Here is a 121,896-nt window from a genome sequence, read left to right on the forward strand (position 1 = left end):
CACCCCGCCCTCTGCCCTCACCACCCCCCCCCACACTGTCCTCATCCATAGGTGCATGATTTTTGTCCAGTCTCTTCCCACATCCCCCCCATCCCTTCCCCCCGCAAGAATAGTTATTCCACACCCTTTCTATGCCCCTTATTCTACCCTATAGGTTACCTATGGGATTTTTATAAATTTGAAAATAATGTTTCAGATCACACACCACTGATGGAGTAAAGCTACCAGGCAAAGAGGATTCCTCCTGCTTCTCACAGGTGCTCCAAGGTGGACAGTGGAGGGGTGTCTTCAGGTGGTTGGGGGTTGGAGCCTCAGCTCTAATCCTGTGATCAATCAGTATCAGCTCTCTCTGCTACAGGCTAGTTTCAGGGGCCACAGCTCCCTTGGGGACCTCTGACCCCAGGGGAGACCCTGGAGCCTGCTCAGGAGCTGCTGGCTTCTGAGCTGTCCTCTCCTCCCTTATGCTGCAACAGGAACAAGTATCTTCCTCTCCTGGGAGGGTGATTTGGTTGCCTAGGCAACGCAGTGTTCATTTGGGTGGGTGGAGGGGCATTCTTTCCTTTTCTTGTTTCATCCACTGAGGGAGAAAGGAAACCAGGCTTTACATGGAGGGAACCCAGATCACGGCATCTGTGTATTTCTTGATTGGGATGTGGATAGGTGGGGAAAATAATGCAGGCCTCGCGGCTGTGTATCTGAGATCAAGAGAAGTTCCTGCGTGAGATGATCACATCTTGGTAAGCATGTGTTTATAATTGGGAGTCCAGGTCAGGGCCCCAACACAGGGGCGGGGGGTAAGGGGGAAGCTGGGTGGAAGAGATTCTGTGGAGGGGAAAGTTTCCACCTGCAACTAGCAGGTTCCAGGTTCAGGGGCAAAAATGTCCCACCTCCCATGGGCTGTCCTGGCCTCTTTGGACTCATTGGATGGGTGGCAGGGAAAGGAAGGCAGTGAACACCTGGGGAGAGAGCCAGGAAGGAGGTCCCCCACAGAGACTCCTGGTTGAGGGGACTCCCCTTGGTGCATCTTGGAGGCTCAAGGACACTCATCAACCCCCTTCAATGTTCCTGATTCCTGTGTGGTTTAACCCATCCTGGAGGCACCTCCTTCAATTCTACATCATAAGCAGGAATCAGCCAGAGAGAAGGAAGTTGACTACCTGGGCAGATCCTGTCAGCTTCTGGGGTCATGGTGTCAGCAGTGGAATCTCAGAGTTTCCCCTTCAGCTCACCAGTCTGTACCCTGGGGGAAGAGGAAACAAATTGTGGGGTCAAATGTGAGCCCTCCTGAAGGTGCCGGGTCCTCTCTGCTGTCCTCCCCCACCGTTGGATCTTCGCTTGTTTCTAGTTCTTTATGAAAATAGTGCAAAAACACTCTTCTAACATATGAGTTAGCCTGCATTTGGGGTTGTTTCCCTTAAGATATTTCTAAAAGTAGAATCACTGGGTCAGAGGGTATTGCCATATAAAAATTCTTCATGCCTATCCCACATTGTTATGCAAACAAACTGTGCCAATGTCCACTTATACTCACAGTACATGAGGTGTCCATCTTTTCCATCTTTTAGTTCATAGGTTTTTTTTTTAAAGAAACACAAATTTCGGTTTTTTAAAATTTTTTATTACACTAAGAAATGCACAACATAAAATTTACCACCTTAACCATTTTTAAGGGTAGAGTTCAATAGTGCCAAATTCTATTTACATTGCTGTGCAACCAGTCTCCAGAACTCTCTTCCTTTCGCAAAAGAGAAACTCTGTACCCACTAAACAGCAACTGTCCTATCTCTCTCCTCCCAGCCCCTGGAAACGGCCATTCTACTTTTTGTCTCTACAGACTTGAGTGCCTCACCTAAGTGGACTCATACAAGGGTTATCTTCCTGAGATTGGTTTACTGCACTCAGCATAGTGTCCTCAAGCTCCATGCATGTTGGAACATAGGCCAGAATTCCTTTATGCTTTGGAGAATAACGGTTCCTAGTTTCTTCTACGCATTTGCAATTAAGGAGGGGATGTAAGGAAGATGACATGAAGGTGGGAGAAAGCAAGGAGGGTACTGGATTACAGGATGGTTAACAAGAAGGTGCTCTCTTTTTAAAAAATGTTGTTGTTTTTTTGCCCAGCTGGTGCAACTCAGTGGTTGAGTGTGGACCTATGAATCAGGACATCATGGTTCCATTCCCAGTCAGGGTACATGTCTGGGTTGTGGGCTCCACCCCCAGTGTGGGGTGTGTAGGAGGCAGCCAATCAATGATTCTCTCTCATCATTGACGTTTCTACGTGTCTCTCTCTCCCTTCTGCTCTGAAGGTAATAAAAATCATATATTTAAAAAAATATTTGCTTCAGAAAGAGGATGGAAATGGAGAGAGAGATAGAAACATTGAAGAGAAAGAAGCATCCATTGGCTGCCTCCTGCACACCCCCTACTGGGAATTGAGCCCACAACCTGAGTATGTGCCCTGACTGGGAATTTTTTTTTTTTTAATAATTAAATCTCTATTGTTCAGATTATTACATTTGTTCCTCTCTTTTCCCCCCATAACTCCCCTCCTCCCAGTTCCCACCCCACCCTCCACCCTCACTCCCCACCCACTGTCCTCATCCATAGGTGCATGATTTTTGTCCAGTCTCTTCCCACATTTCCCACACCCCTCCCCCCGCCCCAAGCATAGTCAGTCCATTCCCTTTCTATGTCCCTGATTCTATTATAATCACCAGTTCATTCTGTTCATCAGATTATTTATTCACTTGATTCTTAGATTCACTTGTTGATAGATGCGTATTTGTTGTTCATAATTTGTATCTTTACCTTTTTCTTCTTCTTCCTCTTCTTAAAGGATACCTTTCAGCATTTCATATAATACTGGTTTGGTGGTGATGAACTCCTTTAGCTTTTTCTTATCTGTGAAGCTTTTTATCTGACCTTCAATTCTGAATGATAGCTTTGCTGGATAAAGTACTCTTGGTTATAGGTTCTTGGCATTCATCACTTTGAATATTTCTTGCCACTCTCTTCTGGCCTGCAAAGTTTCTGTTGAGAAATCAGCTGACAGTCCTATGGGTATTCCCTTGTAAGTAACTGAGTTTCTTTCTCTTGCTGCTTTTAAGATTCTCTCTTTGTCTTTTGCTCTTGGCATTTTAATTATGATGTGTCTTGGTGTGGTCCTCTTTGGATTCCTTTTGTTTGGGGTTCTCTGGACTTGTAAATCTATTTCTTTCACCAAGTGGGGGAAGTTTTCTGCCATTATTTCTTCAAATAGGTTTTCAATATCTTGCTGTCTCTCATCTTCTGGCACCCCTATTATTCTGATGTTGGTACGCTTGTAGCTGTCCCAGAGGCTCCTTACACTATCTACACACTTTCGGATTCTTTTTTCATTTTGCTTTTCCAGTTGGGTGTTTTTTCTTCCTCGCATTTCAAATCTTTGACTTGATTCTTGCACTCTTCTGGTCTGCTGTTGGGAGTCTGTATAATATTCTTTATTTCAGTCAGTGTATGCTTACTTTCTAGTTGGTTCTTTATCATACCATCGAGGGTCTCATTAGATTTCCTGTACATCTCATCAAGTTTATCGACAGACTCTAGAAGCCTCTTGAGAGACCTCAAAAGTGTGGTTTTGAATTCTATATCCAGTAGCCTGCTTTCCTCCGGTTCTGTCCTTTGTGGCCTGTTTCTTTGTCTTGGCATTTTTTTATGCTTCACTGTGTCGATAGAGTGGCTTTCCATGTTAAGTGTCCCAATTACCTGAGGTAGACACTCTTGGTGCACCCCCTTGTGGTCTCTGTGAGCAGTCTTGTAGTCAAGCCTTGACTGTTGTAGGTAATTACTACTTGACTTCCAGGCCAACTGGCTGTGAGAATCAGCTGTGTTTGCAGTGGGAGAACTTCTGTCCTCTAGGGAGGTGCTAATCTAGCCTTTGCCTGAGGCTATCCGGCAAATGGCTCTGTGCAGGGCTTGGGCGGGGCGGGTCCCACAGGATCAACGGGGCAGAGGAGGGAGCAGTTATGGCTGCTCTCAGTCCGTCCCCAGGGGCTCTGCCTCTCTGTCCCAGCAACCGCTGCAAACCTCGGAGGGACCGAAGCCAGACAGTCCCGCTTCTCCCGTTTGAGTCTGGGTCCCTAGAGACTCGCTCGGATCTGGAGCTCAGAGTCTGAGGCTCCCTCCGGATTGAAACAGTCAACCGCGCCCTCAGCCACCAGCCCGCGCTGCGCGCACTCTGCACCTTAGTATTTTACTTCAGCACTGTGCCTCCTCTTATTCTCAGTTCCTCCTAGTTGTAGAACTTCCACTCAGCCAGCCTTCCTGTGGTTCTGGATGATGTCCGTTCCGTCTTTTAGTTGTATTTTTGAAGTGGTTGTTCGAGGCAGCAAACTCTGGCATTAACCTATGCTGCCATCTTGGTTTCTCCCTGACTGGGAATTTAAATGCTGACCTCTGGGTTCATGGGTCAACACTCAACCACTGAGCCACAATGGTCACACAAGATTGTGCTCTCTTGAGGGTGGTTATTTCAAAGGCATGTTAACCTGGATGCACAGATATAATGGACAGGGCTTGCTTAAGGAAAACAAACCTTTTTTTTAAATTAAATCTTTATTGTTCAGATTATTACAGTTGTTCCTCTTTTTTTTCACCCCATAGCTCCCCTCCACCCAGTTCCCACCTCACCCTCTTCCCTTACCCCTCCCACTGTCCTCATCCATAGGTGTATGATTTTTGTCCTGTCTCTTCCTGCACCCCCACACTCCTTTCCCCCTAGAATTGTCAGTCCACTCCCTTTCCATGCCCCTGGTTCTATTATATTCACCAGTTTACTCTGTTCATCAGATTTTTTATTCACTTGATTTTTAGATTCACTTGTTGATAGATATGTATTTGCTGTTCATAATTTTTATCTTTACCTTTTTCTTCTTCCTCTTCTTAAAGAATACCTTTCAGCATTTCATATAATGCTGGTTTGATGGTGATGAACTCCTTTAACTTTTTCTTATCTGTGAAGCTCTTTATCTGACCTTTAATTCTGAATGATAGCTTTGCTGGGTAAAGTAATCTTGGTTGTAGGTTCTTGGCATTCATCACTTTGAATATTTCTTGCCACTCCCTCCTGGCCTGCATAGTTTCTGTTGAAAAATCAGCTGACATTCCTATGGGTACTCCCTTGTAGGTAACTGACTTTCTTTCTCTTGCTGCTTTTAGGATACTCTCTTTGTCTTTTGCTCTTGGCATTTTAATTATGATGTGTCTTGGTGTGGTCCTCTTTGGATTCCTTTTGTTTGGGGTTCTCTGCACTTCCTGGACTTGGAAGTCTATTTCTTTCACCAGGTAGGGGAAGTTTTCTGTCATTATTTCTTCAAATAGGTTTTCAATGTCTTGCCCTCTCTCATCTTCTGGAACCCCTATAATTCGGATGTTGGTACACTTGAAGTTGTCCCAGAGTCTCCTTACACTATCTTCATATTTTTGGATTCTTTTTTCTTTTTGCTTTTCCGGTTGGGTATTTTTTGTTTCTTTGTATTTCAAATCTTTGACTTGATTCCTGGGATCCTCTTGTCTGCTGTTGGATCTCTGTATATTATTCTTTATTTTAGTCAGTGTATGCTTAATTTCTAATTGGTCTTTTTTCACATCCTCCAGGGTCTCACTAAATTTATTGGCGGTTTCCAGAAAATTCTTGAAAAACCTTATAACCGTGGTTTTGAACTCTATATCCAGTTGTTTGCTTTCCTCCATTTCTGTCATTTGTGACCTGTTTGTCTCTGCATTTTTTATGCTTCCCTGTGTTGGTAGAGTGGCTTTGTGTGCTAAGTGTCCTATAGGGCCCAGTGGCTCAGCCTCCCCAATTACCTGAGGTGGACACTCTTGGTGCACCCCCTTGTGGGCTCTGTGCACAGTCTTGTTGTAGTCTTGTTATAGTTAAGCCTTGATTGTTGTAGGTATCACTGGGAGGAATTGACCTCCAGGCCAATTGGCTGTGAGAATCAGCTGTGTCTGCAGTGCGAGAACTTCTGTGCTGAAGACACCCTTCTGGGGCAAGACTTGCTTCAGTGGGGCTTTGGTGCTCACTAAGTCTGCCCCCTGAGTGTGTCCCTTATGGATCTGACAAGTTGTAATCTGGATGGTCCCACTCTGACTACTAGATACACGGGCTCTTGGATCTCTAAGGAGGTGCTAATTTAGCCTCTGCCTGAGGCTACCCAGCAGGAGCTATGAAGAGATCTGCAGATTCGCTTTCCTTTTTTGGAGTTTGGAGGTGCCCAGATGAGGCCCAGCTATGAAGCAATGCAAGTTGCTTTGGGGCCTTGGGCCTTCTCTTGGAAGTTCTGGGTCTGTCTGGCCCAGCTGCAATTTGTTAGGTAATTTTCAGATTGCAAAGGGCCAGGGCATTCATATGCAAAAGCTTCTGCCACAGCCTGAGTTGGGCAGGGTCTCAGAATCAACAGGGAGGAGCAAGCAGCTATGGCTGATCCTCATCCCTGCCCTAAGGGGCCCCGCAACTCAGTGTCCTGGGAATTGCTGCAAGCACCTCTGAGGGAAAGCCGCCCTCAGGGTCCAAGTTCTGCCTGCTGCTAGACAGTCCAGTTTCTCCCCGAATGAGTCCTGGGTCCCCAGAGACTTCTCAGAACTGGAGTTCAGAGCAGTCAGGAGCTTGTGACTCCCTCCTGATTCAAAAAGACAGCCGCATCCTCAGGTACCAGCCCCTTTCCGCGCATGCTCGAGCCTTCGTACCTCTGCACTTTACTTCCGCACCTCCTCTGAGTCTCAGTGTGCTTTTCTCTTTCCTTCTAGTTGTAGAATTTCCACTCAGCCAGCCTTCCTGTAGTCTGGATGATGTCCGTTTTGTCTTTTCGTTGTATTTTTGAAGTTGTTGTGGGAGGCAGCAATTTCCAGTGTTTACCTATGCCGCCATCCTGGTTTCTCCAGGAAAACAAACCTTTTAATGAAAAGTATATGCCTGGGATGTCACCCCGCCCCCCCCCCCCCCCCCATGACCTGCCCAGGTAGGAATTTATGATCCCATCACCCTGTGAGGTTACTTGGCATAGAACACATTTTTCATCCATGGTCCCCCTTTTGATCACAAGTCAATTTGAAGGATGCACGGATGACCAACCTCTTGGTTGGATAGCGTGGTCTCACAGCACTATGGGGGCTCTTTCCTAGGAAGTGTCAGTGTCCACCTTGTGTTGGTGACCATTGGGGTGGGGCCATACTGTAATCCTGGGCTCTGTGTTGAGGCCAAATTTTCCCAAAATGGTACGGGCAGGTAAAGGGAAGGCAGCCAGGTCTTATGGCCGTCATTGTGAAAACACACTCTGGCCCTGTCTGGGTAGCTCAGTTGGTTAAAGCATCGATCCAGTATGCCAAGTTTCTGGGTTTGATCATACAACACACATATGAATAACACATGCAAGAATCAATCAATGAATGCATAAATAAGTGGAATGATTGATGTTTCTCCCTCTCAATCTCAAATCAATAATCAAGAACACTCTGGATCATTTCTGTTCTATGAACTATCAGGATGGGAACAGATTTTCCCATGGAGAGGATTCTCCCAGTTCTGTCTGGGACTATCTTGCCTTAGGAATCCAGGGAAGAAAGGAAATGCTGATTGCCTTTAGGGGTTATTTTGAGAAGGCAAACAGCATTTATCAACTATCCCTCCTGAGACCTGCCTGAAACAGAGAGCCAAGGGACTTGCAGTATAATTATAGCCAATGATAACGTGGCTGATTTGCATGGTCTTTGCTCTGCCCGGGAATGCTCTACGACTTTTCAACTAATGACTCACATTCTTCAAACAACCTTTGAACTGTGTACCAGTTATATCTGTAAGCACAGGGCGAGGTCTATTCTCTGGTGCCCCTCCAGTCACCAGGCACCCACTGCCCTCCTGGAACTGCTGGCTAAAGCCTGGGGTGTGTCCCATGATGGAGACACAGAACAACCAGCCACTGAACCACACAGCACAGCCCATTTGGCTCACACCTGAGTTATTCCATTAGGTTTACTTGTCAATCTTGATGAAAAAATGATGAATTGGATGTCACACAAATTACCCCATTGTTATAATGTTCTTCTGGCAGTTCTATCAGCTTCCTAGAGTTCCATTTATTTCTTCATGACTCCTTCCTGCAGCCATCCTACTTTTATATATGAAGAGAGAGAGAGGAAGCGAGGAATGTGAAAAACATGGGTCCCTGTGAAAATCTGATTCTGACGCCTGGCCTTGAGCAGGACATCCCAAAGCTGCCCCTCCCCCAGAGGGGGCACCTAGGTCTGGGGCTCAGGCCCAGCTCCGTCCAGCCCCACCCACTCCTGCTCACTACCTGCTGCCAGGCACTTTGCTTCCTGCACCGGAGGCTCCTTGAAGGCTGTAGGTACCATTAAATATGTCCTGCATTAGGAAGAAGACACAGGTACAGATGAATAAGAGGAGGAAGAAGAAACAAAAAGCTTCCACAGCCCTGGCTGGTGTTGCTCACTGGTTGCAGCATCAGCCCGTGCACTGAAGGGTCAAGGGTTTGATTCCTGGTCAAAGGCACGGACCTGGGTTATAGGTTCTATCCATGAACCAAGTCAGGGACAGTGCAGGTGGGGGAAGCAACAGGTTGATGTACCTCTCTCAGGCTGATGTTTCTCTCCCTCCCCTCCACTCTCTCTAAAAATCAATAAAAAATAGGTGAGAATTAAAAAATTACAATAAAAACTAACAATAAAAGTGGGTTGGGGTGTGGGGATGTTAACACTCATGTTGAGGACAACCAAGATGGCGGCATAAGGTATATTCCTGTATGTGCCGCCCCCAACAACCTCATTAAAACTACAACTAAAAGACAAAACAGTGATCATCCAGAACCACGGGGAAGCTGGCTGAGTGGAAGTTCTACAACTAGAAGGAAAGAAAAAAACACATTGAGGCTGGGTAGGAGGGGCCAAGAGCAGAGGTATGGAGGCGCGCAAACCGGGGTGCGTGGTTTTTTTCAATTGGGAGATACAAGCTCCCGGTTGCACTGAACTCATTTCTGGCGAGACTCTAGGGACCCAGACTCCTACGGGGAGAAACTGAACTGTTTGACATTGGGTCGGAAAGCGAAGGTGGCTTTCTTGCAGAACTGCTCACAGGGATCATTGTTACTATGGGGGCACAGGACTCGGGGACGCAGAGACCTGCAGACCTGGAGACCTGGAGACCTGGAGACCTGGAAATGGCTGACAGACAGCCATCACTGTTTGCTTCACCCTGGTGATTCTCTGAGACCTCGCCCCACCCAATTTACAACTCCACCCAAGCTGTGCACAGCGGCACAAATGAATCGCCTGCCCTTTTACAGCCTAACCTAACAAACTACAGCTGGGTCAGAGAGCTCCAAAATTTCCAAATCCCAAAGAGGAGAAATATGCAGATCTCGCGGTAGCTCCTGCTGGGCAGATTCACACAGTGGTTTAATTTGTACCTCCTTGGAGATCCAGGAGCCAGTGTACCCAGTGGTCAGATACCAGATTTTAACTCCATAAGTGACACACTCAGGAGGCAGACTCAATGAGCACCAAAGCCCCACTGAAGCAAGTCCTGCCCCATAAGGGTGTCTCCAGCACAGCAGTTCTCCCACTATAGACACAGCGGGTCCTTGCAGTCAATTGGCCTGGAGGTCATTTCCTCCCAGGGATACCAACAGCAATCAAGGCTTAACTACAACAAGACTGTACACCCAGCCCACAAAGGGGTGCACCAAGAGTGTCCACCTCAGGTGATTGGGGAGGTTGAGCCACTGGGCCCAATAGGACACCTACCACACAAAGCCACTCTATCAACACAGGTAAGCAGCCAAAATGCAGAGACAAAGAAACATGTCACAAATGAAAGAAATGGAGGAAAGCAAATGACTGGATTTAGAGTTCAAAACGACAGTTATAAGGTTATTCAAGAATCTTCTACAAACCTCTGAGGAACTTAGTGAGACCTTCAAGATCTTAATGAGAATGCCAAAAAAATGGAAAAGGACCAGTCAGAAATTAAGCATACACTGACTGAAATAAAGAATAATATACAGAGATCCAACAGAAGACTAGAGGATCCCAAGAATCAAGTCAAAGATTTGAAATATGAAGAAGCAAAAAACACCCAACTGGAAAAACAAAAAGAAAAAAGAATCCAAAAATATGAAGATAGTGTAAGGATCCTCTGGGACAACTTCAAATGTACCAACGTTGGAATTATGGGGGTGCCAGAAGTAGAGAGAGAGCAAGATATCGAAAGCCTATTAGAAGAAATTATGACAGAAAACTTCCCCTAACTTATGAAAGAAATAGACTTACAAATCCAGGAAGCAAAGAGAACCCCAAATAAGAGGAATCCAAAGAGGACCACACCAAGACACTTCATAATTAAAGTGCCAGGGGCAAAAGACAAAGAGAGAATCTTAAAAGCAGCAAGAGAAAAACAGTTAGTTACCTACAAGGGAGTACCCATACGACTGTCAGCTGATTTCTCAACAGAAACCATGCAGGCCAGAAGGGAGTGGCAAGAAATATTCAAAGTGATGAATAGCAAGAAACTACAACCAAGATTATTCTACCCAGCAAAGCTATCATGTAGAATTGAAGGTCAGATAAAGAGCTTCACAGATAAGAAAAAGCTAAAGGAGTTCATCACCACCAAACCAGGATTATATGAAATGCTGAAGGGTATTTTTTAAGAAGAGGAAGAAGAAAAAGGTAAAGATAAAAATTATGAACAACAAAGGGACAACAAATACATATCTATCAACAAGAAAATCTAAAAATTAAGTCAATAAAAAAATCTGATGAACAGAATAAACTGGTGAATATAATAGAAGCGGGGACATAGAAAGGGAGTGGACTGACAGTTCTCAGGGGGAAAGGGGTGTGAAGGGTGCAGGAAGAGTTTGGACAAAAATCTTACATCGATGGATGAGGATAGCGGCGGGGGATAAGGGCAAAACAAAACTCATGTTGAGTTGCAGAAACATTGCTACTCAAGACACAAATTCCAGAAGCATAAAGGGAAACTTTGATTGATTTTTCCTCTTCAAAACTACAAACTGCAAAGGCTACCATCAGCCAAGTCAGACCATGAGAGGCCGGGGCACTGTGTGCAGTAGGTACGTGAACCACAGGAGACTCGCTGACCACAGCACACAGGAGCCTACGGATCAACATGGAGAGACTGAACCCAAATTCTTAAACATGGGGAGACACAGGAACAAATCATTCCCAGGGAAGGGGCTTGCCCAGCGTCAGGCAGCTCCTGGGGGCAGAGTAGAGGCCACACCTCCTGGTGCTGGAGGCTAAGGAGGGATGTGGTGTGAATAAGGCAACAGCTCCCAGGTGTGTCTCTGCTGTACAGACACAGGGATCTGGACTCAGTCTCCTCCAGCTGTACTTTGTCTACTGTTGGTGTTTTAAGAAGGAAAACCAGCCCTAGCCGGTTTGGCTCAGTGGATAGAGCATCAGCCTGCAGACTGAAAGGTCCCAGGTTTGATTCCTGTCAAGGGCATGTACCTTGGTTGCGGGAACATCCCCAATAGGGGGTGTGCAGGAGGCAACTGATCGATGTTTCTCTCTCATCGATGTTTCTAACTCTCTATTCCTCTCTCTTCCTCTCTGTAAAAAAAATCAATAAAATATATTTTTTTAAAAAGGAAAACCGGGTCATGCTGCTGGGGTCCAATCCCAGCGGGTCCAGGGGTCCCCAAAGGTGTGGACGGAGTCGGCGAAGAAGGAATGACACTAAGACAGCCTTCAGTTGATCAGCAGCCTAGTCAGGACCTCTAGCCAGGATCTCCAGCCAAAGTTCTGGTCGGAGCTCTGGTTAGGAACTGATCAGGATCTGATGTTTATTGTCTTGTTACATTCGTATTTATACCAGCCGATTTTAATCCTGTCAATTTCTATTACAAAGGGTAGGGCGTTTCTTATCTCCATTCCAGGGAGTAAAGATTATGTAGCTTAACTACCCGCCTGGTACTTAATTAAGGTGTTGTATCCCCTCCCTAACCTCAGGGAAAGATCCCCACCTGGGGAAACAACCTTTCTCGGAGAGGTGACCTTTGTTAAAACACATGGCGCTAAAGAGAGCAAACATATTAAGAACAATATGCTATATGTGCCAGGTCCCTTGAAACATATGCTGTGCAGATGTTTCTTTCCTGCAGCGACTGTGTCAAGCAGCAAGGATGGACCGGCTCCCGGCATCATGCCACATGCCTGTCTCAGACTCTAGGTCAGGGCTTCTCCCCAACTCTGGACAGACAGGCCCACCTCTTATGTCTCCCACTCCCCATGGTCCTCAGTGAAGGCGGGCCAAGAGCAGGGAGGCAGAGCTCACCCATCTTCCTGCTCAGTCTTCTTTCATGGCACCCAGGGCATGTCAGTCCCCTCTCAGGGCCTCAGTTTCCCCACAGGGAAAGGCTCTAAGGCAGTGGTTCTCAACCTTCCTAATGCCGCGACCCTTTCATACAGTTCCTCATGTTGTGGTGACCCCCAACCATAAAATTATTTTCGTTGCTACTTCATAACTGTAATTTTGCGACTGTTATGAATCCTAATGTAAATATCTGATATGCAGGATGTATTTTCATTGTTACAAATTGAACATAATTAAAGCATAGTGATGAATCACAAAAACAATATATAATTATATATGTGTTTTCCGATGGTCTTAGGCGACCCCTGTGAAAGGGTCGTTCAACCCCCAAAGGGGTTGCGACCCACAGGTTGAGAACCAATGCTCTAAGGTCAAGGGGTGGGTGAAAAAATGCCTGGATTCATGCAGTCTCACAGGAAATCCTTGCCCCATCAGCCTGAGCAGCAGCCCCAGGGGCAGCCTCAGGGCATCCAGGCCACAAGGAAGAGATTCTTACTCACCTACCGTCCCCCACCTCCTCTGCTTCCTCCACATCTCCCCACACCCACCCCCTCTCCCTCCTCCACATCCCCCCACACCCAGCCCCTCTGCCTCCTCCACATCCCCCCACACCCACCCCCTCTGCCTCCTCCACATCCCCCCACACCCACCCCCTCTGCTTCCTCCACATCCCCCCACACCCACCCCCTCTGCCTCCTCCACATCCCTCCACACCCACCCCCTCTGCCTCCTCCACATCCCCCCACACCCACCCCCTCTCCCTCCTCCACATTCCCCACACCCACCCCCTCTGCCTCCTCCACATCCCCTCACACCCACCCCCTCTGCCTCCTCCACATACCCCCACACCCACCCCCTCTGCCTCCTCCACATCCCCCCACACCCACCCCCTCTGCCTCCTCCACATCCCCTCACATCCACCCCCTCTGCCTCTTCCACATCACCCCACACCCACCTCCTCTCCTTCTCCCACATCACCCCACACGCAGCCCCTCTGCTTCCTCCACATCCCCCCACACCCCACACACACCTCCTTAGCTTTCTCCACATCACCGCCACATCCCCATTCCTCTGGGGTCACAGGCTCCTGTCTCAGGTAGCCCAAGACTGTGCTGAGCCGGAGGGGTCATTATATATCCACTTGAGCAGTGCCCCCTCCTCTCCACTGCTAAGAGCTCAGGGGCACAGAGGAACCCTCAACTAACCTGGGTTCCAAACTGGGCTCTGCCACTACTTACATGTGCCCTTGGGCCCATCACCCTCCCCATCCTCCCCCCTGCCCACCCCCAGTTTCAGTTTCCCTCGTCTATAAAAGAGTGACAATAATCCTTGTCTTAGAAAGTGCTGTGAGGGAAGGGCTCCTACCCTCCCAACTTACCACGAATCTCCCTCTGGCTGAGTGGAACAAGATCCACTTGCTGTTAGCTGTGTGGAACCACTCTGTGGCTGTGTCTGCACAAACACCAGACACACCCGGGGCCAAGGTACAAGGAAAACAAAACTGAAAGCAAATGCTGATTGCCTCCTTGCATTGCCTTGGTACCTGCTCCTATTGCAGGCCTCGCCCAGGCTGTTTCCAGACATTTGCTTTTGTAGGTCCTTCTGCCAGGAGCACCTGCTTCTCCACCTGGAACAACATGCTCACCCTTCAAAGCCCAACTCTGGGATCACCTCCTCTGAGAAGCCCTCTGGCATCTCCCCCTCCCAGAGGCCACTGTCCCCTGCAGGCTCTGCTGCCCTGGCCCCTGGGGGAGGTCCAAGGCCACTGTGTCTGCATCTCCCCTGACCCTTTAGGTCAGTCCTCTCTGAACCTGTCCCTGGTGGCAGGGTCAGTGCCTCGGAACCACGGCGACCTGTCCGAGGAGGCCCTCCCTGGTGGCCATGGCTGTGGGAGCACAAGTTTGTGGGCGTCTGCAGAGAGAAGCCGGCTGTTCCCTTCCGGGCCCCTTTCCTCTTGACAGCAGATCTCTCTATAGGAAGCCCAGTGTCGCAGTCACACAGAAACGTCTCAAAACGGAAGGGACGCAGGGCAGAGTGCGCGCCTGGCACCGTGCAGGCACCTTCCAGGCCTTTCCTGTTTGATTCTCACACCGGCTCCAGGAATCACCACCTGGATTTTACAGGTCAAGAAACAGGAGGGCTGCACCATTCTGCATTCCCACCAGCAGTGCACGAGTGTTCCTTTTTCTCCACATCCTCTCCAGCACTTGTCGTTTGTGGATTTGTTGATGATAGCCATTCTGACAGGTGTGAGATGTTACCTCATTGTTGTTTTGATTTGCATCTCTCGGATGATTAGTGACTTTGAGCATGTTTTCATATGTCTCTTGGCTTTCTGAATGTCCTCTTTTGAAAGGTGTCTATTTAGATCCTTTGCCCATTTTTTGATTGGATTGTTTATCTTCTTTTTGTTGAGTTGTATGAGTTCCCTATAAATTTTGGAGATTAGGCCCTTATCAGATATGACGTTGGCAAATAAGTTTTCCCACACAGTGGGCTTTCTTGTTGTTTTGTTGATGGTTTCTTTTGCTGTGCAGAAGCTTTTTATTTTGATGTAGTCCCATTTGTTCATTTTCTCTTTAGTTTCAAGTACCTTAGGAGCTGTATCAGTGAAGAAATTGCTTCCGCATATGCCTGAGATTTTGTTGCCTTTGGATTCTCTTAGAATTTTTATGGTTTCCCGTCATACATTTAAGTCCTTTATCCATTTTGAGTTTATTCTTGTGTATGGTGTAAGTTGGTGGTCTAGTTTCATTTTCTTGCATGTATCTGTCCAATTTTCCCAAGGCCATTTATTGAAGAGACTATCTTGGCTCCATTGTATATTCTTGCTTCCTTTGTCAAATATTAATTGAGCATATTGGTTTGGGCCGATTTCTGGGCTCTCTATTCTATTCCATTGATCTATATGTCTGTTCTTGTGCCAGTACCAGGCAGTATGGAGTTTCCTCAAAAAACTAAAAATGGAACTCCCATTTGACCCTGTGATCCCACTTCTAGGAATATATCCCAAGAAACCAGAAACACCAATCAGAAAGGATATATGCACCCATATGTTCATAACAGCACAATTCACCATAGCTAAGATCTGGAAACAGCCTAAGTGCCCATCAGTAGATGAATGGATTAGAAAACTGTGGTACATCTACACGATGGAATACTATGCTGCTGTAAAAAAGAAGGAACTCTTACCATTTGCAACGTCATGGATGGAACTGGAGAGCATTATGCTAAGTGAAATAAGCCAGTCAATGAAGGAAAAATACCACATGATCTCACTCATTCATGGATAATAAAGACCATTATAAACTTATGAACAATAATAGATACAGAGGCAGAGCGGCCTCAAACTGATTGTCAAACTGCAGAGGGAAGGCCAGGGAGGGTTGGGGGGCAGGAGGGAGGGGGGTAAGAGATCAACCAAAGGACTTGTATGCATGCATATAAGCATAACCAATGGACATAAGACACTGGGGGGTAGGGGAGGCCAGGGGATTGTCAAGGGTGGGGGGAAAAAAAGGACACATATGTAATACCCTTTGTAATACTTTAAGCAATAAAAAAAATTAAATTAAAAAATAAATAAATAAATAAATGTAGATGCTAAAAAAAAAAAAAAAAAAAAGAAACAGGAGGGAAATGGACCCGCCTGTAAGTGGTGCAGCTGTTGGGCTTTTCTACTTTGCCCCGGCAGGCGTGGCTGGGCGTGGACGCCAGAAACCAACGTGGCACTTATGTCAGGCCTGCTCATCCCGGACCAATGTCCATGAGTTGCCATGGGCACCTCCCCTGATGGTATTGCATGAGGACCACACAGCAGAGCCTGACATGATCCCCCAGCAAAGGCCTGGTTTCAGAGAAGAGGAAGCCAAGGTGAGGGGAGAGGCGGGCCTTGCACCAGGCAACTCAGGGGAGGGGCCAAGACTCAGAGCAAGTGTCACAATTGGCCTCTGGCCCTGTTTACAGTTATTTTTTGTCTTGTTTTTCCTGTAACCTGCCTTTGTCCCGGTTCATCCCCCTTTCCCTAACCTGACTGCCGCTGGTCACCCCACAACCTAAGTGAGGAGAAGAATCACGCCAGACCCACAGGAGCGGAGTCCCGTTGTCCAAAGGGCCCTCTGATAAGAACGCAGAAAGGATCCCAGACGGACATCCGTGGCCTCAGTGAACAGGGTCTCCTGGTGGAACAACCGGGGTGGGGGCTACAAAACCACATGAGGTGAGATGGGTGCTTCTTGGCATGAGCTGAGATCACCCCACTTAGGGACCCAAAAGACCCAGTGACTATTATGTAGGGCTCAGCTGGACCCCTGACATCACAAGAAAGGTCACCTGGGATGACGACAGCTCGGAGGCGGGGTCTTGGACAAATTCTTTGGTCAATAAGCCTTTTCAGCCCACTGTGAGGAGAACCCCCACTCAGGGGGAAAGGAACCCCAAAATCACAGGGAAAGGGGTCTGGCATGTGCCACCAGCATCGCCTGGTGGAGGCTGGAGGAGTCACCAGCTGGAGGCGCTCAGCCAGCACCCTCACCTGGCCCGGCCCAGTCTCTCCAACACGTGGGGAGGGGAGCTTGGCTCAGACACACTGGACAGGAACAGTTTAGTGTCCAGAACAGGGACCCCATCTCCCTGTCCTCCTGTTTATAGGGCAGTGGGAGTGGGCAGGGAGCATGTAACCCAGGGGCCTGGTGCTGTCATCACAGTGGCTTGCCGACGGCACCTTGGGCTGCAGAGCACAGGGCACTGCACTCCATGCCAACAGCACCTGCCGGCCTCACGGGAAGTGGCCACTGGTCTCAGCCTTTGTTGGCCAGGCTGCTGGCATCATCCAGGGGACAGCCTCCTTGTCTTTCCTCAGGTGGCATAATTGGGCCCTGAGTGAGGGACAAATGTCAAAGTAGGAGGGGTCAGGACTAAGAATAAAGATGACAAAACTCAAACCCATAATGTTAGTATTTTTGTGTTGAAGTCAAGACGAATGCACTGTGTTTAATGTCAGTGAACATACAATGTGTAAGCGAACTGGGCACATTCTCAGAGTTTGGATGTCAGTTTAAAACAGGAAATGGAGTAATTTATCTTGATTAATGATTGTAAGTGGAAAGGCACTCTGCCCAGAACAAAGGATGAGAGGATGGAGCCTCAAGTTCATCAGTTCCCAGCACAGGAGGGGTGGGGAGTGGCGGGCAGGGGTGCAGAGGCAGCTATGAAAACCGCACCATCAGACATCTCCAAAAGAGCTTCTGGAGGGACCACCTCCCAGACTTTAGAAGTAATAACATCCTCCCTGGCTGGTTGGCTCAGTGGATACAGCTATGGCCCTCGGACTATAGAGTCCCGGGTTCAATTCCAGTCAAGGTCCTGTACCTGGGTTGCAGGTTTGATCCCCAGCCCTGGTCGGGTGAAGGTGGGAGGCAACCAATCGATGTTTCTCTCTCACATCAATGTTTCTCTCACTGTCCCTTCACTCTCTTTAAAAAAATCAATGGAAAAATATCCTCAGGTGAGGATGAAGAACAACAAAAAAGTAATAGCATCCAGTTACTGAGAAAGTCAAGATGGCAGCTCCTCAAAGATTAACCAGAGAATGACATCACGATCCAGCACTTCTCCGCACGCCTCCCGATTTCAAACAGGGTCTCAAAGAGATACCTGTCCACCCATGTTCATGGCAGCATCACTCACAACAGCCAAAGGTTGAAGCTACCCGTGTCCATCGGTGGGGAACGGATAAGAACTCTGTCACACACACGATGGAGTATTATTCACCCCGAAAAGGCTACCGCATGGAGGAACCTCAAGGACAATATGCTTACCTGTAATGTCATCACAAAGGACTAATGCTCTATGACTCCACCTATGAGGTACCGGGGTAGACAAGTTCACAGACAGGAAGTAGTCAGGGGCTGGGAGGGGAGGGGCGTTGAATGTTCCATGGGGACATATTTCCAGTTTTGCAAAACAAAACAGTTCTGAGGATGGATGGTGGTGATGGCTGCACAATGTGAATGGACGCAATGCCGCCGACTGTACCCTTCAAAAAGGCTCAGAGGGTGCATTTCGGTGCGCATCCTATCGTGATTTCTCAACATTTAATTCATCCGGGGACGGGCACTATACTTTCCGTCTGGAAGACAAAACAGGCTGGGCGCTTAACGTGTTAAGGAGCCCAACCCTCGTGGGAAAGAAATAGCAGCATTGAGCCCTTTACACTCTGGGAAGCCTTGTCACCCACACAATCCTAACTATCACACCGTCTGCGAGGAAAACATGTATCACACCTTCCCAAACAGAAAACCGAGGTTCCCACGGGGTGACATGCTGGCCCCTGGAGGGAGGAAGCTGCTGGTCTGCTTCCTGTTTCGTTGTGTTTTGGACCATATGCCATTTCCCTACAGCAACAGAAGTCCTGAAAGTGTCATTTTCTGCCCTAAATGCTCCCTATTGGCTCCAGATTTGTCAGAAAACGTCCACACCTCAGCCCTAGCTGGGTAGCTGGGTTAGTGTCGTCCTGACACGCCAAGGTTGGGGTTCAATCCCCGGTCAGGGCACGTGCAAGAGTCAAGCAATGAGTGCATAAATACGTGGAACAACAAATTCATGTTTCTCTTTCACTCTCTCTCCCTGCCTCTGTCTCTAAAATCAAACAATAAATAAAAATAAAAAAGAAAACTTCCACACCCGTTGGTCAGGTTGCAATGAGGTGGTGAACCGGAAACCCAACCCAGAAACTAATGCTCTATTAGTGTGATGTGAGAACCAAGGTGAATGAATCAGGCAGCCCGGAAACCGCGTTACTGAAAAGAAGGACAACCCCCCATCCTATGGGGCCTGGCCCCATCTCCCTCCCAGGGCAGCTCCTGCTGCTCCCTCCCTAGGGAGGAATTGCGCCTGCTCAGGGGCTCGAATAATGGTCAAAATGTCCTATCCAGCCCGGTCAGCTTGGCTCAGTGGTTGAGAATCGACCTATGAACCAGGAGGTCAAGGTTCAAATCCCTGTCAGGGCACAAGCCCCTTTGGGGGGTGTATACATATCACACATTAAAAAAAAAAGAATGTCCTGCTCTGGCGGTTTGGCTCAGTGGATAGAGCATGGCCCGCAGACTGAGGGGTCTGGGGTGTGATTCTGGCCAAGGGCACATACCCAGGTTGCAGGCTCGATTCCCGGTACGGGGCGGCAGGAGGCAGCCGATCAATGATTCTCTCTCATCATTGATGTTTCTGTCTCTCTCTTCCTCTGAAATCAATGAAAATACATTTATATATAAAGCACGTCCTGCCCAGAGGCGCCCAGCTGTCCTTAGCCCCGCTGGCCAGTGGCCCAGGGTCGCAGCTGGAGTCCACCCCTCGCGTCAAGTGGGTGCCACTCCCTTCTCTGAGGAAAACCTTTGCTCCCTCCCCCTTTTGCAACTGCGGGGACATTGGTCTCCTCACTTCCCTTGTCCTCCTTGTTCTCTCTCACATCAATGCTCCTGTACCTCGCTCCCTTCTTTTCTCTCTAAACTCATTAAACATATCCTCAAATGAGGGTTTGTTTTTTTCAAAAGTACTGTTAAATACTATCGAAGGGGAAACAATCCTTGATGAAACAGTAAAATTATTGTATTACTAAGCCTTGACCCTTGAGTACAGGACTTTTTAAAAACATTTTTTTTAATTTTTTTATTTTTTATTTTTTAAATATATTTTATTGATTTTTTACAGAGAGGAAGGGAGAGAGATAGTTAGAAACATCGATGAGAGAGAAACATCGACCAGCTGCCTCCTGCACACCTCCCACTGGAGATGTGCCCGCAACCCAGGTACATGCCCTTGACTGGAATCGAACCCGGGACCCTTCAGTCCGCAGGCCGACGCTCTATCCACTGAGCCAACCTGGTTTCGGCCATGATTTCTTTTTTAAAAATATATATTTTATTGATTTTTTACAGAGAGGAAGGGAGAAGGATAGAGAGTTAGAAACATTGATGAGAGAGAAACATTGATCAGCTGCCTCCTGCACACCTCCTACTGGGGATGTGCCCGCAACCAGGGTACAGGCCCATGACCAGAATCAGACCTAGGACCTTTCAGTCCACAGGCCGATACTCTATCCATTGAGCCAAACCGGTTAGGGCTTTTCCCACGATTTCTAAAGAGAGTAGAAGCTAAGGAAGATGGGGACAGACAGAGGGAAGGGAGGGAGGAGGGGGAGAGAGAGAGAAACATCCAGGTGAGAGAGACCCATCCATCCATTGGTTGCCTCCTGTATATGCCCCCACGGGGCCTGGGGAATCTGCAACCGAGGTACCTGCCCTTGACTGGGAATCGAACCCAAGACCCTTCGGTCTGTGAGTCGATGCTCTAAGCACGGAGAAAACCAGGCAGGGCCAGTATGTGCCTTTCTCTAATGTTATGTCTGAATGAATGGGAAAGATGCATAAGACATTTCTGCTCAAACTGCAGTACCACGGTGATCTCCAGGAAAAGCACCTGTGCAATCGTTTGAGTTGCAGGTAAAACTAGGCATTTGTCATGGGGCACCATTTTCACTTGAAGGACAATTGTTAAAAATATAGATATGATTATTCAGGTTTCGGCACTTTGCAGGCATTTTCTTGAAAATGGACGTAGTGAGCCTGTGACTTCAAGGAAATCAACTGACAGCTACTTGTTTCCAATAAAATTTGAGTTTTTGAGCCAAAATATAAATGTTGGAAATTTCACAACATGGATTTGACAGCTTCCCAATGCTGAAAGAATTTTCTGATGAAATCAATGGTAATATGAAATTTTTTCATCCTATATAATAAAAGGCTAATATGCAAATCTGCCGAATGGCAGAATGACTGGTTGCTATGATGCGCAGTGACCACCAGGGGGCAGACACTCAAGGAAAGAGTCAGTGCGCTCCCACAGGGGGAACGCCACTCAGCTAGAAGCCAGGCTCACAGCTGGTGAGCGCAGTGTCAGTGGTGGGAGCCTCTCCCACCTCAGCAGCAGCAATAAGGACCCCTTGGGGTATGTCTGACTGCCAGCAAGAGGGCGCAGGCCAGGCTGAGGGACCCCCCTGCCCCAGTGCACAAATGTTGTGCACCAGGCCTCTAGTTATGAAATGTGTCAATGTTTCAAAGATTTGCATGAGTCAGTGGCTCGATATCTTTCAACAGGACTAATATATTATGTTCCAAAATCATGCATGGCTAAAGGATAGATTAAAATACCAGATAAGTCAATGGATTTTTTTTCATCCTCACTGAGGACATGATTACTACTACTTATTTTAGTGAGAGAGGAAGGGAGAGAGGGAGAGAGAGAAATATTGATCTGTTGCCTCTTGTAAGGGCCCCAACTGGTGACTAAACTCGCAACCTAGGTATGTGCCCTGACTGGGAATCGAACCTGCCACCTTTTGGTGTATGGGAGGATGCTCCAACCAAGTGAGCCACACTGGCCAGGGTGAGCTCAATGGATTTTAATGCAAAAGAGTAAGAAAAATTCATTGACATGGTTCAGATTCTACATTGCAACTAACTTTTTAAAATATATATGTTTTTATTGATTTCAGAGAGAGGAAAGGAGAGAGAGAGAGGAACATCAATGTGAGAAACATCACTTGGGACCCCAACCTCAACCGGGATCAAACCCACCACCTGGGTATGTGCCTGACTGTGTCCTTTTGCTGTACAGGACGATGCTCCACCCAACTCTGACACATTAGCCAGGGCTTTCAGATATTCTTTCATTCATCTTTTCAGCAACCTGTGAGGTAGCTATGATTATGCCTATTTTATAGATGAGGAAAAAGTCAAAGAGAGATTCAGTAACTTGCCCAAGGTCACACTCTACTTAGTGTCTCAGCAGAGTTTCAACCAAGCAGTTTGACCCTATAATCCACATCATACCTTCTCTGCCATGATAATTGGATCTGGGAAGACTCTAAGTATCTACTATGAGGGGCTGGGCCCTGATTTCTGAGGTGCTCCCAGACCCTTGGGTCTATAATGTTGACATCCTACTTATCTACAATATTAATTGGTTACTTCATTTATATATAAACAAATATATATTCTAAGTTAAATACTGTATATATTTATAGGTGAATAAATGATTAATTTATGCAACAAACATATATTGGCTGTGTGATACATGTCAGGTTCTGTACGAGGCACTGCACACACATCTTCTTTAATCCTAAGAGGTAGGTATTATGATGCCCATCGTACAGATGAGAAAACTGAGGCTCATAGAACTTATGAACTAAGCAGGGTCATGCTGTTATTAGCAGAAGATTCCAGCCCTGGTCCCAAGTCTACTCCTTTTCAAAACGCAAGCTCCTTCCCTGACCCCAACCTGCCTCTCTTCAAGCACAGAGGGGCCTGTGGGGTCTGATTAGCATGAGGTCCTGATGAACTAGAGGGTAGGGGACAGGAACTACCTCTTGACCTCACCTCCCAGGCAGGGCTGGGGTCTGAGGGCACAGCTTGGTCTAGAAACCCTGGCTGGAGAGTTAATGAAGGATGGGGGAGGGGGGGGAGGGGCAGGGGAGGGAGCATTTTAACAAAGCCCCACAAGGTGTCACTTTTTATCCAAATACTCTCCTTTCCCTCCAGCCTTCTCTGGCCAGTATCTGTCACCTGGGCATAAATGAAGCCTCATTAGCAGAGAGGCCAAGCCGGTGATTCCAGGGTCATTTATCAGCAGGACCTTTACCCATAGGACCCTGCGTGCTCACAGGGCCTGCCTTCAGTCAGGCATCACAGAGGGGTCTGCAGAGGCTAATTAAAGCTCCCTGGTCGACATCAGGGGAAAGGGAGGCTGCACGATCAGATCTAAGGTAGTGCTTATGCAGGGACTGGAGGGAGGGGCAGAAGCACAGCAAGCCTGGCTCCAAGGATCTCAGCCACAGCCCTCCTGGGAACAGACTGGGTCACATGACCGCTGTCCCCGAGCTGGCAGGCCAATGAAGTCACAGCCTCAGAAATCTCATGAATCACAAACTCTGGAGACTCCCACCCAGTGCATTCCAGGAAGTGCCACGCTTTCCTCGCGTTTTCCAAGAAATAGCAGAACGGGGACAAGTCCCTGCCGGCTCCGCCTGCGACCGTGGCGGCAGCTCAGTCGCGCCCTCTGGCGGCGAGTCGGCTGTTGGCGCCTGGCCGCTGCGCAAAGACCTGCTGGGCCGCCTCCTCTTTTTAGAACATTTGGTGGCCACGAAGTCCCTTCAAAGGAATCTTAGGAAGAAAGAGGGAGAAGGGAACGGCTTCCCTTTGTGTTACCCTCTGTTTCCCAGCAAAGCTGCCAGGGTCCTAAACGACTATTTCCCATTATTTCTCCCTATTTCCTCGGGGGGGCGCGCGCTCACTGCCAGGACCCGTTTGGGCTGGGCTGCCCACGTGCTTACACTGTCTTTTCTCCCAGCTACTTGGCTGGCCAGGTGATGTGCTGGGGCGGGGAAATAATGCAGCCCCTTCGCAAGGTTGGAGACCTGAGAGCAGCCGACCCAGCGCTCCTGCCTGCCGCATGGGGTGGGGCAGGAGCAGAGAGAATATTTCTGTGTCAGCCGCTGTCCTAAGCACTTTTTGTAGTTCTTGCCCATTTGATCCTCACAACAGCCACAGGAGGGAGGTACTATTATCCCCCCATTTCATAGTCTGGTTTAGGGAGGCTAAGGAACCTGTCCAATGTGCCACGGCTACTAATGGCGGAGCGAGATTCAAATCCAGGCTACCTGGCCCCACACTGTGCTGGGGTGTGTGTGTAGAGGGGGAGGGGTGCGGGGGGGGGGGGGGCGCACTGGCTTGAGACAGGAGGCTGGCTGGCGGTTGATGACTGTGATGGTCAATTTTATGGGTGGGCTGGAGTCCCCAGTTACTCAAATATTAGATACTGCTGTGAAGGTATTTTGTGGCTGGGATTAGTCTATATCAGTGGTTCTCAACCTTGGCTGCACATTAGAATCACCTGAGAATCTTTTATTTTTTTTTATTTTTTTGTTTTTTTTTAAATTAAATCTTTATTGTTCAGATTATTACAGTTGTTCCTCTTTTTTCCCCCCATAGCTCTCCTCCACCCAGGTCCCACCCCACCCTCTGCCCTTAACCCTCCCACTGTCCTCATCCATAGGTGTACGATTTTTGTCCAGTCTCTTCCTGCACCCCCACACCCCTTTCCCCCCAAGAATTATCAGTCCACTCCCTTTCCATGCCCCTGGTTCTATTATATTCACCAGTTTACTCTGTTCATCATATTTTTTATTCACTTGATTTTTAGATTCACTTGTTGATAGATATGTATTTGCTGTACATAATTTTTATCTTTACCTTTTTCTTCTTCCTCTTCTTAAAGGATACCTTTCAGCATTTCATATAATGCTGGTTTGGTGGTGATGAACTCCTTTAGCTTTTTCTTATCTGTGAAGCTCTTTATCTGACCTTCAATACTGAATGATAGCTTTGCTGGATAAAGTAATCTTGGTTGTGGGTTCTTGCTATTCATCACTTTGAATATTTCTTGCCACTCTCTTCTGGCCTGCATAGTTTCTGTTGAGAAATCAGCTGACAGTCATATGGGTACTCCCTTGTGGGTAACTGACTTTCTTTCTCTTGCTGCTTTTAAGATTCTCCTTTTGTCTTTTGCTCTTGGCCTTTTAATTATGATGTGTCTTGGTGTGGTCCTCTTTGGATTCCTTTTGTTTGGGGTTCTCTGCACTTCCTGGACCTGTAAGTCTATTTCTTTCACCAGGTAGAGGAAGTTTTCTGTCATTATTTCTTCAAATAGGTTTTCAATATCTTGCCCTCTTTCTTCTTCTGGCACCCCTATAATTCAGATGTTGGTACACTTGAAGTCCCAGAGGCTCCTTACACTATCTTCATATTTTTGGATTCTTTTTTCTTTTTTTTTTTTTAAATTAAATCTTTATTGTTCAGATTACATTTGTTCCTCCCCCCCCCCCCCATAACTCCCCTCCTCCCAGTTCCCACCCCACCCTCCGCCCTCACTCCTCACCCACTGTCCTCATCCATAGGTGCACGATTTTTGTCCAGTCTCTTCCCGCATCTCCCATTCCCCTCCCCCCGCCCCAAGAATAGTCTGCCCATTCCCTTTCTATGTCCCTGATTCATTATAATCACCCGTTCATTCTGTACATCAGATTATTTATTCACTTGATTCTTAGATTCACTTGTTGATAGATGCATGTTTGTTGTACACAATTTGTATCTTTACCTTTTTCTTCTTCCTCTTCTTAAAGGATACCTTTCAGCATTTCGTATAATACTGGTTTAGTGGTGATGAACTCCTTTAGCTTTTCCTTATCTGTGAAGCTCTTTATCTGACCTTCAATTCTGAATGATAGCTTTGCTGGATAAAGTACTCTTGGTTGTAGGTTCTTGGTATTCAGCACTTTGAATATTTCTTGCCATTCCCCTCTGGCCAGCAAAGTTTCTGTTGAGAAATCAGCTGACAGTTGTATGGGTATTCCCTTGTAGGTAATTGAGTCTCTTTCTCTTGCTGCTTTTAAGATTCTCTCCTTGTCTTTTGCTCTTGGCATTTTAATGATGATGTGTCTTGGTGTGGTCCTCTTTGGATTCCTTTTGTTTGGGGTTCTCTGCGCTTCTTGGACCTGTAAGTCCATTTCTTTCACCAGGTGGGGGAAGTTTTCTGCCATTATTTCTTCAAATAGGTTTTCAATATCTTGCTGTCTCTCATCTTCTGGCACCCCAATAATTCTGACATTAGTGCGCTTGAAGCTGTCCCAGAGGCTCCTTACACTATCTTCGTATTTTCGGATTCTTTTTTCATTTTGCTTTTCCGGTTGGGTGTTTTTTGCTTCTTCGAATTTCAAATCTTTGGCTTGATTCTTGCACTCCTCTGGTCTGCTATTGGGTATAATATTCTTTATTTCAGTCCTTGTATGCTTAATTTCTAGTTTCTTTATCGTAGCATCGAGGGTCTCATTAGTTTTTGTGAGGCTCTCCACAAGTTTATTGCAAGCCCTCAAAATTGCATTTTTTAGCTCCATATCCTCCATTTCTGTCATGTTTTTTTGTCTCCGCATTTTTTATGCTTTCTTGGTGCACCCCCTTGTGGTCTTTGTGCGCAGTCTTGTTCTAGTTAAGCCTTGATTTTTTTAGTTAATACTGAGGGATTTGACCACCAGGCTGACTGGCTGTGAGAATCAGCTGTGTGGAAAACTTCTGTCCTCTGGGGAGGTGCTAATCTAGCCTTTGCCTGAGGCAATCCGGCAAATGGCTCTGTGCAGGGCTTGGGCGAGGTGGGATCAACAGGGCGGGTGGAGGGAGCAGTTATGGCTGCTCTTAGTCCCTTCCCAGAGGCTCTGCTTCTCAGAACCCCGGCAGCCGCTGCAAACCTCGGAGAGAAAGCTGCCCTCAGATTCCAACTGATGCCAGACAATCCCGCTTCTCCCGTCTGAGTCTGAGTCCCTAGAGATTCGCCCGGATCTGGAGCTCAGAGTCTGAGACTCCCTCCCGACTGAAAACGACAACGGCGCCCTCAGCCACCAGCCCGCTTTGCGCGCGCACCTCGGTACCTTTGTATTTTCCACACTGCGCCTCCTCTGAGCCTCGGTTTGCTGTTGTCTTTCCTTCTAGTTGAAGAGTCTCTCCTCAGCCAGCTTTCCTGTGGTTCTGGGTGATGTCTGTTCCGTCTTTTAGTTGTATTTTTGAAGTGGTTGTTTGCGGCGGCAGTCTCCGGTGTTTACCTATGCCGCCATCTTGGTTCTCCTAGAATCACCTGGGAATCTTTTAAAAATCCTGATTACCGAGGCCCAGAAATCAGGATTTTTAAAAAGATTCCCAGGTGATTCTAATGTGCAGCCAAGGTTGAGAACCACTGGTCTATATGATCAGTTTCAGTTAGAGATAGATCACCTGGGCGTGTCCCAGTCAATCAGTGGAAAGGCTTCAGGAGCAGAACCGAAGCCCCACTGAAGGAGAAATTCCACCTGTGGGCCAGGGTCAGCCTTCCTCACAGCCTGCCCTGCAGACTCGAACTTGCCTAGCCAGCTCTCGCCACTGCAGAAGCCAATGGCTGGCAGTACATCCCTTACTACATCCCACTGCTCCTGTTTCTCCACCTGAACCCTGACTCATACAATGACCAAGACCAGACAGATGCCTGGGGGGGGGGGGGGGTGAGGAGACCCCTCCCCAGGACTTGGTTCAATGTGAGTCCCCTCCACGGGCTCGCTGCCACCCTGGGGAGAGGCGGGAAATCCCAGATGGACTGATGCGTTTCCATCCTCGAAGGGAATGGAGAGTCAATAACGAAATCTAGTTCAGACATGGAAAAGTGAAGAAAGACATTTGCGCACGCCCAGGTTTATGGGCTAAGTAGGGTCACATCTACTACACCATGTTAAAACCCTAAACCTGTGGTTGGCAAACTGTGGCTCTCGAGCCACATGTGGCTCTTTGGCCCCTTGAGTGTGGCTCTTCATAAGCCTTAGGAGTACCCTAATTAAGTTAATAAGAATGTACCTACCTATATAGTTTAAGTTTAAAAAATTTGGCTCTCAAAAGAAATTTCAATCTTTGTACTATTGATATTTGGCTCTGTTGACTCATGAGTGTGCTGACCACTGCCCTAGACCTACATCAGGGTGCAACAGAAAACAGAGCTACAGTAACACTAACCAAGCCATAATAATAAGAGTAACACGGCCTTATTGTAAGAAAGTACCAGGTGTCCGTTATTGTATTTTACTCCATTGGCTAACAGTAACCTTGTGAAGGGTGGGTGGTTATTAGCCCCTTTGCAGAAGAGGAAGTGAAACCTGGGAAGACAAAATAGTGGCCTCATTGTTCCGTGGCTGGTGAGTGCGAGTCAGGGTTCAAGACCTGCCCTGTTGCCTCCAACGCTGTACTTTAAGGACGATGCTGTACTGGTCTCTGGCACAGTGACTGAGATTCCCCCTTCGGGCCCATCATTCCTCCTTCAAAGTTCCCAGAGACTCTCCCCGGTGCTCCTCAGCTACCAGAGACCCTTCCTCACCCTCCTGGCATTTGCCCCATGTCCACTGACCAACCCAGGATTCACTAGGAAGCTCCCAGATCCTGTCAGTGTCTGCGCCAGGCTGAAGAGGTTGCTGGGTCCCTGTCTGGGGCTGGTCACTAACGCTGAGATGTCTGGGAGGGCAGGCCCAGCAGGCCCACCCACAGTCTGTGCCTCCCTGTGAGTGCATGCCCCTCCTCCCACCAAAAGCAGAGTCTGGGTCTGAATCTGGTCATGTGACTTGATTTGGCCCCTGGAATGCAGCAGAAGTGTTGCTCTGTGGGGTTAGGCCCAGCCCTCGGTTTTTGGTTTTGCCCTCTTGGCACCCAGCTGCCCTGCACTGAGGAAGGCCAGGCTGTCCTAGTGAAGGATGGAGAGAGAGCCCTGGAGGAAAGGGCACCATGTGTGAGACACCCCAGCAACAGCCAGAATCAGCGCTGAGAGATGCCTTCCGGGACCTTCCAGCCCAGGCCAGCCCAACCTGCTGCTGGACGCAGCTGAGCTCTGCTCAGGTCCTACCCATATCTCATGAGAACATACACTAGAAAGTCATTGTTGCTTTACACCGCTCAGCCTTGGGTGGTATGTTACACACAACACACAACTGATACAGACTCACCTGTGGGAGAAGCTCACCTCTGCAAACCTTGATGCAGGCTCCGCTACAAATCTGAGCTGAGACTTGGTCCAAAAAAGAAACCCCGCCCTGGCCAGGGTGGTCAGTGGTTGGAGTGTCGTCCGGTACACCAGAGAGGGTGTGGGTTCCATTCTGGTCAGGGCACATGCCTGGGTTTCGGATTCAATCCCGGTGGGGGCGCGTATGGGCGGTAGCCAATCAGGGTTTCTCTCTCCCTAAAATCAATAACATCATATCCTCAGGTGAGGGCTACAAAGAAACCACAGACTCCAGGAGGATATTTGTTCTCTGAGAAGCAGCTGGAATCCGCTGTCCCTCAGATGGGGCCTTGGAAGATGGCCCTGCTCACCCGCTGCAGCCACCGTCACTGCAGGCAAGACCCGCAGCCTGGCCTGGCAGGAGAGGCCATTTCTGTCCTCCCCCGTGGAGGGCGGTTTGGAGGGAGGCCTGCTCCAGGCCCCAGGCCCCAGGGTCACCACCTGGGGCGGCTGCTTTCTGCTCCTCAGGGCCTGTTCTCTCTGAAATGCTTGGGTTCCCCTTCAGTGCTCAGCCTGGGAAGCAGTTTGCTCACTGCTTCTTGCAGCTGCTCTCTGGGGAGGACAGAGAAGGTGGTCCAGCTCACCTGGGAATGGGAATTCAGCTTGCAGGCCTCCCAGATGTAGCAGGTGGAGCTCACGTTCATTGTGGGCAGGGCTGTCCTCGAGACAAACCCACCCGCAGCACCAGCCCCCCAGAGCTGAAGGTGCCACTCCCCTGTCACCCTCCCCCTGTTCTACCCTGTGCTTAGCCCTCATCACGCCCCAGGCAGAATCACATCAGATGGCGGTAGCTGGATCTCCATAATTCTAGAAAGAGGAGCCTGGGGTCCTGCAGTCCTGGCCCCATCCCTGCAGCCCTGCTGTGGGATGCCCAGCCCTCCTGATGGTGCCCAGGTCTCTCTTCTGCCACGCCCACTGGTGGACCTTAGCTTGCTTCTAGTTCTTTATGAAACAGCACAGAAACATCCTTCAGGCATAAAAGTTTGTCTGCATTTGAGATTGCTTCCCTTAAGATATTTAATAAATAGAATGACTGGGACAGAGGATATTGCCATATAAATTTCCTTTATGCCTAGAACCACACTCTAATGCAAACAAATTGCACCAATTTACATTTATGCTCACAGGATATGAGGTGTCCACTTATTCCATCTTCCAGTTCATAGTACTTTTTAAACATACACACACATCATTCTTTTAAAAATTCTTTTATTATGCTAAAACATGCACAACATATAATTTACCATTTTTAAGGGTACAGTTCAATAGTGTTAAATTATATTTACCCTGTTGTGCAACCAGCCTCCAGAGCTCTCTTCATCTTATAAAACAGAACTCAGTGCCCACTAAACCATAACTCCCCATCCCCCACCTCCCAGCCCCTGGAAACTGACTCTCTACTTCCCATCGCTACGGATTCGAGGGCTTCATTTAAGTGGAATCACACAATGTTTATCGTCCTGAGACGGCTTTATTTCACTTAGCACAGTGTCCTCAAGGGTCATGCCTGTTGGAACATGGGCCAGAATGCCCTTCCTTTTTAAGGCTGTATTTTTTTTAAAGGATTTTTGGGAAAGTTTATTTGAGCGAAACTGTGCAAGATCTAAAATGCTCTGGAGAATAACAGGTACTCAGCTTCTTCTCTGAATTTGAAATGAAGGAGGGGATGTAAGGAAGGTTACATGAAGTGGGAGAAAGCAGGTAGGGATTGGATTAAAGGACAGTCAACAAGAGTGTGGTCTCTTTTTTAAAAAAAACACACAACAACCAGGCAGCCACAGCAGCCTGGCAGCAGGGTGGGGGGCACGGGCTGGCTGTGGGGGACCTTCGAGGAGCTCAGGCTTGTCAGCTTCATCCCTGGGCAGGACCAGAGGCTCTGGCCCAGCTGGTTCTGCAAAAACCTCAAGGGTGGGCACCTGGTGGCTCTGAGAGGCTCCTAGGCTTAATTACTTAATCACACCCCTCGAGTACTCAATCACCCCACGAGTATTTAATGATAACCACGCCAGTGAGCCTGCGGGCTGAGTGAGCCTGCTAGCCGAGCGAGCCTGCGAGCTTGCACTGAGGAGAAGTTTGAGTCCTGCCAGTTGAATGTTCCAAGCAGAGTTTGAATCAGGAGAAGCTCATACAAAATATGGATCACATCTTGCAAGTCTTCCAGAATGGACTCATCTGCTCCATGTGCAGGAACTATTTCATAGACCCCATCACCATAGACTGTGGGCACAGCTTTTGCAAGCCCTGTTTCTTCCTCAGCTGGCCAAACAGGTCAGTCCCTGCTCACTGCTCTGAATGCCAGAAAGCAATCCAGCCCAGAGAATTTCACACAAATGTGTGTCTCAAGCAAATGGTTCTCATTGTCAGACAAGCCAGTCTGTGGCAATTCCTTCGCTCTAAGGACAATAGGTGTAGGATACACACGGAGGCAAAGCAGATCTTCTGTGAGGATCAGAGGAGCCTGCTCTGTTTGCACTGCTCTATCTCCCAGGAGCATGAGGCTCACAGACACTGCTCAGTAGAAGAGGCCGCTGAGCAGCACAGAGAGAAACTCCTCAAGACAATGTGCTCTTTATGGGAGAAATGTGAAAATGACAGAAACCTGAATGTGGAAACTCTCACAACCAGTTCTTGGGAGTTTTATGTGATCTCAAAGGCGCAAGCAATCAGAGCTGAATATGATATGTTGCCTCCAGATCTCTATCCTGAAGAGCATGATAATTTAGAGAGAATGCAAAGAGAAGGCAAGGAGATCTTTCAACAACTCAAGGACAGCAAAGCCAGGATGGCACACAAGAGGGAGCTTTTAAGAGGATTGTATACAGAGCTGAAGGAAATGTGCCATAAACCAGATGGAGAGATGCTCCTGGATTTTGGAGACATATCGCACCACAGTGAGGCAGTGTGTGTGCACATGCCCCAGCCTGTGAAAGCAGAGCTCACTGCAATGACCATCCCGATGATGGAAAGGATCAGCTTTCACAGTGAGATTATCCCTCTGTGTCAGGAAAGAACTCGAAGTCATGTCTTCCTAGGGGGAAATTTGATAAGCCTGAGTGTTGGATGTTATTCAAGGTGTACCATGTGCCTTTCCACTCTCTGAGTGTTTTGTTTTCTTGAGTCCTCAGACTTTTCACTGTGGAAAACATTACTGGGAGATAGAAGGGGGAGACACTTGGAATTGGGCTATAGGAGTCTCTTGTGATGATTGGATAGTGATGAATATAAATCTCCAGAAGGCATTCTACCTTCTTGGCTGTGCTAAAACCGACATGCACCATAATGTCTTCACAACCTCCCCACTTTTACTGCAATGTGTGCCCAAAACCTATTGGCCGAGTAGGGGTATTCCTGGATTATGAAGATGGAAGTGTGGCCTTTGTAAATGTAGCACAAAGTTCCCTTATATCTAGAATCTCTTATTGCTCTTTCTCTCCCAATCTCAGGCCTATCTATTGCTGTAGTCACTTCTGACTAGAAATAGATTAGGAATCATTCTGTATGCTGGGGAACTCCAATACCTAAGGAAGCCCTTTACCTGGTGCCCTATCAAATTAGACAAATATGTTATACATTTTTGTTTTTAATTTCCTTTTTTGTCTTGAATATCTATTTACTGTATTATTAAATACTAGAGGCCCGGTGCACAAAAATTTGTGCACTCGGAGGGGGGAGGGGAGTCCCCCAGCCCTGCCTGTGTCCTCTCGCAGTCTGGGACCCCTAGGGAGATAACGACCTGCCGGCCAAGAGCAGAGCCCACCTATCCTCCTCTTCAGTGTCCCATCGTGGCACCCGGGGCCAGTCATTCCCCTCTCAGGGCCTCAGTTTCCCACAAGGCCCGGCACTGAGCTCAAAGGGTGGGTGAAACAATGTCTGGATTCTCAAAATCTCAAAGGAAATCCTTTGTCCCCATCAGCCTCAGCAGCAGCCTTATGGGCAGCCTCAGGGCAGCAAGGCCACACGGACAGAGGATTGGATGCACTTACCTTCCCCCACATCTTCTGCTTCCTCCACAGCACCCCAACAACCCCCTTTGCCTGGCAGCTCTGGCTCCTGTCTCAGCTAGCCCAAGACTGTGCTGAGCTGGAGGGGTCATTGTGAACCCACTTGAGCAGTGTCCCCCTTTCTCTGTGCTGTTTATGGCCACAGGGGGAGGAAGGAACCCCCAGACAAAACTGGGCTCCAATCCACATTCTGACACTGCTTACATGTGCTCTTGGGCCCATTACCACCCCCACACCCCCATCTTCGGGTTCCCCCATCTATACAATAGCGACAATAATCCTTATCTTAGAAAGTGTGAGGATGAGAAGAAGGGGGAGGGGCTCCTACCTTCCCAACTTACCTAGAATCTCCCTCTGGCTGATGTGGAACAAGACCCACTTGGTCTTAGCTGTGCACATCCACTCGGCAGCTGTGTCTGCACAAACACCTTCTGGGTCTGTGGAAAACTGAAAGCAAATGCCTAAGTTCTGAGAAGCTCACGGTCCAGAACATTACCCAAACTGCACCACGGCAGGATGGCCCCGCCCTGCCTGCTGGAACAACCCCAGGTCTGACCCATCTGGCCCTTCTCAACTCAGCCCATCCTGCCTCCCTCAGGTTTCTATAAGGAAAACCTGCCACGGATAGACAGTGGGATTATGGGTAAATTTCTCCCTCCACCCCAGGGGCTTGACCCCACAACATTCCTCTCTCATCCCCCCCTACACACGCCCCCAAATGTCCCTCTTAGTAACCCTTTTGATCCCAGCAATGAGCTTAGTCCCTGAGCACAGCAGATGCCCATTGCCTCCTTGCATTGCCTGGTATCTGCTCCTATTGAAGGCCACGCCCACGCCCTTACCAGACATTTGCTTTTGAAGGTCCTTCTGCCAGGAGCACCTGCTTCTCCCACCTGGAACAACATGCTCATCCTTCAAAGCCCAACTCTGGGATCACCTCCTCTGAGAAGCCCTCCAGCATCTCCCCCTCCCAGAGGCCACTGTCCCCTGCAGGCTCTGCTCCCCTGGCCTCTTGGGGAGACCCAAGGCCTCTGTGTCCACATCTCCCCCAACCCTTCAGATCAGGCCTCTCTGAACCTGTCCCTGGTGGCAGGGTCAGTGCCTCAGAATCACGGTGACCTGTCCGAGGAGGCCCTCCCTGGTGGCCATGGCCGTCTGTGGGAGCACAAGGTTGTGGGCGTCGGCAGAGAGAAGCCGGCTGTTCCCTCTCTGGGCCCCTTTTCTCTTGACAGCAGATCTTTCTATAGGAAGCCCAGTGTCGCCATCACACAGAAAAGTCTGAAAATGGAAGGGACGCAGGGCTGAGTGCGTGCCAGGCACCGTGCGGGCACCTTCCAGGCCTTTCCTATTTGATTCTCACACCGGCTCCAGGAATCACCACCTGGATTTTACAGATCAAGAAACAGGAGGGAAATGGCTCCGCCTGTAAGTGGTGCAGCTGTTGGGCTTTTCTGCTTTCCCGCCTGCCAGGGACTCCTGGAGCCAACGTGGCACTTATGCCAGGCCTGCTCACCCTGGAAAAATGTCCATGGGGAGCCAGGGCCACCTCCCCCAGCGTTTCAGGGAGGCGAAGCAGAGTGATCATAGTTTTGCATAAGTGACAAGACTGACTGATTTCAGAGAGAAAAAGCCATGGCAAAGGGAGAGGCGGGCCTTGCACCAGGGAACTCAGGGCGAGCAGGGCCAAGACTCAGAGCAAGTGTCACAGTTGGCCTCTGGCCCTGTTTACAGTTCTTTTTGTCTTGTTTTTCCTGTAACCTGCCTTCCTCCTGGTTCCTCCCCTTTCACTGGCCTGACTGCCGCTGGACACCCCGCACCCCCTGTGAGGAGCAGAATCACGCCAGACCCACAGGAGCGGAGTCCCGTTGTCCAAAGGGCCCTCTGATAAGAACGCAGAAAGGACCCCAGACGGACGTCCGTGGCCTCGGTGAACAAGGTCTCCTGGTGGAACAACGCGGGTGGGGGCTACAAAGCCACATGAGGTGAGGTGGGCTCCTCTTGGCATGAGCTGAGATCACCCCACTTAGGGACCCAAAAGATCCAGTGACTATTAAGTCGGGCTCAGCTGGATCCCCCAACATCACAAGAAAGGTCTCCTGGATGACGACAGCTTGGAGGCAGGGTCTTGGACAAATTCTTCGGTCAATAAGCCTTCTCAGCCCACTGTGAGAAAATCCCCACTCAGGGGAAAAGGAACCCCAAAATCACAGGGAAAGGGGTCTGGCATTGGCACCATCATCGCCTGGTGGAGGCTGGAGGAGTCACCAGCTGGAGGCGCTCAGCCAGCACCCTCACCCTGCCCGGCCCAGTCTCTCCAACATGTGGGGAGGAGGGCTTGGCTCAGACACGCTGGACAGTAAGAGTTTCGTGCCCACAACAGGATCCCCACCTCCCTATCCTCCCCCTGTTTATAGGGCAGTGGGAGTGGGCAGGGAGCATGTAACCCAGGGGGCTGGTGCCATCATCAGAGTGGCTGGCTGACGGGCACCTTGAGCTGCAGACACACATCTCCGTCAGGTCCTGTCCTCCAAGAGCTCACATTGAGGGAGCGAGACCCCACCATACACCTGACACGGCAGTGGTGACAGAGGACAGCCCAGATTGTCGTGACAGGGACGGGAAGTGCTGCCAATGCAGTGACACTGGAGCTGAGCCCTGGAGGGTTAACAGGTCGGCAGTGAGGAAGGGCGTCTGAGGCAGGCAGGATAGACAGCATGAGGAAGTGGGGCAGGCCCACAAGACGCAGACCATTCCAATGTGTGAACGCATGAGGCGGGCTTTTGCCCAGCTTGCACAGAAACATTTTAAAAGTAATGGACAGCCCTAGCCGGTTTGGCTCAGTGGATAGAGTGTTGGCCTGCGGACTGAAGGGTCCCAGGTTCGATTCCGACCAAGGGCACATGCCCACGTTGCATACTCAATCTCAGTAGGGGGCATGCAGGACGCAGCTGATCAATGATTCCCTCTCATCATTGATGTTTCTATCTCTCTCTCTCTCTCTCCCTTCCTCTCTGAAATCAATAAAGAGATATATTTTAAAAAAAAAAGAGAGAGATGGACAAAATTATCCTCTTTCCATCTTTTCCCACCCTTTGGTGCCTGCTGCTATTCACCTGTAAGCGAGTTCAATGGAAGTGTAAAAGCACGCAGATTCCTTTGTGAGACATCCCACCAGGGAGCTGGTGCCTTTGTTCAGCCTGTCAAGTTCATCTTTCACGTCCAATTTAAAGAAAAGGCAGATGTTAATGTTTTTCCTATTAAGACATCATTTCTCTTTAGAGTGCATGGTTTTTTTTCCTTCCTCAGCCCAGTCCTGCTTTATATACAACAGCAGCTTAGTGGTGGAAAGATTGAGGGTTGGAGCTCAAAGGATCCTGTATTTGAATCTCAGTTCTACCACTTGCTAGCTATGGTCTTGAACTTCAGTCTCCCTTAGCCTCAGTCCCTTCATCTCTATTGATGAGACTAATTATACTACACAGGTCTGTATTACCAAATACACAGGGCTATGGTGGGGATTAACAAGTAAACATTTGCCAAAGAACCTTGTATAGTGCCTGACACATATTAAGCACTCAATAAGTGGTATTCATTATTGTTAATAATTGTTCTAACTTATATGAGAAATTAAAAATATACAGCTTTCACAGTGCTCTACAAGTAGTACCATGTTTCCAGGGGTTTTGATTATATCAGCCAGGATAGTCTAGGTTTTGCTGCAGTAACAAACACTCTCCACGTGAGCCACAAAGGTTACCTCCTGATCACCATGCAGTCTGCTCATGTAGTCCCCCCTCCTAGAGCCAGGACATTGGAGCAGCCAGTCTCTGGAACATTGCCGGCCGAGGAAAGGAGTCTTCTATCAGCATTAGATGCTGTCGCTTAGAATTGACACATATTACTTCCACTGTATAGTCAGGGGTCAGCGGCTAGTGGGGCTCAGTGGTTGAGCATTGACCTATGAACTAGGATGGAATGGTTCAATTCCTGGTCAGGGCACATGCCCAGGTTGCCAGCTCGATCCCTAGTAGGGGTCCTGCAGGAGGCAGCCCATCAATGATTTTCTCTCATCATTGATGTTCCTATCTCTCACTCCCTGTCACTTCCTCTCTGAAAACAATAAAAATATATTTAAAAACAAATAAACAACAAGAACAAAAGTCAGTAGTCAGAGCTCTGGATACACATATCTGCACCCAACCTGAAGGAGGACAGGAATTCAATCCTACTATATGTCTAGAAGGTGAGGGGAGGGAGGAGGGGGAGAGCGGGGAACCAGAAAATGGGACCAACAGCCATAGGGACTACCACAATGCTTTTGAAAAATACCACCCAGCCCAGAGGGATGGGGTAGACAACAGGAGGGGACAGGAGGTAGAGGGGGACCAGGAGGACACAGAGGGGGCCTGCATGGTGTGAGATCCTAATCAGTGTGCAGGGCTGGGACTGGAGGAGCCCTCTGCCCCTTTCTATCTGGACCCTGGGGAAGGCCAACCGAGTTGCCACTGTAACTCCCATATCCCAACAACTCAAACTCTTTCCCTTTCTCCCATTGTCAACTCTTTAGTAATTCGGGCCTTCCGGGCATTTATTCCTCCAATTGTCTTTCTTTATTCATGACCCCAATGTCTTTTTTAGTCAAAATAAAGTCTCCCCCCCCCCCCACTCTCTTGTCCCCTCTCTTCCCTGATTCCAGGTCCAGGTTCCTTCCTTCTCTTTGACCCACCTTCCATCTGCATGATCCCCCTCCTTCGCTGTGCTCAACACCTTAACACGCAGTTCCATCCATTTTATCTCGCCGGCTTTTCCCCTCTAACAAGGTCAGTCCACGCCTCTGTCTCCCACACACCCTGCTCCCTGCACTGTCTGGGGATCACAGATTCAGGTCCTCCTGTAGACTTGCGTGAATGCAGGTGAGTTCTTCCAACCTCCTCTCCAGCTGCGACTTCAAGTCTTCTGCTGACTCAGCCTTTGCGCCCTCATGTAAGTGCACTGACTCTTTCACTAGCTGAATTACATCCATGAGAAGGAATAGACCTGCCGTGGCTGCACCAAAGACCCTGGCTTCTTTGCTCATGGCCAGAGCAGTGCCTCCAAAAGCTTTCTGCAGCTGCTTGCCGCTTCGGGCTGAGACTGTCCCCGTGCGCAAGGAGCGCGTGGCCTTCGCTGCTAAGCGAGGATTGGCTTTGGCCAGCTTGAAGGCACGGGCATTCTTCACAATGTCTTGCAAGAACTGGAAGTACTTTGTTGCTAAGGAAGCAATTTTGGGTGTGCTGGAACGTAGAACCTCCTCAACCACCTTCTCTGTGTCACTGCCGGTTGACAATAGGCGGCTGGATTTGGCTTTTGATGACACATTCTTTGATTCTTCCACGATGCTGGCGGTCACACCGGTCACAGCAGCTGCTGCCCCCAGTCCCAGCCCAGTTGCTGAAAGCACCAGACTAACCCCTGCTGTCACAGGTGCCAGAGACAGGCCAACGATGGTCAGGATGCCAGACACAGCGCCCGAGAAGAGGCTGCCACTGGGGTGATGGTGCAGTCCCTGTGCACCTTGTCCATCTCAACCGCAAGTGCGTAGAGCTTTCCTATGCGTTCCTCAAGGTCCTGTTTCACCCGAGGAAACTCCTTCATAAACCACTCCCGAGGCAGCTGGTCTGCTGAAGGCATGTCTTCCAGCTGGCACAAGTCTGCATAGAGTGCATCTTCCTCACCCCTGTAATCATGAAGGTCAGGGGATTAACCACGACAGGGGTATGAATTACTAAGGATGAGAACCCCGACTGGATGAGCTGGTGCAGGAAGCTCTGTCCTCTATGGTGGGAACGTGTGTGTCTACTCAGAATCTCTCAGATGACACCCCATTGGCAGCCCCCATTCTGACTGGAAGCGGTCGCTAAGCCACACTGCCTTCCCTCTGGTCAGGGTTACTCCATGGAGAAGAGAAGAGGGTCCCACAGGGAGGTCAGGAGCCCTCCAGCTCGCAGACAGGGTTGGAGGACATAATCACCCAGGGCCCTCTAACCCCAGCAGAGAGGGGATCAAATCAGGGAAGGAAGAAATGTGCCCCCTGACCCCCTGCACAGCCCTCCACTAGGCCCCTGGCCTCCTCAGTCCTGTGCCAGGTGCCTCAGCTGCCTCACTGTAGTCCCAGCCCCGCTGCCAAGCCTTCCTACCATCCTCCCACCTGGACCCACCCTTGCTCCATCCTGAACCGGGGCTCTCACCCTGCTCCAGGCCTCTCTGGGCCTCCGGACAGGGTGAGTGCACTTGCTGCCTCACCCTTGGCACTGTAGTTCACCCCAAGGCCTTCACCACAGTCCTATCCGACAGACTAGCATTCCATTAAAGAGGGAGATGACATAAGCCCAGAGCCCCAGAGCCGGGCAGAAATACACTCAGGATTCAACCCAACATGGTGCAGCTTCATTCCAGCTCTCCCCCTTCCAGGCCAGCAGGACCCTGCAGAGTCTGTACAATCCCTTTCATAGGGAGAGAAGGCTCTCTAGCCACAATCCCCAGGGACACAAACTGTGCCAGGAATTTTCTGGCTTTTCCCAAAGGAAATCCTGCATGGCTCTCACATCCAACAGGAAGACCGTTAGGCCCTGTCTATTCCCAGCATCTTTTTATTTATTTATTTTATTGCTTTTTAGAGAGAGAGGAAGGGAGAAGTATAGAGATGGAAACATCAATATGAAAGAAGCATCAATCAGTTGCCCCCTGCATGACCACTACTGGAGGTCAAGCCCGAAAGCGAGGCATGTGCCCTGACTGGGAATCAAACCAGTGACCTCTTGGTTCATGGGTCAACACTCAATCACTGAGCCACAATGGCCTGGCCCCGCGTGACTGTATTCTATAATTAGGGTTACATGAGGTCATCAGTGTAAGACCTAAGCCAAAATGAATGGTGTCCTTATGAGAAGGAGCAGAGACAACAGTTCTCTCCCTCCCCCACTTTTTCCATTTCTCTCTCTCTCTCTCTGAATAAATCAATAATTTTTTTTTTTTTTAGCGGGCACGAATATATAATATTGTAAAAATTCTACATAAAGAAAAGCTAGACGAGTGGGCAAAGGGGCGCATGTTTCCCACCTGCATCAGGTCCCGCCGCTCCTTCTCACCTGTGCAGATGGCCTTCTTGATGGTCCGCAGCTCATTCATGAGAGCCTGGGCCTCATCCAGCTTGTAGGTGCTGTGAGTATTTCACATCTTGCGGTCAATCCCATCCTTCCTTCCCTCTCAAATCAATCACTTTTATAAATCTTTTAAGAAATGTGTGACTCACAGGGAGTTGGAGACTCTATAAATGCAGATAAGGGACTGGGGACTGGTGTATGTTTTGTGTGCGCACAGACAGGATGGAAATGTGTTTCCTGCCGTATGCACACAAGACATATTATTCTTATTTCACAGAAAAAGAAAGGGAAACTCAGGACAAGTGAAGGCCCAAGCCAAGGAGCAGAAAGCTCACAGGTGGCATCCAAGGTCACCACTCAGGCATTTCCATACATTAGTGTGAAACCTCCATTATAGTTCGAAAATTCATGTGATTTCTGCGTTTTACCCTATAGTTCACCTATGGGATTTTTTTTAAATTTGAAAATAATGTTTCAGTCCACACACCACTGATGGAGTAAAACTACCAGGCAAAGAGGATTCCTCCTGCTTCTCACAGGTGCTCCAAGGTGGGCAGTGGACAGGGGGTGTCCAGGTGGGTGGGGTTGGAGCCTCAGCTCTAAACCTGTGATCAATCAGTATCACCTCTCCCCCTCCAGGCTGGTCTCCGGGGCCACAATTCCCCTGAGCACCTCTGACCCCACCCTTGCCCACTTATTAATTCATCCTTAAGAAGTCCAGCCCCTATGGAAAGAAGTAGCAGCACTGAGCCCTTTACACCCTGGGAAGCATTGTCCTAACTATCCTATCACACAATCCTAACTCTCAAAGGGCCTGAGAGGAAAACATGTATTACAGCTTCCCAAACAGAAAACCGGGGTTCCCACGGGGTGTCATGCTGGCGCCAGGAGGGAGGAAGCTGCTGTTCTGGTTCCTGTTTCGTTGTGTTTTGGACCATATGCCATTTCCCTACAGCAACAGAAGTCCTTCAAACACTCAAGGATTCTGAAAGGGTCATTTTTCCCTCAACGCTCCCTCTTGGCTCCGAATTTGTCAGAAAACGTCCACACCTCAGGCCTGGCCGGGTAGCTGTTGGTTAGTGTCTTCCTGACACGCCAAGGTTGGGGTTCGGTCCCCGGTCAGGGCACATACAAGAGTCAAGCAATGAATGCATAAATACGTGGAATGTGGAGGGCCCCTGGGAAGGCACTTGGGCACTTTTTCCTGAATAATTGTCAGCTGAACCCATGGCGACAGGCAAAGCTGTGCTCTCATCCTGGCCCTTTCCTGGTGCAGCCATCGCTAGATGCCACCTGCAACTTCCAGCTCATGGGTTTCCTGTTACTGCTGACCTCAACAGCAGCAGCTCTGTCCATTGTCCTCCAGGTCCCCAGGCTGCAGACACATAGCTCCAGCAGTAGGGGTTTCTGTGCCGACCATGCCACCTCCCATCCCTGCAGAGGCTGCTGGCAGCGTCCAGTGCTCCAACGCCCAGATTTCCGACCACAACCCTTTTCTCACAGGAGTCCTGGCAGGGAAGCTGAGTGGCCACACTGCAGTTACATCAGTGTCCTTTCAGAGTGGCCCTCCCTCCCAGTCAGAGCCCCTGCAGGTGCAGGTCCTCTGCCCCAAATACTCTCACCCCCACTCTCCTCTCCATCCTCTTCAACCCTTGGTGACCTCTCTTCAGGGAAGCCTTCCTTGACTCCTCACACTAAGCCAAGACCCTGATATAAGAGCTCTCTCCTTAATGTTGGACTGGCAGGAAGTGATGGAGGATCCCAAAGAATCAATACCCACGGGTCAAAGAATTTCCAAAGAGCAAACACATGCTTCATGTGCCTCGTGAGAACTGGTACCTCGCCCGACAGGCTGCTCACACATCCCTGTGCTCTTCAGAGGGCCTAGCAGACACGTGGGCCCTAGTGAGGAAGCCTCTGTGTATGTCCAGCTTGCCCCACTAAGGTCAGGGAGGTCAAGGTCATGCTGACCTGAGTGGGCCGGAAAGGAACCTTCTCCTTTGTTCTGTTTACCTTGGTTGACTCACCTTGCTCGTATCACTGGAGAGCTGGTGTTTCCTTGTCGGTGTGGGTCTGGTCCTCGCTGGGGGCCACGGAAGGCAAAGCCCATGAGTGCTCTCCGGGGGGCAGTGTCCCTCAGTTCAGTTGCGGGGAATCACTTCCCAAATCAACCCTCAGGGAGCCTTGTCGCAGCTCTGCCCTCGGGGACCCCAGGCTCCAACAGGTCACTTCTGGCTGGTGGAGGCCTCGGGCCTTTGTGCAGAGTAATGGGAAGCCCTTGAAGAGCTGGAAGCAGGTGCTTGATCAGGTCTGTATTCCTAAGGGCTGTTCTGGCTCAGTGTGGACAAGGGGCAGGGGCAGTGCCACAAGGGTAAACAGAGGAAGACCATGTGGAAGCTCTTGCAGGAGAAAAATGTGAGGGTAGCTGGGAGAAATGTTTGCGGTCTTGCTGTCTCTCTATCTCTGTTTATCCATGACCCTGTCTCACACCTGCAGACAGGCCCTTCTGATCTTAATCAGCCTCATGTCCTACAGTTAATCTTGGGCCCCAGCTTCTGGTTGAGAAAGCCACCTGTGTCCAGCCCAGGCCACCTGTGCAGAAGCTTCCCCCGGGTGTCCCAGGGGAGCTTACGGGGCACCGAGGTCTCAGGGACTTGACTGGACAGGACAGTGGGAGCCCAGTGAGCCAGCAGGAGCAATGGAAGATTTGCTCCCTGAGTTCCTGGAGGACAGGCTCATGGGGAGGGGAAGCCAGGCACCCAGAGCCCAGATGAGCCTGACAATGCACACCAGATAGACTCAGTGTACCAGTCCACCTTATTGAACCAAATTCACGGAACACAAGGTGGGAGGAACAGAGGGTCTAAAATATCATCGTGTCCACACCACCTCCCCCACTGATGGAGAGGCTGTGTCTCAGGGCCCGATTGGTAGATCTCCTTGACCTGCTGAGAGTATCTGTTTTCTCTTTTCTTTCCTTTTCTTTCCTTTTCTCTTCTTTTCTTTTCCTTCCTTGCTTTTTCTTTTCTTACACTGTTCTAAGAGCATTTGCAGTTTCATGGTAATTTCATTGGTCTCTCAGAGCATCCTGGCCCCAATGAGCACCAGCAACTTGTCAAATTTTCCACCCACTCAGCTGTCATCACCACCCCCATCACGGTCCCCATCATCACCACCATCATCAAGAAGTCACTGCCTATAGTGGATAACATTGTAATACCTATGAATGATGCCATATGTCTGCTAGACTTAGCGGGTGATCACTTTCTAATCACTAGATTGCACCCCCAAAACTAATATAATATTGTATGTCAACTGTAATTGAAAAATAAAATAAAATAATTTTTTAAAAAGTCACTGGCAGTGGATGCAGGTGGCCTGGGAGAGGTCCCTGGGGGGAAAAGGAGACTTATGTAATACTTTAAACACTAAAGAATTTAAATTAAAAAAAAAAAGAACATACAAATCCCCTGTCTACTAATGCAGTTCTTTAAGAACATACTTTAATATAAATTTGTATTTGAGCAACTTCATTCATAACTCTAAAAGCCATAACTGTACCTATTTCAACACAAATCTGAGATTGTAAGGTCCATGAAGGTTTTTTATCTTTGTTTCCTGATGTATCCCTAACACCAAAAATTTAATAGTATGTTTCTACACTTATGCCTTGAGCTTTCTAATTGAAAATTTGTTCTATCATTCTTATTGCATTGACAATGTAAGGTTTTGGTAGGGACTGAAAGAGAAAATCAGAGGAAGCATGTATTACCATATATTAATTGATTATTATTTCTAATAGCAAGAACTTCAATGCCTTTAGCTTGTGCCCATGCAGGTATAGAAATGAATAATAAACAATTCATTATCTTTTAGAATTTATTTTTTTTAATGAAGTATGAATAACTAAGTACTTTCTGTCCAATGACTTGTGTGAATTTTTATGTAAGACATAAGAGAATGTCTGTAATCTCTTCTTTTGCTTGGATAGATGTGACCATACTTGGGTCTCTTGAATAATTGCTTGAACCACTCCTAGGCCACCCATAGTGTTTCAAGATCAATGTACATGATCTAGTCATATAGGTATGTGGCTCTGTGGATTGTGTACTAATCAGGGAATTGTTAAAACACTTGTGATTATACTTTTATTTTATTTTTATTTTTTATTTATTTTAAATATATTTTAATGATTTTTTACAGAGAGAAAGGGAGAGGGATAGAGAGTTAGAAACATCGATGAGAGAGAAACATGGATCAGCTGCCTCCTGCTCACCTCCTACTGGGGATGTGGCTGCAACCAAGGTACATGCCCTTGACCAGAATCGAACCCGGGTCTCTTCAGTCCCCAGGCCGACGCTCTACCCAGTGAGCCAAACCGGCTAGGGCTGTGATTATACTTTTAGCTATTTGGTTACACAATCATTACTATTTTTCATTAAACTATAGATAGTGATTTAGAATAAAAACATCACTCCCTACCTAAGATGAATTGCTGGAAGACAAAGGCGAGCTGGAACTGGAAAGCAGGGCTAGAGACCAGGACCAGGGAGAGACGGGGTTCCTGCTGGGACGGTGAACCCTGGGGAGGGCCAATCCAGGAGCCACTGAAACTCCCATATCCCAACAACTCAAACTCTTTCTCCTTCTTCCATTGTCAACTTTTCAGTAGTTCGGGCCTTCTCAGTGCTTATTCCTTCACTTCTCTTTCTTTATTCATGACTCCAATGTCTTTTTTAGTCAAAATAAAGTCTCCCCCCCCCCCCACTCTCTTGTCCTCTCTCTTCCCTGATTCCAGGCTCCAGGTTCCTTCCTTCTCTTTGACCCGCCAGCCATCTGCATGAACCTCTCCTTTGCTGTGCTCAACACCTTAACACACAGTTAAATCCATTTTATCTCACCGGCTTTCCCCCTCTAACTGTTATATTGTAAATCAGAAGATGCTTTAATCAATAAGCCAAATTTATTTGGAGTCTTTTTCATTTCGCTAACACTAGCAGGCCCACAGGAAATATTGCTTCTCACATTCTGGGGCCCAATATCGTGGAAGTTTTTTCTATTTATACGTTTTTCAGCTTTTTGTCTTCCGAATTTGGAACAAGACTTCTGGAGCTTCTGAGAAAAAGTCCTGTGTGCTGGGCCAGGGCCGTGAGACCAGACCTCAAGGCCTGGCCTGGTGCCAGCACTGACAACTCTGTCTGGGGCATAGTTTATGGCCTCTCTGGAATGGGAGTAGTCTTATTTTTCCCTATTATTTAAGCACCCAAACGTTTACAGAAGCCAGAATAGCAGGGTTAAAATTTTAAATGGCAGTTTTTACCCAAGATGGAGGTTATTATGCTTCCTAACAAGGTCAGTCCATGCCTTTGTCTCCCACACACCCCTGCTCCCTGCTCTGTCTAGGGATCATGAAGTCAGGGATTCGGTAGACTTTCGAGAAAGTGGATGCGTTCTTCCCATCTCCTCTCCAGCTCCTGGGCCAGCTGCCTCAACTCTTCAGCAGACTGAGCCTTTGCGCCCTTATGTAAGTGCACTGACTCTATAACTAGCTTAATTACATCCACGAGAAGGGAAACACCTGCCATGGTTGCACCAGCGATCCTGGCTCCTTTGCTCATGGTCAGAGCAGTGCCTCCAAAAGCTTTCTGCACCTGCATGTCGCTTGGGGCTGACATTGTCCCCGTGCGCATGAAGCTCCTGGCCTCAGCTGCTAAGACAGGATTGGATTTGGCCAGATTGAAGGCATGGGCATTCTTCACAATATCTTTCACGGATATGGAGCACCTTACTGCTAAGGAAACAATTTTGGGTGCGTTTCCAAGTAGAAGCTCCTGGACCACATTCACTTTGTCGCTGCCCTTTGACACTAGGCACCTGGCTTTGGCTTTTGCTGACGTGTTCTTTGAGTCTTCCACAATGTCTGCTGTCATATCAGTCACAGCAGCTGCTGCCCCGAGTCCCATCCCAGTTGCTAAAAGCACCAGACTAGCCCCTAGTGTCACAGGTGCCAGAGACAGGCCAATGATGGTCAGGATGCCAGACACAATGCTGGTGGAAGAGGCCGCCACTTTGGAGATGGTGCAGTCCCTGTGCACCTTGTCCACCTCATCAGCAAGTGCGTAGAGCTTTCCTATGCATTCCTCAATGAACTGTTTCTCCTGAGGAAACTGCTTCATAAAGCTCTCCCTAAACTCCTGTTCTATTGAGGGCATGTCTTTGTCCTCCTCGGCCATGAGTGTTTCCTGCTGGCGCAAGTCTGCATAGAGTGCATCTGCCTCATCCCTGCAATCATGAAGGACAGGTGATTAATGAAGGCAAGTGTATGAATCGACTGGATGAGCTGGTGCAGGAAGCCCTGTCCTCTATGGTGAGAACATGTGAGTCTACTCAGAAGCCCTCAGATGACACCACATTGGCAGCCCCCATTCTGACTGGAAGTGGTCACTAAGCCTCACTGCCTTCCCTCTGGTCAGGGTTACTCCATGGAGAAGAGAAGAGGGTCTCACAAGGAGGTCAGGAGCCCTCCAGCTCCCAGACAGGGTTGGAGGACATAATCACCCAGGGCCCTCTACCCCCAGCAGAGAGGGGATCAAATCAGGGATAAAAGAAATGTACCTCCCCAGCCCCCAACACAGCTCTCTCTTAGGCCCGGGGCTTTCTCAGTCCTGTGCCAGGTGCCTCAGCTGCCTCACTTGTAGTCCCAGCCACACTGCCAAGCCTTCCTACCATCCTCCCACCAGGACCACCCTTGCTCCATCCAGACCCTGGGCTCCGACCCTGCTCCAGGCCTCTCTGGGCCTCCGGACAGCATGACTGCACCTGCTTCCTTGCCCTTGACCCTGCAGTTCACCCCAAGGCCTTCACCATAGTCCTATCAAACAGACTTGGTATTCCATTGAAGAGGGAGATGACAAAAGCCCAGAGCCCCAGAGCCGGGCAGAGATTCAGTCAGGATTCAACCCAACACGGTCCAGCTTCACTCCAGCTCTTCCCCTTCCAGGCCAGCAGATCTCTGCAGAGTCTGTAAAATCCCTTTCTTAGGGAGAGCAGGCTCTCTAGCCAAAATCCCCAGGGACACAAACTGTGTCAGGATTTTCCTAGCTTGTCCCAAAGGAAGTCCTGCGTGGCTCTCTTGTCCAACAAGTAGACATTTGGGCCCTGTCTATTCCCAGCATCTTTTTAAAAAATATATATTTTATTGATTTTTCACAGAGAGGAAGGGAGAGGGATAGAGAGACAGAAACATCAATCAGCTGCCTCCTGCACCCGCCGCTCCCCCCCCCCCCCCCCCACCACTGGGGATGTGCCCACAACCAAGGTACATGCCCTTGACAGGAATTGAACCTGGGACCCTTGAGTCCCCAAGCCGATGCTCTATCCACTGAGCCAAACTGGTTCTGGCCTAGCATCTTTTTAAAAGTTCATGTGAACTGCCCACCTACTATGTGTCAGTCATTAGGCTAAACAGTTTACATGCATTAACTTATTCTCCTTACAATGATATGAAACAGGTGAAAAGACAGAGAGTGGTTAAGTAACGGGCCCAAGGTCATGTAACCCTCCCCCTGCAGGCCTCATCCCTTCTCAATCTGAGGCCCTTCTCTGCCAACGAATGATATGAAGGAAATGTTCCTCATGGACTGTTGAGAAGGAACTTGTTCAACCCCAAGCTCAGGACCGGCCTGGAGGAGTGTGCCAGCCAGAGGAATCTAGATGCAGGGGAGATGGGGGGACAATACAGGCATCCCCTGGAGGTTACCTGGGCAACTTGGCTGCAGCCACAAATCTCTCCCAGGATTCATCACTCAGGAAGTGTTGAAGTTTCTCTTTGTTAAATGGGTCATTTAAATACTCAATGGCAACAACAAACTCTTCGTCCTCTAAATGGGAAGAAAAAAGAATAAGGTTAGAAGAAATGCTGGTAGAATGGAAATGGAATTGAGTATAAACAATTGAGTATAAATGTTCATCTTCCTGAGCGGCTGTCACCTGGCGGACTTTTTTTTTTCTTAACCTGGGGTGCTTTTGGTGAGTCGCCTGGTGCTAGGGATGGAATTGTGTCCCCCCAAATTTATATGTTGCAGCCCTGACTGCCCATGTGACTGCATTTTATAATTAAGGTTAAATGAAGTCATAAGTGTGGGACCCTAATCCATTATGACTGTTGTCCTTATGAGTGAGGGAAAGACACAGATCTCCCCCCCCCCACTTGTCTCTCTCTCTCTCTCTCTCTCTATATATATATATATATATATGTGTGTGTGTGTGTGTGTGTTTAAGACAGATATGTACCTCATCCTGCTCCTTTTTCACAGTGGTTAGAGCATCGGATAGAAGACCAAAAGGTTTAGAGTTCTATTCCTCAGTTGAGGTGCCCTGGCACCAGTGGGGGCTCCTGTAGGGCAACCAATTGATGTGTCTTTGTCCCTGGACTACCACATGTTCAGTCTCTACAAATCAAGGGAAATACATTTTAATATATATTTTTTTATTGAATTTTTACAGAGAGGGATAGAGAGTTAGAAACATTGATAAGAGAGAAACATTGATCAGCTGCTTGCTGCACACCCCCTTCTGGGGATGTGCCTGCAACCAAGGCACATGCCCTTGACCAGAATCAAACCTGGAACCCTTCAGTCCACAGGCTGTCACTCTATCCACTGAGCCAAACTGGTCAGGGCGGGGAAATACATTTTTTAAAAAGTGTGACTCTCAGGGATTTGGAGACCCTGGAAATGAAGATAAGGGACTGGGGACTGGTGTATGTTTTGTGTGCACAGAGACAGGATGTAAATGTGTTTTCTGCCATATACACACAAGGGACATTATTCTTATTTCACAGAAAAAGAAAGCGAAACTGAGACAGGAAAAGAAGGCCCAAAGTCAAGAAGCAGAAAGCTCACAAGTGGCATCCAAAGCCAACCATCAGACATTTCCTTACATTAGGTTGAAGCCTCCTTGTAGTTCAGAAATTCATGTGATTTCTGCATTCTACATTATAGTTTGCCTATGGGACTTTTTCAAATCTATACTAATAAAAGGGTAATATGCTAATTAGCCTGGGTTGACCGGCCATCATCTGGACATCTGACTTCCTTCCAGACAAAGCCATGGTGGTGGGGTCCGAGGCAGAGGCAGTTAGGGGTGATCAGGCCGGCAGGGGGTTAGGAGCATTAAGGCAGGCAGGGGAGGGTAGTTGGGGGTGACCAGGCCAGCAGGGGAGGGCAGTTGGAGGCAAGATCAGTCTTGCAGGGGAGGGCAATTGGGGGCGAGATCAGGCCGGCAGGGAAGGGCAGTTAGGGACAATCTGGCAGGCAGAAGCAGTTAGGGGCGATCAGGCCAGCAGGGGGAACAGTTAGGGGCTAGATCAGGCCAGCAGGGGAGGGCAGTTAGGGGCAATGAGGCAGGCAGGCAGAGGAAGTTAGGGGCAATCAGGCAGGCAGGTAGGTGAGCAGTTAGGAGCCAGGGGTCCCAGATTGCTACAGGGATGGCCAACTGCCAGTTTAGGGATGTCCCACAAGAATCGGGCCTAAACCGGCAGTCGGACATCCACCAAGGGGTCTCCGATTGGAGAGGGTGCAGGCTGGGCTGACCACCCCCGCCCCCTTGTGCATGAAATTTGTGTACCAGGCCACTAGTTTAAAAATAATGTTTCAGACCACATGCCACTGATGGAGTAAAACTACCAGGCAAAGAGGATTCTCCCTGCTTCTCACAGATGCTCCAACGTGGGAAGTGGAGGGGTGTGTCCAGGTGGGTGGGGTTTGGAGCCTCAGCTCTAATCCTGTGATCAATCAGTATCTGCTCTCCCCCCTCCAGGCTGGTCTCAGGGGCCACAGCTCCCTGTGGGCATCTCTGACCCCATGTGGGCCCACTTCTTAAACAAGAGATAATTTTCTTTGCCTTTTAAGATTTTCTTCAATTCTGTAGATTGTCTTCTCACATTCTTTTTAAAAATATATATATATTTGTATTGATTTCAGAGTGGGAGGGAGAGGGAGAGAGAGAGACAGTAGAAACAATGATGAGGGAGATTCATATTGTTTGGCCACCTCATGCATGCCCCCTACTAGGAATAGAGCCCCCAACCAGGATATGTGCCCTTGACTGGAATCAAACCTGAGAACCTTCAGTCCGTAGGCCGACACTTCATCCACTGAGCCAAACCAGCCAGGGCAAGAGATCATCTTGTTTATCCTCAGGAATGGACCAGCTACAGCCCTCCCTCAGGGAACCCGGAGCCTGCTCAGGAGCTGCTGGTTTCTGATCTGTCCTCTCCTCCCTTATGCTGCAACCTGAAGAAGTATTTTCCTCTCCTGTGTGTGTGTGTGTGTGTGTGTGTATGGGGTGGGGGGTAGGGGGGTGGGAATTTGGTTTCCTAGGCAACGCAGTGTTGATTTGGGTGGGTGGAGGGATGTTTTCTCCTTTTCCTGCTTCACCCCCTGAGGGAGAAAGTAAATCTGGGTTGAGATGGAGAAACCCAGAACACTGTATCTGTGTATTTGTGGGCCAGGCTGTGGGTGGGTGTGGGAAATAACAAAGTGGGCCTCCGCAGGGGTATCTCAGATCAACAGAAGAAGTTCCTGCCTGACAGTCACACCTGGTACGCAGGTGTTTATAATTGGGAGCACAGGTCAGGGACCCAGCACAGCTGTGGGGGGTGGCAGTATTTAGAGGGGAAAGTTTCCACCAGGAACTAGCAGGTTCCAGGTACAGGGGAAAAGAAATTCCCACCTCCCATGGGCTGTCCTGGCCTCATTGGAGACATGGCATGAGTTGCAAAGGATGGGAGGCAGTGAGCAGCCTGAGAAGAGAGCCAGGAACAATGCCCTCCCACAGACTCCTGGTTGAGGGGCCTGCCATTGGTCCCTCCAGGGGTTTGAGGACACTCATCAATCCCCTTGGAGGTTCTTAATTCCTGTGTAGCTTAACCCAGCCTGGAGATGCCTCCCTCAATTCTAGATAATAAGCAGGAACCAGCTAGAGAGGAGGAAGCTGACTACCTGGGCAGATCCTGTCAGCTTCTGAGGTCATGATGTCAGCAGTGGGATCTCAGAGTTTCCCCTTTAGATCACCAGTCTGTGTCCAGCTGGAAGGAGGTGTTGCTTCACCCTTGGGGAAGAGAAAACAAATTGTGGGGTTGAAAGTGAGCCATCTGAGCAACAGGGAGCAGCAAGGGACTACGCCTCTGGTGATTCTTTCAGGGAAGGAAGGCCGCAAGTGCCAGACGGAGTCAATCCACTGTGTTTCCCATCTGCTGGGCTCTGCCAGCTGCTAGTTAAGAGAAGGTACTCACCTCTCACTCCAGCCCACTCCAAGCCCAGTGACAGTCCCCTTGTCCTGTGGGGGCAGAAAGACAAGACCATCAAACAAGGAAACACACAGCTGAGGAGTCATAAAACCAAAGAAGCAGTAACACCAGACACAGAAGGAAAGATGGAAGGAATGTTTTGGAAATGACTTGAGGTTGGGGACATTTGTGTTTATTAATCACTCAGCTAATATTGATGGTGTGTCTACCACAGGCTCCTTACGAGTTCCCTCACCAAATACTCTCACACATTCCACGTGGTGGGCACCATGGTGACTCCCATTGGGACGTAAAGGAAACCACCACAAAGTCTAGGTTTTCACCTAAACTCAGGTTAGTCCCAGTCTCAAGTCTTCCTGATCCCAATCCCGTGTTTGTGAGGACTACGCTCGACTCTCTTTTATATACAAAAATGCTTATTAATGCATCTGTGTTACTTGTAAATGACTCTTCTCATTCCCAAAGGATGTCTTGCACCCTATGCCAAGTCTCCGTGTTGATAAATTCCTGGGGCTGTAGCTCCCAAGTCTGCACCCTTCTTGCTTATAACACCCTCATGCCCTAAGGCCTGGGGTCCTGCAGCCCTGGCCCCAGCCCTGCAGCCCTGCTGTGGGCTGCCCAGCCCTCCTGATGGTGCCTGGTCCTCTCTGCTGCCCACGCTCACCAGTGGACCTTAGCTTGTTTCTAGTTCTTTATGAAAATAGTGCGGAAACATCCTTCAGGCATAAAACTTTGTCTGCATTTGAGATTGCCTCCCTTAAGATATTTAATAAATAGAATGACTGGGACAGAGGGTATCGCCATATAAAAATTCTCTTAACGCTAGAGCCACACTCTAATGCAAACAAATTGCACCAATTTACATTTATGCTCACAGGATATGAGGTGTCCATCTTTTCCATCTTCCAGTTCATAGTACTTTTTAAACATACACACATATCATTCTTTTAAAAATTCTTTTATTAGGCTAAAAAATGCACAACATATAATTTACCACCTTAACTATTTTTAAGGGTACAGATCAATAGTGTTAAATTATATTTACCCTGTTGTGCACCAGTCTCCAGAATTCTCTTCATCTTATAAAACAGAACTCAGTTCCCACTAAACAATAACTCCCCATCCCCCCTCCAACCCCTGGAAACTGCCATTCTACTTCCCATCTCTATGGATTCCAGAGCTTCATTTAAGTGGAATCACACAATGTTTATCTTCCTGAGATGGCTTTATTTCACTTAGCATAGTGTCCTCAAGGTTCATGCCTGTTGGAACATGGGCCAGAATGCCCTTCGTTTTTAAGGTTGTAATTTTTTTAAAAGGATTTTTGGGAACGTTTATTTGAGCCAAACTGTGCAAGATCTAAAATGCTCTTGAGAGAGAGAAACCAAGATGGTGGCATAGATAAACACTGGAAATTGCTGCCTCACACAACCACTTCAAAACTACAACTAAAAGACAAAAGGGACATCATCAAGAACCACAGGAAGGCTGGCTGAGTAGAAATTCTACAGCTAGAAGGAAAGAGAAAAGCACACTGAGACTCAGAGGAGGTGCGGAAGTAAAGTGCAGAGGTAGGAAGGAGCGCAAGCATAAGGAGCCTCTGGGAAACTTCAAGCGTACCAACATCCGAATTATCGGGGTGCCAGAAAAAGAGAGAGAGAAAGACACTGAAAAACTATTTGAAGAAATAATGACAGAAAACTTCCCCTACCTGGTGAAAGAAATAGACTTACAAGTCCAGGAAGCGCAGAGAATCCCAAACAAAAGGAATCCAAAGAGGACCACACCAAGACACATCATAATTAAAGTGCCAAGAGCAAAAGACAAAGAGAGAATCTTAAAAGCAGCAAGAGAAGAAAAGTCAGTTACCTAGAAGGGAGTACCCATACGACTGTCAGCTGATTTCTCAACAGAAACCATGCAGGCCAGAAGGGAGTGGCAAGAAATATTCAAAGTGATGAATAGCAAGAACCTGCAACCAAGGTTACTTTATCCAGCAAAGCTATCATTCAGAATTGAAGGTCAGATAAAGAGCTTCACTGATAAGAAAAAGCTAAAGGAGTTCATCACCACCCAACCAGTATTTTATGAAATGCTGAAAGGTATTCTTTAAGAAGAGGAAGAAGAAAAAGGTAAAGATACAAATTATGAACAACAAATACATATCTATCAACAAGTGAATCTAAAAATCAAGTTAATAAAAAATTTTATGAACAGAGTAAACTGGTGAATATAAAAGAATCAGGGGCATAGGAAGGGAGTGGACTCACAATTCTCAGTGGGGGGGGGGGGGAAGGGGTGTGGGGGTTGTTGGAAGAGACTGGACAAAAATTGTACACCTATGGATGAGGACAGTGTGGGGGCAAGGGCAGAGGGTGCGGTGGGAACTGGGTGGAGGGGAGCTATGTGGGGGGGAAAAAGAGGAACAACTGTAATAATCTGAACAATAAAGATTTATTAAAATAAAAAAATAAAATGCTCTGGAGAATAACATTTTCACAGTTTCTTCTCTGTATTTGAAATGAACAAGGGGATGTAAGGAAGGTTACATGAAGTTGGGAGAAAGCAAGTGGGGATTGGATTACAGGACAGTGAACAAGAGTTTGGTCTCTTTAAAAAAAAACAACAAATGTTTTTATTGACTTTACAGAGAGGAAGGGAGTGGAAGAGAGAGATAGAAACATTGATGAGAGAGAAGAATACATTGGCTGCTCTCTACATGCTTTCCGCTGGGTTATGAGCCCACAACCCGAGCATGTGCCCTAACTAGGAATTGAACTGGTGACCTTTTCATTCATGGGCCAACACTCAACCACTGAGCCACACCGGCCAGGCCAGATTGCCCTCTTGAGAATGGTTATTTCAAAGGTGATTTCACCTAGATGCACAGAAACAATGGACAGGGCTTGCTTAAGGAAAACAAACCTTTTACTAAAAAGTAAAAGAGGTGACCCCCTGCCATGACCTGCCAGCTAGGAATTTATGATCACATCACCCTGTGCGGTTGTTTTACATTGAACCCATTTTTCATTCACGGTTCCCTTTTTGATGACAAGTCAATTTGAAGGATGCGTGGATGACCAACCTTTCGGTTGTTTAGTGTGGTCTCACAGCGCTATAGGGGCTCTTTCCTAGGAAGTGTCAGTGTGCACCTTCTCTTGGTGACCATTGGGATGGGGCCATACTGTAATCATGGGCTCTGTGTTGAGGCCAAATTTTGCCCAAATGGGACAGGAAGGTAAAGGGAAGGCAGTGACGTCTTATGGCCATCATTGTGAAAACACACTCTGGCCCTGGCTGGAGCAATCGACGTTTCTCTGTCTTTTGTAGGGAGGGGTTATAGGGCTAAGCCTCGGACTGACCTGTTGGCAAAGCCACAAACAAGTCCCACCTTAGAGGGCACAGCCCTCTTAGCATAATTAGGCTTGCCCTTATGACCCTCCCTAGTTCTTAACCGGGTAGCTAATGGGCTGAGGGAAATGCAGCAAGTGCTGCCAAAATAAGTGAAACTCACAATAATATTGTAATTATGGTGACCACTACCTTGTTTACCTCTGGCTATAAAATAAAGGCTCAGCTTGCTGTCTGGGTCTCTCTCTGTGGCCTCAGCCAGGCACAGGAAGATCCACCTAGACCCAGCTTATTCTCTTTGTCTTTTCTACATCCTTCTCTGCCCTCCCTCAGGCTCACTGAACCCTTGGCTGAGCTGGCCCGGCACAGTCTTTCTCTCTCCATCTCTAATCAATAATAATGAAAACTCTCTGGAAAATTTCAGTTCTATGAAAGATCATGATGGAAACAGACCTTTCCATGGAGAGGATTCTCTCAGTTCTGTCTGGACTATCTTGCCTTGGAGCCCAGGGAAGAAAGGAAATGCTGATTGTCAGTAGGCGTTATTTTAAGAAGCAAAACAGCATTTATCAACTACCCCTCCTGAGTCCTGCCTAAAACAGAGAGCCAAGGGACTTGCCAGTATATTAATAGCTGATACTAAGGTGGCTCACCTGCGTGTCTTTGCTCCGCCCAGGAATGCTCTAAGACTGTACAAATACTCATATTCTTGCAATAACCATTGAACTGTGAACCATTTTTTATCTGTAAACACAGGTCCAGGTCTACTGTCTGCTGCCCCTCCTGACCCCGGGTACCCTCTGCGCTCCTGGCACTGATGGCTCAAGCCTGGGCGTGTGCCATGGCGGGGACACAGGACAACCAGCCACTCTACCACACAGCAAATCCGTTTCACTCTCAACTGAGTCAAGCCATTTGGTTTTCTTGTTGATCTTGATGCAAAAACTATGACTCAGATTTCACACAAAATTCCCCACTGATTTAATGTACTTCTGGCAGTTCTATCAGCTTTCTGAGAGTTCCATTTATTTCCTCCTGTCTCCTTCCTGCAGCCATCACATTTTTTTTTATGAGGAGAAAGAGGAAGAGAGGAATGTGAAAATCTGATTCTGACGCCTGGCCTTGAGCAGGACATCACAAAGCCGCCCCTCCCCCAGCTGGGCCTGTCCAGCTATGGGACTCAGGCCCAGCTCCATTCAGCCCCTCCCACTCCTGCTCACTACCTGCTGCCAGGCACTTTGCTTCCTGCACCAGAGGCTCCTTGAAGGCTGTAGGTACCATTACATCTGTCCTGCATTAGGAAGAAGACACAGATGCAGATGAAGAAGAGGAGGAAGAAGAAAAAAAAGCTTCCACAGCCCTGGCTGGTGTGGCTCAGTGGGTGTGGCATCAGCCTGTGCACTGAAGGGTGGAGGGTTTGATTCTTGGTCAAGGGCACGGACCTGGGTTGCAGGATACATCCCTGAACCGGGTCAGGGCACAGGGCAAATGTGGGAAATAACAATTGATGCATCTCTCACACATCAATGTTTGTCTCACTCTTCTGCTTCCTCCCTCCCTCCCTTCCACTCTCTCTAAAAACCAATGGAGAAAAATATCCTCCGTTAAGGATTAATAAAACAAACAAACAAACACAAAAGCTTCCTCAAAAATCAATCAATCCCAAAGGAATCTAAATGTAAAACCAAAAGGAGAACTATAAACCTGGGGGAAGAAATGTTAAAATTCATGTTGAGTTGCAGAAACATAGCTAATCAAGACACAAATCCCAGAAGCCATAAAGGGAAACTGTGACCGATTTGACTTCTTAACAATTAAAGACGGCAAAGGCGACCATCAGCCAAGGCAGAAACTGTGAGAGACCGGGGCACTGTGTGCAGTAGGTACGGAGACCACAGGTGACTCGCTATCCACAGCACACAGGAGCCTATGGATCAACATGGAGAGACTGAACCCAAATTCTTAAACATGGGGAGACACAGGAACAAATCATTCTCAGGGAAGGGGCTTGCCCAGCATCAGGCAGCTCCTGAGGGCAGAGTAGAGCCCACACCTCCTGATGCTGGAGGCTAAGGAGGGATGTGGTGTGAATAAGGCAACAGCTCCCAGGTGCGTCTCTGCTGTACAGACACAGGGATCTGGGCTCAGTCTCCTCCAGCTCAGACCCACAGGACTACCTCCTATGTCTCCCACCCCCCACGGTTATGAGCGAGTCCCGCCAAGAGCAGGGAGGCAGAGCCCACCCACCTCCTGCTCAGGGTCTCAGTGTGGCACCTGGGGCAAGTCATTCCCCTCTCAGGGCCTCAGTTTCCCACAAGGCCCGGCACTGAGCTGAAAGGGTGTGTGAAACAAGGTCACGATTTGAAATCTCAAAGGAAATCCTTTGCCCCCATCAGCCTCAGCAGCAGCCTCCGAAGGCAGCCTCAGGGCAGCCAGGCCGCAAGGAACAGACGCTCTTACTCACCTACCGTCCCCCACCTACTCTGCATCCTCCACATCCCCCCACTTCCACCTCCTCTGTGTCCTTTACTTGACCCCACATCTCCTTCCTCTATGTCCTCCACATCACCCCACATCCCCCTCCTCTGCCTCTTCCACATCACCAAACATCCCCCCTTCCTTTGGGGTCACTGGCTCCTGTCTCAGGAAGTCCAGGTATGAACTGAGCTGGAGGGAGGATGTGAACCCACCTGAGCAGTGTCCCCCTCCCTCCACTATTTACGGGCACTGGGGTAGGGAGGACATTTTGGGTTCCAATCTGGGCTCTGTCACTGCTACATGTGCCCTTTGACCCATTACCACTGCCCCCCCATGTTTGTTTTCCCTTCTCTATACAATAGTGACAATATCCTTGTCTTAGAAAGTGTGAGGATGAGAAGATGGGAGGGGCTCCTACCCTCCCAACTTACCTAGAATCTCCCTCTGGAAGATTTAAGACAAGACCCACTTCTTAGCTGTGCACATCCACTCGGCAGCTGTGTCTGCACAAACACCTTCTGTGTCTGTGGAAAACTGAAAGCACAGGCTCAAGTTCTGAGAAGCTCAGGGTCAACCACATTACCCAACCTGCACCACGCCAGGCGGGCCCTGCCCTGCCTGCTGACACTTTAGAGCAGTGTTCCTCATTCTTCCTAATGCCGAGACCCTTTAATACAGTTCCTCATGTTGTGGTGACCCCCAACCATAAAATTATTTTTGTTGCTACTTCATAACTGTAATTTTGCTACTGTTATGAATCATAACGTAAATATCTGAAATGCAGGATGTATTTTCATTGTTACAAATTGAACATAATTAAAGCATAGTGATTAATCACACAAAATATGTAATTATATATGTGTTTTCCAATGGTCTTAGGCGACCCCTGTGAAAGGGTCATTCGACCGCCAAAAGGGTCGTGACCCAGAGGTTGAGAACCGCTGCCTTAGAGCAACCCCAGGTTTGACCTCCCAGGTCCTTCTCCACTCAGCCCATCCTGCCTCCCTCAGGTTTCTAGGAGGAATGTACTGGGCTGCATATCTGGCACTTCAGGCAGATGGGGCGCGCTGTGCTGTCCGTTCCTGGAACACATAGATAGGAAGGTACTGACATTAGGTCAGGCCTTGAGATATGGTCTCATGGTCCCTACTCAATATGCTGTGCTCTCTGTTCCAGGAAAACATAGATAGGAAGGTGATAATGCTATACCGTGTCGGGAACTAATTGTGTAAACAAGGCTTTGTAACTCTGTGGTTTTTGCAGATAAAATCGCTGTAACTTTTGCAGTCTGGGCTGCAGTACAGCCTTTGCTTCAGCAGGGTGCTGTGACTGTGGTCAGCTGGCCAGCTTAATAAAGGCTCTTAAATTTAAATTCTGAGTCGGCGGTCTATCTTGCTGAGTGAACCCATAACAGGAAGACCTGCCATAGACAGACAGTGGGATCCTGGGCAAATTTCTCCCTCCACCCCATGGGCTTGTCCCCAGAGCCCTCCTCTCTCATCCTCCCCCACACGCCCCCAAATGCCCCCCTTAATCACCTTCTGACCCCAGCAATGAGCACATCCCTGAACACAGAAGATGCTCATTGTCTCCTTGCATTGCCTTGGTACCTGCTCCTACTGAAGGCCCCGCCCAGGCAGTTTCCAGACATTTGCTTTTGTAGGTCCTTCTGCCAGGAGCACCTGCTTCTCCCACCTGGAACAACATGCTCATCCTTCAAAGCCCAACTCTGGGATCACATCCTCAGAGAAGCCCTCTGGCATCTTCCCCTCCCAGAGGCCACTGTCCCCTGCAGGCTCTGCTCCCCTGGCCCCTGGGGGAGGCCCAAGGCCACTGTGTCTAGTCTCCCCTGACCCTTTAGATCAGGCCTCTCTGACCCTCTCCCTCGTGGCAGGGTCAGTGCCTCGGAACCACGGCGACCTGTTCGAGGAGGCCCTCCCTGGTGGCCATGGCCGTCTGTGGGAGCACAAGGTTGTGGGCGTTGGCAGAGAGAAGCCGGCTGTTCCCTCTCTGGGCCCCTTTCCTGTTGACAGCAGATCTTTCTTTTTTTTTTTTTTTTTTTTTTTTTAAATACACTTTATTGATTTTTTACAGAGAGGAAGGGAGAGAGAGATAGAGAGTTAGAAACATCGATGAGAGAGAAACATCGACCAGCTGCCTCCTGCACATCTCCCACCGGGGATGTGCCCGCAACCCAGGCACATGCCCTCGACCGGAATCGAACCCGGGACCCTTCAGTCCACAGGCCGACGCTCTATCCACTGAGCCAAACCAGTCTCGGCATCCTGTTGACAGCAGATCTTTCTATAGAAAGCCCAGTGTCGCCTTCACACAGAAACGTCTGAAAACTGAAGGGACGCAGGTTGAGTGCGTGCCAGGCACCGTGTGGGCACCTTCCCGGCCTTTCCTGTTTGATTCTCACACCGGCTCCAGGAATCACCACCTGGATTTTACAGATCAAGAAACAGGAGGGAAATGGCTCCGCCTGTAAGTGGTGCAGCTGATGGGCTTTTCCTCTTTGCCCTCCTTACCCCCCCCAAGGCATGGCTGGGCATGGACCTCAGAGGACAGCATGGCCCCTCCATGAGTCCTGCTCATCCTGAGGAAATGTCCATGGGCGCAAGGGCCATCTCCCCCAGTGTTTCAGGGAGGGGCAGCAGAGTGATGATGGTACTGCATGAGGACCACACACCAGAGCCTGACATAATCCCCCAGCAAAGGGCTGGTTTCAGAGAAGAGGAAGCCAAGGTGAGGGGAGAGGCAGGCCTTGCACCAGGCAACTCAGGGGAGGGGACAAGACTCAGAGCAAGTGTCAGAGTTGGCCTCTGGCCCTGTTTACAGTTATTTTTTGTCTTGTTATTCCTGTAACCTGCCTTCCTCCTGGTTCCTACCCCTTTCACTGGCCTGACTGGTGCTGGACACAGCACATGCCCTGTGAGGAGCAGAATCATGCCAGACCCACAGGAGTGGAGTCCTGTTGTCGAAAGGGTCCTCTGATAAGAACGAAGAAAGGACCCCAGACGAACGTCCGTGGCCTCGGTGAACACGGTCTCCTGGCGGAACAATGAGGGTGGGGGCTACAAAGCCACATGCGGTGAGCTGGGCTGCTATTGGCATGAGCTGAGATCACCCCACTTAGGGACCCAAAAGACCCAGTGACTTTTACGTAGGGCTCAGCTGGACCCCCGACATCACAAGAAAGGTCACCTGGGATGACTACAGCTTGGAGGAGGGGTCTTGGACAAATTCTTTGTTCAATAAGCCATCTCAGCCCCCAGGTGAGCCCCACCCAGTCTGCCTCCCTCAGGATGTGAGGAAAATCCCCACTCAGGGGAAAAGTAACCCCAAAATCACAGGAAAAGGAGTCTGGCATGTGCCACCAGCATCACCTGGTGGGGGCTGGAGGAGTCACCAGCTGGAGGCACTCAGCCAGCACCCTCACCCGGCCCGGCCCAGTCTCTCCCACACGTGGGGAGGGGAGCTTGGCTCAGACACGCTGGACAGGAAGCGTTTTGTGTCCAGAACAGGGACCCCATCTCCCTGTCCTCCTCCTGTTTATAGGGCAGTGGGAGTGGGCAGGGAGCATGTAACCCAGGGGGCTTGTGCTGTCATCAGAGTGACTCAACTACAGGCACCTTGGGCTGCACAGCAAAGGGCACTGCACTCTATGCCAACAGCACCTACCAACATCACGGAAAGTGACCACTGGTCTCAGCCCCTCATTGCCAGGCTGCCAGCATCACCCATATTATCCCAAAGCTGGGACCTGGCTCTGCAACCCCACAGGCCCAGGGAGCCCCTGCTTCATGCCTGTGGCCAGGTGAGAGGAGTGAGACACACATGAAGCTCCCTTGTCAATGGCAAAGTCCTTGAGAATGAGGAACAGGCGTTACTCATCTTCTCCCCAGGGGCAGACAAGGACTAGACACTGAGAAAACACTATGTGGCCCCTGCATGTTAGGCTCAGTGGATAGAGCCTAAGCCTGAGGACTGAAGGGTCCCAGGTTTGATTCCAGTCAAGGGCATATGCAGGGGTTGCGGGCTCCCAGGAGGGGGCATGCAGGAGGCAGGCAATCAATGATTCTCTCTCATCATTAATGTTTCTATCTCTCTCTCCCTCTCCCTTCCTCTCTGAAATCAATAAGAATATATATTTATTTTATAAAGAAAGCCTCCATCAGCCCCTCCTGCTCGGGCTCCCGGGCCTCCTGTCACTGCTGACATGGGAAGCAGCTTCTTCGTGGCACTGTCCCCCGGGTCCCCAGGCTGCAGACACACAGCTCCATCAGGTCCTGTCCTCAAAGAGCTCACATTGAAGGCACGAGCCCCCACCATACACCTGACACGGCAGTGGTGACAGAGGACAGCCCAGCCTGGTGGGTCAGGGACAGGAAGGGCTGCCAATGCAGCGACACTGGAGCTGGACCCTGGAGGGTTACCAGGTTGGCAATGAGGAAGGGCATCTGAGGCAGGCAGGACAGACAGCGTGAGGAAGTAGGGCAGGCCCACAAGACGCAGACCATTGCAATGTGTGAACGCATGATGCGTGCTATTGCCCAGCTTGCACAGAAACATTTAAAAGTGATAGACAAAATTATCCTCTTTCCATTTTTTCCCCACCCTTTGGTGGCTGCTGCTGCTCACCTGTCAGGGAGCCCAATAGAAGGGTGAAAACATGCAGATTCCTTTGTGAGACATCACGCCAGGGAGCTGGCCCCTTTGTTCAGCCTGTCAATTCATCTTTCTCATTCACTTTAAGAAAAGGCAGATGTTAATGTTTTTCCTATTAAGAGATCATTTCTCTTTAGAGTGCACGGTTATTTTTTCCTTCCTTGGCCTACTCCTGCTTTATAGATAACGGCAGTTTAGTGGTGGAAAGATTGAGGATTGGGGCTCAAACGATCCTGTATTTGAATCTTAATTCTGCCACTTGCTAGCTCTGGTCTTGACCTTTAGTCTCCCCTCGCCTTAGTCCTTTCATCTCTATTGATGAGACTAATATACTACACAGGTCTGTGTTACCAAATACACAGGGCTGTGGTGGGGATTAATGAGAAAACATTTGCCAAAGGACCTCGTATAGTGCCAGTGCATATTAAGCACTCAATAAGTGGTATTCACTACTGTTAATAATTATTCTAGCTTATAGGAGAAGATAAAGATATACAGCTTTCACAGTGCTCTACAAATAGTACCATGTTTCCAGGGGTTTTGACTGTATCAGCCAGGATAGTCTAGGTTTAGCTGCAGTAACAAACTCTCCACATGAGCCACAAAGGTTACCTCCTGATCACAATGCAGTCTGCTCCTGTAGTCCTCCCTCCTAGTTCGAGCACATTGGAGCAGCCAGTCTCTGGAACATTGCCGGAAGAGAAAAGGGGTCTTCTATCAGCATTAGATGCTGTGACTTAGAATTGACACATATTATTTCCACTCAAAAGTCAAGGGTCAGTGGCAGGCATGGCTCAGTGATTGAGCATTGACCTATGAACTAGGATGTAATGGTTTAATTCCTGGTCAGGGCACATGCCGAGGATGCTAGTTCAATCCCCAGTAGGCAGCCCACCAATTATTCTCTCTCATCATTGATGTTCATATCTCTCACTCCCTGTCTCTTCGTCTCTGAAATTAATAAAAATATATTAAAAAACAAATAAACAACAACAAAAGAAGACAGTGGTCAGAGCTCTGGTTACACATCCCACCCAACCAGAAGGAGGACAGGAATATAATCCTACTATGTGTCTAGGAGCTGGGGAGGTGGAGAGGGGGGAACAAGAAAAAAATGACCAATAGACATAGTGACTACCACAATGATTTTGAGAACTACTGCCCCGCCCAGAGGGATGGGGTAGACAACAGGAGGGGGTAGGAGGCAGAGGGGACCAGGAGAACACAGAGGGGCCTGCACGGCATGAGATCTGAGTCAGTGGGCAGGGCTGAGGCTGGAGGAGCCTTCTGCCCCTGCTCATCTGGACTCAACCCAAACTCATCCTGGCCATTGTGCTCTGGAGGCCAACAGCCAGCGCTGCCTGGAGGTGAGAGTCCCTGCTCTCAATATGGATGGTTACTGTGAATGTGACCTGCCGCCCTGGCCTCCAGCTGATGGACTAAAGTATTTCTCTGGCTCCACCCCTCCTGCTCTGCTGGTTTCCGGGACCTACTGGACTCTTCTCACAGTTTCAGGAGCCCCAGGAAGTATGAGCTGTGCTCTCACCCAGACCCTTTCCTGGTGCAGCCATCGATAGACGTCACCTCCCCACCTGAGGCTTGTGGGTTTCCTGTTACTGCTGATCTCAAAAGCAGCAGCTCTGTGGCATTGTCCTCCAGGTCCCCGGGCTGCAGACACATAGCTCCAGCAGCAGTGGTGTCTGTGCCAACCACGCCCCTCCCGTCCCTGCAGAGGCTCCTGGCAGCGTCCAGTTCTCCAATGCCCAGCTTTCCGACCACAGCCCCTTTCTCCTGGCAGGGAAGCCGAGTGGCCACCCTGCAGTTCCATCAGTGTCCTTTCAGAGTGGCCCTCCCTCCCAGCCAGAGCCCCTGCAGGCGCAGGTCCTCTGCCCCAAATACTCTCACCCCCACTTCCCTCCCCATCCTCTTCAACCCTTGGTGCCCCATCGTCAGGGAAGCCTTCCTTGACTCCTCACATTAAGCCAAGGCCCTGATATAAAAGTTCTCTCCTTAGTGCTGGTTTGGCAGGAAGTGATGGAGGATCCAGAAGAATCGATATCCACTGTCAAAGGATTTCCAAAGAGCAACCACATTCTTCATGTGCCTCGTGAGAACTGGTACCTCGCCCAATAGGCTGCTCACACATCCTTGTGCTCTTCACAGGGCCCATCAGACACTGGGCCCTAGTGAGGAAGCCTCTGTGTGTTTCCAGCTTGCCCCACTAAGGTCAGGGAGGTCACTGTCATGCTGACCTGAGTGGCCCAGAAAGGAACCTTCTCCTTTGTTCTGTTTACCTTGGTTGACTCACCTTGCTCATATCACTGGAGAGCTGGTGTTTCCTTGTCAGTGAGGGTCTGGTCCTCGCTGTGGCCCACGGAAGGCAAAGCCCATGAGTGCTCTCCGGGGGGCAGTGTCCCTCAGTCCAGCTGCGGGGAATCACTTCCCAAATCAACCCTCAGGGAGCCTTGTCTCAGCTCTGCCCTCAGGGACCCCAGGCTCCAACAGGTCACTTCTGGCTGGTGGAGACCTCGGGCTTTTGTGCAGAGAAATGGGAAGCCCTTGAAGAGCTGGAAGCAGGTGCTTGATAAGATCTGTATCCCTAAGGGCTGTTCTGGCTCAGTGTGGACAAGGGCAGGGGCAGTGCCACAAGGGCAAACACAGGAAGACCGTGTGGAAGCCCTTGCAGGAGGGAAAATGTGAGGGTATCTGGGGAGAAATGTTTGCTGTCTCCCTGTCTCTCTCTGTCTCTCTGTTTATCGATGACCCTGTCTCACACCTGCAAACAGGCCCTTCTCATCTTAATCAGCCTCATGTCCTATAGTGGATCCTGGGTCCCAGCTGCTGGGCGAGGAAGCTGCCTGTGTTCAGCCCAGGCCACCTGTACAGAAGCTTCCCCTGAGTGTCCCAGGGGAGCTTACGGGGCACCGAGGTCTCAGGGACTTGACTGGACGGGAGAGTGGGAGCCCAGTGAGCGAGCAGGAGGAGCAATGGAAGATTTGCTCTCAGAGTTCCTGGAGGACAGGCTCATGGGGAAGGGAAGCCAGATGCCCAGAGCCCAGATGAGCCCGATCATCCACACCACGAAGGCTCAGTGTACCAGTCCACCTTATTGAACCAAAGTCTACAGAACACAAGGTGGGAGGAACACAAGGGTGTAAAATATCATTGTGTCCCACCACCTACCCCACTGATGGAGAGGCTGTGTCTCAGGGCCGGATTGGTAGACCTCCTTGACCTGTTTTCACTTTTCTTTTTTTTAAATTAACCACTGTTCCAACAGCATTTGCAGATTCATTGTACTTTCATTGGTCTCTCAGAGCATCCTGGCCCCAAAGAGCACCAGCAACTTGTCAAATGTTCTACCCATTCCGCTGTCAGCACCACTAACATCACAGCCATCATCATCATCAGCAGCAGCAGCAGCATAATCAGGAAGTCACTGCCTATAGGGGATAACATTGTAATAACTATGAATGATGCCATATGTCTGCTAGACTTAGCAGGTGATCACTTTCTAATCACTATATTGTACACCTAAAACTAATATAATATTGTATGTCAGCTGTAATTGAAAAATTAAAAAATTTTAAAAAAATTTCATGTCACTCCTGAGGGGTCGTGGTGGGGGTGGCCCCGGAGTGGTCAATGAGGGGAAAAGAAGACTTATGTAATACTTTAAACAATAAAGAATTTAAATTAAAGAAAAAAAAGAACATACAAATCCCCTGGCTATAATGCAGTTCTTTAAGAACATACTTTATTATGAACTAGAGGCCCCATGCATGAAATTCATGCACGGGGCGAGGTGGGGGGTGGTGTTTTCCCCTCAGCGCAGCCTGCACCCTCTCCAATCTGGGACCCCTCAGGGGATGCCCGACTGCCGGTTTAGGCCTGATCCCTATATGAGATTGGGCCTAAATGGGCAGTCAGACATCCCTCTCACAATCCAGGACTGCTGGCTCCCAACCTCTCACCTGCCTGCCTGCCTGATTGCCCCTAACCGCTCCCCTGCCAGCCTGATTGATGCCTAAGAGCTCTCCTGCCAGCCCAATTGCCCCCAACTGCCCTCCCCTGCTGACCAGGTCACCCACAATTGCCCTCCCCTGCCAGCCATCTTGTGACGGCCATCTTGTGACCACATGGGGGTGGCCATCTTGTGCGAGGGCATGACAGTCAATTTGCATATTACCTCTTTATTATATAGGATATGTATTTGAGCAGCTCCATTCATAACTCTAAAAGCAATAATTATACCTATTTCAACACAAATCTGAGGTTGTAAGGTCAATGAAGGTTTTTTATCTTTGTTTCCTGATGAAGCCCCAACACCAAACATTTAATAGTATGTTTCTAGACTTATGCCTTGCGCTCCCTAATTGAAAATTTGTTCTATCATTTTTACTGCATTGACAATGTAAGGTTTGGGTAGGGACTGAAAGAGAAAATAAGAGGAAGAATGAATTACCATATATTAATTGGTTATTATTTCTAATAACGAGAACTTCAATGCCTTTAGCTTGTGCCTATGCAGATATAGAAAATGAATAATAAACAATTCATTATCTTTTAGATTTATTTTCTTAATGAAGTTGAATAACTAACTAATGTCTGTCTAATAACATATGAATTTCTATGTAAGACATAAGAAAATGTCTGTAATCTCTTCTTTTGCTTGGGTAGATGTGACCATACTTGGATCTCTTGAATAATTGCTTGGACCACTCCTAAGCCACCCATAGTGTTTCAAGGTCAATGTACATGATCTATTCATATAGGTATGTTGCTCTGTTGATTGTGTACTAATCAGGAAATTGTTAAAACACCTGTGATTATACTTTTAGCTATTTGGTTACACAATCATTACTATTTTTCATTAAACTATATATAGTAATTTAGAGAAAAAAAAAAGTCACTGCCTACCTAAGATGAACTGCTGGAAGACAAAGGTGAGCTGGAATTGTAAAGCAGCCCTGACCGGTTTGGCTTAGTGGATAGAGCGTCGGCCTGCGGACTGAAGGGTCCCAGGTTTGATTCCGGTCAAGGGCATGTACCTTGGTTTCGAGCACATCCCCAGTTGGGGGTGTGCAGGAGGCAGCTGATCGATCTTTCTCTCTCATCGATATTTCTAACTCTCTATCCCTCTCCCTTCCTCTCTGTAAAATATCAATAAAATATATTTTTTTAAAAAAAACAAAAACAAAAAGAGAAAAAAACAAAACAAAGGTGAGCTGTAATTGGAAAGCAGGGCTAGAGACCTGGACCAGGGAGAGACGGGGTTCCTGCTGGGACATTGAACCCTGGACAGGGCCAATCCAGGAGCCACTGTAACTCCCATATCCCCTCTTTTGCCTACTTCCATAGTCAACTTTTTAGTAGTTCTGGCCTTCTCGGTGCTTATTCCTCTACTTTTCTGTCTTTATAATGACCCCAATGTCTTTTTTTAGTCAAAATAAAGACACCCCCCCCCCCCCCGCCCCACTCTCTTGTCCTCTCTCTTCCCTGATTCCAAGTCCAGGTTCCTTCCTTCTCTTTGACCCAACTGCCATCTGCAGGAACCCCTCCTTCACTGTGCTCAGCTATAGAAATATCAAACTCCTTGAAATGCAGTTCCATCCATTTTATCTCTCCAGCTTTTCCCCTTTAACAAGACAAGTCCATGCCTTTGTCTCCCACACACCCTCTCCCTGCACTGTTTGGGGATCACAGAGTCAGGTCCTCCTGTAGACTTGTGTGAATGCGGGTGAGTTCTTCCAACCTCCTCTCCAGCTCCTGGGCCTGCTGCCTCAACTCTTCAGCCAACTGAGCCTTTGAGCCCTCATGTAAGTGCATTGACTCTTTCACTAGGTGGATCACATCCACGAAAAAAAAAACCTGCAGTGGCTATATGAAACATCCTGGCTCCTTTGCTCATGGCCAGAGCAGTGTCTCCAAAAGCTTTCTGTAGCTGTTTGTCTCTTTTGGCTGAGACTGCCCCCGTGCGCAAGAAGCGGGTGGCCTTGACTGCTAAGCGGGGATTGGATTTGGCCAGATTGGAGGCACCAGCATTCTACAATATCTTCCAGGGATTGGAAGCACTTCGGTGCTAAGGAAGCAATTTTGGGTGTGTTGCGACTTAGAACCTCCCCGACCACCTTCTCTGTGTCACTGCCAATTGCCAATAGGTGGCTGGCTTTGGCTTTTGCTGACTTGTTTTTTGAGTATTCCACGATCTCGGTGGTCACACCAGTCACAGCAGCTGCTGCCCCCAGTCCCACCCCAGTTGCCGAAAGCCCCTGACTAACCCCTTCTGACACAGGTGCCAGACATAGGCCAGCGATGGTCAGAAGGCCAGACACAGCGCCGGTGGAAGAGGCCGCCAATTTGGATATGGTGCAGTCCCTGTGCACCTTGTCAACCTCATCTGCAAGTGCATAGAGCTTTCAAATGCATTCCTCAAGGTCCTGTTTCACCTGAGGAAACTCCTTCATAAAGCTCTCCCCATGCAGCTGGTCTGCTGAGGGCATGTCTTTGTCCTCTAAGGACATGAGTGTTTCCAGCTGGTGCAAGTCTGCATAGAGTGAATCTGCCTCATCCCTGTAATAATGAAGGTCAGGTGATTAACGAAGGCAGGTGTATGAATTGCTAAGGCTGATACCCCGATGGGATGAGCTGGTGCAGGAAGCCCTGTCCTCTATGGTGGGAACCTGTCTGTCTACTCAGAATCCCTCAGTTACTCCACATTGGCAGTCACCATTCTGACTGGAAGCGGTCACTAAGCCATACTGCCTTCCCTCTGGTCAGGGTTACTCATGGAGAAGAGAAGAGGGTCCCACAGGGAGATCAGGAACCCTCCAGCTGGCAGACAGGGTTGGAGGACATAATCACCCAGAGCCCTTTTCCCCCAGCAGAGAGGGGATCAAATCAGGGAAGGAAGAAATATGACCCCCAAAACCCCTCCACATGGCCCTCCACTAGGCCCCTGGCCTCCTCAGTCTTCTGCCCAGAATCCTCTGCTGCCTCACTGTAGTCCCAGCCCCACTGCCGAGCCTTCCTTCCAGTCCTCCAACCTGGACCCACCCTTGCTCCACCCAGACCCCGGGATCTGACCCTGCTCCAAGCCTCTCTGGGCCTCCAGACAGGATGACTGTACCTGCTTCCTCAGCCTTGACCCTGCAGTTCACCCCAAGGCCTTCACCATAGTCCTATCAGATGGACTTGCTATTCCATTGAAGAGGGAGATGACATAAGCCCAGAGCCCCAGAGCCGGGCAGAGATACAGTCAGGATTCAACCCAACACGGTCCAGCTTCACTCCAGCTCTTCCCCTTCCAGGCCAGCAGGACCCTGCAGAGTCTGTACAATCCCTTTCTTAGGGAGAGCAGGCTCTCTAGCCACAATCCCCAGGGACACAAACTGTGCCAGGAATTTTCTGGCTTGTCCCAAAGGAAGTCCTGTGTGGCTCTCACATCCAGCAAGAAGACGCTTGGGCCCTGTCTATTCCCAACACCCTTTTAAAAGTTCATGTGAACAGCCCACGTACTATGTGTCAGTCATTAGGCTAAACCATTTACACACATGATCTTATTCTCCTCACAATGAAATAGAACATAAGACAGAGAGTGGTTAAGTAACGGGCCCAAAGTCATGCAACCTGCACTCTGCAGGCCTCATCTCTTCTCAATCTGAGGCCTTTGTCTGCCAACGAATGATATGAAGGAAATGTTCCTCATGGACTGTTGAGAAGGAACTTCTTCAACTCCAAGCACAGGATCCTGCCTGGAGGAGTGTGCCTGCCAGAGGAATCTAGATGCAGGGGAGATGGTGTGACAACACAGGCATCCCCTGGAGGTTACCTGGACAGCTTGGCCGCAGCCACAATTCTCTCCCAGGATTCATCACTCAGCAGGCGTTGAAATTTCTCTTTGTTCCCTGGGTCATTTAAATACTCAACAACATCAACAAAGTCTTTGCCCTCTAGATGGAAAGAAAAATGGATAAGGTTGGAAAAAAGCGAGGTAGAATGGAAATGGAATTGAGTATAAACCAGATGGTTAAATGTTCATCTTCCTCAGTGGCTGTCACCTGGGGGACTTTTTTTCTTAACCTGGGGTAATTTGGTGATTCACCTAGTGTTATAGATTGAACTGTGACCCCCCAAATTTATATGTTGAAGCCCTGACTGCCCATGTGACTGTATTTTGTAATGAAGATTAAAGGAGGTCATATGTGTGGGACCCTATTCCAATATGACTGCTGTCCTTATGAGTGAGGGAGAGACACCAGATCTCTCCCTCCCCCACTTCTTTCTCTCTCTCTCTCTAAAAATTAACATATACATATTTTTAAAAATATATTTTATTGATTTTTTTACAGAGAGGAAGGGAGAGAGATAGAGAGTTAGAAACATCGATGAGAGAGAAACATCGATCAGCTGCCTCCTGCACATCTACTGGGGATGTGCCCGCAACCCAGGTACATGCCCTTGACCGGAATCGAACCTGGGACCTTTCAGTCCAAAGGCCAACGCTCTATCCACTGAGCCAAACCAGTTTCGGCTACATATTTTAAATAACAAAAAGATCTATAAAACAACTGTGTGACTTGTCCTGCCACTTTGGCACACTGGTGAGAGTGTCGGCCTGAGGACCAAAGGATTGCGGGTTCAGTTCCAGTCAAGGGCACATATATAGATTGCAGGTTCCTCTAGGGCAGCGGTTCTCAACCTGTGGGTCGAGACCCCTTTGGGGGTCGAACGACCCTTTCACAGGGGTCACCTAAGACCATTGGAAAACACATATATAATTACATATTGTTTTTGTGATTAATCACTATGCTTTAAATATGTTCAATTTGTAACAATGAAATTGGGTGTCACCACAACATGAGGAACTGTATTAAAGGGTCGCGGCATTAGGAAGGTTGAGAACCACTGCTCTAGGGCCTGAGCCCTAATTAGACAACCAATCAATGTGTTTGTCTCTCATCAATATTTCTGTCTCTTTCTCTCTCACTTCCACTTTCTCTAAAAAATCAATGAAAAAAATATCCTCGGGTGAGGATTAAAAAAATGTGTGACTCTCAGGGATTTGGAAACTCTGGAAATGCAGATAAGGGACTGGGGACTGGTGTATGTTTTGTGTGCACAGAGACAGGTTGTAAATGTGTATCTGCCATATACACACAAGGGACATTATTCTTATTTCACAGAAAAAGAAAGCGAAACTAGGACAAGTGAAGGCCCAAGCCAAGAAGCAGAAAGCTCAGAGGTGGCATCCAAGGTCACCCATCAGACATTTCCTTACATGAGGTCAAAGCCTCCTTATGTTTCGAAAATTCATGAGATTTCTGCATTCTACCCTAGAGTTTACCTATGGGATTTTTTAAAATTTGAAAGTAATATTTCAGTCCACACACCACTGATGAGTAAAACTACCAGGCAAAGAGGATTCTTCCTGCTTCTCACAGGTGCTCCAAGGTGGGCAATGGAGGGGCGTCTTCAGGTGGGTGGGGGTTGGAGCCTCAGCTTTAATTCTGGGATCAATCAGTATTTTCTTGCCCTCCAGGCTGGTCTCCGGGGCTAGAGCTCCCATGGGCACCTCTGACCCCACCCTTGCCCACTTCTTAAACAAGAGGTCATCTTGTTTATCCTCAGGAATCCACCAGCTCCAGCCTCCCTCAGGGACCTGAGAGATTGCTCAGTAGATGCAGGCTTCTGATCTGTCCTCTCCTCCCTTATGCTGCAACAGGAACAAGTTTTATCCTCCCCTGGGGGGTGATTTGGTTGCCTAGAAAATGCAGTGTTGATTTTGGTGGGGGGAGGGTTGTTATTTCCTTTTCTTGCTTCACCCACTAAGGGAACAAGGAAACCAGGACTTAGATGGAGGGAACCCAGAGCATTAAATGGGTGTATTTCTTGAATGTGGTGGGTGTGGGTGTGGTGAATAACAAAGCAGGCCTCTGCAGGGTGTGCCTGAGATAGTCACACCTGGTATGCAGGTATTTATAATTCCTAGCACAGGTCAGGGACCCAGCACAGCTGTGGGTGGTGGTAGTTCTTTTGAGGGGAAGGTTTCCACCAGGAACTAGCAGGTTCCAGGTACAGGGGACAAGAAATTCCCACCTCCCATGGGCTGTCCTGACCTTGTTGGAGACATTGCATGAGTTGCAGAGGATGGGAGGCAGTGAGTAGCCTGAGGAGAGAGCCAGGAAGGAGGCCCTCGCACAGACTCTTGGTTGAGGGGACTCCCATTGACCCCTCTTGGGGGCTCAAGGACACTCATCAAACCCCTTTGAGGTTCTTGATTTCTGTGTAGCTTAACCCAGTTTGGAGGTGCCTCCCTCAATTCTAGATCATAAGCAGGAACCAGCTAGAGAGGAGGAAGCTGACTACCTGGGCAGATCCCGTCAGCTTCTGAGGTCATGGTGTCAGCAGTGGGATCTCAGAGTTTCCCCTTCAGCTCACCAGTCTGTGTCCAGCTGGAAGGAGGTGTCGCTTCACCCTTGGGGAAGAGAAAACAAATTGTGGGGTCGGAGGTGAGCCAGCTGAGCATCAGGGAGCAGCGAGAGGCTCTGTCTCTGGAGTTTCTTTCAGGGAAGGAAGGCCTCAAGTGCCAAGATGGACTCAATCCACTGTGTTTCCCTGTCTGCTGGGCTCTGCCAGCTGCTAGTTAGAGAAGGTACTCACCTCTCACTTCATCCCACTCCAAGCCAAGTGACAGTCCCCTTGTCCTGTTGGGGCAGAAGGAGAAGATCATCAGACAAGGAAACACACAGCTGAGGAGTCTTAAAACCAAAGAAACAATAAAACCAGACACAGAAGAAAAGATGGAAGGAATGTTTTGGAAATGATTTGAGGTTGAGGACATTTGTGTTGACTAATCACTCAGCTAATATTGATGGTGTGTCTACCACAGGCTCCTTACGAGTTCCCTCATCAAATACTCTCACACATTCCACGTGGTGGGCGCCATGGTGGCTCCCATTGGGACGTGAAGGAAACCATCACAAAGTCTAGGTTTTCACCTGAACTCGGGTTAGCCCAAGTCTCACAGTAGTGCTAGAGCTAGGACTCCAGCCCAAGTCTTCCTGATCCCAATCCCATGTTTGTGAGGACTACGCTCTACTCTCTTTAATATACAAAAACATTTATTCATGTGTCTGTGTTACTTGTAAATGACTCTTCACATTCCCAAACAATGTCTTGCACCCTATGCCAAGTCTCTGTGTTGATCAATTCCTGGGGCTGTAGCTTCCCAAGCCTGCACCCTTCTTGCTTCTGCAAGACCCTCATGCCCTAAGGCCCTGGGGTCCTGCAGTCTTGGCCCCATCCCTGCAGCCCTGCTGTGGGCTGCCCAGCCCTCCTGATGCTGCCCATGGTCCTCTCTTCTGCCCACACACACACACATCTTAAAAAAATAACATTAACCACCTTAATCATTTTTTTAACATTTTTTATTTCTTGTCCTATTTTTTAAAAAAAGTAATTTATTGATTTTCTACAGAGAGGAGGGAGAGGGATAGAGAATTAGAAACATCAATGAGAGAGAAACATTGATCAGCTGCCTCCTGCATACATCCTACTGGGGATGTGCCCGCAACCAAGGTACATGCCCTTCACCAGAATCAAACCTGGGACCCTTCAGTCCACAGGCTGACATTCTATCCACTGAGCCACACCGGTTAGGGCCACCTTAACCATATTTAAGGATATAGTTCAATAGCATTAAATTATATTTACACTGTTGTGCAAGCAGCCTCCAGAACTCTCTTCATCCTATAAAACAGAAACTCAATACCTACTAAACAATAACTCCCCATTCCCCCACCTCCCAGGCCCTGCAAACTGCCATTCTACTTCCCATCACTATGGATTTGAGTGCTTCATTTAAGTGGAATCACACAATGTTTATCTTCCTTAGACGGCTTTATTTCACTTAGCATAGTGTCCTCAAGGGTCATGCAGGTTGGAATATGGGCCAAAATGCCCTTCCTTTTTAAGGCTGTAATTTTTTTTAAAGGATTTTAGGGAAAATTTATTTGAGCCAAACTGCACAAGATCTAAAATGCTCTGGAGAATAACAGTGTCTCAGCATCTCCTCTGCATTTGAAATGAAGGAGGGGATGTAAGGAAGGTTACATGAAGTTGGGAGAAAGCAGGTGGGGATTGGATTACAGGACAGTCAACCAGAGTGTGGTCTCTTCTTTACAAAAAAAAACAATAAAGATGTTTTTATTGACTTTACAGAGAGGAAGGGAATGGAAGAGAGAGATAGAAACATTGATGAGAGAGAAGCATCCAGTGGCTGCCCCCTACATGCCTTCTGCTGGGTTTCGTGCCCATAACCAGAGCATGTGCCCTGACTAGGAATTGAACTGGTGACCTTTTCATTCATGAGCCCACAGTCAATCACTGAGCCACACCGGCCAGGCCAGATTGTGCTCTCTTGAGAGTAGTTATTTCAAAGGTGAGTTCACCTAGATGCACAGAAGCAATGGACAGGGCTTGCTTAAGGAAAACAAACCTTTTACTAAAAAGTATATGCCTGGGATGTGACCCCCGCCATGACCTGCCAGCTAGGAATTTATGATCGCATCACCCTGTGGGTTACTTTACATAGAACCCATTTTTCATCCACGGTCCCCCTTTTTGATGAAAAGTCAATTTGAAGGATGCGTGGATGGCCAACCTTTTGGTTGGATAGTGTGGTCTCACAGCGCTATGGGGGCTCTTTCCTAGGAAGTGTCAGTGTCCACCTTGTCTTGGTGACCATTGGGATGGCGCCATACTGTAATCCTGGGCTTTGTGTTGAGGCCAAATTTTCCCAGAATGGGACGGGCAGGTAAACAGAAGGCAGTCAGGTCTTATGGCCGTCATTGTGAAAACACACTCTGGCCCTGTCTGGGTAGCTCAGTTGGTTAAAGCATCAATCCAGTATACCAAGTGTGTGGGTTCCATAATACAATGCACATATGAATGGCACATGCAAGAGTCAATCAATAAATGCATAAATACGTGGAACAATCGATGTTTCTCTCTGTTGATCGCAAATCAATAATAATGAAAACACTCTGGATCATTTCAGTTCTAGGAACTATCATGATGGAAACAGACCTCTCATGGAGAGGATTCTCTCAGTTCTGTCTGGACTATCTTGCCTTGGAGCCCAGGGAAGAAAGGAAATGCTGATTGTCTGCAGCAAAACAGCATTTATCAGCTACCCCTCCTGAGACCTGCCTGACACAGAGAGCCAAGGGACTTGTCGGTATACTTATAGCTAATACTAAGGTGTCTCACCTGTGTGTCTTTGCTCTGCCCCGGATGCTCTAAGACTTTACAAATAATGACTCACATTCTTCCAATAACCATTGATCTGTGTACCATTTGTATTTGTAAACATAGGTCCAGGTCTATTGCTTCTCCGGACCCCGGGTGCCCTCTATGCTCCTGGCACTGATGGCTCAAGCCTGGGTGTGTGCCATGGCGGGGACACAGAACAATCAGCCACTCAACCACACAGCAAACCCCAGTTTCACGCACAACAGATTCACTCCATTTGGTTTTCTTATCGATCTTGATGAAAAAACTATGACTCAGATTTCACACAAAATTCCCCCACTGACTTCATGTACTTCTGGCAGTTCTATCAGCTTTCTGAGAGTTCCATTTATTTCTTCCTGTCTCCTTCCTACAGCCGTCACATTTTTATCTGAGGAGAAAGAGGAAGAGAGGAATGTGAAAATCTGATTCTGATGCCTGGCCTTGAGCAGGACATCCCAAAGCCGCCCTTCCCTCAGGTTGGGTGTCCAGGTCTGGGGCTCAGGCCCAGCTCTGTCCAGCTCCACCCACTCCTGCTCACTACCTGCTGCCAGGCTCTTTGCTTCCTGCACCAGAGACTCCTTGAAGGCTGTAGGTACCATTAAATATGCCCTGTATTAGGAAGAAGACACAGATGCAGACGAAGAAGAGGAGGAAGAAGAAACAAAAAGCTTCCACAGCCCTGCACATGTGGTGCAGGCCTGGGCACTGAGGGGTGGAAGGTTTGACTCTCGGTCCAGGGCACGGACCTGGGTTGCAGGGTACATCCCCGAACCAGGTCAGGGCACATGTGGGAGATAACAATTGATGCATCTCTCTCACATCAATGTTTGTCTCACTCTCTCTCTTTCTCCCTCCCTCCCTCCCTTCCACTCTCTCTAAAAATCAATGGAGGCGGGCGGGCCAGCGCCTCCCAGCAGGTGCACAGATGGAGTGGGGGGTCCTGGACCCCTCAGAGCTTCCTCGGCCCACATCGCTGGACTCCCTGTCCCACCTTAACCTGAGGCCGAGCCCAGACGCAGGCGCAGTATAGAAATCACAAATGTCTTCAAAGGATGGGAGATCCAGGAATTGAGACAGGCACTACAATGACCTCCCCAGGGACTTGGCCCATGAAGATGGCACCATAAGAACCCTCCAGACTCTCCGTGACAGTGAGCTGGCTGTGAGCGCTGATCCTTTGCCACCACGCCCTCTCCCATTACAGCCACCTTTTGGCCCTGACTTCTACTCAAGTGACACAGAGGAACCGGCCATAGCACCAGACCTCAAACCCGTAAGGCGCTTCGTCCCTGAGTCCTGGAAGTACTTCTTCAGAGGGAAGAAAAGGGACCCAGAATGGGATAAGCAGGCGTCAGACATCAGATACATCTCAGACTGAGTGGAGTGTTCGCCTCCATCCTCTCCAGGGAGACCAAACCACCACTCACCCTCCAACTCCGACAAAGATCCTTACCGAGGGTCAGAAGGAACCTTTAATTCCCGGAAAGAGGCTGAAGCGATGCTTTCCCAGGATCCCTATGGGTCTCTGGGCCGACATACAGCTCTAATGTACAGTGAGAAGGTGGAGGCCTACAACCTGAGGTACTCCTACATGAAGTCCTGGCCTGGCCTGCTGAGAATCCTCGGGGTGGTGGAGCTGCTGCTGGGGGCGGGCGTCTTCGCCTGTGTCACAGCTTACGTTCATAAGGACAGTGAGTGGTACAACATGTTTGGCTATTCCCCGCCCACGGCCATGGGAGGCTTTGGTGGCCTGGGCAGTGCATATGGGGGCTACTACTACAGTGGCCCCAAAACTCCTTTTATACTCGTGGTTGCTGGATTAGCTTGGATCACCACCATTATTATTCTGGTTCTTGGCATGTCCATGTATTATCAGACCATTCTTTTGGACTCTAACTGGTGGCCCCTGACTGAGTCTGGAATTAACATTGCCTTGTTTATTTTGTATATGGCTGCAGCCATAGTCTATGTGAATGATATCAACCAAGGTGGACTCTGCTACTATCCAGGATTTAATACACCAATGAATGCAATGTTCTGTCGGGTAGAAGGAGGACAGGCAGCAGCGATGGTCTTCCTGTTTGTCACCATGATTGTTTATTCCATCAGTGCTTTGGTTTGCCTAAAGTTATGGAGGCATGAGGCAGCTCGGAGACATAGAGAATACATGGAACAACAGGAGATAAGTGAGCCATCATTTCCATCGAAAAGAAAAACGTGAAATGGCCATCGCCAGTGACAGACAGAGAGACCAAGAAGTTCATTTCAAAGAATTGAGACCAACAAGTATGAAACCTGAAATACTGAGTGGACATGTCCCCTCAGGCCACATTCCCAAACCTATCATGTTGCCTGACTATGTGGCAAAATACCCTGTGATTCGGACAGATGATGAACGGGGGTGCTCTAAGGCTGTGTTCCAAGACCAGTTTTCAGAGTACAAGGAGCTCTCTGCAGAAGTGCAGGCCGTCTTGAGGAAGTTTGATGAGCTGGACACAGTGATGAGCAGACTGCCACATCATTCGGGAAACCAACAGGAACATGAGAGAATTTCAAGAATCCATGAAGAATTTAAGAAAAAAAAGAAGGACCCTACGTTTCTGGGAAAAAAAAAAAAAAAAAAAAGAGTGCTGTGATTATCTAAAGAATAAACTTTCTTCAGCTGAAGCCTAACCGGTTTGGCTCAGTGGATAGAGCGTCCGCCTGTGGACTGAAGGGTCCCGGGTTCGATTCCAGTCAAGGGCATATACCTGGGTTGCAGGCTTGGTCCCCAGTAGAGGTGTGCAGGAGGCAGCTGATCGTTGTTTCTCTCTCATTGATGTTTTTAACTCTCTATCTCTCTCCCCTCCTCTCTGTGAAAAATGAATAAAATATATTTTAAAAAATATATATATTTTTAAAAAAATAGAAATAAAAAGTTCAGCTGAAAAAAAAAAGAATAAACTTTCTCACATAAAGCAAAGAATTCAAGAATATGATAAAGTAATGAATTGGGTTGTACAAGGTTATTCTTAAACCTTATCTGAAAGCACTTTTTTAATATCAAACTTAATATTTATTTACTGTTTTTTTTTAGGTTAGTCTCTGTGATATTCGAGAAGTAAGTGCTTCCTGAATCAGCTTTCGGTTGGTTTAGCCAGTCTGCAATGTTAGAACAGAGTGATTTCACATCAGACATTTCAGAAAAACCTCAGCTTTACGAAGAATGGAAGACATACTGAATTCATCTGTGTACAGTTTATGTTTATCTTTGTGGAAATTGAAAGTGATTTAGCGCTCATATCCTGGGGTGTGGGAGAAGACGAGTATCAGTTCTGGTGCTGAGGAAGTCTTGATTCTGGTGCTGTAGAGGATCAACTTTTCCTTTTTCACTCAGGCCGGCTCCTAAGATTTTCTAGGACAAATTTCTCATCCTAGCCAAATGTGTCATTTGTTCCCTGAAGAGGGTTTGAAGCCAACATCAACATTTTCAAGCCTGATGATCTTGGCCAAGTTGTGTGATCTCTCGATGCCTATTTCCTCACCTGTAAAACGGGCCTAAAATAGTACCCACTGTAAAGTCCGGGGTGCAAGCCGCTGTCACAAAGAACCAAGAGACGCTTTCTATGCAAACGCAAGGGGTTTATTTAGCTTCCAACATGTTGGGGCCCACAACAACTCACTCTGAACGCGGCAGAGCAGCGGCCGTGAGCCCCGACTAAGGGTTCAGGCATAGATTATATACTTTTTCTAGCTAACGGGGGGAGCAAACGGGGGAAGCAAAGGGGTCACTCTTCTGGGAATCTTTGCGCCGTTGTGAATTAATGCCTGTCCACTTTCTTATCAGGTTGCTTGCTTTTCAGTTTACTCCCGGGCTGCAGCCATCTCCGTAACCTCCCTGGCTGCAGCTGTGTCCCATAAAGGTTGATTGTTCCATCTCCCCCTCCTAACCTTCCTGATTGCTCTGGTGCTTGTTAAATGTAACACTCTGGTAACGCTCTGGTGCCGTTTGTTCCTTGACCTCTCTGACCTGATTATATTGGCGCCTCTCACCACCTCATAGGGTTGTTATGAGGATTAAATGCGTAGAACAGCCTGGCACAGTCTAAGCACTACACTAGTGTGAAATCTATAGAAATGCTTGTGAAATGAATAAACTATCTAGGATAAGTCTCTGGAAAGGTCCTTAATGAGCAAGCCCTGCCAGCTAACCACAAGGCCACGTGTCTCCTGACCTTCCCTGTTGTGTTGTTAATAACTCTAACCACTCATAGCCTTAAGTAGATGCTTTCATTGTGGTTCTGTGCCCAGTGGGGTCCAACACAGCCTTCCCATCTTTAATCAGTCTCCTTGTGCACACATCTCCACAGCCCAGCTGTTCCTGTGCTCACCCCATCTCATGGGACCATGTGGGTGTTGTTTGGACATTTTCTCTGCTGTTTGGACGTTTATCCTCGGGCCCCATGACGTTACATTTACTTAGAATCCCTCTTTCACTTATTGGGATGCTTCATCTTCCCAAGAACTATCTTGGCTTTGGGGCTTTATTAATGAGAAATTTTTTATTTTTATTAGTATGAACAATGAACTGCCTTAAAACAGTTTTTGAAAATCCTTCTCATTGGATCCTGTTCAGCAGCATTGATCTTGTAATTTCCCAGGTGTAGAAATACAATTTCTGCTCAATATAGCTGCATTTCAAATAATTGGTGTCCAAAGAATTTTCTAAAGTGAAACTGCAGAAAAACGTGGAAAAGCAGAGGGTTAAAAGTGTTGGTTACTGAATGAACCTCCTAGTTTTTCTTTGTCAATGAAATCTTATTTAATGTTTGTTGCTATTTTAATACCATGGTGCTCAGACTATGCTCAGGGCCCTAAGAGTTTTAAGAGGTGACATGTAGGGAAGTGTGAGGCCCCCTCTGGAAGCACACCCCCCCCCCCCCCCCAACTAGAACAGCTTCTCTTTCTATTTTATGTATTGGGGCTGCATGCTAACAAACATTTCACTTAAGAGCACCAATGCTTTAAAAATAAAATAGATGAAATAATACGTTTTGGTAGACCGTAAAAATTTAGATTAATATTGAAATGAAGCATTTAGGAAATTTAACTCTGTGAAACTTTATTTTACTACAATTGTAAATGTTAATTTTTGAGAAGTGGAGCTGTAACACTGATTTTTTAAAAATTTTATATCAATACCCAGGCATATTAAAACTTGCTACCTGTTGTTTTGCTTTTCTAAAAAAAAAAACAAAAAAAAAAAAACACAAAAAAATAATGGAAAAAAATATCCGCCGCTGAGGATTAATAAAACAAACACAAAAGCTTCCTCCAAAATCAGTCAATCCCAGAGGAATCTAAAAGTAAATCCGACAGGAGAACTATAAACCTGGGGGAAGAAATGTTAAAACTCATGTTGAGTTTTAGAAACCTAGCTAATCAAAACACAAATCCCAGAAGCCATAAAGGGAAACTGTGACCGATTTGACTTCTTAACAATTAAAGACAGCAAAGGCTACCATCAGTGGTTGAGAGGCCGGGGCACTGTGTGCAGTAGGTACAGAGACCACAGGTGACTCTCTACACTACACAGGAGCCTACGGATCAACATGGAGAGACTGAACCCAGATTCTTAAACATGGGGAGACACAGGAACAAATCATTCCCAGGGAAGGGTCTTGCCCAGCGTCAGGCAGCTCCTGAGGGCAGAGTAGAGCCCACACCTCCTGGTGCTGGAGGCTAAGGAGGGATGTGGTGTGAATAAGGCAACAGCTCCCAGGTGTGTCTCTGCTGTACAGACACAGGGATCTGGGCTCAGTCTCCTCCAGCTCAGACCCACAGGACCACCTCCTACGTCGCCCATCCCCCATGGTTATGAGCGAGTCCCGCCAAGAGCAGGGAGGCAGAGCCCACCCACCTCCTGCTCAGGGTCTCAGTGTGGCACCCGGGCCAGTCATTCCCCTCTCAGGGCCTCAGTTTCCCACAAGGCCCGGCACTGAGCTGAAAGGGTGTGTGAAACAATGTCAGCATTTGAAATCTCAAAGGAAATCCTTTGCCCCCATCAGCCTCAGGGCAGCCAGGCCGCAAGGAACAGAGGCTCTTACTCACCTACCATCCCCCACCTTTTCTGCTTCCCCCCACACCCCACATCCACCTCCCCTGCCTCCTCCACATCCCCCTCACATCCCCCCACACCCTACTTCCTTTGGGGTCACTGGCTCCTGTCTCAGTGGTCTCTCTGTAAAAAATCAATAAAATATATATATTTTTTAAAAGGCCAGGAGGTTGAGAACCACTGACTTATAGGCAGAACCATTTCCCTCCTGTTTCTTTTTTTTTAAAATATATTTTATTGATTCTTTTACAGAGAGGGAGAGGGATAGAGAGTTAGAAACATTGATGAGAGAGAAACATCAATCAGCTGCCTCCTGCACACTCCCTACTGGGGATGTGCCTGCAACCAAGGTACATGCCCTTGACCAGAATTGAACCTGGGACCCTTGAGTCCGCAGGCCGACACTCTATCAACTGAGCCAAACCGGTTAGGGCAATCTTCTGGCCTTTTAAATACAGTTCCATTGTTGTGACCCAACCATAAAATTATTTTCTTTGCTACTTCATAACTGTAATGTTGCTACTGTTATGAATCATAATGTAAATATCTGATATGCAGGATGGTCTTAGGCGGCCCCTGTGAAAGGGTCGTTCGACCGCCAAAGGGGTCGCAACCCACAGGTTGAGAACCGCTGCTATAAGTGGTGCAGCTCATGGGCCTTTCAGCTTTGCCCCCACCCCACCCCACAAGGCGGGGCTGGGCGTGGACCCCAGAGGCCAACATGGCCCCTCCATGAGGCCTGCTCATCCGGGACCAATGTCCCTGAGTTGCCACAGCCACCTCCCCCCTCCTCAGGGAGGGGCGGCAGAGTGATGATGGTACTGCATGAGGACCACACAGCAGAGCCTGACATGATCCCCCAGCAAAGGGCTGGTTTCAGAGAAGAGGAAGCCAAGGTGAGGGGAGAGGCGGGCCTTGCATCAGGCAACTCAGGGGAGGGGCCAAGACTCCCAGCAAGTGTCACAGTTGGCCTCTGGCCCTGTTTACAGTTATTTTTGTCTTGTTTTTCCTGTAACCTGCCTTCCTCCTGGTTCCTCCCCTTTCACTGGCCTGACTGCCGCTGGACACCCCACACCCCCTGCGAGGCTCAAAGTCACCCAGACCCACAGGAGCGGAGTCCTGTTGTCCAAAGGGCCCTCTGATAAGAACGCAGAAAGGACCCCAGACGGACGTGGCCTCAGTGAACACGGTCTCCTGGCTGAACAACCGGGGTGGGGGCTACAAAGCAACATGAGGTGAGATGGGCACCTCTTGGCATGAGCTGAGATCACCCCACTTAGGGACCCAAAAGACCCAGTGACTATTAAGTAGCGCTCAGCTGGACCCCCAACGTCACAAGAAAGGTCACCTGGGATGACTATAGCTTAGAGGTGGGGTCTTGGACAAATTCTTTGGTCAATAAGCCATCTCAGCCTACTGTGAGGAGAACCCCCACTCAGGGGGAAAGGAACCCCAAAATCACAGGGAAAGGGGTCTGGCATTGCCACCAGCATCGCCTGGTGGAGGCTGGAGGAGTCACCAGCTGGAGGAACTCGGCCAGCACCCTCACCCGGCCCGGCCCAGTCTCTCCAACACATGGGGAGGGGAGCTTGGCTCAGACACGCTGGATACGAAGAGTTTAGTGTCCAGAACAGGGACCCCCATCTCCCTGTCCTCCTGTTTATAGGGCAGTGGGAGTGGGCAGGAGCATGTAACCCAGGAGGCTGGTGCCATCATCACAGTGGATCACTGATGGGCACCTTGGGCTGCAGAGCACAGGGCACTGCACTCCATGCCAACAGCACCTGCCAACCTCACAGGAATTGGCCACTGGCCTCAGCCTTTGTTGCCAGGCTACCGGCATCATTCAGGGGACAGCCTCCTTGTCTTTCCTCAGGTGGCAAAATTGGGCCCCGAATGAGGAACAAATGTCAACGTAGGGTCAGGACTAAGAATAAAGATGACAAAACTCAAACCCATAATGTTAGTATCTTTGTGTTGAAGTCAAGACGAATGCACTGTGTTTAATTATTAGTGAACATACAATGTGTAAGCGAACTGGGCACATTCTCAGAGTTGCCAGATTTTGGATGTCAATTTAAAATAGGAAATGGAGTAATTTATCTCGATTAATGATTGTAAGTTGAAAGGCACTCTGCCCAGAACAAAGGAGGAGAGGAGGGAGCCTCAAGTTCATCAGTTTCCAGCACAGGAGGGGTGGGGAGTGGCAGGCAGGGGTGCGGATGGGGCTGTGAAAACCGCACCATCAGATATCTCCAAAGCAACTGCCGGGTGCACCGCCCTCTCCCTTCTCCCACAGGCTTTAAAAATAGGTGGGCCAGTGTGGATCAGTGGTTCAGCATCGACCTATGAAACAGGGGGTCATGGTTCGATTCCCGGTCAGAGCACATGCCCAGTTGCGGCTCAATTCCCAGTAGGGGCGTGCAGGAGGCAGTGGATTAATGATCTCTCCCATCACTGATGCTCTATCTCTTTCCCTCTCCCTTCCTCTCTGAAATCAATTAAAAGAAATATACACTTAAAAAAACAATTAAACAGAAAAGCAAAATTAAAGAACCACCCGCAACTACTTCGTGGAGTTCCCATCGCTCGTTTTTAGCTCTGCCCAAAGCTGGCCCCATGGAGGCCCTGCGCTGCTGCCTGCTGGCCTGAGGGCAGGGACCCCGAGTGCCCCCTTGGCCCCGGACCATCTCCTGCAGCTGAATTATCTGAGCCTCCATGCTCCTCAGCTTCTTCTCGTTCTCCTTGGCCTGCGCCAGGATCTCCTCGCGGGAAGTTCGGCTGTCATCCAGCTCGCGCATGTAGTGCTTCGTCTGGGCCTGGGGGTGGGGAGGAGACGCTTGGTACCAGCACCCTGACCCCAGTGGCCACCCATGTCCACCCCACCTCACCTCCCACCTTCTACCCCATCCCAGAGACAACCGCCAGCAGGGGCTTGTGACTGGCTTTTTCTTGACACCACAGGGAACCAGCTTAACTAAAAGGGCAAAACAGTAACTAAAGACAAAATGTTCCTTTACCTGACACCAGCAACATTCAACCTGTGCCACATGAATTTTTAAAACATGCCATACGTGACTATTTAGACAGGGGCACTGACCTCTTTTCCCTCAAATGAAAAAATGACAACAGCCAATATAACCATAGCTGTATCATGTGAATGAATCAAGATTATACCTTTTTTTGGCCAGATCAGCAAAAATTTAATATATCTTATGGTGCGCTACAGAAAGTTAGTGATTAGCTTACGTTGCCCAGAGAACAGGATTGAGAATCGCTGCCCGACACAGTTTTAAACTTGTTGACCGTCAGGATCTACGAAGCATACCCTGGGCAGCGTCAGTCACTGTGTCCATAGGACCCACGTGGCTCGTGTTTCACTTCCTACAACTGCCTGTTGGCTTGAATCCTGTGCTCTGGCCCCATCCCCCCTCCCTACCTGCCCCCCACCCCTGACACCTGCTACTCTGCCAGGTTATCCCGACCACACGCAGGGGCACACTTCCTTTCTTCTTCGCCTGCCGTCTGTTTTAATCCTACAGATCGTGGTCAAGTAGCTTTCAGACTGCTTGTTCCCACTTAACCACTGGGCCTGAGCCTCCGTCTGTGAGACAGGCTGAGGGCACCAAGACCTTCTTGGGACAGGGGAAGGCGGCACATCCGCGTTCCCGGGCCTCCCCACTAGCCTCCCAGCCCCACGCTGATCCCAGCACCTCCGTGTGTGGCCAGATCTGCTGTGGTCGGCCCTGACCTCACCTGTAGCTTCCGCAGCTGTTTGATGGCATCGTCGCGGTTCTTGTTGGCTGAGTCCAGGCGGTCCTCCAGGTCCCTCACGTCCACCTCCAGCTTCTTCCGATCGGCCACTGCCAGTGAGCGCTGCTTCCTCTCGTCTTCCAGCTCTGCCTCCATCTCCCGCACCTGGGGGAGATGCCGACAGCTCTGGAGGCCAGACCCACACACAGACCCTAGGCCAGCTCTGAGCCCAGGTGGGTTTGGCCTAGCTCTGTGAATCCATGGGGCTCAGGAGCCAAGGAAAATTACTGACAGAAAAAATCCTGATATGGTCACTGATTCCCCCACTTCCCCAGGACGGAGGACTGGAAGACATGGCCAGGGAGCCTTCCACCATCCAGGTAGAGGAAGGAGAGAGGACGCCTGTGGAAACCTGGTGGGGTGGGGGATTTCATGCCCACCTCTGCCCAGAGGCCGAGAGGGCCCTGACCCTGGAGGAGGAGGGCCACACGCACCTGTCTGACCAGCTGCTTGTTGTCCTCGCTCTGCTCATTCTGCCCCTGCAGTTCCCGCTTGAACTGGGCCTTCATGGCCTGCAGGTTCCCCTGCTTGGCATCCTCGGTGGCCTGAAGCTCATCCTCCTGCTCCTCCATCTGGGTCTTCATCTTCTCCACCTGCTGCTCCAGGGTCCGCTTTGACTTCTTCCGCTCACGCACCTGCCAACGAGGGAAACCGAGTCAGGAGCAGAGGGACAAGAGGTCCCCGAGGGCCCTGCCTCAGTGTCCACTCCCCCACCAAGCCTCCGTGCTGGCCCTCCGGGTACTCACACTCATGCCTTCATTGTCCTTGGACCTGATGATCTCCTCTATCTCCTTGCGGACCAGCTTGCTGCGCCGCCCCAGCTCTGCCTTCTGTACAATGTTGTGTATGTGGCTGAGTTCCCTCAGCCATCCCTCCAGCTCCTGGGCCTGCTGCCTCCACTCTTCAGCTGACTGTGTCTTTTGCCCCTTATGCAAGCGCCATGACTCCAGCCCAAGCCTGACGCTATCCTTCACTAAGGATAAGCCAGAAGTGGTTATACCATCTATCCTGGCTTCCTTGGTCATGGCCAGAGCACTGCCTCCAAAAGCTTGCTGCAGCTGTGCGCTGCTTTCGTCTGAGGTTGCCCCCGTGCGCAGGAAGCTCTTGGCCTCGGCTGCTAAGTGAGGTTTGGTCCAGGCCACGTTGCAGGCTTCGGCATTGTTCACAAGGTCTTGCAGGGGTTGGAGGCACTTCTCTGCTAAGACATCAGCTTGGGGTTTCCTGTGACGTACAACGTCCTCAAACATATTCTGTTTGTTGCTGCCAGTTGACAGTAGGCTCCTGATTTCTGCTTTGGCTGACTCGTTTTTAAAGTCTTGCACAAAGCTGGCTATCTCACTGGTCACAGCAGCTGCTGCCCCCAGTCCCTTCCCAGTTGTCGAGACCACCAGACTAGCTTTTGCGTTCGTAGATGCCAGAGACTGGCCAACGATGTTCAGAATGTCAGACACAATGCTGGTGGTAGTGGCCGCCACGTGGGTGATGGTGCAGTCCCTGTGCACCTTGTCAAAACCATATGCAAATGCATAGAGTTTTCGTATGCATTTCTCAAGGTCCTGTTTCACCTGAGGAAACTCCTTCATAAACCTCTCCCTGTGCAGCTGGTCCAAGGCCCCGCGACTTCCCAGCTGGCTCAAGGCTTCATAGAGTGCATCTGCCTTATCCCTGTAATCATGAAGGTCAGGTGATTAACCAAGGCAGGTTGATCTTCCGTAAAATGGGCCCAATAAGACCCATGATGCATAATCATAGAGCTTTGACTCTAAGTCAAATAGAAAAGAATTTTACGAATGTATTTTTCTTTCAATGTTAATACATATTTTGTATCTTGCAGATGCTCCATAGTACTTATTGAGACAGAGAATAAATATGGAAAATACTTTTGGGGTGCTCTTCAGTGGAAAGTATTGTTTTTTAATGTATTTCTACTGATTACAGAAAGGAAGGGAAAGGGAGAGATAGAAACATCAATGATGAGAGAGAATTATGGATTCAGTCACATCCCACACACCCCCCAATGGGGATCTAGCCCACAAACCGAGCACCTGCCCCAACCAGGAATCAAACCCTGGCTTCCTGGTTCATAGGTGGACACTCAACCACCAAGCCACACCAGCCAGGAATTAAGTGGTAAGTATTTTATAAAGACGGCTTCTCACTCAAGGGCAGGTGGACCCATCACCATCAAAGTCTTTGTAGAGTGGGAACTCCAGGGATGAACAAGGAAAAGCAGGAGGGGGGGAGGGGGGCAGGGAGAGGAGATAGACCCTCACCCAGACAATCTCAGAGTGTGGGGGAGACTTAAGCTGACCACAGAGAGGTCTGCCCTTTCCCTTGGCTACTGGGAGTGATCTCTAGGGTCGAAGATGCCCTGACTGGTAGCCATGTCATTGCTTGCCTGGCATTTGGCCCCTGGCCAGGCTGACAAGGTGATGTATGAAGGAGCCTTTGGGGCATGTGGTATCAGTTCTGCCGATGAAGGAACTAGAGACAAAAGGCATTAGTTAGCCCTGCAGGCTAGAGGCTGCAGGTCAGATATGTGGGCAGCATGCGATAGCACCCCAATAACCCTCTGCACACTGAGACTCTGCCATATTTGCATCAGGCTCTTCTGAGCCCTCTTTTCAACTAGGCCTTGACCTTGGCCTTCCATGTTCTGTCCTTGGAACATGGAAGTCAGTTTAGCGAGACTCTTGCCTTCCCCCACTATATATATATATATATATATATATATATATATATATATATATATAGTCCTCACCTGAGAATATTTTTTCATTGGTTTCTTAGAGAGAGTGGAAGGGAGGGAGCATGTGGGAGAGAGAGAGGGAAAAAAAACATGATGTGAAAGAGACTCATTGATTGGTTGCCTCCTGCTCAGGCCAAGACAGAGTTGGGTATCGAAGCTGCATCCGAATTGCATGCCTTTTACTGGAATTGAACCCACAACCCTTTGGTCCTTGGGCCAACATTCTAACCACTGAGTACCCTGACAAGGGATAGAACATGCAATCCAGGTATGTGCCCTGACCAAGAATCAAACCGGCAACCTTTCAGTGCACAGAATGACGCTCAACCAACCGAGCCATGCTGGACAGGCAAGAATCCCCACACTTTTAATGTCTGATCACCTTGGATAGATCTCATCAAATTTCTCATCCCCGAACTTTGATGCATAAGTCCTTGCTTGACCTCTTAGGTTAGTTTAGCAAGAATCTCCCTGGCCTGGATACCTCCTCTCAGTCATTTCCCACCCACCAATCCCCTCACTCTGCTGCCTGGCTATAATTCCCCAGCTGCCTTTGCTATTTTCAGAGTTGAGCCCAATCTCTCCCCTATTATGAGGGTCTTCCCATGAACTGCATGGTCATCCTGGGAAAGGTCTTCCTTACATTTTCAGTGTCAGAATAACTCCTGTCTACCTCAGGGTGAGCTTCCCTGCCTGGCGAGGCCTCATGGGCTTGTTGAATACAGGACGGTGGTGCGTCCTGAGGACAATGGAGGCCTCGCGGTTGAAACCTGCCCAGCCTCCGCCCCATGCATCTCTCCCTTTGGCTGACTGGGAACTGTGTCCTTCCCCGTAATAAACTGGGACTGTGGTTTGATCCTGAGGTGGTTCAGGGAACCCCCAAAATATGCAGGTGGTGTCAAAAGGGAGGGCAGTCTTGGGGAATGTGCACTCAGACTTTTCTTCTCAGCGATTCTGGGAACTTAAAATTGAACAACCAAAACCTCAGAGCTAGGAGGGAACTTACTAGTAATGATGATTGTGCCTAGCACCTGCTCTCTGCCACGCCTGATGCCTTTGACCTTCCTGGCTGAAGGCCACTGGGTCCAGCCGCTTTCCCAATTGACAGGGAACCTGGATCTGCTACCAACCTTGGTTCCCCTGACTCTCCAGCCAACCATCCAGCACCCCCACATCTCAGGTGTCACCAGCCTAACTCACACCTTAGCTGCTGACAGCATCACATGGGAACACATCAAGGCCATGTCCAACTTTGTGGAACCTCCTAAGACACAATGCACTGTAAGAACCATGTTTGTGAATCACTGAGGCTGAGACCTACGATTGCATGAGCTGGTGCAGGAAGCTCTGTCCTCTATGGTGGGAACGTGTGCATCTACCTGGAATCTCTCAGATTACACCACATTGGCAGGCCCCATTCTGACTTGAAGGGGTCAGTAAGCCACACTGCCTTCCCTCTGGTCTGGGTTACTCCATGGAGAATAGCAGAGGGTCCCACAGGGAGGTCAGGGGCCCTCCGGCTCACAGACAGGGTTGGAGGATATATTCACCCAGGGCCCTCTGCCCCCAGCAAAAATGGGATCAAATCAGGGAAGGAAGAAATGTGTCCTCCCACTCCCCCCACCCCGCCCGCCCCCCCATGGCCCTCCACTATGCCCCTGGCCTCCTCAGTCCTGTGCCCAGGTGCCTCAGGTGCTTCACTATAGTCCAGCCCTACTGCCAAGCCTTCCTACCATCCTCCCACCTGGACCACCCTTGCTCCATCCAGATGCCGGGCTCTGACCCTGCTCCAGGCCTCTCTGGGTCTCCAGACAGGATGACTGCACCTGCTTCCTCAGCCTTGACCCTGCAGTTCACCCCAAGGCCTTCACCATAGTCCTATCAGATGGACTTGCTGTTGCATTGAAGAGGGAGATGACATAAGATGACATAAGCCCAGAGCCCCAGAGCCGGGCATAGATACACTCAGGATTCAACCCAACATGGTGCAGCTTCACTGCAGCTCTTCGTCTTCCAGGCCAGCAGGAACCTGCAGAGTCTGTACAATCCCTTTCTTAGGGAGAGCAGGCTCTCTAGCCACAATCCCCAGGGACACAAACTGTGCCAGGAATTTTCTGGCTTGTCCCACAGGAAGTCCTGTGTGGCTCTCACGTCCAACAGGAAGTCACTTGGGCCCTGTCTATTCCAAGCATCTTTTTAAAAGTTCATGTCAACTGCCCACCTACTAGGTGTCAGTCATTAGGCTAAACAGTTTACATGCATTATCCTATTCTCCTCACAATGAAATAGAACAGATGAGTAAGACAGAGAGAGGTTAAGTAACAGGCCCAAGGTCACGTAACCTTCCACCTGCAGGCCTCATCTCTTGTCAACCTGAGGCCATTCTCTGCCAACGAATGATATGAAGGAAATGTTCCTCATGGACTGTTGAGAAGTAACTTCTTCAACCCCAAGCTCAGAACCCAGCCTGGAGGAGTGTGCCTGCCAGAAGAATCTAGATGCAGGGGAGAGAGGGGTGACAATACAGGCATCCCCTGGAGGTTACCTGGACAGCTTGGCCGCAGCCACAAATACCTCCCAGGATTTATCACTCAGCAGGCGTTGCAGTTTCTCTTTGTTCCTTGGGTCATTTAAATACTCAACAACATGAACAAAGTCTTTGCCCTCTAGAAGGAAAGAAAAAAGGATAAGGTTATAAGAAATCCTGGTAGAATGGAAATGGAATTGAGTATAAACAAGTGAGTATAAATGTTCATCTTCCTGAGCGGCTGTCACCTGGCGACTTTTTTTTTCTTAATCTGGGGTACTTTTGGGGAGTCGTCTGGTGCTAGGGATGGAACTGTGTACCCAAAAATGTATATTTTGAAGCCGACTGCCCATGTGACTGTATTTTATAGTTAAGGTTAAATGAGGTCATAAGTGTGGGACCCTAATCCATTATGACTGATATCCTTAGGAGTGAGGGAAAGACACCAGTTCTCTCTCTTTCTCTCTCTCTCTCTCTCATCAAAATATATATATATTAAGAAAAAGATCTTTAAAAAAGATCTGTGCCTCATCCTGCTCCTTTTTCCCAGTGGTTATAGCATTGGCCCCAGGACCAAAGGGTTTAGAGTTCGATTCCCGATCAAAGGCATATACCTCAGTTGAGGTTCCCTGGCCCTGGTAGGGGCTCCTGTAGGGCTACCAATTGATGTAACTCTCTCCCTGGACTACCTAACTTTCAGTCTCTCTACAAATCCAGAGAAATACATTTATATATATATATATAGTATTTTTACAGAGAGGAAGGGAGAGAAGTAGAGAGTGAGAAACATTGATGAGAGAGAAATATCGATCAGCTGCCTGCTGCACACCCCCTTCTGGGGATGTGCCCGCAACCAAGGTACATGCCCTTGACCGGAATCGAACCTGGAACCCTTCAGTCCACAGGCTGTCACTCTATCCACTGAGCCAAACTGGTTAGGGCCGGGAAATACATTTTTTAAAAAGTGTTACTCTCAGGGATTTGGAGACCCTGGAAATGCAGATAAGGGACTGGGGACTGATGTATGTTTTGTGTGCACAGAGACAGGATGTAAATGTGTTTTCTGCCATATACACACAAGGGACATTATTCTTATTTCACAGAAAAAGAAAGCGAAACTTGGACAGGAAAAGAAGGCCCAAAGCCAAGAAGCAGAAAGCTCACAGGTGGCATCCAAAGCCAACCATCAGACATTTTCTTACATTAAGTTGAAGCCCCCTTGTAGTTCAAAAATTCATGTGATTTCTGCATTCTACCCTATAGTTTGCCTATGGGACTTTTTCAAATCTATACTAATAAAATGGTAATATGCTAATTAGACGAGGTAAGACTGGCCATCTTTTGGATATCCGACTTCTTTCCGGACAAAGCCATGGTGGTGGGGTCCGAGGCAGAGGCAGTTAGGGGAGATCAGGCCGGCAGGGTAGAGCAGTTAGGGGCGAGATCAGGCTGGCAAGGGAGAGCAGTTGGAGGCAAGATCAGTCCTGCAGGGGAGGGCAGTTAGGGACAATCAGGCAAGTAGAAGCAGTTAGGGTTAATCAGGCAGGCAGGCAGAGGAAGTTAGGGGCAATCAGGCAGGCAGGCAGGTGAGTGGTTAAGAGCCAGGGTCCCAGATTGCTAAAGGGATGGCCAACTGCCGGTTTAGGGATGTCCCACAGGGATCGGGCCTAAATTGGCAGTCGGACATCCCCCAAGGGCTCCCCAATTGGAGAGGGTGAAGGCTGGGCTGAGACCCCCCGCCTCCCACGCATGAATTTTGTGCACCAGGACACTAGTTTAAAAATAATATTTCAGACCACACACCACTGATGGAGTAAAACTACCAGTCAAAGAGAATTCCTCCTGCTTCTCACAGATGCTCCAATGTGGGCAGTGGAGAGGTGTCTTCAGGTGGGTGGGGGTTGGAGCCTCAGCTCTAATCCTGTGATCAATCAGTATCACCTCTCCCCCCTCCAGGCTGGTCTCAGGGGCCACAGCTCCCTGTGGGCATCTCTGACCCCATGCGGGCCCACTTCTTAAACAAGAAATAATTTTCTTTACCTTTTAAAATATTCTTCAATTCTGTAGTTTGTCTTTTCACATTCTTAAATATATATATATATATATATATATATATATATATATAATAAAAGCCTAAGCGACTGTTATGGCAGAACGACCAGAACGACCGTTGCTATGTTGCTCACTGACCACCAGGGGGCAGATGCTTAACGCAGGAGCTGCCCCCTGGTGGTCATGCGCTCCCACAGGGGGAGTGCCGCTCAGCCAGAAACCGGCTCATGGCTGGCGAGCGCAGCAGCGGTGGCAGGAGCCTCTCGACTGCCAGCTTAGGTAAGGAGTGAGGGGTCCTGGACTGCGAGAGAGATGTGCAACTACTGGTTTACATCCCCCAAGAGTCCCAGACTGCAAGAGGGCACAGGCTGGGCTGAGGGACCCCCCACCAGTGCACAAATTTTGTGCACTGGGCCTCTAGTATATATATATTTGTATTGATTTCAGAGAGGGAGGGAGAAGGAGAGAGAGAGACAGTAAAATCAATGACGAGAGAGAATCATATTGTTCGGCCACCTCATGCATGCCCCCTGCTAGGGATAGAGCCCCCAATCGGATATGTGCCCTTGTCTGGAATGAAACCTGGGACCCTTCAGTCTGTAGGCCTACACTCCATCCACTGAGCCAAACCAGCCAGGGCAAGAGATCATCTTGTTTATCCTCAGGAATGGACCAGCTACTGCCCTCCCTCGGGGACCTCGGATCCTGCTCAGGAACTGCTGGTTTCTGATTTGTCCTCTCCTCCCTTATGCTGCAACCTGAACAAGTATTTTCCTCTCCTGTGTGTGTGTGTGTGTGTGTGGTTGGGGGACTTGGTTGCCTAGGCAAAGCAGTGTTGATTTGGGTGGGTGGAGGGGTGTTTTTTCCATTTCTTGCTTCATCTACTGAGGGAGAAAAGAAACCTGGAATTAGATGGAGGGAACCCAGAGCACTGCATCTGTGTATTTGTTGGCTAGGATGTGGGTGGGGGTGGGAAATAACAAAACAGGCCTCTGCAGGGGTATCTGAGATAAACAGAAGAAGTTCCTGCCTGAGACAGTCACACCTGGTACGCAGGTGTTTATAATTGGGAACACAGATCAGGGCCCCAGCACAGCTGTGGGTGGTGGCAGTATTTGAAGGGGAAAGTTTCCACCAGGAGGTAGCAGGCTCCAGGTACAGTGAACAAGAAATTCCCACCTCCCATGGGCTGTCCTGGCCTCGTTGGAGACATTGCATGAGTTGCAGAGGACGGGAGGCAGTGAGCAGCCTGAGGAGAGAGCCAGGAAGGAGGCCCTCGCACAGACTCCTAGTTGAGGGGACTCCCATTGGTCCCTCATGGGGGTTCGGGGACACTCATCAATCCACTGGGAGGTTCTTGATTCCTGTGTAGCTTAACCCAGCCTGGAGATGCTTCCCTTAATTCTAGATCATAAGCAGGAACCAGTTAGAGAGGAGGAAGCTGACTACCTGGGCAGATCCCGTCAGCTTCTGAGGTCATGGTGTCAGCACTGGGATCTCAGAGTTTTCCCTTCAGCTCACCAGTCTGTGTCCAGCTGGAAATAGGTGTTGCTTCACCCTTGGGGAAGAGAAAACAAGTTGTGGGGTTGGAGGTGAGCCAGCTGAGCAACAGGGAGCAGCGAGAGGCTCTGTCTCTGGAGTTTCTTTCAGGGAAGGAAGGCTGCAAGTGCCAGACGGAATCAATCCACTGTGTTTCCCTGTCTGCTGGGCTCTGCCAGCTGCTAATTAAGAGAAGGTACTCACCTCACTCCAGCCCACTCCAAGCCCAGTGACAGTCCCCTTGTCCTGTGGGGACAGAAGGACAAGACCATCAGACAAGGAAACACACAGCTGAGGAGTAATAAAAACCAAAGAAGCAATCACAACAGACACAGAAGAAAAGATGGAAGGAATGTTTTGGAAATGACTTGAGGTTGAGGACATTTGTGTTGACTAATCACTCAGCTAATATTGATGGTGTGTCTACCACAGGCTCTTTACGAGTTCCCTCACCAAATTCTCTCACACATTCCACGTGGTGGGCGCCATGGTGGCTCCCATTGGGACGTGGAGGAAACCATCACAAAGTCTAGGTTTTCACCTAAACTCGGGTTAGCCTAAGTCTCACAGTAGTGCTAGAGCTAGGACTCCGGCCCAAGTCTTCCTGATCCCAATGCCGTGTTTGTGAGGACTAGGCTCGACTCTCTTTTATATACAAAAACATTAATGGGTCTGTGTTACTTGTAAATGACACTTTTCATTCCCAAACGTTGTCTTGCACCCTATGCCAAGTCTCTGTGGTGATAAATTCCTGGAGCTGTAGCTTCCCAAGCCTGCACCCTTCTTGCTTCTGCAAGACCCTCATCCCATAAGGCCCTGGGGTCCTGAAGTCCTGGCCCCATCCCTACAGCCCTGCTGTGGGCTGCCCAGCCCTCCTCACACTGCCCGGTCTCTCTGCTGCCCACTGGTGAACCTTAGCTTGTTTCTAGTTCTTCATGTAAATAAAACACTCGTCTTGCATAAAAGTTTTGTATGCATTTGATATTGTTTCCCTTAAGATATTTCTAGAAGTAGAATGACTGGATCAGAGGATATCGCCATATAAAAATTTCTTCAAACCTAGATCCTCACTGCTATCCAAACAAATAGGACCAATTTACATTTATATTTAGAATTTAAATATTAGAATTTATATTTATATTCACAGGATATGAGGTGTTCATCTTTTCCATCTTCCACTTCACAGTAGTGATTTTTTAAAGAAACACCTCTTTTTAAAAAATTTGTGTTATGTTAAAAAACTGCACAACATAAAATTTACCACCTTAGCCATTTTTAAGAAAACCATTCAATAGTGTTAAATATATTTACATTATTGTGCAACCATTCTCCAGAACACTCTTCATCTTGCAAAACAGAAACTCTGTACCCACTAAACAGCCCACTCTCCCTCAAAACTGCCATTCTTCTTCCCATCTCTATGGATTTGAGTGCCTCATAAAAGTGGAATCAGACAGTATTTGTCCTCTGAAACTGGCTTATTCCACTTAGCATAGTGTCCTAAAGTTTCGTGCATGTGGGCACATTGGCCAGAATCCCCTTCCGTATTAAGGCAGAAATATATATATATTTGAATATTTAGGAAATTTATTTGAGCCAAACTGAGTAACATCACCAATGCTCTGGAGAATACAGTTTTTCAGCTACATCTATTCATGTGAAATGAAGGAGGGGATGTAAGGAAGGTTACATGAAGGTGGGAGAAAGCAGGTAGGGATTGGCTGACAGGATAGTTAACAAGAATGTGCTCTTTTTTAAAACGTACTGTATGTCTAATGATTTTAGAGAGAGGAGGTGAATGAGAGAGAGAGAGATAGAAACATCGATGAGAGAGAAGCATCCATTGGCTGTCTCTTGCACGTCCCCTCCTGGGAAATGAGCCCACATCCAGAGCATGTGCCCTCACTGGGATCGGAACCAGTGACCTCTTGGTTCATGGATCGATGTCCAACCTCTGCGGCACACCAGCTGGGCAAGATTGTGCTCTCTTGAGGGTGTTTATTTCAGATGTGTGTTCACCTAGAAACAATGGGCAGGGCTTGCTTAAGGAAAACAAAGTTTTTACTAAAATGTTATATGCCTGGGTTGTGACCACGTACCATGACCTGCCCAGGTAGGAGCTTATGATCGCATCACCCCATGGGGGTACTTGGCATAGAACGCCTTTATTCATCCACAGTTCCAGCTTTGAGCATAAATCAATTTGAAGGATGCATTAATGACCAACCTTTTGGTTGGATAGTGTGGTCTCATTCCTAGGAAGGCTCATTCCTAGGAAGTGTCAGTAACAACTTGTTGATACTTGGGAGGGGCAATCCTGTAATCATGGGCCTGTGTTGAGGCTGAGTTTTCCCAAAATGGGACAGATTGGTAAAGGGAAGGCAGTCAGGCCTTATGGCCTTCACTGTGAAAACACACTCTGGCTCTGGCTGGGTAGCTCAGTTGGTTAAAGCTTCACTCACTCTGGTTCGCCATGGTTGTGGGTTCAAACATACAAGTCATATATGAATGGCACATGCAAGAGTCAACCAATGAATGCATCATTAAGTGAACAATCATTGTTTCTCTCTCTCTCTCTCAATCTCAAATTAGCAATAATAGAAAGCACTCTGGGTTATTTATGTTCTATGAACGGTCATGATGGAAACATCTTTCTGTAGAGAGGATTTCTCTCAGTTCCTTCTGGGACTAACTTGCCTTGGGAGACAGGGAAGAAATCAAATGATGATTGCCTTTAGGGGTTATTTTGAGAAGGTAAAACAGCCTTCACCAACTACCCCTCCTGAGACCTGCCTGACACAGAGGCCAAGGGACTTGGTATATTAATAGCTGATCCTAAGGTGGCTGACCTGCATGGTCTTTGCTGTGTCCCAGAATGTTCTAGACAAGTGGCTCCCAACTAGGAGCACACGCCCTATAGGGGGACAATTTGCTTTTTAAGGGGTGTAATTTGAGAATGTGTTATTAACAGTGAGTTTTTTGCTTTCCTAATGGTTCTATGGACCTTATATACAGTAGTATTTAAATATGTACTGTGACATATTGATGCATTTCAGTTCTCTATGACATGTTTTGAAACTTTAGGTGCTATTTTCTCATATCACTTCATATTATTAATTTTTTTAATTTCTTAGTAATTTCTTCCTCAGAACTTCAACTGCCCTTTCATTCTTTTATTTTCTTTTCCCTGGATGCCATGTTCTTTGGAACCTTGCTTAGACCATGTTAATGGTCATTTAGGCTTCCTCCAGGTGAATGGGAGTTCAATTTTTGAGTAATAAGAATTATATGTCACAGGGGGAGGGCATCAGGATTTTAGAGATGCTTAGGTGGGGCATGGCCAAAAAATGATTGAGAACCACTGCTCTCCACTTTACAAATAATTCCTCCAATAACCTTAGAACTTTGTGTTAGGATCGCCAAAGGAGGAACGTAAGAGGCCTAAAGTTGTAAAGAAGTATAAAGGTATTAGACCATCTGGAAATCGATGGGCTGAGCACCAAAATGGTGCCAGCACTGAGGGACTGGGGAGTCAGAGCTTTTCAAGGTCTGTTCTTCGGAGAATTTGCTAAGTAGATCCAGAGTTTTGGCAAGTACAGAGGGAATGTTACTGATCTAAGCGGAAGAGAATGTCAGTTGGAAATGATGTAAAGGACAGATTCTCAGGGGAGGGGACATCGATTCCATTGTTTGGTCAGACCTAGCCCTGTGGACCGTTTGTATCAGTAAACATGTGGCCCACTCTACTCTGTGCTGCCCCTCCCGTCTCCTGGGCGTGTCCCATGACAGGGGAACAACCAGCCTCTTGACCACACAGCAAACCCCAGTTTCACTCCATTTGGTTTTCTTGTCGATCTTGATGAAAAAACTATGACTCGGATTTCACACAAATTTCCCCCTGATTTAATGTACTTCTGACAGTTCTATCAGCTTTCTGGGAGTTCCATTTACTTCCTCCTGTCTCCTTCCTGCAGCCGTCATCTGTATATATAAAAAGCCAGCATCGGTAACGAGAGGAATGACTGATGACCAGTCGCTATGATGCCCACTGTGGCCAGCGAACTGGCCTGATTAGGGGTGGGGCCTGCAGGCCAACCTCCTGCGGACCCTCTTCCCGGCGGGCCTGCCCGTGATCGGCCGGGCCCCACCTCGATAGGCCTGAAGCCCCTCACCCAGGGTGGCCCCACTACCAATGCACTCCCACCATCCTGATTGGCCCCCAGCCCCTCCCCCAGTTGGCCCTGTCCCCAATGGGCCCCCCCCCCACCCTGATCAGCCCGCAGCCCCTCCCCCTGGCCAGCCCGCCCCTGATTGACACCTCCCTATAGGGGGCAGGGCAGGCCAGCCAACCTCCTGCAGCCCATCCCCCCTTCACCTCACCCCTGAAAACAGCCCCAAACTTCTTAATAGGGGGCAGGGATGGCTAGCCAAACTCCTGCAGCCCCTCCCATGCCAGCCCCACCTCTTTGGGCCCCCAACACCCTGTTTGGACCGCAGCCCCTCCCTCCACCCAGCCCTACATCAGATCGGCCCCCTTCACCCCTTTTATCAGTGGCAGAGCTTTGCTGGCCAACCCCCATTGCCCCTCCCCAGGCCACTGGCCCCTGGTCGGCACCCCCAACCCCATTTGGGGCCAGGGCCAGCTGGCCCAACTCCCACAGCCTCTCCGCATGGCCTGCCCTGTCCCCAGTGAGTCCCCCAACCCTAATCCGGAGCGGGACCCACCAGCCAATCACCTGCCGCGCTTCCACCAGCCACACGGCCATGATGGAGGCCAATCAGCAGGCCAGCTGGCCAACCTCCTGCCATCTCCTCCTCCCAACAGGCCTAGGCCTGATCTGACCCCATTAGGGTTGGGCCTCCCAGACCCCAGCCATACAAGAATTGGTGAACTGGCCTTCTAGTATTTTTATATGTGAGGAGAAAGAGGAAGAGAGGAATGTGAAAAACATGGGTCCCTGGGAAAATCTGATTTTGATACCTGGCATTAAGCAGGACATGCCAAAGCTGATCCTCCCCCAGGGTGTGGTGGTGGGGGGGGCAGGTCTGGGGCTCAGGCCCAGCTCCGTCCAGCCCGTCCCACTACTAGCAGGCAATTTGCTTCCTGCACCAGAGACTCCTTGAAGGCTGTAGGTACACATTAAATATGTCCTGCGTGAGGAAGAAGACACAGATGAAGATGAAGATGAAGATGAAGATGAAGAAGAGGAGGAGAGGAAGGAGAAACAAAATGTTTCTACAGCCCTGGCTGGAGTGGCTCAGTTGGACCATCAAACCATGAACTGAAAAGTCCCAGGTTCCATTCCTGGTCAAGGGCAGGGACTTGAGTTGCAGCTTGGATCCCAGCTGCCAGGCAGGGCACAGGGCAGGTGTGGGATGCAACAAATCCATGTGTCTCTCTCACATTGATGTCCTCTCTTCCTCTCTCTCCCTCCCTTCCGCTCTCTCTAAAAATCAATGGGAAAAATATCCTTAGGTGAGGATTAAAAACAAAAATATTAATCAATCAATCAATTCCAAAGGAATCTAAATGTAAAATAGAAAGAAAAATTATAAATGTGCAGGAAGAAATGCTAAACTAATGCTGGCTTGTGGAAACATAGCTAATCAAGACACAAATTCCTGAAGCCATAAAGAGAAACTTTGATTGATTTGTCCTCTTAAAAATTACAAACCGCAAAGGCTACCATCAGCCAAGGCAGACCATGAGAGGCCGGGCCACTGTGTGCAGTAGGTACGTGGACCACAGGTGACTCGCTGTCCATAGCACACAGGAGCCTATGGATCAACATGGAGAGACTGAACCCAAATTCTTAAACATGGGGAGACACAGGAACAAATCATTCTCAGGGAAGGGGCTTGCCCAGCGTCAGGCAGCCCCTGAGGGCAGAGTAGAGCCCACACCTCCTGGTGCTGGGGGCTAAGGAGGGATGTGGTGTGAATAAGGCAACAGCTCCCAGGTGTGTCTCTGCTGTACAGACACAGGGATCTGGGCTCAGACTCCTCCAGCTGTACTTTGTCTACTGTTGGTTTTTTTTTGTTTGTTTGTTTTTTAAATATATTTTATTGATTTTTTTTACAGAGAGGAAGGGAGAGAGATAGAGAGTTAGAAACACCGATGAGAGAGAAACATCGATCAGCTGCCTCCTGCACACCCCCCACCGGAGATGTGCCCGCAACCCAGGTACATGCCCTTGACCGGAATCGAACCCGGGACCTTCCAGTCCGCAGGCCGACGCTCTATCCACTGAGCCAAACCGGTTTTGGCGACTGTTGGTTTTTAAAGATGAAAAACTGGGTCATGCCACATGCCCGTCTCAGACTCTAGGTCAGGGCTTCTCCCCGATTCTGGATACACAGGACCACCTCCTATGTCTCCCGTCCCCTCAGGGTCCTCAACTGAGGGCCGGCCAAGAGCAGAGCCCACCCATCTTCTTCAGTGTCCCATCGTGGCACCCGGGGCAAGTCATTCCCCTCTCAGGGCCTCAGTTTCCCCACAAGGCCCAGCACTAAGCTCAAAGGGTGGGTGAAACAATGTCTGGATTCTCAAAATCTCAAAGGAAATCCTTTGTCCCCATCAGCCTCAGCAGCAGCCTTGTGGGCAGCCTCAGGGCAGCCAGGCCACAAGGACAGAGGATTGGATGCACCTACCTTCCCCCACATCTTCTGCTTCCTCCACAGCACCCCAACAAACCCCTTCGCCTGGCGGCTCTGGCTCCTGTCTCAGCTAGCCCAAGACTGTGCTGAGCTGGAGGGGTCATTGTGAACCCACCTGAGCAGTGTCCCCCTTTCTCTGTGCTGTTTATGGCCACAGGGGGAGGAAGGAACCCCCAGACAAAACTGGGTTCCAATCCGGGTATGCCACTGCTTACATGTGCCCTTGGGACCATTACCACCCCCACACCCCCATCTTTGGTTCCGTCATCTATACAATAGCGACAATAATCCTTGTCTTAGAAAGTGTGAGGATGAGAAGAAGGGGGAGGGGCTCCTATCCTCCCAACTTACCAAGATTCTCCCTCTGGCTGATTTGGAACAAGACCCACTTGGTCTTAGCTGTGCACATCCACTCGGCAGCTGTGTCTGCACAAACACCTTCTGGGTCTGTGGAAAACTGAAAGCAAATACCCAAGTTCTGAGAAACTCAGGGTCAACCACATTACCCAAACTGCACCACGGCGGGATGGCCCCGCCCTGCCTGCTGGAACAACCCCAGGTCTGACCCATCAGGTCCTTCTCAACTCAGCCCATCCTGCCTCCCTCAGGTTTCTATAAGGAAAACGGGCCACAGACAGACAGTGGGATTATGGGTAAATTTCTCCCTCCACCCCATGGGCTTGTCCCCACAACATTCCTCTCTCATCCCCCCCACACACGCCCCCAAATGTTTCCCTTAGTCACCCTTCTGTCCCAAGCAATGAGCACAGTCCCTGAGCACAGCAGATGCTCACTGCCTCCTTGCATTGCCTTGGTCCCTGCTCCTATTGAAGGCCACGCCCAGGCCGTTTCCAGACATTTGCTTTTGAAGGTCCTTCTGCCAGGAGCACCTGCTTCTCCACCTGGACAACATGCTCACCCTTCAAAGACCAACTCTGGGATCACCTCCTCTGAGAAGCCCTCCAGCATCGTCCCCTCCCAGAGGCCACTGTCCCCTGCAGGCTCTGCTCCCCTGGCCCCTGGGGAGGCCCATGGCCACCGTGTCCGAGTCTCCCCTGACCCTTTAGATCAGGCCCCTCTGAACCTGTCCCTGGAGGCAGGGTCAGTGCCTCGGAACCAAGGCGACCTGTCCGAGGAGGCCCTCCCTGGTGGCCATGGCTGTCTGTGGGAGCACAAGGTTGTGGGCGTCGGCAGAGAGAAGCCGGCGGTTTCCACTCCAGGCTCCTTGCCTGTTGACAGCAGATCTCTCTATAGGAAGCCCAGTGTCGCCGTCACACAGAAACGTCTGAAAACAGAAGGGACACAGGGCTGAGTGTGTGCCAGGCACCGTACGGGCAACTTCCCGGCCTTTCCTGTTTGATTCTCACACCGGCTCCAGGAATCACCACCTGGATTTTACAGATCAAGAAACAGGAGGGAAATGGCTCTGCCTGTAAGTGGTGCAGCTGATGGGCCTTTCAGCTTTGTGCTCTCCCCCGCGCCCCCTGGCGTGGCTGGGCGTGGACCCCAGAGGCCAACGTGGCCCCTCCATGAGGCTGCTCATCCCGGTCCAATGTCCATGGGGTCATTGAAACGCCAGAGCCACCACCCCCAGTGTTTCAGGGAGGGGCGGCAGAGTGATGATGGTACTGCATGAGGACCACACAGCAGAGCCTGACATGATCCCCCAGCAAACGCCTGGTTTCAGAGAAGAAGAAGCCAAGGTGAGGGGAGAGGCGGGCCTTGCACCAGGAAACTCAGGGGAGGAGCCAAGACTCAGAGCAAGTGTCACAGTTGGCCTCTGGTCCTTGTTTAAAAGTTATTTTTTGTCATGTTTATTCTGTAACCTGTCTTCCTCCTGGTTCCTCCCCTTTTCACAAGCCTGACTGCCGCTGGACACCCCACACCTCCTGTGAGGCGCAGAATCACACCAGACCCACAGGAGCAGAGTCCCGTTGTCCAAAGGGCCCTCTGATAAGAACGCAGAAAGGATCCCAGACGGACATCTGTGGCCTCCGTGAACATGGTCTCCTGGCGGAACACCTGGGGTGGGGGCTACAAAGCCACATGAGGTGAGATGGGAGCCTCTTGGCATGAGCTGAGATCACCCCACTTAGGGACCCAAAAGCCCCAGTGACTATTCAGTAGGGCTCAACTGGACCCCCGACATCACAAGAAAGGTCACCTGGGATAACGACAGCTCAGAGGTGGGGTCGTGGACAAATTCTTTGGTCAGACATAAGCCATCTCAGCCCACTGTGGGGAGAACCCCCACTTAGGGGAAAAGGAACGCCAAAATCACAAGGAAAGGGGTCTGGCATGTGCCACCAGCATCACCAGGTGGAGGTTGGAGGAGTCACCAGCTGGAGGCACTCAGCCAGCACCCTCACCTGGCCCGGCCCAGTCTCTCCAACAGGTGGAGGGGAGCTTGGCTCAGACACGCTGGACACAAAGAGTTTTGTGTCCAGAACAGGGACCCCATCTCCCTGTCCTCCTCCTGTTTATAGAGCAGTGGGAGTGGGCAGGGAGCATGTAACCCAGGGGGCTGGTGCCATCATCAGAGTGGCTAGCCGACGGCACCTTGGGCTGCAAAGCACAGGTCACTGCACTCCATGCCAACAGCACCTGCCAACCTCACAGGAAGTAGCCACTGTTCTCAGCCCCTCATTGCCAGGTTGCCAGCATCACCCATATTATCCTGAAGCAAGGCCCTAGCTCCCTGAACCCCACAGGCCCCCGGGAGCCCCTGCTTCATGTGTGTGGCCAGGTGAGAGGAGAGAGACACACAGGTAGCTCCCTTGTCAATGGCAAAGTCCTTGAGAATGAGGACCAGGCATTACTCATCTTCTCCTCCCCAGGGGCAGACATTCAGAAAACATTATGTGCCCCTGAAGGTTAGGTTTAGTGGATAGAGCCACGGCCTGCAGACTGGAGGGTCCCAGGTTTGATTCCAGTCAAGGGCATATGCCAGGGTTAGGGACTCCCAGTAGAGGGTGTGCAGGAGGCTGCTGATCAATGATTCTGTCTCATCATTCACATTTCTAGCTCTCTCTCCCTCTCCCTTCCTCTCTGAAATCAATAAGAATATATATTTATTTTAAAAAGGAAGCCGCCATTGGCCCCTCCCTGCTCGGGCTTTGGGGTCTCCTGTCACTGCTGACTTGGGAAGCAGCAGCTCAGTGGCACTGTCCTCGGGGTCCCTGGGCTGCAGACACACAGCTCCAGCAGGTCCTGTCCTCAAAGAGCTCACATTGACATGGCGGTGGTGACAGAGGACAGCCCAGCCTGGCAGGACAGGGACAGGAAGGGCTGCCAATGCAGAGACACTGGAGCTGAACCCTGGAGGGTTACCAGGTCGGCAGTGAGGAAGGGCGTCTGAGGCAGGCAGGATAGACAGCGTGAGGAAGTGGGGCAGGCCCACAAACTATTCCAAAGCATGAACACATGAGGCGAGCTATTGCCCAGCTTCCACATAAACATTTTAAAGTGATGGACAAAATTATCCTCTTTCCATTTTTTTTCTCACCCTTTGGTGGCTGCTGCTGCTCACCTGTCAGTGAGCCCAGTGGAAGGGTAAAAGCACGAAGATTCCTTTGTGAGACATCCCGCCAGGGAGCTGGCCCCTTTGTTCAGCCTGTCAGGTTCATCTTTCTCATTCACTTTAAGAAAAGGCAGATGTTAATGTTTTTCCTATTAAGAGATCATTTCTCTTTAGAGTGCATGGTTATTTTTTCCTTCCTTAGCCTAGTCCTGATTTATAGATAACGGCAGTTTAGTGGTGGAAAGATTGAGGATTGGGGCTCAAACGATCCTGTATTTGAATCTTAATTCTGCCACTTGCTAGCTCTGGTCTTGACCTTCAGTCTCCCTTAGCCTCAGTCCTTTCATCTCTATTGATGAGACTAATATACTACACAGGTCTGTATTACGAAATACACAGGGCTATGGTGGGGATTAATAAGAAAACATTTGCCAAAGGACCTCGTATAGTGCCAGTGCCTATTAAGCACTCACTAAGTGATATTCATTATTGTTAACAATTATTCTAGCTTATAGGAGAAGATAAAGATATACAGCTTTCACAGTGCTCTACAAATAGTACCATGTTTCCAGGGGTTTTGACTGTATCAGCCAGGATAGTCTAGGTTTAGCTGCAGTAACAAACACTCTCCACATGAGCCACAAAGGTTACCTCCTGATCACAATGCAGTCTGCTCCTGTAGTCCTCCCTCCTAGTTCGAGCACATTGGAGCAGCCAGTCTCTGGAACATTGCCGGCAGAGAAATGGGGTCCTCTATCAGCATTAGATGCTGTGGCTTAGAATTGACACATATTATTTCCACTCAAAAGTCAAGGGTCAGTGGCTGGCGTGGCTCAGTAGTTGAGCATTGACCTATGAACTAGGATGTAATGGTTTAATTCCTGGTCAGGGCACATGCCGAGGATGCTAGTTCGATCCCCAGTAGGCAGCCCACCAATTATTCTCTCTCATCATTGATGTTCATGTCTCTCACTCCCTGTCTCTTCCTCTCTGAAATTAATAAAAATATATTAAAAAACAAATAAACAACAACAAAAGAAGACAGTGGTCAGAGCTCTGGTTACACATCCCACCCAACCAGAAGGAGGACAGGAATATAATCCTACTATGTGTCTAGGAGCTGGGGGTGGGGGGAGATGGAGAGGGGGAAACAAGAAAAATATGACCAATAGACATAGTGCCTACCACAATGATTTTGAGAACCACCGCCCTGCCCAGAGGGATGGGGTAGACAATAGGAGGGGCCAGGAGGCAGAGGGGACCAGGAGGACACAGAGGGGCCTGCACGGCATGAGATCTGAGTCAGTGGGCAGGGCTGAGGCTGGAGGAGCCCTCTGCCCCTGCTCATCTGGACTCAACCCAAACTCATCCTGGCCATTGTGCTCTGGAGGCCAACAGCCAGCGCTGCCTGGAGGTGAGAGTCCCTGCTCTCAGTATGGATGGTGACGGTGAATGTGACCTGCCGCCCTGGCCTCCAGCTGATGGACTAAAGTATTTCTCTGGCTCCACCCCTCCTGCTCTGCTGGTTTCCGGGACCTACTGGACTCTTCTCACAGTTTCAGGAGCCCCAGGAAGTATGAGCTGTGCTCTCACCCAGACCCTTTCCTGCTGCAGCCATCGATAGACATCACTTCCCACCTGAGGCTTGTGGGTTTCCTGTTACTGCTGATCTCAAAAGCAGCAGCTCTGTGGCATTGTCCTCCAGGTCCGCGGACTGCAGACACATAGCTCCAGCAGCAGTGGTATCTGTGCCGATCACACCACCTCCCATCCCTGTTGAGGCTCCTGGCAGCGTCCAGTGCTCCAATGCCCAGCTTTCCGACCACAGCCCCTTTCTCACAGGAGTCCTGGCAGGGAAGCCGAGTGGCCACACTGCAGTTCCATCAGGGTCCTTTCAGAGTGGCCCTCCCTCCCAGCCACAGCTTGTGCTCTTCAGAGGGCCTATCTGACACTGGGCCCTAGTGAGGAAGCCTCTGTGTGTTTCCAGCTTCCCCTCTAAGGTCAGGGAGGTCACTGTCATGCTGACCTGAGAGGCCCGGAAAGGAACCTTCTCCTTTGTTCTGTTTACCTTGGTTGACTCACCTTGCTCATATCACTGGAGAGCCGGTGTTTCCTTGTCAGGTCCTCGCTGTGGCCCACAGGCTCAGGTCCTCTGCCCCAAATACTCTCACCCCCACTTCCCTCACCATCCTCTTCAAACCATGGTGCCCCCTCTTCAGGGAAGCCTTCCTTGACTCCTCACATTAAGCCAAGATCCTGATATAAAAGTTCTCTCCTTAATGCTGGTTTGGCAGGAAGTGATGGAGGATCCAGAAGAATCGATATCCACTGTCAAAGCATTTCCAAAGAGCAAGCACATTCTTCATGTGCCTCCTGAGAACTGGTACCTCGCCCGACAGGCTGCTCACACATCCTTGTGCTCTTCAGAGGGCCCATCAGACACTGGGCGCTAGTGAGGAAGCCTCTGTGTGTTTCCAGCTTGCCCCACTAAGGTCAGGGAGGTCACTGTCATGCTGACCTAAGAGGCCCGGAAAGGAACTTTCTCCTTTGTTCTGTTTACCTTGGTTGACTCACCTTGCTCATATCACTGGAGAGCCGGTGTTTCCTTGTCAGTGAGGGTCTGGTCCTCGCTGTGGCCCACGGAAGGCAAAGCCCATGAGTGCTCTCCGGGGGGCAGTGTCCCTCAGTCCAGCTGTGGGGAATCACTTCCCAAATCAACCCTCAGGGAGCCTTGTCTCAGCTCTGCCCTCAGGGGACCCCAGGCTCCAACAGGTCACTTCTGGCTGGTGGAGGCCTCGGGCCTTTGTGCAGAGTAATGGGAAGCCCTTGAAGAGCTGGAAGTAGGTGCTTGATCAGGTCTGTATTCCTAAGGGCTGTTCTGGCTCAGTGTGGACAAGGGGCAGGGGCAGTGCCACAAGGGCAAACACAGGAAGACCGTGTGGAAGCCCTTGCAGGAGGGAAAATGTGAGGGTAGCTGGGGAGAAATGTTTGCTGTCTCCCTGTCTCTCTCTGTCTCTCTGTTTATCGATGACCCTGTCTCACACCTGCAGACAGGCCCTTCTGATCTTAATCAGCCTCATGTCCTACAGTGGATCCTGGGCCCCAGCTGCTGGGGGAGGAAGCTGCCTGTGTTCAGCCCAGGCCACCTGTGCAGAAGCTTCCCCTGAGTGTCCCAGGGGAGCTTACGGGGCACCGAGGTCTCAGGGTCTTGACTGGACAGGAGAGTGGGAGCCCAGTGAGCGAGCAGGAGGAGCAATGGAAGATTTGCTCCCTGAGTTTCTGGACGACAGGCTCATGGGGAAGGGAAGCCAGGTGCCCAGAGTCCAGATGAGCCCACTAATCCACACCAGAAAGGCTCAGTGTACCAGTCCACCTTATTGAACCAAAGTCTACAGAACACAAGGTGGGAGGAACACAAGGATGTAAAATATCATCGTGTCCACACCACCTCCCCCACTGATGGAGAGGCTGTGTCTCAGGGCCTGATTGGTAGATCTCCTTGACCTGCTGCAGGTATCTGTTTTCACTTTTCTTTTCTTTTTAATTAACCACTGTTCCAACAGCATTTGCAGATTCATTGTACTTTCATTGGTCTCTCAGAGCATCCTGGCCCCAAAGAGCACCAGCAACTGTCAAATGTTCTACCCATTCCGCTGTCAGCACCACTAACATCACAGCCATCATCATCATCAGCAGCAGCAGCAGCAGCAGCATAATCAGGAAGTCACTGCCTATAGGGGATAACATTGTAATAACTATGAATGATGCCATATGTCTGCTAGACTTAGCAGGTGATCACTTTCTAATCACTATATTGTACACCTAAAACTAATATAATATTGGATGTTAGCTGTAATTGAAAAATTAAAAAATTAAAAAATTAAAAAAAATTTCATGTCACTCCTGAGGGGTCGTGGTGGGGGTGGCCTGGGAGTGGTCAATGAGGGGAAAAGAAGACTTATGTAATACTTTAAACAATAAAGAATTTAAATTTAAATAAAAAAGAACATACAAATACCCTGGCTATAATGCAGTTCTTTAAGAACATACTTTATTATGAACTAGAGGCCCCATGCATTAAATTCATGCACGGGGCGAGGTGGGGGGTGGTGTTTTCCCCTCAGCGCAGCCTGCACCCTCTCCAATCTGGAACCCCTCAGGGGATGCCCGACTGCTGGTTTAGGCCCGATCCCTATATGAGACTGGGCCTAAATAGGCAGTCAGACATCCCTCTCACAATCCAGGACTGCTGGCTCCCAACCTCTCACCTGCCTGCCTGCCTGATTGCCCCTAACCCCTCCCCTGCCAGCCTGATCAATGCCTAACTGCTCTCCTGCAGGCACAATTGGCCCCAACTGCCCTCCCCTGCTGGCCTTGTCACCCCTAACTGCCCTTTCCTCCTGGCTTGGTCACCTCCAACTGCCCTCCCCTGCTGACCTGGTCACCCACAATTGCCCTCCCCTGCCAGCCATCTTGTGGCAGCCATCTTGTGACCACATGGGGGTGGCCATCTTGTGCGAGGGCATGACAGTCAATTTGCATATTACCTCTTTATTATATAGGATATGTATTTGAGCAGCTCCATTCATAACTCTAAAAGCAATAATTGTACCTATTTCAACACAAATCTGAGGTTGTAAGGTCCGTGAAAGTTTTTTATCTTTGTTTCCTGATGTAGCCCCAACACCAAACATTTAATAGTATGTTTCTAGACTTATGCCTTGAGCTCCCTAATTGAAAATTTGTTCTATCATTTTTACTGCATTGACAATGTAAGGTTTTGGTAGGGACTGAAAGAGAAAATAAGAGGAAGAATGAATTACCATATATTAATTGGTTATTATTTCTAATAGCGAGGACTTCAATGCCTTTAGCTTGTGCCTATGCAGATATAGAAAATGAATAATAAACAATTCATTATCTTTTAGATTTATTTTCTTAATGAAGTTGAATAACTAACTACTGTCTGTCTAATAACATCTGAATTTCTATGTAAAACATAAGAAAATTTCTGTAATCTCTTCTTTTGCTTGGGTAGATGTGACCATACTTGGATCTCTTGAATAATTGCTTGGACCACTCCTAAGCCACCCATAGTGTTTCAAGGTCAATGTACACGATCTATTCATATAGGTATGTTGCTCTGTTGATTGTGTACTAATCAGGAAATTGTTAAAACACCTGTGATTATACTTTTAGCTATTTGGTTATACAATCATTACTATTTTTCATTAAACTATATATAGTAATTTAGAGAAAAAAAAAGTCACTGCCTACCTAAGATGAACTGCTGGAAGACAAAGGTGAGCTGGAATTGTAAAGCAGCCCTGACCGGTTTGGCTCAGTGGATAGAGCGTCGGCCTGCGGACTGAAGGGTCCCAGGTTTGATTCCGATAAAGGCCATGTACCTTGGTTTTGAGCACATCCCCAGTTGGGGGTGTGCAGGAGGCAGCTGATCGATCTTTCTCTCTCATCGATATTTCTAACTCTCTATCCCTCCCCCTTCCTCTCTGTAAAAAATCAATAAAATATATTTTTTTAAAAAAAACAAAAACAAAAAGAGAAAAAAACAAAACAAAGGTGAGCTGTAATTGGAAAGCAGGGCTAGAGACCTGGACCAGGGAGAGACGGGGTTCCTGCTGGGACATTGAACCCTGGACAGGGCCAATCCAGGAGCCACTGTAATTCCCATATCCCCTCTTTTGCCTACTTCCATAGTCAACTTTTTAGTAGTTCTGGCCTTCTCGGTGCTTATTCCTCTACTTCTCTGTCTTTATAATGACCCCAATGTCTTTTTTTAGTCAAAATAAAGACTCCCCCCCCCCCCCCCCACTCTCTTGTCCTCTCTCTTCCCTGATTCCAAGTCCAGGTTCCTTCCTTCTCTTTGACCCAACTGCCATCTGCAGGAACCCCTCCTTTGCTGTGCTCAGCCACAGAAACATCAAACTCCTTGAAATGCAGTTCCATCCATTTTATCTCTCCAGCTTTTCCCCTTTAACAAGACAAGTCCATGCCTTTGTCTCCCACACACCCTCTCCCTGCATTGTTTGGGGATCACAGAGTCAGGTCCTATTGTAGACTTACATGAATGCGGGTGAGTTCTTCCAACCTCCTCTCCAGCTCCTGGGCCTGCTGCCTCAACTCTTCAGCCAACTGAGCCTTTGAGCCCTCATGTAAGTGCATTGACTCTTTCACTAGGTGGATCACATCCACGAAAAAAAACCTGCAGTGGCTATACGAAACATCCTGGCTCCTTTGCTCATGGCCAGAGCAGTGTCTCCAAAAGCTTTCTGTAGCTGTTTGTCTCTTTTGGCTGAGACTGCCCCCGTGCGCAAGAAGCCGGTGGCCTTGACTGCTAAGCGAGGATTGGATTTGGCCAGATTGGAGGCACCGGCATTCTACAATATCTTCCAGGGATTGGAAGCACTTTGGTGCTAAGGAAGCAATTTTGGGTGTGCTGCGACTTAGAACCTCCCCGACCACCTTCTCTGTGTCACTGCCAATTGCCAATAGGTGGCTGGCTTTGGCTTTTGTTGACTTGTTTTTTGAGTATTCCACGATCTCGGTGGTCACACCGGTCACAGCAGCTGCTGCCCCCAGTCCCACCCCAGTTGCAGAAAGCCCCTGACTAACCCCTTCTGACACAGGTGCCAGACATAGGCCAGCGATGGTCAGGATGCCAGACACAGCGCCGGTGGAAGAGGCCGCCAATTTGGAGATGGTGCAGTCCCTGTGCACCTTGTCAACCTCATCTGCAAGTGCGTAGAGCTTTCAAATGCATTCCTCAAGGTCCTGTTTCACCTGAGGAAACTCCTTCATAAAGCTCTCCCCATGCAGCTGGTCTGCTGAGGGCATGTCTTTGTCCTCCACGGCCAAAAGGGAGGTGTATGAATTGCTAAGGCTGAGACCCTGATTGGATGAGCTGGTGCAGAAAGCCCTGTCCTCTATGGTGGGAACCTGTCTGTCTACCCAGAATTCCTCAGCTACTCCACATTGGCAGTCACCATTCTGACTGGAAGCGGTCACTAAGCCACAGTGCCTTCCCTCTGGTCAGGGTTACTCCATGGAGAAGAGAAGAGGGTCCCACATGGAGGTCAGGAGCCCTCCAGCTGGCAGACAGGGTTGGAGGACATAATCACCCAGAGCCCTTTTCCCCCAGCAGAGAGGGGATCAAATCAGGGAAGGAAGAAATGTGACCCCCAATACCCCTCCACATGGCCCTCCACTAGACCCCTGGCCTCCTCAGTCTTCTGCCCAGAATCCTCAGCTGCCTCACTGTAGTCCCAGCCCCACTGCCGAGCCTTCCTTCCAGTCCTCCAACCTGGACCCACACTTGCTCCACCCAGACCCCGGGATCTGCCCCTGCGCCAAGCCGCTCTGGGCCTCTGAACAGGATAACTGCACTTGCTCCCTAGGCCTTGACCCTGCAGTTCACCCCAAGGCCTTCACCATAGTCCTATCAGATGGACTTGCTATTCCATTGAAGAGGGAGATGACATAAGCCCAGAGCTCCAGAGCCGGGCAGAGATGCACTCAGGATTCAACCCAACACGGTCCAGCTTCACTCCAGCTCTCCGTCTTCCAGGCCAGCAGGACCCTGCAGAGTCTGTACAATCCATTTCTTAGGGAGAGCAGGCTCTCTAGCAAAAATCCCCAGGGACACAAACTGTGCCAGGAATTTTCTGGCTTGTCCCAAAGGAAGTCCTGCATGGCTCTCACATCAAGCAAGAAGACGCTTGGGCCCTATTTATTCCCAATACCTTTTTAATTGTTCGTATGAACTGTCCACCTACTATGTGTCAGTCATTAAGCTAAACCATTTACACACATGATCTATTCTCCTCACAATGAAATAGAACAGATGAATAAGACAGAGAGTGTTTAAGTAACAGGCCCAAAGTCATGTAACCTTCACTCTGCAGGCCTCATCTCTTCTCAATCTGAGGCCTTTGTCTGCCAACGAATGATATGAAGGAAATGTTCCTCATGGACTGTTGAGAAGGAACTTCTTCAATCCCAAGCACAGGACCCTGCCTGGAGGAGTGTGCCTGCCAGAGGAATCTAGATGCAGGGGAGATGGGGATGACAACACAGGCATCCCCTGGAGGTTACCTGGGCAACTTGGCTGCAGCCACAAATCTCTCCCAGGATTCATCACTCAGCAGGCGTTGAAGTTTCTCTTTGTTTCCTGGGTCATTTAAATACTCAACAACATCAACAAAGTCTTTGCCCTCTACATGGAAAGAAAAATGGATAAGGTTGGAAGAAATCGAGGTAGAATGGAAATGGAATTGAGTATAAACCAGATGGTTAAATGTTCATCTTCCTCAGTGGCTGTCACCTGGGGAAATTTTTTTTCTTAACCTGGGGTAATTTGGTGATTTACCTAGTGTTATGGATTGAACTGTGACCCCCAAAATTTATATGTTGAAGCCCTGACTGCCCATGTGACTGTATTTTGTAATGAAGGTTAAAGGAGGTCATATGTGTGGGACCCTATTCCAATATGACTGCTGTCCTTATGGGTGAGGGAGAGACACCAGATCTCTCCCTCCCCCACTTCTTTCTCTCTCTCTCTCTAAAAATTAACATATACATATTTTAAGTAACAAAAAGATCTATAAAACAACTGTGTGACTTGTCCTGCCACTTTGGCACACTGGTGAGAGTGTCGGCCTGAGGACCAAAGGATTGTGGGTTCAATTCCAGTCAAGGGCAACATATATAGATTGCAGGTTCCTCTAGGGCAGCGGTTCTTAACCTGTGGGTAGCGACCCCTTTGGGGGTCAAACGAACCTTTCACAGGGGTCACCTAAGACCATTGGAAAACACATATATAATTACATATTGTTTTTGTGATTAATCACTATGCTTTAAATATGTTCAATTTGTAACAATGAAATTGGGGGTCACCACAACATGAGGAACTGTATTAAAGGGTCGCGGCACTAGGAAGATTGAAAACCACTGCTCTAAGGCCTGAGCCCTAATTAGACAACCAATCAATGTGTTTGTCTCTCATCAATATTTCTGTCTCTTTCTCTCTCACTTCCACTTTCTCTAAAAATCAATGAAAAAATATCCTCGGGTGAGGATTAAAAAAATTTGTGACTCTCAGGGATCTGGAGACTCTGGAAATGCAGATAAGGGACTGGGGACTGGTGTATGTTTTGTGGGCACAGAGACAGGATGTAAATGTGTTTCTGCCATATACACACAAGGGACATTATTCTTATTTCACAGAACAAGAAAGTGAAACTAGGACAAGTGAAGGCCCAAGCCAAGCAGCAGAAAGCTCACAGGTGGCATCCAAGGTCACCCATCAGACAGTTCCTTACATGAGGTCAAAGCCTCCTTATGTTTTGAAAATTCATGTGATTTCTGCATTCTGCCCTAGAGTTTAGCTACGGGATTTTTTAAAATTTGAAAGTAATATTTCAGTCCACACACCACTGATGAGTAAAACTACCAGGCAAAGAGGATTCTTCCTGCTTCTCACAGGTGCTCCAAGGTGGGCAATGGAGGGGCGTCTTCAGGTGGGTGGGGGTTGGAGCCTCAGCTTTAATTCTGGGATCAATCAGTATTTGCTTGCCTTCCAGGCTGGTCTCCGGGGCTAGAGCTCCCGTGGGCACCTCTGACCCCACCTTGCCCACTTCTTAAACAAGAGGTCATCTTGTTTATCCTCAGGAATCCACCAGTTCCAGCCTCCCTCAGGGACCTGAGAGACTGCTCAGGAGCGGCAGACTACTGATTGGTCCTCTCTTCCCTTATGCTGCAACAGGAACAAGTTTTATCCTCCCCTGGGGGGTGATTTGGTTACCTAGAAAATGCAGTGTTGATTTTGGTGGGGACAGGGTTGTTATTTCCTTTTCTTGCTTCACCCACTGAGGGAACAAGGAAACCAGGACTTAGATGGAGGGAACCCAGAGCATTAAATGGGTGTATTTCTTGAATGTGGTGGGTGTGGGTGTGGGGAATAACAAAGCATGCCTCCGCAGGGTGTGCCTGAGATAATCACACCTGGTACACAGGTGTTTATAATTCCTAGCACAGGTCAGGGACCCAGCACAGCTGTGGGTGATGGCAGTATTCGGAGGGGAAAGTTTCCACCAGGAACTAGCAGGTTCCAGGTACGGGGGACAAGAAATTCCCACCTCCCATGGGCTGTTCTGGCCTCGTTGGAGACATTGCATGTTACAGAGGACGGGAGGCAGTGAGTAGCCTGAGGAGAGAGCCAGGAAGGAGGCCCTCCCACAGACTCCTGGTTGAGGGCTCAGGGACACTCATCAATCCCCTTGGAGGTTCTTGATTTCTGTGCAGCTTAACCCAGTGTAGAGGTGCCTCCCTCAATTCTAGATCATAAGCAGGAACCAGCTAGAGAGGAGGAAGCTTACTACCTGGGCAGATCCCATCAGCTTCTGAAGTCATGGTGTCAACAGTGGGATTTCAGAGTTTTCCCTTCAGCTCACCAGTCTGTGTCCAGCTGGAAGGAGGTGTTGCTTCACCCTTGGGGAAGAGAAAACAAATTGTGGGGTTCGAGGTGAGCCAGCTGAGCAACAGGGAGCAGTGAGAGGTTCTGTCTCTGGAGTTTCTTTCAGGGAAGACCTCAAGTGCCAAGATGGACTCAATCTACTATGTTTCCCTGTCTGATGGGCTCTGCCAGCTGCTAGTTAGAGAAGGTACTCACCTCACTCCAGCCCATTCCAAGCCAAGTGACAGTCCCCTTATCCTGTGGGGGCAAAAGGAGAAAGCCATCAGACAAGGAACACACAGCTGAGGAGTCTTAAAACCAAAGAAACAATAAAACCAGACACAGAAGAAAAGATGGAAGGAATGTTTTGGAAATTATTTGAGGTTGGGGACATTTGTGTTGACTAATCACTCAGCTAATATTGATGGTGTGTCTACCACAGGCTCCTTACGAGTTCCCTCACCAAATACTCTCACACATTCCACGTGGTGGGCGCCATGGTGGCTCCCATTGGAACGTGGGGGAAACCATCACAAAGTCTAGGTTTTCACCTAAACTCGTGTTAGCCCAAGTCTCACAGTAGTGCTAGAGCTAGGACTCCAACCCTAGTCTTCCTAATCCCAATCCCGTGTTTGTGAGGACTACGCTCTACTCTCTTTAATATACAAAAACATTTATTCATGTGTCTGTGTTACTTGTAAATGACTCTTCACATTCTCAAACGATGTCTTGCTCCCTATGCCAAGTCTCTGTGTTGATCAATTCCTGGGGCTATAGCTTCCCAAGCCTGCACCCTTCTTGCTTCTGCAAGACCCTCATGCCCGAAGGCCCTGGGGTCCTGCAGTTCTGGCCCCATCCCTGCAGCCCTGCTGTGGGCTGCCCAGCCCTCCTGATGCTGCCCATGGTCCTCTCTTCTGCCCACACACACACACATCTTAAAAAACATAACATTAACCACCTTAATCATTTTTTTAACATTTTTTATTTCTTGTCCTTTTTTTTAAAAAAAAGTAATTTATTGATTTTCTACAGAGAGGAGGGAGAGGGATAGAGAATTAGAAACATCAATGAGAGAGAAACATTGATCAGCTGCCTCCTGCATACATCCTACTGGGGATGTGCCCGCAACCAAGGTACATGCCGTTGACCAGAATCAAACCTGGGACCTTTCAGTCCAGAGGCCGACATTCTATCCACTGAGCCAAACCGGTTAGGGCCACCTTAACCATATTTAAGGGTACAGTTCAATAGTGTTAAATTATATTTACCCTGTTGTGCAACCAGTCTCCAGAACTCTCTTCATCCTATAAAACAGAAACTCAATACCTACTAAACAATAACTCCCCATCCCCCGACCTCCCAGGCCCTGCAAACTGCCATTCTACTTCCCATCTCTACGGATTTGAGTGCTTCATTTAAGTGGAATCACACAATGTTTATCTTCCAGAGACAGCTTTATTTCACTTAGCACAGTGTCCTCAAGGGTCATGCCTGTTGGAATATGGGCGAAAATGCCCTTCCTTTTTAAGGCTGTAATTTTTTTTAAAGGATTTTAGGGAAAATTTATTTGAGCCAAACTGCGTGAGATCTAAAATGCTCTGGAGGCCGAAACCGGTTTGGCTCAGTGGATAGAGCGTCGGCCTGCGGACTGAGGGGTCCCGGGTTCGATTCCGGTCAAGGGCACGTACCTGGGTTGCGGGCACATCCCCGGTGGGAGATGTGCAGGAGGCAGCTGATCGATGTTTCTAGCTCTCTATCTCTCTCCCTTCCTCTCTGTAAAAAATCAATAAAATATATAAAAAAAAAAAATAAATAAAATGCTCTGGAGAATAACAGTCACTCAGCTTCTTCTCTGCATTTGAAATGAAGGAGGGGATGTAAGGAAGGTTACATGAAGTTGGGAGAAAGCAGGTGGGGATTGGATTACAGGACAGTCAACAAGAGTGTGGTCTCTTCTTTACAAAAAAAACAATAAAGATGTTTTTATTGACTTTACAGAGAGGAAGGGAATGGAAGAGAGAGATAGAAACATTGATGAGAGAGAAGCATCCAATGGATGCCCCCTACATGCCTTTTGCTGGGTTTCGTGCCCATAACCAGAGCATGTGCCCTGACTAGGAATTGAACTGGTGACCTTTTCATTCATGAGCCCACAGTCAATCACTGAGCCACACCGGCCAGGCCAGATTGTGCTCTCTTGAGAGTAGTTATTTCAAAGGTGAGTTCACATAGATGCATAGAAACAATGGGCAGGGCTTGCTTAAGGAAAACAAACCTTTTACTAAAAAGTATATGCCTGGGATGTGACCCCCGCCATGACCTGCCCAGGTAGGAATTTATGATCGCATCACCCTGTGGGTTACTTTACATAGAACCATTTTTCATCCATGGTCCCCTTTTTGATGACAAGTCAATTTGAAGGATGCGTGGATGGCCAACCTTTTGGTTGGATAGTGTGGTCTCACAGCGCTATGGGGGCTCTTTCCTAGGAAGTGTCAGTGTCCACCTTGTCTTGGTGACCATTGGGATCGGGCAATACTGTAATCCTGGGCTTTGTGTTGAGGCCAAATTTTCCCAGAATGGGACGGGCAGGCAAAGGGAAGGCAGTCAGGTCTTATGGCCGTCATTGTGAAAACACACTCTGGCCCTGGCTGGGTAGCTCAGTTGGTTAAAGCATTGATCCAGTATGCCAAGTTTGTGGGTTCCATAATACAATGCACATATGAATGGCACATGCAAGAGTCAATCAATAAATGCATAAATACGTGGAACAATCGATGTTTCTCTCTGTTGATCGCAAATCAATAATAATGAAAACACTCTGGATCATTTCAGTTCTATGAACTATCATGATGGAAACAGACCTTTCGTGGAGAGGATTCTCTCAGTTCTGTCTGGACTATCTTGCCTTGGAGCCCAGGAAAGAAAGGAAATGCTGATTGTCTGTAGGCATTATTTTAAGAAGCAAAACAGTATTTATCAACTACCCCTCCTGAGACCTGCCTGACACAGAGAGCCAAGGGACTTGTCGGTATACTCATAACTGATACTAAGGTGTCTCACCTGTGTATCTTTGCTCTGCCCAGGATGCTCTAAGACTTTACAAATAACGACTCACATTCTTCCAATAACCATTGATCTGTGTACCATTTGTATCTGTAAACATAGGTCCAGGTCTATTGCTTCTCCGGACCCCGGGTGCCCTCTATGCTCCTGGCACTGATGGCTCAAGCCTTGGTGTGTCCCATGGCAGGGACACAGAACAATCAGCCACTCAACCACACAGCAAACCCTTTTTCAATCTCAACTGAGTCACTCCATTTGGTTTTCTTGTTGATCTTGATGAAAAAACTATGACTCAGATTCCACAAAATTTCCCCACTGACTTCATGTACTTCTGGCAGTTCTATCAGCTTTCTGAGAGTTCCACTTATTTCGTCCTGTCTCCTTCCTGGAGCCATCATATTTTTATCTGAGGAGAAAGGAAGAGAGGAATGTGGACAACTGATTCTGATGCCTGGCCGTGAGCAGGACATCCCAAAGCCGCCCTCCCCCAGGTGGGGTGTCCAGGTCTGGGCCTCAGGCCCAGCTCTGTCCAGCTCCACCCACTCCTGCTCAATAACTAATGCCAGGCACTTTGCTTCCTGCACCAGAGGCTCCTTGAAGGCTGTAGGTACCATTAAATATGCCCTGTATTAGGAAGAAGACACAGATGCAGACGAAGAAGAGGAGGAAGAAGAAACAAAAAGCTTCCACAGCCCTGCCCCTGTGGTGCAGACCTGGGCCTGAGGGGTGGAGGGTTTGACTCTCGGTCCAGGGCACGGACCTGGGTTGCAGGGTACATCCCCGAACCAGGTCAGGGCACATGTGAGAGAGAACCATTGATACATCTCTCACACATCAATGGTTGTCTCACTCTCTCTCTTTCTCCCTCCCTCCCTTCCACTCTCTCTAAAAATCAATGGAGGCAGGCAGTCGGGCGGGGCCGGCGCCTCCCAGCAGGTTTGCAGATGGAGTGGGGGGTCCTGGACCCCTCAGAGCTTCCTTGGCCCACATCTCTGGACTCCCGGCCCCGCCTGAACCTGAGGCCGAGCCCAGATGCAGGCGCGGTATAGAAATCCCAAATGTCTTCAAAGGATGGGAGATCCAGGAATCGAGACAGGCACTGCAATGACCTCCCCAGGGACTTGGCCCATGAAGATGGCACCATAAGAACCCTCCAGACTCTCCCTGACAGTGAGCTGGCTGTGAGCGCTGATCCTTTGCCACCACCCCCTCTCCCATTACAGCCACCTTTTGGCCCTGACTTCTACTCAAGTGACACAGAGGAACCGGCCATAGCACCAGACCTCAAACCCGTAAGGCGCTTCATCCCTGAGTCCTGGAAGTACTTCTTCAGAGGGAAGAAAAGGGACCCAGAATGGGATAAGCCGGCGTCAGACATCAGATACATCTCAGACTGAGTGGAGTGTTCGCCTCCATCCTCTCCAGGGAGACCAAACCACCACTCACCCCCCAACTCCGACAAAGATCACTACGGAGGGTCGGAAGGAACCTTTAATTCCCGGAAAGAGACTGAAGCGATGCTTTCCCAGGATCCCTATGGGTCTCTGGGCCGACACACACAAACGACTCTAACATAGAGTGAGAAGGTGGAGGCCTACTACCTGAGGTACTCCTACATGAAGTCCTGGCCTGGCCTGCTGAGAATCCTTGGGGTGGTGGAGCTGCTGCTGGGGGCGGGCGTCTTCGCCTGTGTCACAGCTTATGTTCACAAGGACAGTGAGTGGTACAACATGTTTGGCTATTCCCTGCCCACGGCCATGGGAGGCTTTGGTGGCCTGGGCAGTGCATATGGGGGCTACTACTACAGTGGCCCCAAAACTCCTTTTATACTCGTGGTTGCTGGATTAGCTTGGGTCACCACCATTATTATTCTGGTTCTTGGCATGTCCATGTATTATCAGACCATTCTTTTGGACTCTAACTGGTGGCCCCTGACTGAGTCTGGAATTAACATTGCCTTGTTTATTTTGTATATGGCTGCAGCCATAGTCTATGTGAATGATATCAACTAAGGTGGACTCTGCTACTATCCAGTATTTAATACACTAATGAATGCAATGTTCTGTCGGGTAGAAGGAGGACAGACAGCAGCGATGGTCTTCCCGTTTGTCACCATGATTGTTTATTCCATCAGTGCTTTGGTTTGCCTAAAGTTATGGAGGCATGAGGCAGCTCGGAGACATAGAGAATACATGGAACAACAGGAGATAAGTGAGCCATCATTTCCATCGAAAAGAAAAATGTGAAATGGCCATCGGCGGTGACAGACAGAGAGACCAAGAAGTTCATTTCAAAGAATTGAGACCAGCAAGTATGAAACCTGAAATACTGAGTGGACATGTCCCCTCAGGCCACATTCCCAAACCTATCATGTTGCCTGACTATGTGGCAAAATACCCTGTGATTCGGACAGATGATGAACGGGAGCGCTCTAAGGCTGTATTACAAGACCAGTTTTCAGAGTACAAGGAGCTCTCTGCAGAAGTGCAGGCCGTCTTGAGGAAGTACGATGAGCTGGACGCAGTGATGAGCAGACTGCCACATCATTCGGGAAACCAACAGGAACATGAGAGAATTTCAAGAATCCATGAAGAATTTAAGAAAAAAAAGAAGGACCCCACGTTTCTGGGGAAAAAAAAGAGTGCTGTGATTATCTAAAGAATAAACTTTCTCACATAAAGCAAAGAATTCAAGAATATGATAAAGTAATGAATTGGGTTGTACAAGGTTATTCTTTTTTAAAAAATATGTATATTTTATTGATTTTTCACAGAGAGGAAGGGAGAGAGATAGAGAGCTAGAAACATCAGTGAGAGAGAACTATCGATCAGCTGCCTCCTGCACACCCCCCACTGGGGATGTGCCCGCAACCCAGGTACATGCCTTTGACCGGAATCGAACCCGGGACCCCCCTGTTCGCAGGCCGATGCTCTATCCACTGAGCCAAACCGGTTTCGGCCAAGGTTATTCTTAAACCTTATCTGAAACCACTTTTTAAATATCAAGCTTAATATTTATTTACTGTCTTTTTTTATGTTAGTCTCTGTGATATTCAAGAAGTAAGTGCTTCCTGAATCAGCTTTCGGTTGGTTTAGCCAGTCTGCAATGTTAGAACAGTGTGATTTCACATCAGACATTTCAGAAAAACCTCAGCTTTACGAAGAATGGAAGACATACTGAATTCATCTGTGTATAGTTTATGTTTATCTTTGTGGAAATTGAAAGTGATTTAGCGCTCATATCCTGGGGTGTGAGACAAGACGAGTATCAGTTCTGGTGCTGAGGAAGTCTTGATTCTGGTGCTGTAGAGGATCAACTTTTCCTTTTTCACTCAGGCCGGCTCCTAAGATTTTCTAGGACAAATTTCTCATCCTAGACAAATGTGTCATTTGTTCCCTGAAGAGGGTGAGAAGCCATCAACATTTTCAAGCTTGATGATCTTGGGCAAGTTGTGTGATCTCTGGATGCCTATTTCCTCACCTGTAAAACCGGCCTAAAATAGTACCCACCTCATAGGGTTGTTATGAGGATTAAATGCGTAGCACAGCCTGGCACATTCTAAGCACTGCACTAGTGTGAAATCTATAGAAATGCTTGTGAAATGAATAAACTATCTAGGATAAGTCTCTGGAAAGGTCCATAATGAGCAAGCCCTGCCAGCTAACCACTAGGCCATGTGTCTCCTGACCTTCCCTGTTGTGTTGTTAATAACTCTAACCACTCATAGCCTTAAGTAGATGCTTTCATTGTGGTTCTGTGCCCAGTGGGGTCCAACACAGCCTTCCCATCTTTAATCAGTCTCCCTGTGCACACATTTCCACAGCCCAGATGTTTCTGTGCTCACCCCATCTCATGGGACCATGTGGGTGTTGTTTGGACATTTTCTCTGCTGTTTGGACGTTTATCCTCGGGCCCCATGACGTTACATTTACTTAGAATCCCCCTTTCACTTATTGGGATGCTTCATCTTCCCAAGAACTATCTTGGCTTTGGGGCTTTATTAATGAGAAATTTTTTATTTTTATTAGTATGAACAATGAACTGCCTTAAAACAGTTTTTGAAAATCCTTCTCATTGGATCCTGTTCAGCAGC

General features: G+C 48.9%; 4 protein-coding genes and 4 pseudogenes across 8 annotated transcripts in view; 3 read left to right on the top strand and 5 right to left on the bottom strand.

The window, feature by feature from the left end:
* The window catches only part of LOC139005759 (apolipoprotein L3-like), a 17,929-nt gene extending 4,095 nt beyond the window's left edge, over positions 1-13,834 (bottom strand). Inside the window, exons 1-2 of one of the 2 annotated variants that reach the window (XM_070407966.1) lie at positions 13,770-13,834; positions 1,158-1,240 (exon numbers count right to left, since the gene is read on the bottom strand). In XM_070407966.1, the coding sequence (XP_070264067.1) occupies positions 1,158-1,188 (31 nt within the window). In that variant the 5' untranslated portion in view covers positions 1,189-1,240; positions 13,770-13,834. The remainder of the gene's footprint in view (positions 1-1,157; positions 1,241-13,769) is intronic. The other variant, XM_070407967.1, reaches the window with a different exon arrangement.
* Positions 13,835-30,744: 16,910 nt separating this feature from the next.
* LOC139006521 (tripartite motif-containing protein 51-like) lies at positions 30,745-32,783 on the top strand. The gene is made up of 3 exons (XM_070408844.1): positions 30,745-30,763; positions 31,150-31,953; positions 32,770-32,783. The coding sequence occupies exons 1-3, from the start codon at positions 30,745-30,747 to the stop codon at positions 32,781-32,783; spliced, it is 837 nt and encodes a 278-aa protein (XP_070264945.1).
* Positions 32,784-37,936: 5,153 nt separating this feature from the next.
* Positions 37,937-42,315, bottom strand: LOC139006522 (apolipoprotein L2-like; annotated as a pseudogene).
* A 1,818-nt stretch (positions 42,316-44,133) lies between these two features.
* On the bottom strand, positions 44,134-57,863 carry LOC139005760 (apolipoprotein L2-like). 3 transcript variants are annotated; one of them, XM_070407968.1, is made up of 6 exons: positions 57,777-57,863; positions 56,091-56,158; positions 51,502-51,545; positions 51,209-51,317; positions 47,965-48,085; positions 44,134-46,487 (listed from the first exon to the last, which is right to left on the bottom strand). In XM_070407968.1, the coding sequence occupies exons 4-6, from the start codon at positions 51,237-51,239 to the stop codon at positions 45,620-45,622; spliced, it is 1,020 nt and encodes a 339-aa protein (XP_070264069.1). In that variant the 5' UTR covers positions 51,240-51,317; positions 51,502-51,545; positions 56,091-56,158; positions 57,777-57,863; the 3' UTR covers positions 44,134-45,619. The 3 variants fall into 3 exon arrangements, with proteins under 3 accessions (XP_070264069.1, XP_070264070.1, XP_070264071.1); XM_070407969.1 differs by lacking the exon at positions 56,091-56,158 and having other exon boundaries at positions 57,777-57,858; XM_070407970.1 differs by lacking the exons at positions 51,209-51,317; positions 51,502-51,545; positions 56,091-56,158; positions 57,777-57,863 and adding an exon at positions 48,498-48,563.
* Positions 57,864-76,351: 18,488 nt separating this feature from the next.
* On the top strand, positions 76,352-78,327 carry LOC139007518 (MARVEL domain-containing protein 2-like; annotated as a pseudogene).
* A 604-nt stretch (positions 78,328-78,931) lies between these two features.
* Positions 78,932-101,186, bottom strand: LOC139005762 (apolipoprotein L2-like). 2 transcript variants are annotated; one of them, XM_070407972.1, is made up of 9 exons: positions 101,098-101,186; positions 94,294-94,335; positions 94,000-94,108; positions 90,517-90,637; positions 85,969-86,887; positions 85,657-85,857; positions 85,166-85,327; positions 84,097-84,228; positions 78,932-80,027 (listed from the first exon to the last, which is right to left on the bottom strand). In XM_070407972.1, exons 3-9 carry the CDS (start codon positions 94,028-94,030, stop codon positions 79,974-79,976), a joined length of 1,620 nt encoding a protein of 539 aa, XP_070264073.1. In that variant the 5' UTR covers positions 94,031-94,108; positions 94,294-94,335; positions 101,098-101,186; the 3' UTR covers positions 78,932-79,973. The 2 variants fall into 2 exon arrangements, with proteins under 2 accessions (XP_070264073.1, XP_070264072.1); XM_070407971.1 differs by lacking the exon at positions 78,932-80,027 and having other exon boundaries at positions 83,372-84,228.
* A 2,785-nt stretch (positions 101,187-103,971) lies between these two features.
* LOC139006523 (apolipoprotein L3-like) lies at positions 103,972-115,236 on the bottom strand (annotated as a pseudogene).
* A 3,625-nt stretch (positions 115,237-118,861) lies between these two features.
* Positions 118,862-121,160, top strand: LOC139006524 (MARVEL domain-containing protein 2 pseudogene; annotated as a pseudogene).
* Positions 121,161-121,896: the final 736 nt, after the last annotated feature.

The sequence above is a fragment of the Myotis yumanensis genome, unplaced genomic scaffold (assembly GCF_028538775.1).
Source record: "Myotis yumanensis isolate MYYU_CA2020_CCGP unplaced genomic scaffold, mMyoYum1.0.hap1 SCAF_3, whole genome shotgun sequence".
Taxonomy (NCBI): domain Eukaryota; kingdom Metazoa; phylum Chordata; class Mammalia; order Chiroptera; family Vespertilionidae; genus Myotis; species Myotis yumanensis.

Excerpts from the sequence above, each read along its gene's own strand:
- LOC139005760 (XM_070407968.1), bottom strand. The coding sequence starts at position 51,239 with ATGACCTCAGAAGCTGACAGGATCTGCCCAG. Across the intron at positions 48,086-51,208 it reads AGCTGACAGGATCTGCCCAG|AGGACGAAGAGTTTGTTGTT; the intron begins GTAGTCAGCTTC and ends CTTCCCATTTAG. Across the intron at positions 46,488-47,964 it reads GCTGCAGCCAAGTTGCCCAG|GGATGAGGCAGATGCACTCT; the intron begins GTAACCTCCAGG and ends TCATGATTGCAG.
- LOC139005762 (XM_070407971.1), bottom strand. The coding sequence starts at position 94,030 with ATGACCTCAGAAGCTGACGGGATCTGCCCAG. Across the intron at positions 85,858-85,968 it reads AGGACAATGAAGGCATGAGT|GTGCGTGAGCGGAAGAAGTC; the intron begins GTGAGTACCCGG and ends CCTCGTTGGCAG. Across the intron at positions 85,328-85,656 it reads ACAAGCAGCTGGTCAGACAG|GTGCGGGAGATGGAGGCAGA; the intron begins GTGCGTGTGGCC and ends CATCTCCCCCAG.